This window comes from Lissotriton vulgaris, chromosome 11, assembly GCF_964263255.1.
Source record: "Lissotriton vulgaris chromosome 11, aLisVul1.2, whole genome shotgun sequence".
Taxonomy (NCBI): Eukaryota; Metazoa; Chordata; class Amphibia; order Caudata; family Salamandridae; genus Lissotriton; species Lissotriton vulgaris.
The window spans coordinates 575,509,810-575,653,988 of record NC_141699.1 but is presented as its reverse complement, the minus strand read 5'-3'; positions in this window follow the sequence as shown (position 1 = coordinate 575,653,988).

Below are 144,179 nucleotides of genomic sequence, written 5' to 3'. Positions count from 1 at the left end.
GATATTACTTACCTCAGGGTCGATATTATGTCCAACGATATTCTGTACCTTCGATATTTGCAACACGATATTTGTGTAGGTCGACAATTAGGACTCGATATTTTGACTGTGTACCCTAGAAGACAATAATAAACAGACACACACACATATAAGAATTTCAATATTCTACATTTTAATATTTTAAATCACTAAAAATGCTAACCCATAGGGGGAAACATTGTTTACATTGCATGCAAAATATTGCATGCATTACATCACGGTTGTTACAACTACTGCGTTGTTACATCGCAAACCATTACAACGCAAGTCGTTACAACGACTTGCTGTAGGGGGCAGAAGGTGTTGGATTTAAAATCTAACACCTTCCCTACTGTTACACCGACTGAAGTTGGAATAGTAAATTATACTATTACAACATCCAGCCCCTGCTACAGCAAGTTGTTGTAATTACTTGCTTTGTAATGGTATGTGATGTAACAATGAGGTCGTTGTATCAACCGCGTTGTAATGGCATGCAATGTATTGCATGCATTGTAACATGGCCTATTCACCCATACACTTTATTTTCCTAAAGATTAATATATAGGGTTCTTATCAGAAAATATTAACACATAAAGAATATGCTTTTGTCTGGAATGTGAACACAACGACATTCTCATAGGATGAAAGGTTGCAGTATCACAAGGATTCAGTAAAATGACAATAAACATTTTATTTATTTATTGACTGATTTATGTATTTATTATTTTACTAATTTACTTTATTAAAGATGTTTATGGACCTAGCAACAGGGACAACGGGGGATAGAGCTACTGGCAGTAGAAAAAATACAGAATTAGTAATTATGGTAAGCAAAGAACAGGTGTGTGTTCAGGCCTTTTTGTAAGGAAAACTTGGTAGTTAGTGTCTGGTGGTGGACTAAAGAGGCATGAGGTGGAATCAAGACTACGCATAGTTAGCAATGACATTCAATAGCACTGGCAGCGTGCTACTGAGAAAAACGTTGCCGTGAAACTTTCTCTTTTACAAACTACGCACTGTCTAACATTGCTGTGTAAGGGGATTCTCAAATAAAGAGTACATGTGATAAGGGACATAATGTTATTGTATTACAACATATGTGCGTCTGATTTTTCTTGGTTACACAAAAGATTTCTCATGTATGGGATTTTTGTATTGTTGTGTATTGTTTGTATTCAAACTGTGGGTAAAAGTAACATTTTCTCTTTGACTATCTTGAATGCTAATTGCCTTTCTTTATTACATAACAAATATGCATTGTTGGCTACATTTTAAATATTGCTAATCACAATATGATTTATTGATCAGTTCGATATATTCCTTTTCGTTTCTCGGTTCAATGAACCCAGACCCTAGAGGGGGATATATAGGCTCAACCCTTTCCCCTTTCTTTTGCACGTTAAGTACATTGGTCGCATTGCAAATTAATTCCCATTTGCAAATCAGAAGGTGTGCAAATTACGCATCCCTGCTTTGTGAATGGAAATAGTACACTGGGCCAAAAATCTCCTCTGCTTGCTGTTGCTACATACGGTACATTGGTGCTGACTGTACATTACAATTTAAATTTTAACAGGTGAGATTTATAAACTGAGAAAAAAAGCTCAGTGCCCAAACATGTATGCAGATGCCTTCGAACCCACACCAGGGGCAGGTTCTTATTACAGTTTTTTATTGAGTAGTTCACTATGCCAAAAGGCACCTGAATTTCTTTTGATCTGGTGATACATCTGAGTGCAAATGTAGCCTACTACTTCATGAAATCTATGTTTTTTTCACCGCTTGAAATAAAAAAAAAACAGAACTGAAATTACCCACACTACAAACTGCAACTCATTCTTCCATTCTCCAAACACTGGATTTGTTTTCTATAGTCTCTTTAAATGCCCCACCATTATGGAATTCTATGTTCTCATTTTCAGCCTAGATGTGAATCTGCTCCGTTCCCCAAATAAAGCTTGTTAGTGACCGCTTTCCCGACTGACCCAAACAAAATTGGGGTCATGCAACTGTAATTCTCCAGTGGAAATGCTTTCTGTGTGTTAGACTTAAAAATAAATACTGGCCAAGGTGCCCCACCAATTCCCCACAACTTGCCCATAGCCCATAGCCAGTGATATTGCAAGGGTGCCATCAGCCTTTGTGCAAGTACGGATATTGGCCTAACTCCCCTGTGGTAAGTTGGTAAAAATACCATGATTATCCAAGTTCACTGGCCCCCTCAGGCTACCGAGCCCTGATGCCCCTGCATCTGCTACAAATGTGATAGCTAGGTCTCTGGCTGTAGCCATGGACTCGCCTCAGAAACATTCGTATTATGGGACACAGCACTCTTCTCCAGAAAGTATTTCAGCCTAGGTTTGCTTTGACTTCTAGCTTCTCTCACATGCTCAACTCCTTGTTCTCCCCATATCTGTTCTCCACTCCCTTCCTCTGAGACCCACTCTGGATCCACTTTCCTTCTTTATCAGGTCTCAATGGTCACCCAAGGGCCCTCTCCCATCTCTGCCCCCCAGCTGCCTCCTGTTCTTGCACTCTCCTTTGGGTTCTTTTTTGGGTCTGTACATGTCCTCTTTCATGGTCTGCTCTCATCACAATAGTTCTCCCCGCTGCCCTTGCTTACTGTGTCACTCTTTCTTCCTTGCCACTTGCAACTTCAACCTCCTGGGTTCCATTTGTACCCAATTTGTCCAGGGACATTCTCCTGATTACTTCTGAGATTGAAGTGGTGAACCGGAAATCCGCTTCCCATTTCATCTTCTTACAGCCTACTCTCTCCATGAAGCTCAATTACCTTAAGTGGCACCAGAATGATGGAACTTACATTAAGGGGTTGATTTCGATGTTGTCAGGAAAGGCTCCGAACGGCATTTGATTCTGTTGGATCTGAACCGGTAGCCTTGTTCCTTGCTGAATCAATCACCTTTCCGGGCGACCGAATACGATGCAAGGGAGCCATCTGGGCTGTCTGAAACGGTTCTAAATGGGATTCAGGCAGCCCGAGTCATTTTGATCCAAATCGTTCAGCCCAACGGAGACGGTTTCTGAACGAGCGAGTACGATGAGCGATTTGGTCAGCCATTCCCAATCAGTTTGGCCGAGACAAAACAGCTGTGGGAATCGGACTTTGGGGGCCTCTAGCAGGCCCTCATCATCTGTAGGGATCCAGAATGGGCCCATGGGGGTACTCATTGGACCCCATTTCCCAACCATGCACAGTGTGACAGGCACCATGCGGTGCCCACCACAGGGTGCAACGTTTTACCCTCCCACCCCTTTTTTGCAATGGGAGCCTGTGTTCACGTACAAAACACAGGCTCCCATTGAAGTCAATGGGAGTACGACCGAACCAGGTCTGTAAGCTTTCAGACACATCGTAATTGGTCAGTAGGACTCGCCGAATACGAATCTTCCGGAAAGCATTCCTGACCCAATTCAGTGGAAATGCTTTCCTGAAGACATAGTAATCGGCCCTTAAGTAAGAACGCTGTTGAATACACATCTCAAATGTATTAAAATAGGTCCTGGTAACAAGTATATTTCTTACATTGCAACTAAAAAAGTGGTATACCCACACTGAACTTGTCAGATGGTATTACAGTTAAGTTGTACATTGCACATTGTGTACATTGGTTGAGCACCAGCAGTGGTGACAGAGATGCAGATTCAAGATGTGCAGTCTATTGCACCACACTTGTAGGGTAAAAGTGCTACACCATAGAATTGATGGCCTCCCATTGCCTATTCTTCATGAATTGTGACATGGTGGTGCACTGTGGCACTTGGTTGCTTGTGCTAGCATGTATAAGGATTGGACTATGAGATGTTGCTGTGATGCCACCAGTCTTCTCTACTGAGAAGGAGACAATGATCAGCATGGGGAGAGCACCATGTTGTAGGCAGTTAGTGAGGTGAGGTCATCCTTCCAATCACTGGTCATGTCCAGAATCACCTATGGTGGCCCACGATTTTGCCTTTCTTATTGAATAGTGTGACCAATGTACTTATTTCCCTCTCCTCCTTTGGTGTTCAACAGAGCAGCAGGTCCTGATTACAGTTGTCCTGGAGGATGTTGTGGCATTTACTGGACTGGATAATGCTGATACTGTGGCTAAGGTGTTAAGCAGGCCCAGAAAATATCTCGGAAACTGTCCATAACGTGAAATTCAATGCCACCTCTTGGAATTCCGCAGGTCTCAGAAACTGACATGTGGAAAATGATGGAGGTGCGATAGTTATCACATCCGGTCATTTCCCCATGCAGATAACGCTGCAGGGCTCAGAATCCAGATTCCTGCGAATAAAAGGAGTTTACTCAGGGTTCTGATTGTCTGCCCCACATTCTAGCGTTAAAGCCAGGTCCTGACATTTTGACAGCCCTCCCACGATGTTTCATGCATGCTGCTGTTACTAGTTTCGCCTATTGTGTGTTCATGTGTGTTCATTCTGAGTCATCATACTGTTGAAATTCATGTTAACAACCGTGTGCAATCGCTAGCTTTGCTGACAGCCGGTGGTGCTTTCTGATAACCTTTGCACTGCTGCTTTGCCATTCCGCCTGCATGCGATGTCACAGCTCAGGGAAGTTCACCCTTGGTGGATAAGTGTGAATTATAATTTAAAGGGATTTGAATACGGGTGTCACTCAGGTCTTGTACTCCGCACTTTTTCTGACTCGTACATATTTGTAGATGCGTGTTTTCTTTTGCTAACGCCCTTTCCCCTGCCCATTGTCTTGACACCGTGTTGACAGTCCCATTTTACATTTGTGATTTTCCTAATTTCCATGATGGAGCCCTGATAACTCGCCCCCCACCCCCTCCCTTCTCAAATTTTGATTGCGAGACGACGCATAGGAAGACGGGGGCATTTGAAAATGATTTTGTAGTTGTGGCAAATTAACACATTTGCTCATATGGTAGTGTATGTTCTTTTCTTGAGTGGAATATCTGCTGCACACTTTTACAGCCAATTTTTATTAGGCACATGGCGAATTCACTGCAGATGGCATTTGAGCTTCATTTCAAGCGCATAAATATGGTCTACAAAGTACACTGTCCATGTTCTTCAAATTCATCTCCAAAATTATAGCTTAGTTATATACTACACATGCAAACTACAGACTGGCTTTTGTATGTTTGTATAGGTATACCTTTACTACTGGACATTAGGTGTAAGATTTGTAAGAATAATGGCATTACTGTCTTCTTTTTAGTTCAATGCAGTGGTTTTGCATTTTATTGTAGTGTCTTGGTATAAAATAGGCATGTGTCCATACAACCTAGGGGACATATTTATGAGCCCCTTGTCTCGCTCTGGTGGCGCAAATTACAAAATCGTATCTACGAGGTCAGGGTCAGCTTTAGCGCTGGTGGCGGACTGTGCAACAATGTTTGTTGGCGCCCCCCCCAATGATCACCTCCACCACAGATTCTCTCACTAGCACCCTTTAACAGTGACCAAGTCTCTCCCATATGCATTTAATTTGGTATGTAGCACCACTAATACCAGTGTAGGGTGTCAGAACACTTTACATCACACACATTACACAGGGATAATCAATCATATGTGTGTATATCAGTATATAGGAAATGTTACATAGACCAAAGGACTGAAAGTGTAGAAGTCATATGTCATCCATGGATCCATGTTAAAATATCGATATTAAAAATATCAATCAAAAAAATATCAATGTGAAAATATTGATAACAAAAGTATAGACTTCCTATACTTAAAAAGGTAAGTACAGTAATAATGACTCAAAAATATCGATGTCAAAAATATAGATGTAAAAAATATCGACTTTAAAAAATAACATAACTTAAATTAAGTTAATTAAATAATAATAATATTAGTATCAAATTTAATTAATGTTAATATATTTTAACTAATTATAACAAATAACTAAATTTAATTAATATAAACACAAAAAAGTATACATATACATATATTTACTTAAATACATGTTAGTAACTATTATCTTTATTTAATTTATAAAATGTATTAATTATATAAAAATAAAAATATATAAATAATTTAACATAAATAAAAATATTTAATATATTCTATATTTAACTAACACATTAAACTATTTAAAAAAATAATACATACATTTAATAACAAAATAAAAACATTAATAGTTAAAACATTAGGTTGCGGGAGGGTAAAAATTACTATTCCCACTCCAGTGAGTGCAACAGTAGGGAAAGCGCAGGATAGCGGAGGGGTAAGATTTACTATCCCACTCCAGTGAGTGCAACAGTAGGGAATGCGCTGGATAGCGGAGGGGTAAAATGTACTATTCCCACTCCAGTGAGTGCAGCAGTAGGGAAAGCGCAGGATAGCGGAGGGGTTAAAATTACTATTTCCACTTCAGTGAGTGCAACAGTAGGGAAAGCGCAGGATAGTGAAGGGGTAAATATCACTATTCCCACTCCAGTGAGTGCAACAGTAGGGAAAGCACAGGATAGCGGAGGGGTAAAAATCGCTATTCCGACTCCAGTGAGTGCAACAGTAGGGAAAGCGTGGGATCCCAAAACAATAAAAAATAAAAATATCAACATTTTCATTAAATGTAATTTCTAATTTTAACATAAATAATATATGAATATAAATATATTATTATTAACAAAGATACAAAATAATAATTAGTTAGCACTATAAAATCCATAACAAACACCTAAATTAATCACACATTTACATTTAATATTAGTAAGTAATTAATGAAAATTAATGTTTTATTTTCTATTTTTCTATTAATTAATAAATAAACAATTACTTAGCAGTTTTCACACCATTTACACATATATTCACCACAACACACACCTAAAATAAATTACACAATTACAATTAATAATTACTAAATAATTCATATAAATTAATTTTAAACTATTTAATAATTAATACAAAATTAATTACTTACCACCCTTCACACCATTTACATATATAAACACCACAACACACACCTAAAATAAATTAAACAATTAACATAAATATTTATTAATTGACTAATTGAAATTAATTAACAACTAATTATTAAACTATACTTAATTGATAAATGAACACATTCAATAATCAATACATTTTTCATAATTAAATTACTTCCCACCCTATTCCCCTATAAACCCACAACCCGCTACGGAGCTAATAACGCAAAATTAAACTTAAAATAAATTAATATGTTGAAAAATTCTAAAACATATAATAAAATGACAAACAATTCTTATTAAAAACACTAAAATACATAACATTATTAATACATCGATATTTTAGTAAACTATATTTTTGTAAACAATATGTTACAACAATATTTTTGTAATCGATATTACTCACCTGTCAGTCGATATTCTTGTCATCATATATATTTTTGTTGTCGATATTTCTTCCAAACGATATTTCTGCGGCGATATTATTGTCCCACGATATTTCCCCGTCGATATTTCTGCACCGTCATCCACACTGGTAGGCATTATAGTTTGAGTGCTTGTTCAGGAGAAGCACAAACTCAAAGTTGAAAAAGAAACAGCATATTTTGGAGTTTCCTTCATTAATAAGAATCAATTTCTAGCCAAATTACCCTTTTTTGCAACATTAATCAATGTTCTTATTTATACTTTGCAGTGTGTATGCAGTCCTATGATGAAAGTTAATAGCTCATTGTTCTATATTAAGACTTTAAGTTATAAATTGTAAGTAACAAAAGGATGTCTCTTTTAAAAGCAGTAACATGCTGATCTATTTACTTTACATGCACTCTGTAATCTACTTGGTACACGTTCTTTGCAGCAGGCATATTAACCCTCTGCATTTCCTTCACATGAGTCAAAACCTCAACTATACAAAACTCTAATCTCTCTCCAGGAAGGACATTAATCACAGGAGTTATCTTGACATTTTTGTGAGGCCTGGTAATTGCTGAGGAAAGGAACACTGCCGCAGGTGCTTTAAGCAAACACAGCGCCCCAGGAAGCCAGCACCTGGTGCAGTGGCACCAGTCACACCACCCTAGAGCCAGCTTTGTTTGAGGTCATGCAAAACCACTGTGCACTGTTTTGAATAGCCTCTTCAAATTGTATTTTGCACACTGATTAGCTGCTATTTACTGCTATTTTTCATAATTTGTATATGTTGCGTTTACTTCCCACTGTGTTCTTGTCGTTAACTTCAAAACTTAATTGAAGTAGGATCTAGGATGTATTTTGCACATAAACTGGCTGCTACTGAATTGCTTTTTGCACAGGTTTGATTATGCTTAGTTATTCCTTTTCTTGCTGATAATTCCAAATTGAATGATTTCGCCGAAATTGAACTCTGAGCTAAATTGTGCATATGAACTGGTTGATACTTATCGCCCTTTGCACATTGTAGGATGTGCTCTGTTATTCCCTTCTTCTTGCTACTAATTCTACATTGTTCTCTTTGATGTAACTGAACTTTGGACTCTATTTTGTATATGAACTGGCAGCTATTTTTACGCCCATTGCACTTTCCAGGATATGCTTTGTCATTTCATTGTTTATGCTGCTTATTCAAAATGCTATTTTCTGTTGAAATGGCTGTGCTGATACTGATACTTTTATGAAGGTTTGTGGAATGAGCCCTGCTTTGTTTTATTATTTGTAATAATATGCACATTCTTTTATGTGGACCTCCTAGGAGTTCCAAATCTTTCATAAAATATTGAATTGAATAGCCTCATAGGTATGGAGCAAGGCAAGGCAGTGCAAATAACTGGCTGTCATACTCAGAGCTAGGGAGCGATTCCATAGGCATTGCGGTGGGTGTTTCCATGCAACACCCATGGAATTTGAGGCTTCCCCAGATTTAAAAAACATGGGGCTTTATATGAGAGCCTCTCAATCATATCTAGGAGACAGCGCAAAGCCACTCTGAATGACTTTGCATGGCCTTATAGATTTGGAATAAAACAAAGCAGTGGAAGTCGCTGCCTTTCCTTACTCTACATTACTGATGCATTCCGTGGGTGTTGTGGTGGGTTTTCCCGCGCAACTCCCATAGATTTTGATGTTTCGGCAGATTTAAAGAAGCATGTAACCCTGTGGATGCGCCAAAACAATCCACCTCCAAAAAGGGAGGTGCAACAGAGAGAAATCACTTTATTTCTCCTTGTTGGTTCCTCTTTCCATGTGTTCTGCTTTCTGCAGGGAGGTCCCCCTTCTTGCACACAAACAATTCTGCTGACAACACAAGCACCCTTTCACCATGGTGCAGGGGTGCCTGTTTGGCACTAGGGCATCGCAGCAAAGTGACTTGCTGAGCTGCCCTATGGTAAACCCCATGAATTAGACCCTAGGTTTTGAAGGCAGAATTCTGTAGAAACAATTGAAGGAGTATTTTTTACGCCACTTTGGCTTGCCAATTGCAATATATTTTGTCCACAAATAGCAGCCTTTTATTTTTAGTAATAAACCTATTATGGCCAAATATGAGCTGTCCATTTTCAAATAATACATATATTTCTTTGATCAATATTAGCTTGACATTTTCATTAAAAAACTACCATGGATATTGGTTAGTGTGGCCAGTTCAACTGAAAGAAGGATGTCTCCTATGCCAAGACACGTTTCTTATGGGCATGCACAGCGCCATATTCCAAGGTTCTACCACCAAATTACCGAAACATTTTCAAATACTTGTGTTAAAAGGTATACATCCCTGTACTGCCTCAAATGTCCTACCTACTTGGGTACAGCTTCACAGACTGAGTTACTCTCTCTCATGTTACTATCTGAGATAGCCAGGCATGACCATCATGTGTCAGGAACGGCTTAATATTGTTAGCAGAGACTTCTTGTTAGACCCAGTGGTTGCCGACTGGCTGGGATGCATCAAAGGCAGTCAAAATCCACCATTCTAGATAGGATTAGTACGTTATAAATGTCCGATAACCTGTGCTCACCCTTGGGTAGCTTGGCACTGAGCAGTCAGGCTTATCTTCATGGACCAAGTGTAAAGAGGTGGCACAGCACCACCCTCGCAACAACCTGCGTATGCCACGAAAAGACTCTGCACCTTATGCATAAAACACTGGTCTTTATATTACACACACACACACATTCAAATCAAAACGAGATACACATTGTATATACACTTTACAAGTATAGGCAATTGCCAAACATTCCCATTAGCAGCAGTACGGCATGAACATATATGACCTAATCAGAGGTATTCATCCAACACGACATTCCCCAATATTTCATACCCCCAACAGTTGCAATGCTCAAGTAATCACAGGTCTTTAATTAACACCTTGTGATCCAGCCTCTTAGTCACTCAACTACACCAGCCAATGATACACGTTGCCCTTGCTGGCGCTTAATTGATTAGATTGACGGAACAACCTAAAATGGAAAGACACAGTTACTTAGTTTCATGCATCTGGGTTAGACCTCATGGCACCCAGCAGCACCTGCATGAGTGCGGGATCATTATCCCGTCATAGACTAAAGGTTGTGACCCAGGATGCTGGTGTGCTTCCAAGTCTGGAGAAATGTTTCCCCACAGGCATAGGTGAGAGCTGCCGTAGCTCCCAACAGCCAGCTGTAGGTGCCCACAAAGCACAACAAAGTACCTTATGGTGTGGGTGCAGGGAGAGGGAGACAGTGACCTCAGATGAAGGCCACAATGTCAGGCACTGTCATCCTCACAATTTGGGGGGCGGTTGAAGACCGTCTCAGCTCCCAGCTCAGGTCCCACAAACTCCCTCGGACACCACACACTCCGGAGTGCAAACTAGCACAGTTTCCCTGGTTGCAAGCACAGGTCCCTCTGACTCTACAAGCTTCCCCTACATTCTTTGAGCTTCTCACATCCCTGCATCTTATGTGGGCTGCTGATTTTTACGAGTACAGTCTTCTGCACAGTGTGATGCAGCCATGGCCGGTAGTGGGAGTACCGGCCGGGCGGTGACGTGGGGAGGGGGAGGGGCAGGGTGGGGGGTAGTAATGTATGGATTACCGTCCGGCCGGTACTCCCACTACCAGCTGCGGCTGGTGTGATGACAGTATACGTCAGGGTGTCCTTGTCGATCACTTCCACCCATATCCGCCGGACCTTGTGCAGTCATTACAATCTTGCAGAAACTGGGAGATCCTTTGTGTCCCTTGGAGAGCACTTAGGGACCCAGGCCATGACAGTTGCCACTTAGATGCAGGACAGCAACATTCAGTAAAAATCCAACTAGTGATAGTTCCCTTCCTGTATCACGACAAGCTCAGGCCACCACAAGTCTGCAGATATTCCAGTTGCAGTCCCGCCTGTCCTAATGATTCCTCATGTCAATGTCCTAGCATTGAGCCAGTGTAGTATGGTTCCAAATCCCGAAACATCTCTATGTTTGGAGGTCAGAGCCCCAATAGTTATAACCACAATGGCCTTTGAAAATACAATCAGTTCAAAAGGCCACAGTTGAAATGCACAAGCCTCCTCTAAAGGTTGTCCTTCTTGCCACCTTACCCCAGGAAGTTTGATCACTATCTTTAATAGGGCCAATCCCCTTTCACTTGGAATGCAGGTGCTAATTCCACCTCTACGTAACCGCCCTATAGAGGCCACTCAGAGTCAGGGGTCTGCAGTTTTCCTTAAGCCCCTAGTTTATGGCCTTCTATCAGGAATACAAGGATGGAGTTGTCCCCCCAGCACCCAGATGTGAATTGGAGACAGGCACACAGGACCATGAACTTCGAAATGCCCACTTTCCCAAAGTGAAATTTCCACAAATGTAATTCCAAGCAGAGTACCAGTAACCTGGGCACACAGGCTCTACCATGGCAAAACTGTGGCCCCATCAATGAGCTACCTCAGTGGATGGCAAAAACCATTGCTGTAGACCAATGAAGGAGCATTCGAAGTACATGCCTTGGGTTTACGTCTTACCCCTAGACAAGGGACTTATGGCTAACTAGAATCAGCCAATCATATATGCACCAATCACCAGTATGAATATGACAAGCACAGCGCTTTGGAACTAAACGGCAGTCTCAAACGCGCTCAAAGTCCTAAGCCAGTGAAACAAGGTCCAAACACGAGGTCGGCAGCCAAAAATGTCAGTGGAGACAACACCAAAAATGCTAGGTCTAACACTTCTTTTGCTCACTAAAATCATTACTGTCTCATAAAGCATGACCTAGAGTTCACATGAACTTGGACATATTTCATGCCTGGGTAGGAATTCATAACATAAATAGGGACAGAAATGCAAGGTATCGCTATCATAAGGCTAAGTAGGTTCGACCCTTCCATATACTTGCCCATGCTGTCAGATGCCCAGGTGGGTTTTGCTATCATAGCTCAGCTATTGCCATCATGGTACAAGGAACTAACATGTTAGTTATTAGCATAACATACCATGGGAAGAAGCTTTGCAAATGCTAATTGTAGTCATCATGTGCGTAACCTCTTCATGACCTGTATTTTTTTTATATACTGAGGCAGGCACTCCATCATATGTGATTCATTACCTTCAGATGCCCATATAGGTTCAACACTGTATGCTCTTTACTCTCATCATATTCCATACGTGACACCCTCAGTTACACTTAAAGCCATAATTTGCTGTATTTTGCCTGCTCACACGCATATACATATCCATGCATTGACTGCCTTCAGGCTTTCCCCTCTCCACTCGCCCTTACCATTCCTTCCCCCCTCACCCATGAGACTAGAGTGGTGGCTAGCTGTTTAACTCTCTCCTTTGCAAGTTTGCAACTGGGCAAATCATTCTCCAACCCATTTACTATACTCTTTACTGCAACATTCATGTGTACCGGACTCCCTTGATCTTTCTCATTGACTGTCAGTGTTCACAGCAATGGAATGCAGTACTCTGAGGGCTGGCAAATCTCTAAGAATGAGGAATGGTGCTTGGCAACAGCCTTATTCTAAAAAATGCCCCTCAGGTGCTACAGGTATTTGCACCCTTTACTTCAGCCTCTGGGACACTTTATTATTATAGACAGTTATGGAGATGCTTATACAGCTTCGTCTATAATATGGATCACTCTGGCACATATTTTGTACCAGGGTGACACCAGGTGAAGCTCAATAATTTGCATAGGGTTGTGACTCCAGGAAAAGAGGGAACAATTTGTCCTGCCGCTCGTGCCCTTTCATAGACGAGGATGCTAGAACAAAACAGCTGTCAGGAGGTGCATTTACTGTGTGCCATACAGAGGTAGTGCACAGTCTGTATGCCCTCAAAGAACACACCAAGGAGGGGTATGCTGGGATCAGGGAGACCCTCTTACAACCCCTGCAGTTGGTTGTAGTATCACACCGCACTCACCTATGGGGGATTTCTGTCCCCTTTAAAGTAAGGCTGTGTCTCTGGCTGCAAGTAACAGGTAGATCGGTGCAGTGAATGCTTCTTGTCAGGGGCTTCGGAGCACACCCCTACCTTCAGTGAGGCCACACATTCTGCCCAGTGCTTCTTCCAACACTGCACATTATTCAATTCAGTAGTTTTCTTGAGAACAGGACATTTGACTTTTCATGAGCACTGCCAGTGTAAAGGTCATTCCTGTTGGCCTCACCTCCAGGCCCCACATGACAGGAAGAGGAGGGGGCGGAGCGATAGTATGTTGTTTAAAACACAGAACTCTGTAGTTGGATGCCTTGATTATATATGCAAGGGGTGTTGTAAAACTATGCATCTCTCACACAGTTCCAACCCATTTTATTTAGTAGACATTTTGCACGTGCCTTGGGCAGGACAGTAGTACATATGCTAAAACGTGGCTTTCAGGGCCCATATCAATGCATCCCCGAGGTCATTGAGAAGCCACATGGAGCAGCCCGGGCAGGATCCCCAGCAAAGTTCCTGCATCATATAGGGCTGTACTTTGAGTCCTACCAAGAAGCTGGGAGAGGGAGTGAGGTAGGTCGGCTCTTTATCAAACCTGGACTTGCACTCTGTCTCGCACTTCGATGTGAATCAAGGCCTGCTGGTTTCAGTGTCCAGTGCCAGCTCTCATGCTGCCAAGGAGACACCGAGTTGCCAGCAAAGGAATCAAAGTAAGTAAAAACAATGTTGTTTATCTGTGCACATGTGTATGTGTTTGTGAGTGTATTTGTGAGTGAGTGAGTGAATGAGATTGATTAAAAGTGTGTATGTTAGTGTGTTTGACAGCGGCAATGAGAGTAAAAGTGAGCGAGAATCTGAGTTTAATAGTGTGCATAAATAACTGAAAGTGAGCTTGAGGGAGTGAGTGAAGAAGTGTGAGGTCATTAGAAGGAATGAAAGGGGATTTTTTTTAAAGGGAGTGAAAGTGAGTCAGGGGTGTAGAGCTACAATGGTAAAACAGATAGAGTTGCACCAGGGCCCAGAGCCAGTGAGTGTAAAAGGGTGTGGGTGTAAGTATGTTTGTGAGATTGAGGACCAGTTATTATGAGTATATTTGTATTTGAGTGACAGTGTGTGGGAGTTAAAATGAGTAAGTGGGGAGTGCGAGTTTGAGTGAGGGGGAACAGAGCAAATGTGAAAGTGAGTGAGTATGAGTGAGAGTGAGAAAGTGTATGTAAGAGTGCATTTATTTGCTTGTTTTATGATTGTGAGTTATGGCCGTTGGCCATACCATACTTAATATAATTATGGGCTTTTGGCAGTACCCATGGTAACAATCTGCCAATGACACATTGCAAATAATTCTTGGCATAAGGAAGGGCACCTATGGCAAAATCCAAGCCCTGAAATACAAAAGTGACGCAACTCCAGCAATGCGTCCTTTCACATGGGGAAAGCCCCATGTGAAAGGGCTTGCGTCAGTCTTACGCCTGTGAGGCAGGCGCAAGATTTTGACGCAACAGCATCCTAAAAGTGACGCAGTGAAATCTCATAGATTTCACTGCGTCACTATTACGAGGCTTTTTGCGGGGGAACGCCCCCTCTGCATACATTATACCTGACGCAGGTATAATGTGGCGCAGGGGTTTAAAAAGTGACGCATCTACCTAGATGCGTCACTTTTTAAATATGGCGCAACAAGGCGCATTTTGTACGCCGCTGGTGCGTCACAAAAAGTGACGCACCGGCGGCGCAAAACTGACGCAAGGCCTCATAAATAAGGGCCCAGGAGTACAGTTTGTCCTAGGGACCTCTGTGGAAAGGTGTTGGCACTTGCATACTGGAGGACTTTCTTGGCAAGGCAGCACCTGTGGCAAAACGCTGGCTCTGGGCATTACTGATAATTTATGGCATAGGGGAGGCACCCAAAGCAAAATGCGAACCCCGACATATTGGAAGAAATACTTGACATAAATGGGCACCTATTGCAAAATGCTGGTGCTAGCACACTGGAGAATATCTTTGCCCCAGAGAGGACTGCCATTCAATGTTGGGACTCAAGCGAAGGTTGAGGAAAGCAAATCATGATATCATGCTAGCTCTGAAATACTGGAGGTAATTTTTGACACACATGCCTCCCTTGGTATATGGACAACAACAATGGCAAAATCATAATACCGGAATACTGTATGTAATTCTTGTCATTAGGTAGCACCATTAATAAAATGCTGGCAATGAAATTATGAAGGTAATCGTTAATATATGGGGAACACTCTGGAAAAATTTTTGGAAAAAAATGGGTGGATCTCCTGTAAGGTATTACACCGCCCCACTTTCAAAGATCACCAGCCGCTCCTGGACCCGCAGCTTAAAACTTCTGTTCCACCTTTCACTAATGTGCTACTCAGAATATACAGGTGCAAGTTTGTGCGTGCTCTCCGAAGAGCACATTCAACATGATAGGTTGCACTGCTGCAGGTTTTTTCCCGGTGTGTGCCGTGGGACAGAGTGCAACAATGATCCTTATACATAGTAAAGCTCGGTTGAAAAAAGTAAATACTGCATTTTTGTCTTTGTTGAGTTTTAGGGTGCCATAGAGCTATATGAACGGTACTGCAGCAGGTAAATTTCATTATCTTACAGCCAGCCAATCTATTAGAGCAGCAGTCACTAGGTCATGCACGGAAGAGGGCGCTCTGAACAGTAGCTAGCAACGGCCAGTACAGGATGTGCGGTACAAAAGGGGGTGGCGATGGACGGAGCATCTGAATCAATCAAACACTCACACCCAGTCAAAAGATCTGGGTCTAATCCATCACCGTTCTTTAACCCACTCCGCCACCCCAGTTCAGACATGGCTATATGCAAATCAGTCCGACCCTGTGCCTTATGGGAACAGTCCAGCCCGAACTGCCAAGCCATGTCTTCCCTGGACCGGAAACAAGCTTCCGAGGACCGGTTTCTGGCATTCCAGCAGTCTTCAGCCCGGCTTGCTTGAATCCCGTGGCAAAGTGAGCAAGGGACTCACGTCTGAGCATACCCTGCCACACTTATGGCGGCCAAAAGCGGTACAAAAGGGGGTGGCGATGGACGGATGTACAGGATGTGCTACACTTATTCTTACAGATTACGGAACAAAGGCCCAAAGCCAGGGAATGAGGTTGCAGGGTGTGAAACAGTATCCAAGAGCCAAGATATGGCTCTTTACAAAGTGAAGATAACATTTTGGGAACAAGAACCTTTAAACAACAACAGGCTTTTTGAAAAGAGCGGTTTAGATTCTGACTGTGCTTAATTTGTAAAAATAATAATAATAAATACCCGTGCCCTTCTATGAAGGATACTGCACCTTCCACTCCAATGCCCCATCAATGCTCCCAATGCCAATGCCACCACAGGTACGAAGCATCGCACTCCCCTACAAGTGCGACAATTTGGACTAGTCCCGGCCCCACAAAGCTTTAAAAATAGGCTGAGCAGCTGGTATTATTATATGTTTATGTTTATAGAATTATTAAACACGCTGTTAGCTCACCTAAAAAAAAAAATATATATATATATATATATCTCCATATGGTGGACTGTCATGAGGGCCTGTGTTGATAATTAAGTGCTGGTGTCGAGCACCGACAAAACAATGACTGAAATTTTGTACTGGATTTTGGAAAAACAGATCTTAAATCAGTACACTTGCTACTTTTTGAGTACAAGATCAAGTTCGAAGTTGTTTTACATTGCTTGTTAATTTCTGCAGAAGGGTATCGTACATTTGAGATTAATGAAGTATCTAACATTCTACCATGGGAAATGTGAACACTTGAAAGGTTTTTGACAGGTTACGAATTATAATGAAACCTCAACTATTATACTCACGACACCCCAGTCTAAGGTCGCTAATAAACCGACTTTTGTCATTGAAAGACTTATATAAAAACAGATACACTATCTCCCCTCATTCATCCACTGCCCTCCCCTGTAAGACCGCCACTCTCACCCCACCTTCCATCCACCTCCAATTCTCTCCCTCACATACCTCTAGAGTCCCCCCTCTCCCACCTCCTTCTGTTACTCCTTTTCAACAATCTCTTCAGTCTTGCTCACCGATACTTCTCTTCCCTCTCTAAATGTTCTCCCATCTTTACACATCCCCCTCTCCTTTCCAAATACTCATCCAACAACTTCCTTGTCTCTGAAAGTCTCTCCACTTCATAACTTCCCCATTTGTTTACCTAAAATTCCTCTCACCCGCACTACCTTTCCTACATCTCCTTGTGCAACCGCCTCCTACTGCTCCATTTTCCCCACTCACATCTCCAGCTTTTCCCCTTCTGCCCACACCCTCTCCTACCACCACTCTCATCTCACACTCCTGTCCCTCACCAACATATGCCATGCCACGCTATTGCCCTTCTTTCCTATCTAGAACTCAATTTCTTGAACTTCCTCTAACCTGGCAACTGTGCCAGTCATCACCACTACACGGATGCACTCCTCCTACACTCTCCCTTCTCATGTATCACCCTCTTCTCTTTACAGACCGCATCACTCCATCGCACATATCCGCAATTACCCTCCTTATCCTTATCACCCGATGGCCCCTTAGAACCAACCCCTCACACTCTCTTTCCCATCTTAGTGTACCACCACCCCTCCCTTTTTTAACCAGTCATGCACATGTTTTACTGTCAACCATCACATCAGTCCCTCATAACACCCGCCACTTGCATTCTCCCACCCACCCTACTCTCTCTCCCTTTGCCACACCTCTTCTCCATTACTTCTTACCCTTCAATTCATCTTATGATTCGCTTCCACAAATCTTTGTATATCCTGACAAACTAACCAATGCGCCCTGTCGCTTTCTATCCTCTCCTTCCTTCTCTTCTCTGAAGCCATCTTCTCTCGAGTTTCCCCTTAGCACCATGTGGTTACTGCGCCATACTTATAGTCCTTGTCTTTCAGTTGGCATTCTAGTGTATTGTGAGGGTTGCGCTCATGAGTTGCTTCCATTGAATCAAATGAGCTGGCCCATCTGATAGGAGCAATTCATAACAAAAAGGGCAAGACTGGAGTGTCCTGGTGGCAAGACTACTGTTAGAGGCTGCCATTTGACAGCACACGGACCTCCACATTATTCTTCCAATCCCCTCCAACAGCAGGACTTAAGGACTGCTTATCTTACATGTTAGGACAGGCAGTGAATGAACATGACTGAGCTGGCTGTAGAGTACATCAGGCATGGCAAGGGTTATCACTTTCGACCCACCCAAGCCAGGAGGATTCAGTTTTCCATCATCTAAACCTTCTACGATGCTTCCTCAGCGAGCGACCCTTTACTTGAAAGAAAATCACTGAGCACCACAAGCAGCATGCATATACCCAACCAGACATGCTACATCCCTGTGAATACACCAGGGCATATGTAACAACGTTGTGTCTCAATTAGCGCACTTGTACTTATGCACTTATGTACTTGTACTTATGTACTGCCGTCTAGGATGCTCATCAAGACAAACGTAATCATGCTTCAACAACTACGCATGCGGTGGTGCAGAGAAGTTTACTGAATCCCACTCACCAGTGACGATGTTGCGTACAAGCAGGCACATGCGCATTGTGGTTCTTTTGGGTTATTGAGAATTGGAAGTCCACAAGATGAGTCTTTGAGCCAAACCAGTCGAGTTGTATTTTGACTGAGGAGTAGGGTGTGTTGGAGGTGCTGGAGTTACATGGAATGACTGATGGTATTGAAGGGTTGTGCATTTTCATGGTGTGCTGGAGGTAACAGTAGACACACTGATTAGGCGTGTCCTTTGGTGCTTCCTCAGTGCTTGTGATGGGTGACACTCAGAACCAGCTCACTAGATGGTCGGTAAGCTACTAAACTGTGCATGCTGCATGCACTGCTCAGGTACCTGCTAAAAGCTTTACACCCTCCACTGCATTTCATGTCCTACATTCTTCTCTGCCACAACCCTTTCACCAAAGGTCATCCTATTCGAGACGTGTTGTTTCCTTGCTACCCACTTCCCTGCAACCCATCACTCCAGCCAAACGGTACATGTTTGCAAGGACCAAACACTGTATCCCAACCAATTGGAAAACTGCCAGTGTGTCAACATCACAAATATACTCTTCAAAACCTGCAGAATTCCACTGGTAAGGGGGTAACATCAATGGCATTATCATTGGAGTGGTCACGGGAGGATGTTGACTATGGTGTCTGCAATCCCACTTGTGACCTCACATATCGCATGAGCTGAGCTCCTCCATCTCTTTGGTACTGAAATCCCCAGATCCTTATGAAAATACATACTCGGACTACCAAGATGTGGAAAGCAAAGGACATACCAGACAAGCACTGGCGTTGCCAATAGGTCTCGCAGTAGGAAAGTTGGAGCTATTACAATTGCAAATAATAATGCCTTTTATTTTTGTTTTCATTTTAAAAACATAAAGTGCTTTGTCATTTACAAAACCAATAGCTCCAATTTTCCTACTGCGAGACCTATTGGCAACGCCAGTGCTTGTTTTAGGAAAAGAGGTTGTATTCAAAAATAAAATATGTAAAAAAGTAATCACAGGCATAATGCTTACGCCCCCCCTCCAGTAGACCACCAAGCCCGTTATGGCCACCAGTCACGAATTGCAAGTTTTGACCTACCTCATGGATTCTGGCAAGGTCGGTGAGATTACAACCAATTATGAGCAAGAATTTTGTGAACTGACCTATTAGTCCACACTGGTCACAAAATAACTGGTTTAAATTGTTGATCAGTACTTCGAGACCCTCAGTCCAACAGCTAAACAGCTAACTGACTCAGAACGAAAGCCTGTGCTCCCTTCTGCTTTTTCAAATAAAACATGGCCTCTGTGCTATCAGTGAGGATAATTGGTCTTTGAAGTAGTGGCAGAAGCTTCTTCAGTCCAGTGAACACTCAAATGAGCAGTGGACTGCTAATTTTCAAAATCGACTGCAGTCCATGAAAAAAGATGGGAAACAAGAATGACACACACAGGTTTGGAAGTCAAAATATTTAAATGTTCAAAAGGGGTCCATCAACATACTGTGGAATATCTGTATACAATAGAGTCCCTTGGGAAATCAAATAGGTATTGCATATGTCAGATCTGGTGGCGTTATCAATGTATTTTCTTTTAGCGTGGCTACGGAGAAGCTTTGCTGAAAGACAGGCAAACAACTATGTGGGGGGGGGACAACAGAGGGAGCAGGAGGGACGGGTTAAGCAATAACGCAGGATGGGAGTGGAACAGAATGGGAGAAGCAACAAAGAGTGGTCAGATGAAGGGGTAGGGCAAGCAACAACAATAGTGCAAAAAACAATGCAGAAGGGACGGGGCAAGAAACAACGTTAGTACAAGTAATAAAATGAAGCAGCAGGGACAGGCCAAGCAACAACGTTGGGGGCATTGGTGAGAAGGACAGCACAAGCAACAAAGAGGAAGTAGAGTGTGCAAGCAATAATGTAGGAGGGGGGTGCAAGCAACAACATGGAGCGGGATAATAAGGTGGGAGGAGAAGGTCTGCAATATATGCGCTGTTGTGGAGTGCTGCAAGTAAAATAAATAAAAAATAACTCCGAAAGCAAAAGTAGGGGAAGGACACGGGGCAAGGAAGTAGTACTTAGGCAATTTCCAGAAGAAGGAAAAATACACGAAAAGGAAGTAAAGCAGGCACATGCTGAGCAAATGGCAAGCAAAGGGCGGGCTCTAAGTGTCACAAGCGACAGCAAATTTTGGATAACATTAAATAAATGCACGCACGGAGACAAAGTGAAATAATGCGTCACCAACACGTACCTGATAATGCAGAGCGGCCGGGAAACTGAAAGTGCGGCCGGCCGGCCGGCCAGCCATGATTAATTAGGGGAGGAGAAGCAGCAAAGCGCACGCTGGGTGAAGCCCTTTGATGTGCTGTGCGGCCGTGAATGCGCGTGCTTGTTTGGTCACGTGATTCACGTGAACTTAATGAAAACCGCACCAAGAAGCCCTTGATTTGACGAGGATTACGAGCACTTGAATTCTCGCTCCGCTCAATGCGCGCATTGATAGGTCGCGAGACCTAAAAAACTACTGCTATTTTCACCTGAACAACCCAAGATGCAACATTGGCCACTTTTGCTAGTACTGTTAGCAATATATCCAGGCCTTTGAATGGGATAAAAGAATTTGGGAGTCTCTTGAATAGGCATGGCTTAAAAACACCTAAGCTAAAAATCTCTGCTTACCATAGTGCAACGCGCCACTGGTACTTTGCTGCTTCTGTCTTTGCGTCTAGACAATACATATAATACAACAAGTAACATTACAACTACAACAAACCAGGACTATTGGCTTTGGCAATGGGTATTAGTTGTGTAAGATAACTAAGCAACAACTACGGCTTCCTTGTATATAGTATTGAAAATGCTTCCGTTCTGAAATGATGAGACTGTGAAATAAATATTTCGAGTCTCTTTGAAGTTACATCAAAGGCTGTGAAGGGTGGTACTGCTGCAGAGCTAAGATTATTTTTCAACCTGGTCGTGAGGGCAAAAACGGGTAGAACAGGGACCCGTCTCAGCACCTACTTTTAAGAACTGCTGGTGCTGAGTACCGACAGGACCCAGCCCACTTAAAGCCCTGGATATATATTTTTTTTAAAGGCATCCCGAACCCTGCTATGGTCACTATATTGTGTTCCTTTGGCTGATCATACATCGCACAGTACATACACTGATACGTTATAATTGTATAAGTATTCCAATACATATCCTGACATCTGATATTCGTTTTGGCCAGAGCAATCTGCATTTTCCTCAAGCTCTTACGTTGGCGTTATACCAAATGAATAAAGCACACAAATGGCATTGAGTGAATCTATCCTTTGTGTGAAGGTCGTCTTTGGAAGCACGCTATATGTAGTTAAACAGTATAGAATACGCTTCCACTCCGGTGCTATTGTGTAATGTAAATAGATGCAATCAATAACATTTCTTAATGAGAAAAAAGAAGTGTTGCCAGATGGCTTTCCTGTGTTAAAGGAAAAGAAATGTAAAAACAAAAAAAAACAGCGCCGACCTAGCTCTGGGCGATCATAAGAAACCCCAGCCATTTGTACTACAATTAAGACAATAACGAACAATTAGGGCAGTGTGCGCTGACTGGAAAATTGGTGTCCCGAGGCTGCGGCTGCGCCTGCGAGCGGGATGTGATGGAGTGATTGCAGCGGGAGTCTGTGGCGTCACGCGCCCGCCAGTACTGCTAATTAAGGCAACGTCGCGCGCTTACTGTTCCTCCTCACCGTCGCGCGAGCCGAGAGGTGAAGTGCTGAGTTTTTTGGAAGGTTCGAGATGAGGCGGCCATACTAGATGCCAAGAAAGAAATACACGAGTTGCGAGCTCCCATGTACGTTTTCCTTATGCCGGTGTGCAGTGATTCATGCTGCTTGGACAACTTGGTAGTGTTAGACCCCATTGGGGGGTTGGTGGGAGTACCGGGCTGACAGGGGCTACCAGGCCTCAACCGTGGTGACTCTGGTCATTTGCCACTGGTGTTCATCCAGCTATGGCTCTGCAAACTGTAGTATTCTGCAAAGGACGCAGTCTAGTTGTTCTAGCCCTGTACTACACTGATCACCCACCCACCACAGACGTCACTGGGTCAGGTGACGCTGCTAATAAAAGGGGCCGAGTGCACGTGCTCGTGGCCATAGTTATACTATCTAACTGGTGTCTGCGTCAGTCCTTTACCCCACCATGTGGGCCTAGGGCCCCACCACCACATTGGCGACGAGGCCGGTAGTGAAGCCACGCGTGCCACTGCCAAAACATCTTGAGAAAAGGGGGAGAGAGCTCGCCGCCTGCAGGGCACCCCCTGTAGCAGGGCGCAGCAGCGCCGAGAAGCCGGTGGGCACGTCGGAGCCCCGCAGCCTGCAGCGACCGTGAGGCCCACCGCACCAGCCTTCAAGGACGAGCCGACCGGAGCCCACCCGCGTCGGCCGCCACCATCCAGCGCCACCAGGAAAAGAGCGGACCGCCCAGTGCCCACCTGAGACGGCCGCGAAGCAGAGACCCCCATCGGAGAGGTGCACCGGCCGGACGGAGCCCACCCGCCACGACCGCAGCCCAGGACCTGGCCCGAGCCGAAGGTGAGCCGGGAGCGGGAGGTGACTCCCCCCGGAAGACTGTGCACCAAAGCGGAGCCCACCCGCGTGGCCTGCGTGGAACGCGGCCGAAGATAAACTCACATTACGGCAAGGCCAGCGGAGCCCACCCGCGGCCTGCCTGCAGCGCCCCCCTCCCCGCCGCGTGTGTGAAGTGCGGCGGAGGGGTGTAAGACTGTGCCGAAGAGCGCCTAGACGGGCACAATGCTGCCGTAAATAAACTGACACTAATGCAGAACCAGCGGAGCCCACCCGCGGCCTGCCTGTGATGCCTCCTGCCCCCCGCCGCGAGGGTGAATGAACATAATTTATGCAGGACTCGCGGAGCCTACCCGCGGCCTGCCCGGAGCGTCCCCTGTCCCCGCCGCGTGTGTGAATGGAGGCGGCGGGGTGAATAGTCCCCGGAGAAGCGCCTGCAGCGAGGGGAGAGCAACAAGAGACTGCCCACCCCACAGCGATCAGAGTCACCCCCTTCCCCCAAAGCCTGTGAACATTTTGCCTGGGACAGGGAGTGGGGGGGAAAGAGAAGAGGAAGCCTTCAAGAGGCGGGGAACACTCCAAGCACTGGACGTGCATTTTGCCCACCTACGCTGCACCCAGTTGAAGCCACACCGACTCCCCGCCGCGCAGCGTGCTAATCAAGAAGCTGCTGCAGGCGGGAGTAGAGAAGCGAAAAGAGCCTACCTGGTTTGGGTGTGCCTGCGCCCGAGGACGTGAAGGGGGGAGCCCAGGAGAGAAGCCTTGCACCGGCAGTGCCGTCAGCAGCGGTGTGAAGCTGCCGGGGGTCCGTCGGAGCGCTGCCATCTAGTGGCCAAAGTGCATCACTGCGCCCAATACAGAGACAGAGGGCAATGGAGAGAGACTGCACCATAAACACTGTTGTGCCCTACAGCTGCAAGCTGCATACTGCCCCAACTGAAAAAGGACAAAAGAAAGAAATGGGACTTACCTGTAGACAGCAGTAACTCCAGCCCCCTCCTGCACACTCCATACCAGAAGCAAGTCCTGCAAGCCCTAACAACATGGGAAGGAAAGTCACCAAGAGGAGGCAAGCTGTTGCTGAAGGGAATCCATCCCACACTGCCATCTAGTGGTCACTAGGTGGTATTGCACCCAAAAGAAGCCACAAGAACAAACAAGCACAAGTAAGCACAAGGGACAGCCTACAGAGGTAAAGCAAGCAGCTGCAGCAAGGGGCCTCAGACTGTGCAACACCCCAAGGAAAGCATCCAATCTCACGCAGCAAGCAAGTGCGCCACAGCGCAGGTGACACCCACACACACCAGCAAGGAGTCAACGGCTGCCACGTCCAGCGCGACGTGGGAAGAGGCACGAACGCATCACTAAGCATCCAAGCACTGGAAGAACGTCCAAGGAAACGACTGCCGAGATCAGACGACGGAGAGAGCAGCGACGCCTTGTGGCCACAGGTGTTCACCGCAGCATCAACTACTCCCGCCAACGGTCCAAAGCAGCAAGTACCCGACGACAGCCAAAGCAGCAAGTGCCTGACGACAGCCAAAGCAGCAAGTGCCCAACCACTCGCAACATGCGCCCAAGAACCCTGAACAGTAAGCGCGCATAACGCGCCACATGGCGCAAGAACTCCACACCCGCACGACAGGACCGCGCAGCACTGCGCCGGAACGTGCCAGGAGCGCCAGAGTGACGCTGCACAGCGACACGCCAACGACACGGGACAGCGCACAAAGGTCCCCAAGAAAGACAGCGACATCTCGCAGCAACCAGAACGCCATCGTCATCACGCATGGCGTCATGCACCAGAGATGCACCAGGAGCGGTGACGCAACCCTCCTCCGCGCAGTCAAAGCGCGCCAACGCCAAATCACCGTGACGGTGAACTGCGACCACCAAGCAAATAGCACAGCATGACAACTCATGCCCAAGCTGAAAGCCGACCACCCAGTCTGGTCGCCAAGGAAAGAAAAGCAACAACAGAGAAGATTGCGACAAACGGTCCAGTCAGTGAAGAGAAGAACACCATACTGGAGAGCTATGCCCAGACCAGAAAGAAACAGGCGGAATGCACGCCGCCTGGGGAAGACTGGTCGGGAAGGCTAACGACAGCAAGAGGACCAGACCACGTCGCAAGAAGGAACATGGAAAGGAAGGGCGCGACGCCAGAAAGAAAAGGAAGGAGGAACAGTAGAGCCCAAGGAACCCGACGAGACAGGAGGGTCATGAGGGAATTGACCAAAGAAGGGTATCCTGATTGAAGGCAACAGAAGTGATCAAGTACCAGGAAGATACGACGACGGGTCTAGTCAACAAGTAAGGGGAAGACAGTGTCCTACCACATGGACAAGACCAAGGGGACGACATGTAGAGGGCCCGCTACATGGAGAAGCCTGGTTAGCACGAGCAAGCAGGAAAGAAGACTTGACCGCGTCGAGGAAGAGAATGAAGAGGAATGGAGTAACACAACATCACTCCACAGAAGAAGAGAGAGAACAACAGTCAGCACACAGGAACATCGGTACTGTCCAAGGAGCATTGCAACAGTCAGCACACACGAACATCGGTGCTGTCCGAAGAACACTGCAACATCCGTGTGGATCCCAGTAATCCCGACAACTCGCACCTGAGGAGATCACCAACCATCGAAGAACCGCATGGGTGCCCCGTGAACCTGAAGCTTGCCGAAGCAGAGCATACCCGAGCACTAGACAATCAACCCTTGTGCACTACACAAGACTCGACTGTGGCCATGTCCGAAGTTCCGCAGCGACCCGCACAGCCCACGCGATCTAGTGGCAGTCCAGGGGACAAGGGCCTCGGCCGCAGGTCCTGTGAGAGAGGAATCTGGATGGGAGAGGTGCAGCAGCGGCAGCTCCACGACAGGCAACAGGAAGCATGAAGGCCCCAGGTAAACACCTGGCACCGAGAAACGGTCTGGCGAAGACACTGAATCCATGTCCCAACGGCAAGAACATCCTGGCGGATGACATCAACACCCCCGAGGACATCATGAAAGACTTGGCGGTGAGTCCGTTGGCAGTTCCTCAGCGACGCCTTTGCGCGGCTCATGCGAAGCCCCGCTCGGTCCACCCGGTCCCATCGTGTCCGGCAAGAGGATCCTCCCAGCGTCTCTAGTGAGAGAAGAGTCCAAGCAGGAGAGGCCAATCTTCAAGGCTCCAGTGAGAGAGGAGTCCGGCTAGACAGGCAAGTCGGAAGTTACTTGGCCGGCAGGAGGTGTGAAAGCATCAAGATCAGCAAATCCAAAGAAAGACCTCTCGTGCCGCAGTCATCTCCATCAACCAACAAGCGTTGTCATCCACTGGACTAGGAACACCTGCGAGACCCCTCAAGGGTCAAACCATATTCTGCTCCAGACAACCCCAAGTGTTGAACAATATACATAAGTGCAGCAAGACAAGGATGATCTGAAGTACACCGCTGAGGTGAAGCTCATCTGACGGACTTTGTAATCCAGGAACTGTCTTCAACATTCTCCCAGCCGATAGTCTGAAGAAAACCTGTTGGGGATGTAATTTGGTATTATTCTATTTTCTTGCAGGTTGGACATTTTGTTTTCTTTTCCCTGAACTTTGGGAGGGATGTAGTATTCTGCAAAGGACGCAGTCTAGGTGTTCTAGCCCTGTACTACACTGATCACCCACCCACCACAGACGTCACTGGGTCAGGTGACGCTGCTAATAAAAGGGGCCGAGTGCACGTGCTCGTGGCCATAGTTATACTATCTAACTGGTGTCTGCGTCAGTCCTTTACCCCACCATGTGGGCCTAGGGCCCCACCACCACACAAACTAGGACCAGTACAGCCCAATATGCACTTGACTTTCAGGGTAGTGAGGGCAGCTGTCAAAGTCTTCTAAGGGAGGTATCTGGGGCAGACCGTCCTCAACAGTCAAATTACAGCATGCACAATGAGTTAAGTCCAGTTAAAACCTATCATTATGAAGAAGATAGTACTTTTAATTTAACTGCGAAAACCAAATACTGTACAATCCAATTGATAATTGACTTATACTGGGTTGCTGTGCTGTTTGGCTTTCCTCTGGGTGCTCCATATGCTGATCACACACTTGGCCTCTCCTCCTGGACAGAATCTTGTCCTGAAGGGCCAAGCGTTCTCTTTCCATCTCTTAGCAGACAGGCAACATTCGAGATGTCCAGGAAGATCTCTATTTCTACCAAAAAAGAGTGCTGATTGCAGGTGTTAGCCCCTCACATTGGGAGACTGAGTAAGAGGCAGACGCAAGCCTTGTTGACAAAGCAGCAGTATGAGTAATTTGTGGAGCACTCCCTTTCTTGGCCAAGAAGTACTTGGGACTAGGGAGGTGGCCAACAATATGGGCAAATGGTTGGAACACAATGGAGCCCCACGGATCCCCCTACAATCCTCTATACGTCCTTCTGCTAGGACCCCTTCAGGTACTCTTAAAGACATATACTCACACATGAAACTTGTATTGCCACAGTCGTCCATTGTTGGCCACATCTGACGTTCCAATGAAACGAGAACTCACCAACACCTCCCCCTGAAGCATGCAACAGACTAACACGGTGGCTGAGATTGTAGATGTTGGACAATGATAAGCGCCAGCAGGAGAAACAAAGGATATTTAACAATGGTCCATGCTTTGGAAGTTGCAGCACACCAGCTGGGTCGCTAGCTGATGGGTCTGCGCAAGAGAGCTGAGGTGGGCCTGGAGGGCCAGAGTGCTTGCTATAATGTAATTCTTAAGAAGGCCCATATGAGAGAACCTTGGTTGCCGAGGGACCTGCTCTGGGAAAGAGACTGAGCCCCCCTTATCAAATCAACCCAACAACCAGTGAGGGTCACTGTGAGTTACACAGAATGAGGAACAATATCAGGACTAGGAGACCAAGTATCAACTACACCCCATGGTGGGGACTTGAGATGGAGAACTGGGTAGAGGAGGAATGGTAGGCCCCTTGTGACCAAATGCAGGTATTAGATATTATTAAAACTATGAAACCCCGGGGGTGATGGGGAACAGTGCTCATGGATTATTTCCAATAGCGATTGTCTTTTCACTCTCTGAAGTAGAACTTGCAATAGCAGAGAGCGCTGCTGGAAAAGCGGCTGGGCCGGATGGGGTTCCAGTAGACATATATAAACATGATGTTAAGATGTGGGCACCCCTATTGACAAATATTCTAATACCTATAATGAAACTGGGTTCCCCACGACATGGCAAGAGGCCATTGTGGTTCCAATATTTAAGAAGGGAGAACGAAATGATTCAAAATGCTATAGAGCGATCTCATTGCTAGACTCCCTGATGAAGGTGGCGGGTGTGATTATATTAAATAGATTACACATATGGGCAGAAAATGCAGGCATACTTTCAAAATTTCAATATGGTTTTAAAAAAGGACTGGGCACGGTCGAACAAGGGCTGAATTTAGCAATGCTTATAGGCAAATATGTGAGGGCAAAAAGGGATAACGTCTATTTGACATTTGTTGATTTAAGCTCGGCGTTCGACTGTCTAGACCATAACATTTTATGGGCCACTTTATTGGAACTTGGTTTAGATATAACTGTGGTAAATTTTATAAAAGAACTATATCGGGGGGCTGGTGCAAAGGTACGATATGGGAAAAATGGTGAATGTACCATCAAATTCCCCATCAACAAAGGAGTACGGCAGGGATGCAGCCTTGCGCCATTTTTATTCAACTTATATATTAATAGCTTGGCATCACATCTTATTGCAGACAGACAGGACCATCCTCAAATTGGAGAACACTCAGCACCCATCCCATTATACGCAGATGATGCAGTGATTATGTCTAGGACGCAGGTGGGCATGCAGAGAACACTTACGACTTTTAAAAATTATATGACTGCTAGAGGTTTAAACATTATTTTAGTAAAACTTTTAATATGTGTTTCACAACCAAGAAAAAATCCCAATGTAAAATGTTTCTGTCAAATACAAAAATAGAGACAACGAACACGTTCTCCTACTTGGGAATGGTTTTCAACAAAAATGGTACATGGTGCTCCGCAGTTCAGTCACGGAAGTTAGCGTTCTCTCGCGTGATCAGTGCAGTAAGAAATTTTGCTAACAGGCTGGGGGGTCGACCTGTGCAGGTTCTGCTGGACGTATACAAATCAAAATGTGTGTCCACAGCAATATATGGTGCCGGAATCTGGGGGGTTGCGGACAGTCACGACATCCAACTTTGCAAGAACGCATTCCTTAGGTACCTCCTGGCAGTTCCTAGATCCACATCTACATATGTGTGCCATAAAGAACTGGGCATAGTTTACATTTCTGACCTTATCGAGGTTAGCCTGATTCTGTTGTGGCACAAGGTATGGGTGTCGGAGAAGACTGGATTAAATAGGGATATAATCCTGGACTGCTTAAAATTACAGGAGGCACTTGGAATAACATGGCTGAAATATATAAAGAATTTCTAACAGACATTGGTCACCCTGAATTTTTTGATTGCCCGACTAGCTTAGCAACTATAACGGGGAAACAATTGAAAGAATCCTGCCTCCATATCTTAGAAAAAAACGTTGGCAGCAGGAGGGAAATAAATCCTCAGTATTACAGAATCAACTGATTCTGCAAGGACAGGGCCTGCAGCAATATCTTGTTCTAATGCTAAGTAGTTATGCACGTACGCTATTAACACGCTTCAGGGGGGGAAGTTTCTTTAGATTGCTTACCTTCCCAGAGATTAATTTATGGACGACAAACTTGACTGCGTGCCCATGTGATGCCATTTCTGAACAATCCATGTTACACTTTACCTTCTTCTGTAAATTTTACACCATCCCTAGGAAAAAATATTTAACACTCCTTCTTAGAAAATGGGGATTAAATCAGTGCAGACCGGCTCTTCTAAGATTACAAATGCTAGAAGATGAAATGACCATGCATTTGATGTATATCTTTTTAAAAAACACTATTAGAAATAGAATATCAATTAATTAATTTAATATAGTGTAATTATTTATAACCATTTCGCCTTGGATTTTAGTGTTTACATGTTTTTAAATGATTTTAGTTGCTTGTGCTTCCGCCCTTTTTCTTGTTATATATTGAACATTAGAACATCAAATAATGAACTAATTCTGCTCAAAAATTGTACTTTAATACACTGCTTTTCTGCATTCTTGCTTTCTAATGATCCCTCGCTTTTTAATGGTTATATAACTTAAGTTTTAAATGTATGTTTACTTGTGCTTTTGTGATTTTCTTTTAATTGAAATCGAATAAAGATATTTTGGATTGGATTGGATTGGATATTATTCACAAAATATAAGGGTAAATGAAGGTTCCTGGATGAGATAGATGGCCTGCTGGACAAGACTCTAAAAAGGTGACATGACGCTTCACCTGGTATAATAAATTAATATGAGGCATGACAAAATAGAAGCAGCAACAAGGTACCCTCAATATCAGCAAGTGACTGAAGTGACGGAAGGAACCTATGGACTGGGGAAACATTCTTCCAGTTTCTCTTCTTCACATACTCTGGCCTAGAACTATATTTCCCACAATTTCTCGACAGGCTGAATGGAACTAACCAATGGTCCGACCAAGTTAATGCCAGAGGAGCCTCAACCTTAAGTGTGGGATCATTTGAAAAAAAAAGATCCAACATTTGCCCTGCTCGATGAGTGGGGGCCGTGACCAACTGAATCAAATTAAGTCCCCCCAGCATATCAGCCATTTGGAGAGCCAGGGTTCAATCAACATTGTAGATATGGAAATTAAAAGCTCCAAAAACCATAACATTTGGATGTCTCAAAGAGAGATCAGCTATAATGTCGCTCAACTTAGAAAGATGGACAGATGCTGAGTCTGGGGATCGATAGACCAGAATACCCGCAAGAATCTGCCCTGGTGACATTTTAATGGAAAATGACATGGCCTCAATTAAACCTATGTTCTCAATTTTTTTACGTGTAATCTCCCACATGTCTTTAAAGATAATAGCAAGGCCTCCTCCCCGCCTATTATCTCCACGATTGACCATGGAGATCTTAAAACCTGCAGGTAATGCAAGCAAAATGTCAGGGTTGGATGTCTCTCTTGGCAAAGTCTCTGTTAGGAACAGACAGTCCCAGAGATTGGACTCAAGGGAGAGCCCAATGTCCTCTATATGTTTGGGGAGCGACCTGCAGTTTACCAAGCAGGCTCTGATAAGAAGCTTACCCACATCAGTACCAATGACTGAAGACTTGGTATACTTCACTCCCCAGCACACGTTAAATTTGCAAACAAGTTTCCCTATTATGATTGAGAACAATTCATTGTATCACCATCATGCAAATAAATTATGAGCAATTCCATCTGGTTCTTTTTTTCTCTCGTTTTATTTCTGTGTTCTTGTATTTCAGTTGTCAAACAGCCACAGCCGACACGTGTTTCGTCGCTTTTTGGGGGTGTATTCCTGCGACTTCCTCAAGGCTAAATGCTACAAATCAGTAAATTTTGAAATGTGGTGATATTTCTGACCCACATTGGTGTTCCAATTCATGAGGCGTGTCCACAATTCTCAGTCCAATTTGCAATCTCCTTTCAAATTCTAATTCTGGGTTCTTCAGTGTGTATTGGTTCAGTGCACCACGCATGGACAGCATATACCAACCTACCTTTTCACACTGTCTCTCTTGGACAAAACGTCCATTACCAGGAGCAAATTCAACTCAAGATCAAAGTGGCCACCTGGATGAAGTCCAACTTCCTGAAAACGGAAGAGACAGAAGGGTGATCTATTGAAAAGATGCCTCGCTGTGGAACTCTGCCTTATGGCCTACAAACCTAGGACCTGCCACCACCCCTAGCACACGAGAACAAAACCTTGGGTTCATTATTGGATATATGCTGGACATGTCCACGTATGTCAATGTAGTTTCCACAGCCTGCTTTCCCACTCTACAAATGCTGAAGTACATCTTTACGGGGCTTCCCACCAGTACCAGGAAAACCATAATCCAAGCCCTCATCACAAGAAAACTGGACTATAGCAACCCCTTCTATGCTGGATTCCCCAACCAACTCCCAAAAAGACTCCAGACTATCCAGAACACAGCAGCCAGACTGGTACTTAACCTCACACGCTGGGCTCAAATCACACCACATGTTAGGGTACTCCAATGGCTCCTGATACATAAGGGAATAGTTCAAGCTTCTCACCCACAAATACAAAGCACTACACAACACAAGCCCAGACTACCTGAACAGCACCTTGCCTTTCCACAAAACCACCAGGCATTGAAAGAAAAAATATATACAACATCACTTTTTTTTGTTGAGAATATTTTATTAGACCTGGCATTGGCATGGTTTACCCCTTAACGTTCCCTCCTGCATGCTGGCTTTGTTTTTGCTGCCTTTAGGACTCTGCACACTTTACCACTGCTAACCAGTGCTAACATGCTTGTGCTCTCTCCTTAAAACATGGTAAAATTGGCTTTTACCCAATTATCATACTGAATTTACCTCTAAGTCTGCAGTAAAGTGGCACTACCTGTGCCCAGGGCCTGTAAATTAAATGCTACGAGTGCACCTGCAAAGTGATACCAAAGGGGATGATGGACAGAGCGTTTGAGAAAATCAAACACTCACCCCCAGTCAACTGATCTGGGTTTAATCCATCATCATTCTTTAGTTCACTCCACCACCCCAGTTCAGACATTTTTGCCGTCATCAGCCAGGCTAGCTTGAATCCAGTGGCAAAGTGAGCAAGGGACCTTGCAGCACTTACTCTGCCATCCACTTAAGTAGTACTTTAAACATTTCAGGCCTGCCACTTCGGCCTGTGTGTGCAGTTTTAAAACTTTCATGTCCATTTGGCAAAGTAAACCTTTTGCCAGGCCCAAACCATCCTTTTAAATGAATATGTCACCTCTGAACAGCCAGAGGGCAGGGTGCAATAATTTTTAAAAGTACGATACATGCTTTAATGTTTTACATGTCCTGGTAGTGAAAAGATATTACATTGATTTTTCACTGCTGCAAGCCCCTCCCATAGAATATTATTGGAGTTCTTTTAGTACATTTAATGGGCTGTAAATTCCAAATAGGAGCAGGTACCCATTTCATGTTTGGTGTTTTTGGAATTGTAATGATAAATCCTAACTTAAAGTGAGGTTGGATTTTAAACTGCTATTTTTAAAATGCCACTTTTAGAACGTTCAGTGATAATGGAACCTCGTCAGGGTCCAACACGAGGTGCACTGCCAAAAGAACACTTATCATTTACATTAATTTTAAAGTTTTTATTTTGATCCAAATTATTTTTAAGACTTAATACTTAGTCATTTCTTTTCAAATGGTCATATAAGTTTCTGTTCCAAATTTATCGAATGCCTATCCAGGCCTTTCGTTAACAACACCTGGGGGTTCACCCCTCCGCATAGCGTGACATTCAGTTAATTAAGTGACCCAATGCATTTCGGACAATCTATGCCCGCCCCTTTGTCTGGGGTAACTGTAAGAAAATAAATGATGCATACATTACCAAAACATTGCACTCATAATCATAAACTACTTTCGAAATGTTAGGTGAATGAATTATGCCCCATGTTACCATATGGCCCAGCAGTAAACAAAAAACATAAATTCAATTCAATATCCCTGAGTCTTAATAATGAATTGGAATAAAATAAAAACTTTGACATACTTGCTTGCATGTTTACCTACCAGTCTCGAAAATAATACCAGTTGAGATATTGTTGTTCATATACACTACTTCACCCGGATCTTAACTAGGTCTATGGGTTTACTTCTGGTGCTTATACGTGGCAATGACCTAGAGCACACCATCTGGAAGGAGGTGGCGCTCAGGTCACACTTGAAGATTGTAGGATTGCATGGATGGGTGTGCCTGACCACATAGTCCATTGGCTTCCGAAAGGGTAGTGAAAAGGACCTAGAGCCTGAAAGAATGCCCTAGATACCTACCAGAAAGAAGAAGGGTAGGGGCATGGCAAACCTGCCCCAGAAACTCCCCCGGTCTGGGAGGAGTATGAACTTGAGGGTGACACCCTACAGCCTACAGGGGAGGACATTGCCCCCTTGGGGAACCTACCTTAGCTGACCAACTGGTAGCAGGAAGAGGGTTCCACCAGGGAGGAGTTCTGCAAAGCACAGATGGAGTGCCCTACACTTGAGGACCTACGGTGGCAGGCCAAGGCCCCGGCTGCTGTGAACACCTCTGGGGATCAACTGATTTGCTGAGAGAATGGTCTCCTGTATGGTGAGCCTAAAGTTTCTGAGCATAGTGTAACCTGTGTGTTGGAGGTCCACCAGTGCTATAGGGCCTTTCTACTGGAGCTGGCTCATGTGTTTTCCCTGGCAGGTCATCTAAGGCAGGCAAGACCTTTGAAAGGCTTGTCGCCCACTTTTATTTGCTCCGGAGGAGGATGGCATCAGATGCATTCTGCAGGTCATGCCTTACCTACCAAGCCAGTGGCAAGTCAGGAGGGATGCGTAAGGCTTCCCTGCAGCCATTCTTCATCATTAGCACTCCCTTTGAATGGGTGAGCATCAACATTGTCGGGGCTCTGGACCCCAAGACAGCCCTTGGCAACAGGCTTATCCTGGTTTTGGTGAACCATGCCAGCTGGTACCTCTGAGATCAGCCACTGAGCCGCAGTGGCCAGGGCACTGATGGGGATCTTTACCTATGTGGGATACCCCAAGGAGGTGGTATCTAGGGGTGGGTGAAATTCACTGAGTTTCCCTCTGTGGAATTCCACAGAGTTACGTGAAAAGTCTGTGAGAGTCCCCAGAGTTCAACTAACGTGTGAAAATCGGCATGTTGTGCTGCTCACTCTGATTTTTATTGCTGGGAGCATGTTCTGTGCTGAAAAATCAGTGCAGACAGCACAAAGCAGTGTACCAGAGGGCACTGCTGCTCAATTTGATTTTGCTGCCACTCAGGTAGATGTTCTACTCGAGCGGGAGGCAGCTTTCCAACTGCGAACAGTCGCAACCGCCAGTGTCTGGTAAATCTCATTGGGTACCCTACTAGTGAATGAAAATCGTGCTAGGGTATGCCAATTTGTCAGACCTGCTCACCAACTTACTGTTGCCTAGCTGCACTTGGGAAAAAACTCTGCCACACAGCAGTTGGCGGAATTTAGCCAGAACTTCACCAACTCTGCCAGCAGAGCAGGATTTATCATTCGCCCAAAATGGTATCTGACTGTGGTACCAACTTCATGTCTGTGTACATAAAAATCCATGTGCAAGAAGTGTGGGGAAGTCTACAAGTTCTTCTCTCATTGGCACTCCCAAACCAATGGGTTATAGAAAGTTTCAGCAAGACCCAAAAAGGCATGATCATGGGCCTGTCAGAGCCCTTGAGGAAGAAATGCAATGTCCTCCTGCCATGCATGTTATTTGCCTACAGGGAGGTACCACAGAAGGGGTTTGGCTTCAGCCCATTTGAACTTGTATACCTGTACCCTGTGAGAGGACTTCTCATTCTGGCGAAGGAGGGATGGGAGCAAAGTTCCAGGAAGGACCCACAGGACGTGGTCAGCTACATTCCCAGATGAAGAGCTTCTGGAAGAAAGTTCAAGAGAATAGAAGAGAACTTAGAAGCCAGCCAGGAGGTCATGAAATGGTAGTATTATCAGAAGGCCACTGTGGACATGTTTCAGCCTGGCCAAAAAGTGTTGGCGATGGAGCTTGTGGAGGACCAGGAGGACCCTGCAATACTTTTGGTCTGGGCCATATGAGGTGAAAGAGTAAGGTCATCTAATGGTGGACCTCAAGACTGACAGGAACCCCTTAAGGGTTATGCACATCAATCACCTCAAACCCCTCCACAAATGGTCTGAAGTAACCATGCTCCTGGTCATGATTGATGGAGTGGAGGAGGAGAGTGAACCTCTTCCCAACCTCCTTTCTTGCAAGGGGAAGAATGGGACAATGGAGGGTGCCAGTCGCTCCCTACCTGACACCTAGATCAGCAGAGAGACTGCCACCAGTTGTTGGGGCAGTTTGGCTCTCTCTTCTCCCTTATCCTAGGATCACTACTTGGGGCACTCATGATATTGATACTGGTGACAGCATGCCTGTGAAGAGTATGAGTTACAGGCTGTCTGAAAATGTGAGAGCCAGCATTAAGGAAGAGGTCTCCGAAATGCTGGATTTAGGGGTTATTGAGCACTCAAACAGTCCTTTGCCCAGCTCACTGGTGCTGGTCCCACAACCTTCTCCTCTATGTGCCACCCCAGAACTTAGGTTCTGTGTGGATTATCGGGACTCAATGCATTCACCAAGACTGACACACACAACATCCCCATAGCTAATGAGTTCATAGAGGGTTGAGAGCTTCCAAGTTCCTCAGCACATTTGACCTAACATCTGGGTACTGGTAGATTGCCTTAACCCAGGGGGCCAAAGAGAGGTTCATTTTTTTTTCTACCCCGGAAGGGCACTTCCAGTTCCACGTGATGCCCTTTGGATTGAAGAACTTCCCTGCCACCTTTCAGAGTTTCATCAACCAGGTTCTGGCTGGATTGGAATACTTCAGTGCAGCCCATCTGGATGACATTGCAGACTTCAGTTCTAGCTGGGAAGACCACCTGGGCTACCTCAGGGAAATGCAGTAAAGCTCTGCAGAGGGAAAACCTGACTATTAAGACCGGTAAGTACCAGATAGGGCCGGGTTCGGTGATCAACTTGGGATACCTAGAAAGAGTAGAAAATATGCTGCCCTTCTAGGCCAAGATTGAGACTACTTTGGCTTGGGGACCTCTCTGCCACAATAGAACTACAAGAAATTGAGTATAAATATTGGGCCCCAGACCCCAGAACTTTAGAATACTTCTGGACTCAAGAGGACCTTCTGCCAAGAAGAAGAGCTGGGAAAGCTGAAGGAGAAATATTGCCCCTTTGCTGTGTGCCATCTGGGGTGGGCCTGCAGTGAGTGTTTCTGTCAAGGAGAGGGCAAAGACTTTGCCGTGTGCTGTGTATCTTGCTTGAAGAAGATCTCCTAGGGCTTGAAGTAGAGCTTGCCTCCTGTTCTGAAGTCTCGGGGACACAAAGACTTCACCACCAGCTCCCATGAACACCCTTGCTGGGAGTTCTGACCTGCCAATAGGTACCTGTTCCTGTGTTGGGCCTCTGGAGGTCATTCCTGCTGCTGGTAACTGAGAAAAGGGAAGCAACTAGAGAATCGTGACGCATCTGCATCTGTTTCCGACACAACACCGCCGTGCGGGAACAACTTCCACTCATCGCGGCCGTGCTGCTGCAGAAACTGACACAGTGCCTGCCCACGGCTGGAGCAAACACCACAGGCCACGTCTTGTGCACCGATCTCCAAAGTCTGAGATCACCATACCATCTCTAACGCAGGCCCTGCTGTGTGACTGCAAGAACTGACGCATCGGAGGGATCACTGCTAGAGAGATCGGTGCAACACCATTGCCATCACTGCACCAAGAGCTGATGCCTCCCGAATCCCCACGTATCGCACCGCGACGCCAAGTCTACAGCAACAGAGGGGCTGCAGTAAGAAACCGACTCATCACCTCCTCTTAAGTAAGGAACCAATGAATCACCTACCCTGCTTAGCAGTAAAGAACCAATCACCTCCGCTGGGTGTAAGGAACCCACTCATCAGCTTCCCTGCAGCTGCTTTTGCTTATGATTTTGACGCATCCAAGATAATTTGTGTGGAAAGCGTTGCAGCTATAGTTTGCTTTGGACAGAACTGTTTTTACCTTTTAAAAGTCATATCTTGTTAACTGTATGTTGGGTTTTTGTCGTTTTGGTCTAGTTTGGTTTAGATAAAGATTTCCTTTTTTCTAAACTGGTGTGGTGTCCATTTGTAGTGTTTTCACTGTGTTACTGTATGTTTGCACAAATGCTTTACACACTACCTCTGAGATAAGCCTGTCTTCTCATGCCAAGCTACCAAGGGGGTTTGCAGGGGCATAACTCCCTTACCCTGACTGGAAGCAAGGGTCCCTTCTTGGACAAAGGTGCAAACCATTGCCAACTAGAGACCCCCATTTCTAACAATCCACCTCCTGTTCAGCCAGGCCCAAGGTTGAGCCCCGATTACCTTGAGAGATCTGGCTATTTAAATTAAGATGTGAGCTTTAAAAATGTTGAGAGTCTTCATTATGCCATTGAAGACTTCAACAAGACCTCCACCATTAACTGGATAACTTACACCCTAAAGGACCATGAACCGAAATGTAAATAAAAAAAACTAAGCCTGGAGCCAGGACAGAATATTGATTTCAGGTTCAAGACAGACATGTTGCACAATAGTGTGTTTCTGAGGCAGGACGCAGGGGGGGGGGGGGGGGGGCATAGGATACAGTCACAATGGAAGCCATTCCTGAGATCAGAGGAGAGTCACATGCAAGTGTGGCCAACTTTAGAGTAGTCATGACAAACTAGTTACAACATGGGTCCACGCAAAAAGGGTTGAAGTGGCCCTAAGTTGGGTGAAACATAGTTCCAGACATCCATTTCCACCAGATAGTGTATGCCTCAGCTTAAGGTCCCTTTGGACCCTCAAACCCTAAACCAGTAGAGGTTTCGTGTGGCTCCTGTCTGCCAGCAACTCTCTAACCTCGGCGGCGCACTCGAGCTCTGGTGGTTTGCCCTGAGGAGCAGCGGCGCTCGCGGGGCTGCAGCGGCCTCCTACGCCACGGCCAGCGGCAACGAGGGTTCCCTGTGCGGGGCGGGCGCGCCCGGCGCCCCCGCCACCCCGCAGCCACCCCACGGCGGTGACCGGAGCTTCTCCTCGGCGGCCCCTGCCCCCTTCCTGTCCCAGGAAGGCAAGAACTTGATGTGGGCCCGGTACAAAGAGATGAAGCGGCTGGTGCAAGGTGAGTCCCCCACCCCACTTCCCATGGGTCACTCTTTAGAGTGGAAGAGGGTCTAAACGGGCGGTGAAGGCAAGGGGCCCCCTCTCCTTGGGGGAGCACCAAGGTGAGCCTGCAGGGGCGGGGGAGGGGGGTAGGCTTCCCCCTGCCCCGGGATGAGGGCTCAGGTACTATGTCCCCTCCGTTGGAAGGGGGGGCTTGAGATGCTGTGGGTGTTGCAGGTTGGCCTTGTGACCCTCTGACATGCTGGGGTGGGAGTGGGGATGTTTGCAGAAGGTGGTCCCTGGGGGGAGGGGTTCTTTTTTTGGGGGGTCACCTCTCTAACTGCCGAGAGGAGCAGGGGTGTGCCTCGGGGCGGGGGCCCCTCTGCATGCTGTAGAGGGGGGAGGGTCATAAGAGTCTGTGTCCCTGGCACGGATGGTGAGGGCACATGGCCCTCTGGTTGACACTGGACTCGCACCTGCATGTCCCTGGAGCTCACGTGCTGGCTGTGCATTTGTTGACCCTATGCTGGGCTGCAGCCACACAGAACCTGCTGCACCCTCCTGAGACTCCCGTGCTTCATACTTCCAAATCTTTCTCTCCACGATGCGCTCTATATAGCTCCTCTTAACCGAAGAGCCTTGCCCCTCAAATACGTCTTTTCTTTGCTTCAGTGCTCTTTGTCGCTGCTTATACCCTAATACTTTTACCCCTACTTCTTCCTGCTTACCCCCACAACCTCTCCTGCTGCTTAAACCCACCTCCTCTACATGTACTGTTCCTGCCTAACTCTAAAGCATTTGCCCATGCCAGTACCCCGTACCTGTGCTACAGCTTATGCACTACTGCCTCTACTGCCTGTACCCTTTTACCTCAAGTGCTGCCTCATACCGTAGTACCTTTGCTCAACCCTTACTCTACTACCAGTACCCTTCCAATGCATTACCACCTGCCCACTACTTATACCCTAGTACCTGTGCCCCTCTGCCCACTAGTGCATGTTCCCTTGCTTCTTCCTTTCTACCTCTCTGTGCCTTTGGCCTAGTATCTCTGCACCTATATTTAACCCTAGAACCTCTACTTATATCCTCATACCTCTACTGTCTAGACCATCTCTGCCTATACCCCTAGGCACATCTCTACCCACTCAAATATCATGGTGCCCCCCCCCCGAGTCCCTCTCCATTCCTAAGCTCCTCTACACCTGCCTGTAGCCTGTACATCTACTGCCATGGAAACCAAGCATCTCTAGCGCTGCCTAGTTTCTACTGTCTTCCCCACCCCTCACGCACCCCCCTTCAATTCCTTATCGCTTTTCTTCTATTTCCTTGTTTGACCTGCTCACTTTTTTCTGGTAATCAGTGCTTATAAACAGTCCTTGCTCAGGGACAAGGTTTTTCTCATTTCGAAGTTTTCCGAACTGATGGAGAACTTTCAGTTACTGCAGGTCTGTAATCAGTAGTGGCATGTGACCCGTATGTTGGATGCCCCCAAGGCCCTGTGTAACAGAAGGCTGCTTTTGAAGTTTGGCCCGGAAGTTGTATACGTGACCTTGGCGACTTGCAAACTTTAGCTATGTAGAACTATCGGAAAGCAGGAGCGTAGGAATTTGAGGGTCACTTTTGGTTTGCATGAAGGAAAGAGCACGGGATATCTATAGGTTGATTTCAAGTAGAAGAAGACACATGTATATAATTACAAATACTTTGAGTGTGCTGTGTGTGTGGATCTGTTTGTGTCTGTGGCTCTGTGTGTGTGGCTCTGTGTGTGTATGGCTGTGTGGCTCTGTGTGTGTGTGTGTGTGTGTGTGTGTGGCTGGCTCTATGTGTGTGGCTGGCTCTGTGTGTGTGTGGCTGTGTGGCTCTGTATGTGTGTGTGTGTGTGTGGGTGCAAATGCAATAGGTCTCGCATTTGCGAGAGATTAAGCTATTGGCATTGTAAATGACAATGCCATCTATTTATCTGTTTCCAAAACCAACACATAAATAAAAATTTGGTCATTTACAATGCCAATAGCTCTAACTTTTGTTAAGGCGAGACCGTTGCATTGTAAATGCTTGTTTGTCTTATAGCTCCCAGACCAGTAGTTCTCTTTTTGTTGTTTCTGTATCCTTTACTCACCCATGGAGATTGTTCCTTGTGGGTAAAAGGGGAAATATTGTTGTTGCTTCTCAACCAGTTGCAGTCTAATTCCGCCTAGATGCACATCCTCAGCCAGCAGTTGGGTGGTCTTCAGAACCTACTGCAAACAGGGACAGCTGCAATTAGAGTTCTCGGCTTTTCTTCTTTTCTCAACTAAATGGAGCTTTATTTATCATCCTAGGAAGTACGAGTGGTTGTATGAGCTCAGGCCTAGATATTAGCCTTTGATTACAGGTCCTCAAAGCACGGACCTATTGATATGAATAATAGGCTTTTGGGGAGTGCGATGATTTCCCATTCCTAGAAGTTATTCACTCAAGAATAGTTCTTTAACTGGGCATGTACTGTCTCGTTTTGAGTGCATACACTTATTTTATTTGAAACGCAAAGTAGCTTCACTTCCCAGAACATCCACAATACATTTAACGGAGGAGTAGCGACACCTCCCGGGAACAAACAGTTTCTCTAACGGATGAGTACCAGCACGTCTATAGTTCCCATTATAGCAGTGTTCAAGCATGAAAGCAGAAACATATTTCGAGGTTATATTTCTGTTTGTCCCCAACCTCACACCTCGAAAAGCATAACATGTTACCAGCTCCTTCCACACACTCCAAATCACACAAGAATTGAAATTCGAGTCACCTCTCCGACCAAAAGCATAAAAATGTTAAAATCTAGTTAACAATGCGGAATGACTTCCGGTTCTCTCTGCTATTGACTGAGCTCGGCCTCACTCCGGTACATGCCACGTGGCTCCATGGCTCTTCAAGCTGGTGAGAAATGCACCAGGCAAACGAGGCGGGGGCAAAACATAAATGAACCTGAAAGAAATCACTGGCAGCTGCAACAATGCCGCAGTGATTCAGAGGCAGGAATTAAATACACATGTACGATAATTGCAGTCACAATTACCTGAACACTGAGTGCGGAGCCTGCAAACTTGAAAGCGACGGGCCCACCATCCCCGGATTGTTTTGTCCTAATGCTCCCCCCCCCCCCACCCCCACCCCACCCCGAATACTACACGTTCCACTCATACCTTACTTGTGCTGTTATACACAGTAGAAAATAAATATTTTCCATGAGGTTACTGTTCGTCACGTCAATCCTTCCCTATTAAAACTAACACATCGAAAAACAAACGGAGGAGGTGAAACGTGTTGTGAAGACTAGCAGGTGAGTGAATGGTTATTAGTGCCGATATTGGCAACGCTCTGCAATAAATATTCACTCCCCTTAAAGTTTGTTGGAATTAACTGTTTGCTGCAGGTTTATTTCACGCATGAAGTATGTCATTGAGGTGGCTTCATTTACGGGCGATCATGAGTAATCTAAGCTGCCCGCCCACATGATGAGCCAAATAGCACCTTGGCCAACCCAATCGGTGCTACCATTCTATCTGGGGGATTTCCCCCCTTAATTACAAGTACCACCAGTCCATGACTTTAGTCACACCGGTTAAGGGCGGAGGATTGCAAGGCAAGCCCCCAGTTGCTCAGGCTTACAGCCGCCCAAAGGACTGGCGGGGCACAGACGTTTTCATCAAGGTTCCTGGCTTCAAGACCCATGAAGTTTGGCATAGTACACCCCTGCTGTTCTCTTTGAGAGAGTACCCCTACTTACCAATCAGCCTCTGGATCTCCCTGAAACTCCTTCTGCAACAGAAATTAACATATTAACACGTTTAGTACATTGCCGTGCCATTCTGCGGGCACATTGGTTATGCGATAGGGAGGGGGCCAGCTTGTCCAGCGGGTAACAAAGAGGATGGCCAGTGGGTGGGGGCGGTATAAGTGTCTGTCCCCAGCCCTTTGCACACCAGAAATGACGCAGCAAAGACTCTGGACATTGGGTGACTCCCCAAAGGTGTTCCAGTAAATTGTGTGCGGTAGATGTGACAGAATGTGGCACTAAGGTGGCCGTCCTCTTACAAGGGCACAATGCGTGAGCCGCAGGCAGCCACATTTGTACTGCACATTAAAGTGAATATGGTGATCGCTAGTGATGAAGAACCGAATAAAGAAAGAATTTTTTTTCTTCACTGGTTGGCACCTTTAAGGCTTGTTCTCTTCTATATAGGCTTTGCGCTGAGTGAGGCAGGGACTATGACATGTGTGGGCTGATGCGGTGGCAGTGAGTGCAATGAAACAGTCACAGACTATGGGTAACATCCAGGACTGTCCACAAGTGGTTCATCCTCATTTATTTATATCTTGGCCATGCCTGGCCAAGATGGTGCCTGCTGACATCAGGGTTTGCTGTAGAGCTCGGGTGACTCAGTACATCCAATCCAATGTTAGATGGCAGGGATCACCCCCACTTGGGCACATGCAAAGTCACAGAGCCTCTTGCCGGGGGCTGGTTAGATTTCAGTCTATATGGGTCGCTCCTCCCACTTGGCATTGTTGGCCATTCCGATGTTGCTGCCTCTGGCCCGTGTGGGTCGAGATCCCTCCATGGTCCCCTTGTTGGATGGTGCTAGAACCATTTGCGGTCTCTGCTGCATTCTCACCCTCCGGCATTGGAGTTTCGTTGGGCGCCGACATGTCCTCATCTTCTTCCTCCTCCTTATCTGAGGACACATTTAGTCTGAACCCTGAGATGTTTCACATCCTCAACCCCCACCCTCGATGAGTGGTTATTATAGGTCTGTACACCTTCGTCACTATCCACGCTCCCCTCACAAACAGAGAACAGAACTTCCACTCATGGTGGTTGTGTTCCATCAGGACTTGATCCCCCACCTTCAAGCGCTTTCCCATGGCTCACTGGGCTTAACTGGCTCTTTCGTTACTCCTCCGCGCCCAAGCCTATAAGTGCCTACACAACACCAGACCCAAATACCTCAACGACAGAGTCAATGATGGTCTGCTTGTGTGTTTGACTAGATGAGAGTATCATTACTTATAATGAGAACCACTTCGAGCCCCAATAGCGTTTCTCTGATTGCATTCTGAAACACTTCGGAAGCCGAAGAGATCCCAAAATTCAGTCTTTTAGATCTTCTCAATCCAAGATGTATGCAGAATGTTGTGATATAACGAGTGTCTGGGTGGAGTACCAGTTGGTGGTTCCTGCATTCAAATTGAGCTTCAACATAATTTTGCTCCATTTAGATCAGCTATGATACTGTCCATTATTGGGATGAAATGACATTCTCTGAGGATGGCCAGGTTGGGAAGCCTTATGTCTTTGCAGAGATGAATGAATTGCACCTGGCTTCTTAGGTACTTTATTACCAGGGATGATACCCACGACGTGGACGCTCAGACCTTTTCATTTACATCCATCTGTTCCAGTTTGTCCAGTTCGGCTTGAACCTGGACTCGCAGGTGGAACAGTATTCCTCCATGTCTGACCGCTATCACTTTTACTGCCTTGTCGATGTGTGGTTTGGCTGGTGCCCATTTCCCGAACCAAATGCTCGGCACAGCTCCGGGAATTGGTTGAGGAGGTCATGGTTTTCCCTGGAGAAGAAGACCAGCCCTAGGTCTTCAGTCGTGTGACAGCCAATTAATGTCCCTTCTCCATCCATTGTCACATGGAACATGGTCATGATTCCTCTGTCTCTGTGTTTGACTGTGGCATTCATTGTACCCATCAGGAAAAGTGGCAGGATTGATATAGGGGTGGCCGTAGGCATAGCTGCAGATATTGACTGTGTCATCATGACGAAAGAAGCCTCTATATTGGTGAGGGGCTGTACTGTTGTGGTGGTAATGGTGACCTTCCAGACTGGTTGAGGGTGCCGCCTTTGAGTTCTTAGAGCTGCGTATAAGATAAGAAATGCCTCTTCCTCCTCAGGTTTTTCATTCTCGAGTTCCTCTTCTCTCCACCACTCTCCACCCTTGCTGTTTGGCAGTGAATGATCACCTACGGTCAGGAGGTGAATGTCCTTAGTCAATGGCCTCCTGCCATGGGCTCAGCTCCTCCATTCTCTGCTCCTGCAGAACCTTGAAAAGTGGTTGGGCTTGTTGCATGCTGAGCACATGCGCCCTACTACTGAACACTTTTCCAAAGGGTGTGGTTTTGAGCCAATCTAGAGCTTCCTCTAGTCAGGCGAGGGTTTGTTTGTTCGAATGGCATCAACTGTTTCCATCTTCATGGCTGGTATTTTTTAACTAGTGGAAGATCCTGCGAGGCCCTTGGTTTAGCGCTACTTCCATTTCTTCTGCCCTTGCTCTGGGTAAGTCATATGTGCTGGCAAGGATGAGTGTGTCTTCCAGTTTGGTCCAGGTTGCCTGAGGATGAGCCTCCTCAAGTTTGCCGATCTACATCCCCCTGTATGAGTTGCTCCCTAACCTCTTTTTTTCTGGTCCTCGTTGGTACAGGTGCTTGCCAGAGCACCAGACAGGCATACCTGTCTCTGCCGGGCTTGGCCCAATTTGAAACGTTAAAAATCAGGGGTCAAAGTGCACATTAAGGGCAATAATTACAGAGTCATTGTCTTCAACCTCCCCTGTGTCTTGGTGCTGAAACAGTTTGTATATCTCCTTCCCAACAAAATGCAGAAGTAGTGACCTCTTTATTTCATTATACTTTTCCCTTGTGGCTCTGAAGTAGTTCTCAAGGCACCCCACCTGGGGGCAGCAGTGGATGGATCCGCTAGCTCACTCAGCCAAATTAACTCTTGTGATTGCACCCACTGCTTCTGCATTGGGCCTTGGGCTAGCTCCATCGAACCCCAAAAACCTGGGATTCATCCACCATTACAGGCACAATATCTTGGCAGCCATGGAGATATGTGTCTTTATGCTCCTGTACCTTGTGTCGATGTCCTGTGGTCGCTGGCTGTGGTGTCGCAGAGGTATGAGTAGGGTGAGGGTCTCCTCCCTTCAGGTGGCACTGTGTGGAGGGCTTCAATGAGGGTTCTCCCCCTTTATATGGAGCGAAGGGCTGGAGAAGACACTGAGGAGCACGGTGAGGAGCTCCCCTTCGTGGATGGTGCAGCGCGGGGCAGGCAGATGCCTCCTGCGGTGCTCGCACCTAACTTAAGCAGCTCAGGCATCCAAGCCGCGCCCAGCCAGCATTCGCTGGGGCTGGTGCGGCCGTGACTACAGTGGGAGAAGGGAAGGGTTAGTGCACATCATTAGCCCCTTGGACATGACTCGATGCCCCAGGCTGTAGGCAGTAGTCTACCCTCATCATCAGTATGCTGAATAAGGCAGGGGCTAGAGGAGAGGCATGTGAGCGCAAATATGGTGGCAGTGGGCACAATTACACTGGCACACAGTATGAATAACATCCGGAACTGACCACAAGTGGTCCATCCCCATATATGTATCACCTTAGCCTCGCCTGGCCAAAGAGGTGCATGGTGACGTCAGGCCTTGCTGTAGAGTCCGGGTGGCTCAGTACAAGCTAGGCGCACCGCGGGCTTCTGACTGTGTCTCCCTTTCTTTGACCTCGATGGGTGTGGAGGCACAATGTTCCTCATATGTCACTGCATCCTCCACAGGGCCACCTGACCATGGAGATGGCAATCTTTCACTGGCTGCACAGTGGTGTAATTACTCCGACTCTCTTAAGTATTGATTAATTGATGGGCTGAAGGATTTATTGACCACTGTGGCCTCCAATGTATTTCCACTCGGCGGCATGCCCTTTTAACTCAGAAAAAGGTTAAACAGACATTGGCAAAGCCAGTAGGTCTTGCCTTTGCTGTGCAGCATCGCAGAAGCACAAAAGCTTTTGATGAGGCCACCTGTGTCATTCAAGCGCATACACCACACATGTGCACACCTTCAAAATGAGGCAGGTAATTTTTTGTTCTTTTTAGTCACTGATCCGAGATTGATCATTAACTAAAAAAAATGTAAAACATGCACAAGCGTTACTCATTTATTTGTTTTTTTAAAGCAGTCAGGCTGAGAAGCAGAAAGAATGGGGTGGAGAATTTGGGAAAGCAAAGCAAAACGTGGGATGGAGGGTGTGAGTGATGAAGTAACACAGAGAGTGTGGGGGACACCGAGGAACATGGGACGAGATGAAAAATCAACCATGGAGGAGAGCTGGAGGGGATGTGAAAGCAACTGGGGGAGGGCGGGTGCGCAAACAGAAGTGGAGTTGGAGTATAGCAACAAAGGGCCTTGCAACGAGTGTTGTACACAGGTTAATGCAAGAGGGAGGGAGTGGGGAGAAGCAGTTGGGCTACAGAGAGCAACACTGAGTCCAAGGAGAGAGACGTGGATGAGGGAGATCGCTCAAGCACACACATTCGAAAGCAATGCTTCAGATAAAATAAAAAAAAGTTTTGCTTGAAAAGCAAGCAGTGAAGCAAGGATGCCTGCCAAACAGCGAGATTTGGAAAAGGCAATGGTCACTGGAAGGGACAAACACCAGATTGGCAAGCTGGAACATGAATAAGAAGCAGTTAAATGAGAGAGACAACGAAAGTCAATCAATAGTGATCAATGGGCAGGCTTCAAGCCCCTATTTTGCGTGGTAAGTCACAATATGCCTTACAACAGACAAAGCAAAACTTCATCACACTAAATAAGCCACAAAAATCCATACAGTTATAAAATGTAATCAAATCTAATCTCTAACTAATAATGTGTGAGGAAATTAAATGGGTTAGTTATTTCATTAGACTGTGCCCCAGTATTTTACATCTACCCTTCATTTCCAGAGCATCAAACCAAAAGTCCTCTTTTTATTTTAAATCTCTTGAAATATTACATGGCGTGCCAAACATGCAAGTCCTACAAGATGTACTGATGCAAAACCCCTGAATGTACCATACACCACGGCAATTCATCCATGACTGCGCAGCCCTAGCATTCAAGAAAACTATTTCGAGTATGAAGGCACTTACTACCTACAAACTAACTGAACCTCTATGGGTAGTGTTTTTGCTTCAAGCGTGGCAGGACTGTACGTTCACCATTTCGAGCAGGAACACATCATGCCACTGAGCAACCCATACTCACAAAACATAAAGACATGGCGCTGGTACATAGATGACATCTTCGTGATTTGGGGGCGAACAGAGGATGCACTAAACATCTTTCTCACTTGGCTTAATGAGCGTGACCCTTACCTACAATTCACGTGCAACTCCAGTGCCACTGAGCTGGCCTTTCTGGGTCTCAATATTACAGCAGAACAAGGGACTCTGCGCACTACCACCTACTACAAAACCACAGCTAGGAACTCGCTGTTGCGGTTTGATAGCTTCCACCCCAGACCCTTAAGAGAAAACTGTTGTGCCTCTCATCATACTGTCATCATCGTTGTTGTTGCTCTTAGAGCGTTAGCTGGCATTAATTCCATGTTCTCTTACCTGTGTGTATTCCATGTTCTTGATTCTTATCCTGGCGGTTGCTGAGGCAGGATAGTTCATACTTGTACTCCTGTATTTATTGAATAAACCTACCTTATTCACGCTTCTGGACCACGACTCTTCACCTCATTTTGACGACGATTCGGCCTTCAACGTCATTGAAGAGTCTCAGCTGTTCCTGTCCAAGGCGCTGGCCTGCACGTCTTTCTTCTTTACCGGTTTGCCGGTTGGTTTCTTGTTTACCCTCGCTGTCCGCCCACCTGCTGTTCCCTGTAGTGCCTTCGGAATCGGCACTCTCAAGGTACTGTTTTCTATATTTGCGGGCTGCCCTGTGCTTCAGTGGGTACTGCGCGTGGAAGGGCACACAGCGCGAGCATTCTCTTGTGAGCAACTCTCTCGCGCCAATCATTCAGCGCGAGCACTCACTCGAGAGCTTTCCTCTCGCGCTGCTACGGACGCTGTATGCGCTCTGACGTCATCGCGCATAGCGTCTAGCGACCATTTTGGATTTTCCCTTACTTTGCCAACCACGCATCTGTTTCTACCGGCAAACTGACTTGACTTGTTAAAACATTGCCGTTTTGCCAACCACGTTTTTCTTTCTACCGGCGAACAACTCTTATCAGTAAAATCGTGCCTTTTAAGTACTTCCTTTGTGGTCAAGCACATTTAAAGTACATTTTATTACAAGTACATTCAAAGTACATTTTTTTTTTACAAGTGCATTCAAGTTCTTTTTATTTTTTCTCTGTTACCTGCCTCAGCTTAATTCCGCAACAAGTACATAGTGAAAGCATATATACATATTTACATGGCAACTACTGCTAATCACACGATTTCTCCTCCACCTGGCTTTCTCATTGAAGGAGAAATTCCGACCACTGAATGGGAAGAGTGGTTAGGATTCTTTGAAAATTATCTTGAAGCCATAGATGGTCTTAGGTTTCCTGCAACCAGAAAGAAGGCTATCTTATTAAACTCTTTAGGGAAAGCTGGACAACATGTTTTCAAATTTCTGCCAGAACTTCTAAATGCAGATGGTGAACCTATTGATAACCCCTACAATGAAGCAAAATTGAGGTTGGAAAAGTATTTTGGAAAACAAATAAACATCGTCATGCAAAGACATAAATTTTACACTGCTCCTCAGAAGGGCAAAGAGACAGTGGATCAAATGGTTGCTCGCTTAAGGGAGTTATCTCTAAAATGTGACTTTGGAGCTATGGCTGACCAAATGATTCGAGATCAATTGATAGTACAATGTAAAAACAAGAGGATGCAGCAGAAACTTTGGGCAGCTAAAAATCCTACGTTGTTGGAAGCTATCACAATTGCAAAAGTTGTCGAAGAATCTGACAAATGCATGGAAGAGATGCGGCTTCTAGATTTTAATAAACCTACCTTATTCACGCTTCTGGACCACGACTCTTCACCTCTAAAACCAACCCTTTGGTTAATTCCTGCGGATCCGCAGAAACTGCAGCCACCTAGTGGACTACAAAAGACAATCCTGCACCTTATCACACAAACTACAGGAACGTGGATACCCCAACGCCATTATTGCCAAAACCAGCAAAAGGTCCCGCAATATAAACAGAGAATCGCTACTGGAAACGATGACAAAAGACCAGGAACCACCACCCATGACCTGTGTCACCATCTATAATACAGCGTCAAATCAAGTTTCTAGTATCATGCGCAAACATTGGAAGATAATCAATTCAGGCACCAGAGAATGGGAGACCCCACGCTTTGCATTTAAACGTGCTAATAACCTTAAAGACAAACTAGTGTCAACACGACAATGTGCCAGTCCTAAATCAATGGCCAATTCAGTCCTCAACTGTTGGGGCCTCCCCAAAGTCACTGGCCATTACCCATTTAACAACTGCAGTGTGTGCCATCTTACCAAACCAACGAAAACTCTCAACCTTGAACCTGGCAAAACCTGGACACAATGCCAACACACGAACTGCAACTCCAGCAGCCTTGTGTACCGCATAACATGTCCCTGTGGGCTCCTCTATGTGGGCATGACAACCCGCAAAATCAGGACAGGAGTGGTTGCACACAGAAGCACAATCCGGTGTGGCAAAAACATCAGCAGACTGACAGAGCACTATCTCACGGCACACCACACCCCCAATGATATGTCCTTGACTGTCATTGAACAATTTGACGTTAACCAAACAGACAATGACCGTATCCTTCACACAAAAGAGCAGAGATTGATCTATCACCTCTCCACCCAAAAACTGGGTTTGGGCTTGAATGACTCCATACCTTTGAGCTGCTGAAGACATGACTTCTTTTTTCTCCCCATATAAAACACACTCTTGATTCCTCTCCGTGCTAAATGTCCCTCTGTTGTATTAGCCAGTTATAATAGACCTGGCTGCACAACTTAACCCTGCAGCGCTTTTTAAGTCCTTTTTCACCGTTATCGCTCTTTATTTCTCAACTGTTCATGTTACTATACCTGTACACTAATCTGTGTACACCGGGTACAGCTCACAGAGCCACACCCAATGCGCAGGCACCAAAATTCGGTACAGCACATGCTCATAGTAGAATACACTACTCTACCGCACATGGTCATGCTCACCGCAGGATACACTACTCTCCCGCACATGGGGAGCATAGCCATGACTCAGCGTGTCCCCACACAGTCTGTTTTCTCTGTCCTTCCCTGCACAGGTGTTCTGAATGATGCAGGCTGCATTTAAGGCACAAATACGGCCCAGGACAGGTTTGTTGTGTTGATGCACTTACAATGTTTAGCCCACCACAAAACTTCATGTATATATGATAACTTCACATTAGTCATACCACCAATATGGCTACACCATTTGCCACTTATTTATCGTCTGCACAGCGCAATAGATATTGGCAATCAAACTGTTCTGTGAATATGTTACCATACTAAGACTCTCGCCTGTATGTGGGTTTTGTCATTCTTGTTGTATGTCCTGTAATGCTCTAATAGGGAATCCCCCTCACACATGTAAAGCACCTTAGCGAGTGCTACACGTTTTCAAAATTACACAATCACTTAAAATTAAGTAATCTGCACCTACACACTTTGGTCCTGAGGAAAGCCAGTTTTGATCATAAAGGCCTGGCTGAAACATGTAGACCCCACCTGGATGTAGGTGACCCTAATTCAATCAATCAATCAATGCATTTATATAGCGCACTACTCACCCGGAGGGTCTCAAGGCGCTTGGGGAGGGGGGGTCCGCTACTGCTCGAACAGCCAGGTCTTGAGCTGCTTTCTGAAGGCGAGGTGGTCTTGGTCAAGCGGAGGTGGGTATGGAGGGAGTCCTCCTGTGGTGGCTCTTCGGATGCGGGGGACGGCGGCGAGGGCGTGGCTGGTCGATCGAAGCTGGCGTGTGGGAGTGTAGAAGTTGAGGCAGCTGTTGAGGTATCTTGGGCCTTGGTTCTGTAGGGCTTTGTGTGCGTGGGTGAGGAGACGGAAGGTGATTCTCTTGTTGATCGGGAGCCAGTGCAGGTCTCACAGGTGTCCGGAAATGTGGCACTGTCGGGGGATGTCGAGGATGAGTCTTGCTGAGGCGTTCTGGATCAGCTGGAGTCCCTTCTGGAGTTTGGAAGTGGTTCCGGCGTAGAGGGAGTTGCCGTAGTCCAGTCGGCTGGTGACGAGGGCCTGGGAGACCGTCTTCTTGGTCTCGGTGGGTATCCACCGGAAGATCTTACGTAGCATGCGCAGGATGTTTGAGCACGATGAGGAGACGGCGTTGACTTGTCTGGTCATGGAGAGGGAGGAGTCCAGGATGAAGCCTAGGTTGCGTGCGTGGTCTGTAGGTTTGGGTGCGCTGCCCAGGGCGGTGGGCCACCAGGAGTCATCCCAGGCGGAGGGTGAAGAGCCCAGGATGAGGACTTCCGTCTTGTCTGAGTTCAGTTTCAGGCTGCTGTTCATCATCTACTTGGCTACGTCTGTCATCCCTTCGTGTAGGCTGGCTCTGGTGGTGGCGGGGTCGTTGGTGAGGGAGAGGATCAGCTGGGTGTCGTCGGCGTAAGAGATGATGTTGAGGTTGTGTTGGCGTGCGATGGCCGCGAGGGGGCTCATGTAGACGTTGAAGAGGGTGGGGCTGAGTGATGATCCTTGTGGTACGCCGCAGATGACTTCGGTGGCCTCGGATCTGACCAGGGGGAGGCGGACTCTCTGTGTCCTTCCGGCGAGGAAGGAGATGATCCATTCTAGTGTCTTCTCTTGGATTCCGACGTTGCTGAGGCGCTGCACTAGGGTGCGGTGGCAGACAGTGTTGAATGCCGCAGATAGGTCCAGGAGGATGAGAGCCGCAGTTTCCCCGTTGTCGAGCAGGGCTCGGATGTCATCGGTGGCTGCGATGAGGGCGGTCTCGGTGCTGTGGTTGGCCCGGAAGCCCGACTGCGAAAGGTCAAGGGATCCGTTTGTCTCGAGGAAGGCGGCCAGCTGCTTGTTGACGGTCTTCTCGATGACTTTGGCCGGAAACGGGAGGAGCGAGATGGGGCGGTAGTTTTTGAGTTCGGTGGGGTCCGCTGATGGTTTCTTCAGTAGAGCACTGAGTTCGGCGTGCTTCCAGCTCTCCGGGAAGGTAGCGGTGTCGAAGGAGGTGTTGATGATGTCCCGCAGGTGGGGTGCGATGACAGCGTCGGCCTTGTTGAAGACGTGGTGAGGGCAGGGGTCGGTTGGGGATCCGGAGTGGATGGAGTTCATTGTGCGTCGGGTTTCTTCGGTGTTGATCGGAGTCCAGGCGCGGAGGGTGGTGGTGGGGGGTGCAGGTGCAGTCGTGGGGTGCGTTGGCTGTGTGATGAAGCTGTTGTGTATGTCTGCGATCTTGTCGTGGAAGTAGGAGGCGAGGGAGTTGCAGAGGTCTTGTGATGGGGTGATGTCGTTGTTTCCGGCGTTGGGGTTGGAGAGCTCTTTGACGATTTTGAAGAGTTCCTTGCTGTTGTGTGTGTTGTTGTCCAGTCGTTCCGTGAATGCGGTGTTCTTGGTGGTGTGGATCAGTTGGTGGTGTTTTCGAGTTGCGTGCTTGAGGGTGATCCTGTTGTCTGGTGTTGGGTCTCTGCACCAGGCTCGCTCGAGGGCTCGGCAGTTCTTCTTGGAGCTCTTGAGTTCGACGGTGAACCAAGGTGCTTTCTTACTGCTGGGTCTGCTGGGCGGGGTCCTCAGTGGGGCGAGGCCATCTGCGTAGTTGCTGAACCACTTTGTGAGGTTGTTGGCGGCCTGGCTGGGGTTCGCTGAGCTGGCGAGGGGGTCTTGGCTCAGGGTTGTGGCGAGCTGGTCGGCTGTGATCTTGTTCCAGCTTCTGCGTGTGACCTGTTGCTGGTGGTGGTGGATCGTGTTCTTTCTGAAGCTGAAGTGGACGCAGCTGTGGTCCGTCCAGTGGAGTCCAGTGGCGTGGCTGAAGGCGATGTGCTTGCTGGATGAGAAGCTGGGGTCGAGTGTGTGTCCGGCGTAGTGGGTGGGGGAGGTCACCAGCTGCTTGATACCGAGGTTGGCGAGGTTGTCCAGCAGGATCGTGGTGTTGCGGTCGTTGTTGTTCTCCAGGTGAAAGTTTAGGTCTCCGAGGAGGATGTAGTCAGCGGAGGGGAGGGCGTGCGGGCTGATGAAGTCGGCGATGTCTTCGCTGAATTGTGTGCGTGGTCCCGGGCGTCTGTAGATGAGGGTGCCTCTGAGGGTGGTCTTGGGGTCGGTGTGGATCTGGAAGTGCAGGTGTTCGGCGCCTGTGAGGGTGTCGTCGGTGTGGGTCGTGATGCGGATGGTGTTCTTGTGAACGATGGTGACCTCCTCCAGTCTGGTTGATGCGGTCCCTCCGGGTGATCTTGTATCCGTCCGGGATGGCGATGGCGATGTCTGGCGCTGAGGAGGCGTTCATCCAGGTTTCCGTGAGGAAGGCGACGTCTGGGGATGTAGTGTCAATCAGGTTTCTAATTAACACTCCTATAACATCCATCAGCCTTTTTTAACGCTAACAGTGACACAGTTATTAAAATATAATTTACCCTCGGGTACTGGGATCACTGTATAGCTTTTAAACTTTCACCTTCACGTCACTACACTGCACACTAAGAAACATACCTCCTCTGCTGTATTCAGGCATCGAAGCACACCCGGGACACACTCGGTGTCACTTGGTGGACCCGATGATGAAGCATGCCACCAACCAGGTTGGTGGGTGAGGGCTTCATGAACAAACAAAAGGGTTTGTACCCTGTCTTACAGTCTTGAGTCAATGCAAATTCACAAATTGGCTAGTCCTTATTGATTTCACATGCCAAACATGATCACATTACAAAATATTTAAGCAAACGTTCCAACATATATAAAATAGATTTGCATCACAGGCATCAAGGAAACTCCACCTGTAACATATAGAACAAAATACAAGACTATTTTACTCACTCATGCTTTCTCTCAAATGTAAATATGGTGTCAAACACTAGTTGCAATAACCATTTAAGTAACATGTATGGTTGTGAAGGTCATCCACTAAGTATTTCAGATCATACTCTGTAAATTGAATATTGTCACAAAATCAAACTCCTTAAATAAGTAAATCTGCAACTGTTTAGGGAGTTCACAATGGTTTTATGACCAACTGCACTTCGAAACAAAAACGTCCAATGAGTTCTCTTGCAGGAAAATCCCACCAACAAACTGATCACTAACAATTTCATTATTGGAGAAAAAAAAACGGGACCATCAATCAATCAGGGTATTGTCAAGCGCGCTACTCACCTGTGATGGTCTCAAGGCACTGGGGGGGGAGGTAAGCAGCTCCGGTCAGTCGAAGAGCCAGGTCCTGAGGACCCTCCTGAAGATATGTAGAGTAGTGGCATGTCTGATGTCGATCGGGAGCTCGTTCCAGGTATTGGCCGCGATGTAGGAGAAGGCCCTACCACCTGTTCTGGATCTTTGGATGCGCAGGTTTTGGCGAGAGTGAGGTTGGCGGACCAGACGTTTTTCTTGGGTACGTGGAAAGAGATTCTCTTGTGATCTGGTGTTTTGGAGGCATTTGTAGACGTGGTTGAGGGTCTTGAAGGTCACTCTCTTATCGACAGGGAGCCAGTGGAGGTCTCGCAGGTGTTGGGTGATGTGTTCTTGTTGAGGTATGCCAAGGACGAGTCTGGCTGTGGTGTTCTGTATGGTCTCGAGTTTGCGGAGTAGCGACTTGTTGATGCCGACATAGAGGGCGTTTCCGTCGTCCAGTCTGCTGGTTGTGAGTGTATGGGTGACGGTCTTTCTTGATTCGGTGGGGATCCATTGAAGGTCTTGAGAAGGATGCACAAAATGAAAACATAAACAATACTCAGAGGAACGAATAAGGAGCCTGCAAATTGTTTAAAGCAAAGACTTAGTGTGTCAGCAGACATTCACGAGGCATTTTCCGGTATAAGACATGCAAACCAATACTTGCATTTGAGGACTCGTGTGAAAAAATTGTAATGAGGAAACAAAAGAAAAAAATGTCATAACTGTAAAAGGAAAGAAAAAAAGTTATAGCAATGAGACAAAGTGAAATAAAAATAAAAAAGTTGAGTGCTGTGTTCATGCAGATGCTCTAACTAATGAATAGAAAGTGAGACGCTGCAGGCTGGTAAATTATTCAGCTGCCTACAAGCACCTCCTCCCACCCCTCCACTTCAAAGCTGCAAAGGGCTATTACACCCGTCACACTGTGTTTCAAGGACATGAATAAAGGATACCTGGTGAAACAGGTGAATGAGGCCTGGCCCAGCAGAGAGTTTCACAGCAGCTGGAAGCTCTAAAATGTCCACAGCTTGAGAAGAGAACGTTAGCTCAGTTTGTGACTGCCCCTGCCCTACTGGCCTCTTGGCTATACGTTCCACTTAGGGCAGTTATGTCTTCTGTGAAAATAATTTTTTAAGGTCATACTAGGGACCTCATTTCCAATGATATGGCATAGAGCAGAGCTTTAAGTATTTTTGCTGTGCTGCCCCATGCCTAATTGAAAAGACAGGAATGCACCATATTTGCAAGAGATAGTGCATTGCTATCCTTTCAGCCAGCACCGGCACACAATATGGTGCCTAGCACCAACGGAGGCACCTTAGCACCATGGTGTAAGGGAGTCTGCATTGTTGGCAGGCTTATTTTTGTGCAGGAAGAGACATCTTCCTGCACATAAGCAATCCATGAAGGCATTTTCCTCTTTCTACATGTGCTGCAGAATACAGCATACATAGAAATAGAAAGAAATGAGGAGAAATAAACATATTTATCCTCGTAACTCCTGCCCTGAGGAGATGTACAGTTTTGATGGATTCCCAGGTTTACAGATACTTGTAAATCTGGAAATGTGTCAAAACCCATGGATGTTGAGTGGGAAACCCCACTACAATTCCCAGGGAACCCCTCCCTGATGTTTGATGTTTGATGTTTGTTGGTTTTTGTATAGAGCACATACACTCCATGGAGCATCTTGGCGCTGCTGATTTCACTGCAAAGATGAAATATTTGGGGATGGTAGCTGAGCTATAGATGTCCTTAGATTAGAGTCTTACATTTTGCATCAGATAATCCGTAAATCCATGTTTTTAGAAGTTTTTTATAGATTTTTTCTGATGGTGATGCTCTAAGTTTAGCTGGAAGGGCATTCCAGGCCTTGGCGCCTAGGACTGCTAGGGATTTGCCACCCTTGGTGGTCAGTCGAAACTTGGGTATGGTCATTAGATTAGCAGTGGCTGATCTAAGTTCCCTATTTGGGAGGTATCTGTGAAATTTGGTTGACAAATATTTGGGTCCGCATTTATGAAAGCCTCTGTATGTGATCAGAAGGACTTTGAATAGTATCCGTTTTTGGATGGGGAGCCAGTGCAACGCATTCAGAGCAGCTGATGCGGATGATCTCCTAGGCCATCTTAAGACAAGCTGGGCCGCCGCATTTTGAATCATTTGCAGTTTGTGCAGGGTAGATTTAGCTGCTCCTGCGTACAAACTGTTGCAGTAATCGATTCTCGATGTTATGAGAGCGATTGCAACCGTACGGCGGGCGGCCAGTGGGAGGTAGTCAAAAAATTTTCTGAGGCCCTTGATTATGTTGAAACAGATACCGGCCACTTCTTTGGATTGCTGTTTAAAAGACAGCATATCGTCAAATTTTATACCTAAGTTGCGTGTGGCACTGATGGTATTGGGAGGGGCTTCTGCGTCTGATGGCCAGCATGTAAGAGGGGAAAAGATGTTATTTTTCCCGAAGGGCAGGATCTCTGTTTTCGCAGAGTTGCACTTTAGATGGTTATTGTGCATCCATCCAAAAGTCGCAGTTAGGCAGTCTTTCAGTATCTGTTCAGCCTTTCCTGTATCTTCATCTAAGACCAGGACCAATTGGGTATCGTCTGCATATGCAACCGTGGTTATATTATGCGTGGCAATTAGGTTGATCAGGGGTGCCATGTACAGATTGAACAAGGTTGGGCTCAAGCTAGAGCCCTGGGGCACCCCTGATGCAGTGTAAGGCTACGCACTAATTTGTGCTGCGTTGCCTTACACCATATGTACGAGGTCATGAAAAGCCATGCAAAGTTGCTTTTTCATGGCGTCGCAGATATAGGTCTTCCCTCTGTGCCACTGGAACATCGGAAAAAATAATGCACTAGCGGCGAAAGGAGCTTGTTAATAATCCTCTAAATACTTAAATGCGGCTGTCAATTAAAAGTGAAGGACAGACATCCTAAAGAAGAACTGTCTCCTTGGGGAGTTACCCGTACCCAAGGAACCAAGACAACTGCCAGGCAAAGAGAGGGCAGGGTGACTTGCAATGTGTCCTTTTTCATGAAGAGTTGCACTCTAATAGGGGTTGTTGATGTCAATATATCCAACAGACTGTGGGTATCTGGAGAGTCTCCCTCTGGAGAAAAGAGCCAGTGAGCTGACCATGTTACATCCATCACCTGATTGCTGACTGTCTCAACAGTCACTGGCAGGCAAATCAGATTCATCACACACCATTTGGTCTAATAAACCAAGATACCACATGAGAGCCCATCCACTGTCATCTCAACAGAACAGAGACTATGAGCAGTAATACTTATTGATACCTACTGGCATATTTACAGTATTTTGGTGTAGGGCATTGCTACGAGTGTTCTAGCTGCACTTCCCTACATCAAAAGAAAAGGGTGGAATGCACCATATCTACAAGATACAGTGCATTCCTGTCCTTTCTGCCAGTGTACAAACTGCAACCGAGCACCAACGCAGGCACACTTGCACCATCGTGCAATTGTGTCTGTGTGTTGGCATGATTGTTTTTGTGCCCGAGATTTGCGCTATGTTGTAAATCTAGGGCAGTGTTGGTCCTAGCATTTTTGCAGGGTTATCCCGAATCTATTTGCTTCCTTCCTCCCCTTTTTTCTGATCTGCTGTTGTTGGTTTTAGGACTCTGGGCACTTTACCACTGCTATTCATATGCTCTCTGTGTAAATTGCATTGGTGATTGATTTTTATCAATGATTGGCATATTTGATTTAAAAATAAGTCACTAGTAAAGTGCACTGTCAGTGCCAAGGGCCTGTAAATCAAATACTACTAGTGGGCCTTTAGAATTGATTGAGCCACCCACACAAGTAGCTTTTCAAATGTGTCTCATACCTGCCATTGCAGTGTTTGTGTGTGCAGTTTTAAACTGCCCTGTTGACTTGGAAAGTGCACCCACTTGCAGGCCTATTCTTTCCCTTTTATTACAGAGATGTCACTCCTAAAGTAGGCCCATGGCAGTCCCATGAGCCGGGAGCGGTGTGCTTAAAGGATAGAATATGTAGTGGTGTGTTTTGGAGGCATGGCCAAGCCAGCCAATATGGCGGATGCACCTTTCTAGTGCTCTGATCCTCTGCCCACGTGAATCAGATATCGTCTCGCTAGAAATGCCTAAACATTGCCAAAACCCTACACAGTAGGTACTGCCATCCGCAGAGGTCCCCGCGGCGCTAAAAACTACAGCCCAGTCAGTGCAGGAACTTCAAAACGAGACCTGTCTGCCAATACCAGAACAAGCACAAAATGGCGGTGCCCATCAACTAACAACGGCTAGCTGCAAAAAGCCTAACGAGCCAGCGATCCAGCGAACACAACTGTAGCCGATGCACCGCTGTGGAGGGGATGCACAGACGGGAGTCCTAGACAGTCTGGAGGCACAGAAAGTACCTGGTGATAGTAAGTCATAAGTTCGGGTGGGCATCGGGCCCAGTATACACACTGCTGCGACCCTATAACAGCCGGACACTAGAGCTGAGAACTCCGCTTTGGCATGAACCCTGGGCAGCCCAAACGCAACAGACGCTTCCCCCCTCAGTCGGTGCCAGGACCCGAGGTGCGAGGGAAGGGAGACGGTAAGGTGCGCAACCAGAGAACCGAGTGGGGAAGTCAGGGTGAGAGAGGGCTCCCCCTAACACAGGCGAGCATTGATGACCCCCAGGCCCCCGACCAGCTGAAGCGCCTAAACTGAAATAAGACCAGATAGACGGTCCTCCACTGAGACCAACATGGCGGGACCCATTTACTGGTAACGGCTGAGGGGGAGGGAATCTCGATAACCCCTGGAGCGCTGGGAAGAGAGATGACTGGGAACGCAGTCCCCGATAGCACTGAGGAGTGGTGACCCCCCCCAAGACACTGCCAAGACAGGAGGGGACAGACACCACAACTTCCACCCCGGTCTCCCCTCTTCCTGGCTCAGCAACCCTCGACTGTCACTGAAGCGGGCACCTAGACTGTGCGAAGACAGAGCCAGACCCAGAGGTCATCATCACGGAAGCTGAGAGAAGAGGTCAACCTGATTCTCTCTACATGATCTCGGGACCTCGATAGTGCAGCGTAACAGCATCAACCAAGGAGGGGCACAGGGGCCACAGAAGAGGGACACCCACAGTAGGCAGGCGGCTCCACTAGTCGCCCCAGACAGGCGGATCCCGACCGGGAGATACAGGGCGCAGAGAAGAACTGAAGCGCCGAACACCCATCGTGGTGGGATCCCTGAGCATGTTCAGGAGCAATTCCATGACAGGAGACAGGGGGGACCACGGGAAGAGCCTCAACCTCACCTCCATTATAATACCCTCCCTGACACCACATTCCTGAAGTTTGGCACAACTAAACCCCTGCAGCGCTGGAAGAAATCTTAACAAGCCAATACTAAACAATCCCAGATACCACCAGCGGCCGTTATCATCAACAATTGAGCGCACACTAAGGTGACCCTACACCATAAAAAGAGAAAGACCCACAAGGCGAGAAGGGAGAGGCGGATCGTGTCGCCACTTGAAAGAGAATCACAAAGTCACTGCATAAACAAATGCAGAAATGGATTAACATACGACCGAAGCGACATGGAGTGACGACGGATAACAGACACAATGCCAACCCCAGCCGCAGTGCGACAGCCCTCCCTGGGACCCTCAGAACCGAAGCAGATGGGGGAGCCCCCACACTCGGAATCCCTGTCCGCCAAGCTAGACAAAGTCTTAGCGGCAATAGAGCATTCCCGTATGACCATGGAGAGCAAATTTGGGGAATTAGCCACAGACCTCCGCCTACTGCGGGATGATCATAGAAAATTGGCGGATAGAGTCAAACAGGGATAAAGAACACTACAATCCATGGAACAACAAATCCAGTCGCATCAGGAGGCCATATAAGAACCACAGACCAAAGTGAAACTCCTAGAACACAAGACAGATGACCTAGAAGGTCGCTCCCTTCTGGAGCAACATCCGAGTTCTAAATCTGCCGGAGGGGTGGGGGGGGCTGACCCTATGCGGAACGTGGAAGGCTGGATCAAAATGTTCACCCAAGTGCAGGACCTAACGCCATACTTCTCTGTAGAGAGAGTGCATAGGGTTCCGACCCGAAAGCTACCACCAGGATCTCCACCCAGATCGTTCTTGCTAAAACTGCTTCATTACCAAGACAGAGATACAGTGCTACGAGCAGCCAGGCAAGCGAGAACACTCAGAGTCGAGGAGAAGTAGGTGATGCTGTTCCTGGACTACTCCCAAGCAGTTCAGAGACAACGAGCCACGTTCCTCACTGTAAAACTCACCCTACGTCAAAAAAACATACAATTTGCACTCCTATTCCCAGACCGCCTCAAGTTCATTTACGAAGGGACTACCAACTTCTTTACAGATCCGGCAGAGGTGAGGAACTGGGTGGAACAACACTTAGGAGAGCCGATTGAATGCAGAAACACACAAAATCAACGACTCTCCAATTGGCGGTGACAGCAGCATAAACGGATCACTCTCACGCAACTGAGCCATCAGCCGGTCTCCAACACCAAGAGCTCCCCCGACCTGGAACAAATAACAGCGGAGCGCAGGAGAGCCCTGCAAGCAGCGGCAGTGACACGACAGATAGGGGAAATCTCAGATGGAGACAGGGGCCCGCACCTTTTCACGTCAGAAGAGGAAGTCAGCGATGCACAAACCTCCTGAGATGGCTCGGTCACACCACTTCTAGTGAACCCCACAAACAACTGATACACTGATGTGACAATCACGCTGAAATCAGGCAAGGTTGGGAAGACTGAAGGAGGGGAGGCCCCCCAGACCACACCATCTGGTCTGCAAAAACACATGCATGGCACAAGAGGATAAGCCGCAACAGTACCCAGAACATCCCACAGCGACACCTACAACCGAACGTCCTGTAGTTGGAAAAGAGGTAAAGACATCAGCAGGCATTTACAATTCTACATCATGGAGCGGGCAGCTACGGCACTGACCCCCAACAACGAAGGCTAGCCGCCCCCTCAAGTAACAAACTAGAGACAGTACAAGATGTACAGTTTGGACTTGTTGCTTCGAGCAATAGGTCCCATTAGTTGGAAATGTTTCCCAAAGTTTGGTTTAATGTTCCCCCTTTTTGATCATCTCCTTAGAATCACTACAGGAGCAAATGGACGGGACGATATAAGGTGCGTGGAGGTAGGCTATACTACCAGGAGGGGCCTTGACGGCATGATAGAACAGCGCATAAGTGACTTCTATACAAGCAACTGCTGCCATGACAGTGCGAATCCCTAACACTGACATAAAATTCATGACATTAAATGTATGGGGTGTGCACACAGCGAGCAAGCGTTATGCAGTATACGCCTATAGACCATCACATGCTCACCCCGTGGATACTCGGCGGTGATTAGTAATTACTACTGCAGCTTGGACACTAACCTAGACAGATCCCACCTACCACCCGCACATTTACCAGCGCACAAACAAATGGAACTCTTCAATAAATGGGTGAAACACTGGGCATTGACAGACGTGTGGAGAGCATGAACCCCCACCACCAAACTGTACTCTTTTCACTCCATCCCGCATAACCGACTAGTGTGCCTAGATAGATTTTTATACTCTACCACCCTACTCCCAAAAGTGCAACACTCAGATTATCTAGGAAGGGTGCTGAGGGACGTCCGTAAATATAATTTTAGGATATACACCTCCAGGGTTCTCCGGGAGGGCAATAGAGGAGGGACACGCCTAGCCTGGCTTGCCAAACAGGACTCAGAGGTGAAACCAATAACCGAGATAAGAGACAAGTTAGGTATACTCTGACACTCAAAACCAGATATTTTGCATATCTTCCATAACTATTATTCTAGCATTTATCAAGCCCCAAGACAGAGCGACCCTCAAGCAACCACTAGATTTCTACACTCATTAAACCTGCCCCAAGTCCCGCAAATGGATAAAAAACCGTTGGAGAAGAGGATTAAACCCGCGGATATAACCCAAGCGATTAAGGCGCAAGCTCGGAACAAAGCTCCTGGAATGGATGACTTTCCACTTGAATATTATAGCACTTTCTCAGCCCAATCGACCCCGCACATGGTCTTGTATAATGACGCACTAGATAGAGGTGAACTACCAAGCTCCCTTTGGGAATCGATCATAGTCACATTCCCAAATCCACATAGAGATCCCAGGCTCCCCTCTTCATACAGACCAATTACCCTCCTCAGCGCAGACTGCAAGATATTAGGCAAAATATTAGCAGAAAGATTTGCCCAAATTCTGACACCATTGATCCAAAAATCATCCGTAAAGACCGCGTCAAGCACACAGGAGGAGGCATCGCCATCGTCCATAAGAATTCCATCCGCATCTCAACCAGTTCAGACGTCAACCTTGCCAGCGCCGAGCACCTTCACTTCCAGATCCACACCGACCCCAAGACCACTCTCAGAGGCACCCTCCTCTACCGGCCCCCGGGACCCTGTGCACAATTCAATAACGACATCACTGACTTCATTACCCCACACGCCCTCTCCTCCGAGGACTACATCCTATTGGGAGACCTCAATTTTCACCTGGAAAAGAGCAATGACAACAGCGCCACCACCCTTCTGGACAACCTCGCCAACCTCGGACTCAATCAACTTGTCACTTCCCCCACATCGCAGGTCACACACTCAACCCTATCTTCACCTCCAGCAAACATGTCTCCTTCAGCCACACCACAGCTCTTCATTGGACTGACCACAGCTGTGTTCACTTTATCTACAATAAGACCACAATCCATAACCACCCTCAACCCACACTGCGTAGAAACTGGAACAAACTCACCGTCGACCAGATCTCCTCATCGCTCCTTCAAAACCCTCCTGTCCACTCTTCAAACCCCGACCAGGCAGCCACTAACTTCACCCAATGGCTATCCAACAGCGCCGACATCCTAGCACCGTTGAAAAAACGTCAAACCAAGCTAGGCAGGAAAAACGCCTCCTGGTTCAACGATGATCTTAAGAAATCCAAGAAACTCTGTCGCTCCCTCGAGAAGGCCTGGAAAAAAGACCCAAACACCAGCACCAAGGACGCCTTCAAAAACGCCACCCGCATACACCACCAACTAATCCGGTCTGCCAAGAAAGCCGCTTTCAAAGACCGACTAGATAACAACTCCCACAACAGCAAGGAATTATTCAACATCCTCAAAGAATTTACCAACCCATCAGCCAACTCCAACGACATCACCCCCTCCCAAGCCCTATGCGACTCCCTAGCTTCCTTCTTCCACAACAAAATCGCAGACATTCACAACAGCTTCGACAACCGACCCGGAGACCAACCCACTCAACCTACTGCAGGACCTTCACCCCCCTTGAACATCCTTAACAACTGGAACCCAATCTCAACTGAGGACACCATCCGCCTGATGAACTCCACCCACTCAGGATCCCCAACTGACCCATGCCCACACCACATCTTCAACAAAGCAGACTCCATCATAGCTCCACACCTCCGAGACGTCATTAACTGCTCCCTCAACTCCGCCACCTTCCCGGAAAGCTGGAAACACGCAGAACTCAGCGCCCTCCTGAAAAAACCCACAGCTGACCCCACCGAACTCAAAAACTACCGCCCCATCTCGCTTCTTCCTTTCCCGGCCAAAGTCATCGAGAAAGCTGTCAACAACCAGCTCGCCGCCTTCCTCGAAAGCAACAAATCCCTCGACCCCTCACATTCCGGATTCCGTGCCAAGCACAGCACTGAGACCGCACTCATCGCAGCAACAGACGACATTCGAACTCTACTGGACAACGGAGACACAGTCGCGCTCATCCTCCTCGACCTCTCCGCAGCCTTCGACACAGTCTGTCATAGCACCCTATTACAGCGCCTCAGAAACATCGGAATCCAAGGAAAAGCACTGGAATGGATCACCTCATTCCTTACCGGAAGAACTCAGAGAGTCCGGCTCCCTCCATTCAAGTCAGAGGCCTCTGAAGTCATCTGCGGCGTGCCACAAGGATCCTCACTCAGCCCCACCCTCTTCAACGTATACATGAGCCCCCTCGCAACCATCGCACGCCAACACAACCTCAACATCATCTCTTGCGCTGACACACTCAACTGATCCTCTCACTCACCAAAGACCCAATCACCGCCAAAAACAACTTACACGAAGGAATGAAAGAAGTAGCCGAATGGATGAAGCACAGCCGTCTGAAACTTAACTCGGACAAAACAAAAGTCCTCATCTTAGGCACCTCCCCCTCCGCCTGGGATGACTCTTGGTGGCCAGAGGCCCTTGGAAAAGCACCCATCCCGACGGACCACGCACGAAACCTGGGCGTCATTCTGGACTCCTCACTCTCGATGACCAGACAAGTCAACACCGTCTCATCATCTTGCTTCAACATTCTTCGCATGCTCAAAAAGACTTTTCGCTGGATCCCCACCGAAACTAGAAAAACGGTCACTCACGCACTGGTCACGAGCCGCCTGGACTATGGAAACACCCTTTACGCCGGTACCTCCGCAAAAGTCCAGAAAAAACTCCAACGCATCCAGAACGCTTCAGCCAGGCTCATACTAGACATCCCGCGTAAAGAACACATCTCTGGTCACCTGAAAAACCTCCACTGGCTCCCCGTAAATAAGAGGATTACCTTCCGCCTCTTAACCCACGCACACAAAGCACTTTACGAACTGGGACCCGAATGCCTCAACACACGACTGTCCTTCTACACCCCCTCCCGTCAGCTGCGATCCTCCAACCAAGCCCTGGCCACTGTACCTCGCATCAACAAAGCCACCATGGGAGGTAGATCCTTCTCCTACCTGGCAGTTAAAACCTGGAACTCTCTCCCCACTCACCTACGCCTTACTCAGAACCACATAGCATTCAGAAAACAACTTAAAACTTGGATATTCGACAAGTAACTCCCCCCCCCTCCTCAAGCGCCTTGAGACGCTATGGGTATGTAGCGCGCTATATAAATCTCGACTTGACTTGACTTGACCCAAACCAATGCGGTTTCATCCCGCTGCGTAACACACTTCAAAACTTACGCAGACTATTCCACATACAAGACAGGATGAGTATGCAGTTCCCCAATGTGGCGTGCATAATATTAGACCTTGAAAAGGCATTTGATACGCTACTATGGCTGTACTTATTCGAGGTCCTCAGCAAAATTAACATTGGAGTTGTCCTGGTAGCATACACAAAGTTCCTTTACACTGGCCTCACCTCTTGAGTCAGAATAAGTAAATATATCTCTCCAGCGTTTGCAGTAGTAAGGGGAACTAGACAGGGCAGTCCGCTATCTCCTCTCTTGTTCGCCTTAGCAGTGGAGCCTCTGGCGATGTGCCTGAGACAGAAGGGCAAGGAGTTGGAAATTCAACTAGCAGGCACAGTATTTTGCATATCTTTGTACGCAGATGACCTTTTAATTTATGTTTGTGATGCTACTCAAGACCTAACATCTATCTGAGGGGCACACAGAGACGTTGCGGACACCTCAGGCCTTGAAGCGAACTGGGAGAAATCCACAATATACCCGCTGAGCCCTCACATTGCCCTATTCGAAGTGCAGATCTGAACTCAGCCACTCACACGGAAAGCTGAGGCGCCCAGATATCTAAAGTCAGATTGTACCATACCCCCGAGGACCTATATGAAGGGAACCACTGTAAGTCGTTGGCAGGGATGCGATCGGCGGTGGGATTCTGGAAAACATTGCCCCAAACTCCTAAAGGACGGTTGGAGCTGGCAATAATGATAATGGTCCCTCGGCTACTTTACCATTCCGCTAACCTCGCAGTTATACCACCATGTACATTCTTTAAGGAACTAGACGCCCTACTCACCGAGCTGACCTGGGGAGGGAGTTGACACAGGGTTGCGCTATCAACATTATACCTGCACACGACTGGAGGGGGACTGAGAGTGACATCATTCGAGGAATACTTCCTGACGGCCCAACTACAGTGGTTGTCATACTGGACAGCGGGGCACCACACAGGGGAGACCACCACCACGGAGCGCCACATTCCACTGCCAGCAATCCATAGGCTGTTACTACCAGGCACCAAGCCCATGCATATCTGGCCTCTACAGGTGTCCATAGCCTGCACATGTATGATGAAAATACATCGCATGTCCAAGGGTAGACCCCCGTACTCACCCCACTCCCGCTGGAAGGTTTCTTCAGAGAAGAGAAATAGTACACCGCAGGCACACTCCAAGTATGGACTGAACTGGCAGTCACGCAGGTAGAATCCCTGTTTGAGGAATGCCAACTCAGAACATATGCCCAGATGACCGAACAATACGATCTCCCGCCTGGACAATTTTTAACTCACAGACAACTCATAGACTGCAGCTGCCGGTACTGGAATCCAAACGAAGGGGAACCCCCGACACACCCAGTGATACACACTATTTTGCACATGGGAGTGGGCCGACATTTGGTCACGTGGCTCTACAAAGCAATACGGGAACTCTCTCCTCCCTACATCCCTTAAGTTAAAAATGGGAAACAGAAATAGATAGGGTGGTCAATGACAAAGAATGAAATAAAGCCTTAGAATACCTCAAAAAGGTCCCCAGGAATGTGCGGTTTAAGAACATACAGTTCAATATCCTACACAGAGCTTATCTCACGCCACACCGTCTCCATCACTTCTACCCAGACACACACTTTGCAAGACACTGATGTCAAACTTCCGAAGCAGACTTCAAACACATGTTTTGGGACTGCCTTACCATTCAAAACTACTGGGACAGGGTCCATCGGACACTCAGGGCAATGACTAACATCACAACTATGTTCACGTGGGAAGCATGTGCTCTCTGGATCTTCCGCAGGTGGAAGACCGAAAAAGTGCAGTGCCGCTTTATGTCTCTTGCCATCCTATTAGCGAAAAGGGGAATACCCATGCACTGCGGGCCCCTACAGGACCCCCAGAAGCTGCCTGGATAGGAGCTATGAAAAAATGGGGAAAAGCAGAGGAAGAGGTGCTCAGAGAGGAAGAGGTAAAGGGAGTCCGTAAGCATCCTATCTCATTAGAATGGGCACAACTGTTACATACATTCACACATGAAAAAAAAACGCCAGAGACACCTGCAGACTCCCAACCCCAGACCCCGCTGTTATCTCCTGCTAGCTCCAATGCAGAAGCACCGCAGTAGGACCCACCAATCCAGAGCCAACCCTGGGTGGACTTCACACCTGGAATCTTCCCCTACATTGTACTAGAGCACCTCACAAATGAGGTTCACACTCCCAACCCTCCCTCAACATACGTACTACCATACCTCTACACCATACAAAAGAAACAGTACCATCAATACTATCGGTCCTATTGACTCTTAGTCCGAAAGCTCCCCCACTTTTCCCCATAGTTTATCCCAACTGTTGAAAGTTTGCAAGTTCGCGTTGGCGGACATAACTCTTCTGACAGTTTGATGGGAACACATTTAGACAAGAATAGGCATGATAACATTGGGAAGACTACACATCATCAAAAAAATTCACATACGCCCATCGGCGACAAGTTCATCCCAACACAAGACAGTATTGCTGACAAATTCAGAACAAAAAGAAGATTGTGTTTTAATGCATTGAAGTGATGTACAAAGTCAAGAAGCAATAAGAAATGTAAAAACCCAATAAACAAATGTAAACAAAAAAATGTAGTGGTTTGTTTTTACATGTCCTGATTGTGTAATACTGTGCATTTTGTTTTTCGCTATTGCAAGACTATTTCTTCCATAGGTTAACATGGGGTCTGCCTGGAAACACATTGTCAAGTGCAGTTTCCCTTTGGAAGATGATAGGAAGTTGGAGTTTGGGGTGTCTGAACAAATAATAAAAAAAGACATGTTTTAGTGAAGAAGGTTTTTAAGTGGTGTGTTTGAAAATGCCACTTTTAGAAAGTGGGCATTTTCTTACTTTAACCATTTGGGTGCCTGCTGGAGGATCAATGTCTGGTGTGGACTGACAGGGGCCTGTTTGTGCATTCACTTTAGACCGTCACACGAGGGAGCTGAGTTGTGTCCAGCATATCCTGATGGCCCATCACCAGACTGATGGGCCTTCCTGCTCTAGAGTGGTGGAAGGACTTGTCATTTACCTCTGAATAGGGCTGTGCTTGGCCCCTCACAATGCTGTGTCCACCCCCCTGGAGTGTGTCTAGAGACAAGACGAGGCAGGACAAGAACGTGTGCACTACAAAGACAATCCTTTGAAGAATACCTATTTCAAAGGCCAAAAGGGGTATAGGTACTGGACTTAAAACCTCAGATTGTTAGGATACTCTTGACTAATGACTCTGCCAAGAAGAAGAGCTAGATACACTGTCAGGAGAGACTACCACTGTGATGCATGCTTTGTTGTGTTGGCCTGCTGTGTGTTGCTTCTGTCTTGGGCAATGAAAAGACTGGACTGAGCTTTCTTGATCCTACTGTCTAAATGCCTCATGTTCAAAGTCTCAGGCACATCAAAGACTTCGACTTAACCTGCTTACCTGCAGTGTGAACTGCATGTGAGTGCTGCAACAGAAGAATAAGTAACACAGACACCGTCTCCGACGCCCTCCCCGTCGCTGACACCGATCCTGCTGCCTGCATCATGGTCTGACGGCACAGAACGAAACATTGTCCTGCTTCACAATGCAACCCTGGTCTCACCGCCGCTGCTGCTGCCTGATGACCTGTGGGCACTGCACATCGCACCACCTCGCTTAGCATCACAGCCCTTTTATCTCTGACAATGACACTCCACAGTGACATTGACATTGTTGCCTGCACGTGGCTTGTGGGCGCTGCTTGTGAGGTACACAGAACATTACCCCGTCCACCACTGCAGCCCTGGCCCACCGCTGTCAGTACCATCAACTCCAGCATCATCAACCATCGCCACTGCTTGAAATATGACCTGGCGGCAACGCACGGTGCATCAGCCCACTGTACGTCACAACCTTGGGTCTACTGACGACAGTGCTTCAGCAAAGAAGCCACGCCACTTCTTGCACCATGACCTGTGGACACTGCATGTTGCATAGCCCTGCTTCACATTGCAGCCACTGTCTCACTGATGATGCAAGATGCCATCACGGAGCTTCTGCATGTACCTTGACCTGTGGGCACTGCATTGCCAAGCTTCGCGTCACAGCCGCTCCTACCCCAGCGCTCCTGACTTTAACCTCACAGAGTTTGATTTGCAAAGCGTGTGACTTCAAGGGCCTGATGACTTCTGCACCAACCTCAGGAGCTGATACCTGCCAACATCTGTGGCACCACATCTTTGGATCAAATTGCAAGGTCCATGACACCTGGCATTTCCAGGGTACTGTTTGTGTGTATTCTTGAGACCATAGCTGGCCTGCAACCTCGTGGTTTGCCTGAACTGCTGGATTTGTTGTCCATGACACCATGATAGCCCCGGGTGGAGCTATCGACTTCGAGAAACTGTATTTTAAGCTGATTCTACAAAATGAGCATCTTAATTCATGTAGGTTGGATTTTCATCGTTTTGGTCTTGTTTTACATAGATAAATATTTTGACAATTTTTCTAAAACTGGTGTGGTGCCAGTTTTTAGTGTTTTCACTGTGTTACTGTGTGTTATGTTCAAATACTTTACACATTGCCTCAGAGATAACCCTGACTGCTCATGCAGAGCTACCAAGTGGGTGTGCAGGAGTTATTTTGGGTGTGCAACTTCCTTATCCTGACTAGAAGGAAGGGTCCCTACTTGGACAGGGTGCACACCACTGCCAAATAGAGGCCCCCATTTGTAACAGGCAGTGTTAAAAACCATGGGTGTTGCTTGGGAACACCCACATCAACACCCATGGAACGCCCCTGCCACACAAAGTAAGGCATTGTCTTTCTCCATGTTTTCATGGCCATAAAAAGCCACACAGGGTGGCCTAGCGTCGCTTTGCAAATTCAGGCTGGCAGACTGTACCTCCTGAGCATCACAACAGTGATGCTCTGGTGGCTTAAAAGTGCTGCAAGTGCATTGTATTATGCCCCCTAATTTGTATGTTTAGTTGTTGGATACTAGGGACAGCTCTTTGACATTTTTGGAGGGATGTAGTGTTGGGTATTTACAGTATTTATTGGAATGTGGGTTAACTGTCCTCTCCTTGAGAAAAGTGTTACTTTGGTTCAATCCACCGTGACATTTCATAGTAAAAAAATATCCTGACCAGCTTGTGTCCTGGGCTTCCAAAAACATGTCAATTAGTACCGGTGTCCATGTCTTCTTTTCAGTGCCAGTAGGCCAACAGTACACTATCTTAGAGGCACCTTAGTTCACCCCAGCAACACTGATTTCCTTTCCTGCTGTAAAACCCAGCCACTTAACTAAAAGGGGAAAATTGCAGCTAATGTTGCCTTCTGTTGGAATCACCTGATGTGCACTGGTTGGAGTTGAGATGGACCGGGAGCTCTAAAGCTTTATTTATGCAACCCTGGTTAAGGTGTCTTTCTTGGCCATACTGGTAGTAGAACCTTTTACCAAGATAGAGAGAGACACTACAATGTGACAGTGGTCTGTGTACATCGGAAATGTGTGATCTTTTATAGTTCAATTATATTTTAATATTATTAATGGCAAAATTCTAAGGACATGTAAAGTGGTATGAGAAAGCCACTGGACCAATAAATCACTTTGAGGGTAGCAACGATGCTGGAACAATTTTCAGAGTAGATGGGCTGCCATCAATGTTACAGCACTGAAGTCAAAGAGATTGTGCAAAATCAAAGCATCACAGAAAGACTAAGGGGCCTGCTTAGGAGCTAGTTGTTGTCGCTCTTGAACCACATACCGAGGTGCAAGAGCGATGAACACCTTACATGTGATTTATGAAGCCATGCAAAGCCACTTTGCATGGCCCTAAGTGGTTCCATAAATCTGCAGTAAGGCAACGCAGAACAAATCGCTGCATTGCTTTACTCTGCTATGGGAAGTCATTCCATGGGCGTTGCATGGGTGTTCCAATGCAACACCCATGTTTTTTGGAGCATTCCCAGATTTACCAGAACTGGTAGACCTGGGAATGCGCCAAAAAGATGTGGTTTCTCAGGGGAGATATAACGAGGAGCAATATCTTTATTTCTCCTTGTTACTTCCTCTTTCTATGTGTGCTGCATTTTCCAGCACATTTAGAAAGAGGAAAATGCCTCTGAGGATTGTTGCTGTGCAGGAAGATGGCTTTTTCTGCACAAAAAACAATCCTGCATGCAATGCAAGCACCATGGTACAAGGGTGCCTAGATTGGCGCTAGACTCCCAAAAGGGCACCAAAGCAGGGGAAAAGGCAGGAATGCTTCATATTTCCTTAAATATGGTGCATTCTTGGCCTGTCCCTGTCAATTCAATTAAATTCAAATATTTATTAAGATTTGGAACTCAAATGAGGTCCACATAAAATGCATACAAATTAATACAAGAAAATGTAAATATAGCAGCACTCATTCCACAAACGGTAAACGGAATAAAATGGCAAGATGTATCCTGAAAAAGAACTAAAGTGAACGGGGGGGCAATAAATATCAACAATTTAAAATACTAGATAAAAATGTAGAATTCCTCCTCAGCAGCCTATTTGATTTTAGCAGCAAACAGAATTCATAAAGCATATCCTATCCTAACCAGAAAGCAATACAGTAGCAGCAATGCTTGTATAAACGAAGTCCAGTATCTCACTTTATCTGAGACTTTAAGCTAGCAGCGGAACAGAAGGTGGAAAAAGAACACAGCATCTCCCTCTTGTGCAAACAGCCGCAGAAAACAGGATTAAAATATACACATAAACTCCTTAAAATAATAAAAAAGTTTAAAACACACTGCTTCATTTTTTTGGACAAAATAGAAAATCGCGTGCTGAAGTTACATTTTTGACGCCATTTTGTAAGAACATTGGTCGTAGCTTACGGCGGCTGCTCGAGGTCAATGCGGCACATGCAAACAAGACATGATCCAAGGTCTGAACACTCAGATTGCAGAGGTTACAGATTTTTCCATTACTCAGATTTGGGGACCAGTGTGCAGTTAGATCGTTTAGAGGTAGAAGATTCATGCGACATAGTGTGAGAAGTCTTCGGGGTCCAGGCTGTAAATTCCAATATACATATTTTTGGGGAGTATGTCCCTGTCTCATAAATAAGCCACCAAGAGTAGCAAGTGAGCCACACCCATTAAGCAGGAGAGTGGTAAGGAGGTGTTATGTAGCTGATGATGCATTTTGGGGCACACTGTTGCTACTATATTACTAAAGCATGGTGTGGTAACACAATGTTAATTACATACAGCACATTTTCCATCAAAATGGCTACTAAGTATGCACTGACATGCCATTTTATGAAACAAATTCATTAAGAGTAAAACAATAGATAATGTGTGGGGTTCAGTGAATATTTATCTTCTGTTCATCACCAAGCAAAGTGTCTTGATTTGTTTTGATCATCTTAACATCTTTGTTTCCATCACTGTTCAGAAATTACAAAAATTGTGCTCAATGTGTGCTCTCCCAACTGCTGCTAATTTGTGAAATATTTGTAGGGTTCATTTACAGATATTTAAATTGTGTTTGTTAGAAAAAAAATAGACATCCTGTAATCTTTCCTTCTCACTCCCAGCACACTAGCATTATTGTCACATGGTTCACTTTACAAAATCCTCTCACTTCAGAGAAAGAAAAATAAACCATGTTAGAAGAATAAGCAGCAGTTTGTCAGAAGACATATCTTGACATTTAACCTCTGTCTTTGAGCGCAAAGCAAATGTGATAAGATAAAATCCAAAATTGAAGGCATCTGTATTGCTCATTCACCTCTGTGATGCCTATTTTGGGGGTTGATGCTACTCCGGCACCATGACTTCCAGTGCCACACCCCTACTTCCAGTGCCTAGGAGAGGGGAGGTTTCAGACTCTGCTTACCAGTAGCTTCGCACGTCTGTTTTGGATCGTAGTGCAATGAAGGAAAAGGGTGCCCTGGCTGCTGTTTGAATGATAACATGAAGCACCAATGGAAGCTGTGCCCCTGCTAATAAGATGTCATGGGTGGGGAGCGGAGACTTTTTTGTTGAATGTTGTAAAATTGTAATTATTTAAGCGGAGTTCTCCTGAGAGTCTGTTCCAGGTCGCTGTGACAAAACACTAAAAGAACCCGGTGCTTTGGAGAGGGTTTGAACAAGTAATGCAATTAAAGGAGGTCTCTGCTTGAAGATTCTCAGATTTTTATTTAGGAAGCTGCTGAGTTTAAATCAGTGTGTGATAACTTTTGTGGCATCTCTGCAGATGAGTTTGTGTGATTTTGAGTAGTTTTAATATGATTCGTCTCCTGCATAAACCTGGAGATAGGTATACATATTAGAATGGGTGAGTCTGGGCTTTTATCTTGGTGTAGGTGCAGTGGTGTAGCTAGACGCACTGTCACCCAGGGTGGCCATTAAGTTTGCCGCCCTGGTGCAGGTAAGAGCCGCGGGGGGGGGGGGTTGGTGTAGGTCGGCAGACACGACTCCCGCCGCCCCCAAAAACTATGTCGCCCGGGGCAAACCCCCGCCCCCCCAGCTACGCCAATGTGTGGGTGATGATTCAAATATATTATCACTTGCAGTTATCTAGTTCTAGTCAGGTTCAGACTTCCCTGTACAGGCCGGTTTTGTGTTTGAGTGTGGAGCGGTTTGCTCATAGCAAGTTCAAGTACCTGCGGTTTCGCTCCCCTCAGAGACCACCCAGGCAGTCTGTCTAAAAAAGTTCAGATCCGCTGGATTTACAAATGTAGTCTATTTTTCTTTTGGTACCCAGGACAGTTTTTCCCCCAGTCCTACCCTGGTTCTAGTCTGCTTTAAACCATTGACAGGTTACTAGCTGAATTAAAAAAGAATCTCCAGCAAATGGCAGGCACAGGTCCAGAGCAGGGTCCCAAGATTTTGTGGGCCCCAATAAGAAATGGGAAGCCTCTGTTATTAGCTTGGGATCTACTATCAAGGAATGCCATTAGAGTGACAGCACAGGAAGTAGCGTCACTTGGCCGTTTATCTTCTTTGGTAACATTGAAACCACTTTACAACACGTATCTTCTTGTTTGATTAGTGGAATGGATAATAACATACAGAAATAAAAAAGCCTAGTTAAAATAAATAAGCATATCCTATGTTTCTGTGGATATGCATTGCAAGGGTTTCCATCAAGCAAGGACCGATCTAGATGAAAAGAAACGTTTTCAGTCTTTTCTTGAAGATAATGGGGTCCTGGGTGCTACGAAGGGCAAATGGAAGCGAATTCCAGTCCGAAGCGGCCATAAAAGCAAGAGAGCTGCCACCCACTCTCTTAAGACGGAAGCGAGGTATCTGAGCAAGAAGCTGAGAAGCCAAACGCAACTGTCTAGCAGGAACATAGAAACTGACACGTTTCCTTAGATAGATTGGACCAAGTCCATACAGAGCAGAATGTGCCAGGACAAGGGCTTTGAACTTAACTCTGTCGGCAACAGGAAGCCAGTGGAGTTTGCACAGATGTTGCCTTACGCTGGTTCTTAGGGGATGTTAAGAAGAATCCTGGCCACTGCATTCTGGACTACCTGCAAACTATTCAGCAGATAAGCCAGCTAGGCTTTGGCATAATCAATGCGAGAGAGTATCAGGGCACAAGTAACCGTTTCCTTTGCCGCCCTAGGGAGGAGCGGGAGAATTTTTTAGTATACCGAAGCAGGGCCCGGCAAACTTCTTGATCTGAGAAGTAAAGTACAGATTCTCATCAAACCATATGCCAAGGTTTTTAGTGGATTGACCCGCTGAGGCAGGCATGGGATATTCTGCTGGCCATAGTGATCCCCTAAACTGAGGGGGAAAACTCCGAAAAAGGAGGATTTCTGATTTATCCTCGTTGCATTTTAATTGTGCGGAGAGCCATTGAAAGACTGCTGTCAGACAGTTTTTAGTGTATCATCAGCGTACGCAATGATTTTGACTCCAAGCTCCTCAGCCAACTGAATCAGGGGAGTGACATATATGTCCTTGAGGCACTCCTGTGGTCACGATCTGAGGGGAGGAAGAGGAAGTAGGGAGCCAAACCTGTTGCATTCTACCCTCAAAGAATTACTTCAACCATTTCAAGGCCAACCCTGAGATTCCGAAGTCCGAAATGCGAGCCAGCAACAGGGAATGAGGCACAGTATCAAATGCTGCAGAGAGGTCCTACAAAATCAAAGTCACCCTGCCACCAGAATCCAAGCATTCCCGAATGGCTTCAGAGATTTCAACGAGAGCCAAATGCTGTAAGATGCTCTGAACCCCGATTGAGCCAGATGGAGCAGCCCAGAGCCTTTGACGATGTCGGTAAGCTGTTTATTTACTACCTCTTCACAGATTTTCCCCACACCAGGGAGAAGAGAGATGGGACGATAGCTCACTGGAATAAACGGATCCAGTGAGGGTTTTTTTTTTAAAATGGCAGGATCTTGGCTGTAGCTGTAGCTGTGGTGACTAAAGCCTCCAGGAGGGACAGGTTGATGAACCTATTAACCCCGGGATTGACTGCCTCAGCGACCAACGCCAACAGCCTAGCTGCACAGGGGTCGGATGGAGAGCCAGATTTCAAGGCCCTAAGGACCATCAGTGAGTCTAGCAGATCAACTGGTGTGACGGCCGCCAGAGGAGGAGATGTTTGCGAGATAACAGGTGGCACTTCCAGCAGCAAAATTCCTGCTGCGGCGTGATTACCAGTGTTAAAAGTCACCTGGAGAGTGCCAATCTTATCCCCCAAAAAAATTCTAAAGTTTCTCACACAAAGCAGCCGAGGAAGGATAGTCTCTGCTCTAGGAGACAGAAAGCTCTGCATGATGGAAAAGATTTCCTTGGAGTTATTGCTGGACAGAGCTATGCAATCTGCATAGTAAAGGCTTTTAGCATGGGAGATCGAGATATAGTAGACTGTGTGGGCTTTCCTAAGGGCCAACTTAGCCTGCGGGCAGTAGTCTTGTCGCCAACAGCGTTCCAATTTTTTGCATTGTTGCTTCTGAGCTTTGAGCTCAGACAAGAACCATGGTTTCGAGGGAGAGACACTGGAACGCCTATGGAGTGACACAGGAGAGAGGTGCTCCACCCCCCCTGCGTAATCCAGCTGGAAAAGCTAGCAAGAGCCCCCTACAGGTCCTTAGGGAGAGTTGGCCGTAACCCAGCCAGGGCATAGCTAAAAGTCCTAGGGTCAATTTTGGCGGAGGTGCGACCTTGGTCGGATGGGCCAGGTAAATACTTAGGGGCAGATTTATGTTAACTGGCGCATCCCCAGGGATGCTCCAGTTAATGTGCGCCACAGTGCGCCACAGCTCCGCCACCCATGGTGCACCGCATTTACAATGCGGCGCACCATGGGGCAAAAACGGCACAGATGCGTGACGCATCTGTGCCGGAAAAGTGGCGCATTGCTGGAGTTGCGTCGCAAGCGCGACGCAGCTCCAGCAAGGCTCGGGGTGCCCCATCTTCACAATGCTGCGTCAAGACCTACGCTTGCTTCAAGCAGGCGCAGGGTTTTGACGCAGCATTGGCCTGAAAGTGGCTGAGTGAAATCTCATAGATTTCACTCAGCCACTTTCAGGAGGCATTCCTGCGCAGGAACGCCCCCCACGCAGGAACACCTCCTTATGGCGCAGGGCTTTACAACGTGACGCATCTCCTAGATGCGTCATGTTGTAAATAGGGTGCATTGTTTGCGCCGCCGTTGCGTCAAATAAAGTGACGCAATTGCGGCGCAAAGAGGCGCAAGGGCCTCATAAATCTGCCCCTTACTGTCCATAGCCCAAAACATAGGTCAGGAAATGATCGTACCAAAGCATGGAAGGAGATCATCAACGATAATGGGAATGTTGGAGCAGACTGGATAAAGGATATGACTACCACGGTATGTGGGCGAACTGACCCATTGAGTGAGCTGGGCAAGGCTCAGTGAGTCAAAAAATTCCCGGGTATCCCCTGCATCTCCCCGGTCCAGATGATTGTTAAGATTCCCAAAGAAAAGATAATGGGTGAAGCGTAATGCACGGGGAATGATGACATTCTCCAAGGCTTTAAGAAAATAATCTGCCGGCCCGGGGGGGTCTATAGACCAGTGAGCCACCCAGCAAGAAATGTGGGCAAATGATGATACAAAAGTTAATCGCTTCTCCATCTCCCAGCAACAAAGACTCGCCACGATGGAACACCCACTTACCCCTACACACCACCGCAACACTGCTTCCTCTACCGTCTTTACTGTAGAGAAGCTACCTAAAACCATTTTTCTGACAGGCTGATAACGCTAGGACAAAGCCAGTCATATCATGCAAATGCGTAACACAGGTCTACACAGTCCCTGCAGTGCAGGGGGGCCCTACCCTTCAGGGGTCCACAATTCAACTCAAGGCCTCTGAATATTTGTGTAAGATGGGACACTGAGGTACCCCTAACCACATTCTGTGTAAGATGGGACACTCAGGAACCCCTAACCACAATCTGTAGTTTGGGAAAATCTGTCATTTTATGGTGAGACAATAGTGGCATGAGACACAATTTCAAACAAGCATTGGCAAAGCCAATAAGTCGCCTATGCGAGATCTATTGGCTTTGGCAATGTTTTTTAGCCATTTTGCATGTGGCTGAAAGTAAAGCAAAAAAGCGTATGGCAAAGCCGGCATTGATTGCTTTATAGTGTATTTTTGTTTTTACTTCAAGCTATGCTGCTCTGAAGCCAGCACTGCTGTATAATCCATATTATAACTAGGGCTCCCGGTTTTATGGTATTTATTTTTTGGACATTTTAGTCTGTATTTATCCATATTTTTATTTGTCAACTTTATCTGTATTTATCCATATTTATTATGGGTTTTGTGAAAAAATAAAGCTGAAACTAGTATATTTCTGCATTTATTTAACCAATGAATATGCAGTCATGCTAAATGCCTGTCAGGATTCACCCGCAGCAGATACACCAATGCACTTACATGAAAATATGCACATTTCATTATCATGTCCATATCTACTGCTGTTTAAGCCTTATTACTAAAATTCTTTTTTTTAACACCCTTACCTATCAATCCAAACAATTATTGGCTTGGCAGTCAAGCCAAAGTGTATTTAGAATCACTCGAAAAGCACCCGATTTCCGTTGTTATCCACATTTAAAAATAAATACAGGGGAGGGCGTGGCCAAGATGGCGGCGGAGAAGGACATGCTTCATTGTCCCTCCGGCGCCGTCAGACATTTAGCCTTGTTTATCGTCCCGGCTAGTGCCCATCGATGCTGGCTACGGCGCCGCCCTTTGTCCCTAAGCTGCCCTGATGCCATTGGGGTCCCTATTTGTGAGATCCAAGCAGGCACGGAGCGAAGCAGTGCGGTGAGGCTCTGGCCGGCTTCGGGCCTGGTGGGCCTTGTGGCAGGAGAAGAGCAGTGTCCTGTATTCGCGGGAGCGGCACCTCGGTGGCGGCTCAGCGTTGCCGGCTCTATCCGAGCGGCGCGGTGTGTGGCGCTGTTCCAGAAGCGCCGGAGGAGGCGGGCGGCGTCTGCTGAGCCTGGATCGGTGCTCACGGAGGTGTGGAGCCGTGGCCAGGCGGAGAGGAGCTGGGATGTCCAGAGCAGTCCGGACTCCCATCGAGGAGGCAGCGGTTGAGACCCCCGCGAGGCGGGCGTGTGCTCCCGTGCCAAGAAGACCCGAGTGAGGCTGACTTTCCTGTACGCTCCGGCCCACGCTGAAAGAGGTGAGGAGCGAGGGGGCGGCTCCCTGGAACACTGAAGCTCGGTCCGCAGACCGGCGGACAGTGCGGGGCTTACGCAGGATGAGCAGGCGCAGGGTCCCCGGTGATAGGGGTGTGAGCAGCCTCTTGCTACCGATCCAGGCTGCCCCTTGCACCCAGGTACTGGGGGCCTTGTTGGCTAGAAGAGGCCAATTGCGCTGGAGGCACGAAGTGGGCCTAGATATCGGCGGACAGCTTTCCCCCCCCAGGCATCCGCAGACTGTGACATTGCACACATGACTGGGTGGGGACTAGCCGGGGGGGGGGGCTGGACTGCTATCGGCCCGCATATCGGTGGGGGGGCATTTGCTCTGCGTGGCTTTGAGGGAGACTGCCCTGGTGCATGGGCCTGGGTGAAGCCTACGAGCCTCGTGGCTGTCCTACCTCCGGAACCCTGGTGCTGCAGAGGATCACTGAGGCGGGCGGGTGACAGGCATTCGCCCCGTGTCTGATGGTGAGCTAGGGGCCTACCCTTGATCGGGCCCTGCAGTGGTGTGCCTCCCGCCCCTACTGTTGGACTGGGACCTAGACGATTGGTACGGCGGGGTACAGGGGGCCTACCCACAGATGGTGCCTTGTGATTTGGTAGGAATATTGACCTTGCCTGGCCTGTGCTACCTCTATCACCCTGACGAGCAGCTGCAGCGGCCTGGGCTGACGGTCGGGCCGCTGGGACACTGTCAGAGCCCTGGGCACGGGGTGATCCTGCTCTCCCCCACCCCTCCCCCCTGGGAGATAGGTTGTGGAGCGGAGCTTGTGTCTGGGGGTGAGCTCGTGGAAGTGGCTGGGCCCCTGAGCGTTGGCTGTGCCTTTGTCCCAGTTCTGCGTATTTGGGCACGGGTCCCCCTCAAGGGGCAAGATGGCGAAGGCAAGAAACCAAAAGGATAAAACCCTGAAGGATGTACCTCAGACAGGAGCTGGGCAGTCAACCAAATTCCCACGCTCTGGCAATAGTGAGGCTCCGGCGACCAAGGCCTTCATGCTGGAACTGTTCTCTGCCATCAAGGAGGACTTTTCAGAGCTCCGCTCACAACTTTCATCAGACCAGCACGAGATGAGGCGTGATGTGGAGGCTGTGGGGTAGCGGGTTGCGACTCTTGAGGAGCATGACCTAGGAACAGCGAAGGACATCCATCAACTCCAACAGGACGTGCTTCACCTCACAGAGCAGAATCTGGACCTTCAGGCACATGCAGAGGATTTGGAGAATAGATCCTGGCGGAACAATATCCGGATTAGGTCAGTGCTGTGGAAAGGAGAGGTGGATGACCTGCGCTAATACATGGGAGCACTTTTCCGCCAGATTCTGGGCGAGGAGGAAGTACAGGACATTCAACTGGATCGTGTCCACCGTGTTGGTCTGCTGCGTGGGACCAGGGCCCCTCCCCCAGACATATTGGTCTGTGTCCATGATTTTCAGCTCAAGGAGCAGATCCTCCGGAAAGCCTGTGATCTCAATCCCCTCCACTTCTGTAACTACCACCCTGCGCTTTTCCAGGACCTGGCGGCCTCCACTCTTGTCAAGCATGGGGAATTTAAGCCCATCACCAACCACTTGAGGGAGCAGACCATTCCCTACTCGTGGGGACACCTGTTCCGGCTAATCTTTAATTTCAAGGGCAAGCTGGTCCAGGTTCGCTCATTGGAATTGGCCTTCGACATCTTGGGACTGGAGCGGCCTGCTTCCACACCTAGGAAAGGCAGGTTGACTAACAGGCAGCGCAGGCGTACAGCGGAGTGGCAGCATGTCGGGAAGCCCTCTTCTGCTGCAAAACCAGACTTATCAGCAAGTCTGTTGGAGAGAGGGGCTGCAGTGGCCTCTGTGGCCTTGGTCACCGACACGTCTAGGGTTGCCTGAGGCCCAACGGCACAGCACTAGCTGGGCCTGTAGCTGGAGCCGGAGGCGGACATTTCTCCGATGCAGTGTGGTAGAACTCCTATGTCCTTGGAACTCCTATGTCCTGTATCAGGAGCTGGGAGAATGAGATGATGGCGTCACGTTCCCCTGCTATTGGGGCCTGTTTAACAGACTGTTGTTTTTTCTTCTTTCTTGCGAGCTTTGCACTCTTTGTCCTTTTGGGCTTTCATGTGACTGGGGTGGGGGTGGGGGGTTTGGGTTTGTGGTCTGGGGTTGTTTTGGGTGCTTTGCATCAGCTTTCGGGGGCATTGGGCGAGGATCCAGGGATCAGTTGGGACAATGTGGTACATTAGGGGCTTTGGTGACAGGATGTGCATCGGCTACCCATTCCTTTCATTGATATGGTGGGTAGGGACCTAAAGATAGTGAGCCTCAATGTTAGGGGTCTAAATAGCCCAGTGAAGTGCATTGCTATCCTCTCCCTCCTGGAGAATGCGCAAAGTGGTGTGTGCCTATTGCAGGAGACTCACCTCCTCTCTAAGGTCGACCGGCGCATGGCAGACAAGCGCTTGCTGCTCCAACCTTGGTCCTCTGGTCCGAATAAGAAACATGGGGTGGCCATTCTGTTTAGCGCGCGCATTGCAAAGTTAACTCCCAGGTGGTGGACATTAAAGGTAGATTTTTGGCTGTTCGCATGCAATGGGGGGAGATGCAATTCACAATAGGGTCCATTTACACCCCAAATGTTAAGCAGGAGCCCTTCTTGCAGGCGGCCCTCTCGCGGGTGTTGGCATCGCTGGATGCCTTGATTCTTGTGGTGGATACCTGAATATTGTAATGGAGGCAGGGATGGACAGGTCGGAGTAGAGGTCTCTTCAGGCAGGGGCGATGTCACAAGGGGGAAGCAGTGGCTTTTAGAGGGTGGGTTGCATGATGTATGGCGCGTTCAGCATCCCCAGTAGCGCGACTACACTTACTATTCGGCAGCCCATAATACATACGCACGTTTAGACCACTTCCTGGCCACGTCCTCCTTTTTGCCTCATATGTCAGCAGCAGACATTGTGCTGCGTTCCTTATCAGATCATGCACTTATCTCTGTGGTACTTACTTCCTGCGGCGCTCGGTTGCCACCGGCTGGATGGCGCCTTCGCGACCCATTGCTTCACTCGGATTCGGTGGTTGCGAAGATACGTGACACTATTACTCACTACCTTGCAGAAACTTAGGTGGGGATACTTCCCTAGCAGCGATCTGGGAGGCCTTGAAACTGGTGGTGCGGGGAGAGTTTATAGTGCTTGCAGCAACGTACTCTTGAATGAGCAAAGAGAAGCGCGCTGAGCTGGAGAAGGAGGTTGGTGGCTTGGAGGCGATCCATAAGAGGGCTGGGGCACCGAGGGTCTGGAGGGAGTTGGAGACGAAAAGGCGCATGCTAAAACACCTTGACCTCGATGGGGCTGCTCATGCCTTATTGCGCTTGCGGAACAAGTTTTACCTCCGTGGGGACAAAGGATGTAGGATGCTTGCACACAAGTTGCGGGCGCGCACTCAATTAACCACTATCCAATCCATTAGGGACCCTCAGGCAATTGAGCAAACCACTGATGCCGCCATTTTGGGCGCTTTTCGCCAGTTCTATCAGACCTTATATAGGAGGGAGGATGCGGCTTCTGGGGGAATAGCGGAGTATCTTGCCTCGTGTGGCATTACGCCCCTCTATTGGGAGTTGGTAGAAGCTTTAGATTCAGCTAAATCTCCTGGGCCAGATGGCTTCTGAGCCATATTTTATAAAATGTATTGCGTGGAGCTGGCTTCTCTTTGAACCCATCTTTTTAATTCCTTTCTTGATACGGGGGCAGTGACTCCGTCCATGGCAGAGGCGGCAATCCCATTCATTCTCAAGTCCGGGAAGGACCCTGCAGAGTGTGGCTCGTATAGGCCGATCTCGCTGCTCAACATTGACGCCAAAGTATTTGCGGGAGTGCTGGCTGTGAGGCTTAGCCCCTTAATGGATGGAGTGATTGAACCAGATCAAGCGGGATTTATCCCAATTCGGCAAGGGGGACAATACTAAGCGGTTGCTCCATCTCATGGATTTGGTTCATCGCTCTCAGACGCAGGCGTTCTTGCTCTCTATTTATTTACTTATTATTTATTTTGTGTACTTGTAGAGCACAGACCTGTCACCCAGAGGGCATCCTGGCGCTTTGAACTTCTGGACGATTACACTTCTTACTGCTCAGACAGTTTTCGGGAAAAGATGCATTTTCAACGCTTTCCTAAACGGCAGGTAGTCCTTGTGGCTTCTCAGAGAGATAGGCAGGGAGTTCCAAAGTTTGGCCACTGCAACACTAAATGAGCGGCCACCCATCCTAGCTCTGCGAAACCTCAGGACCACCAGCAGTTGTGCCGAAGAGGAATGAAGGGGCCGCGAAGCAGAGTACCAGGAAAACATATTCCGCAATCGTACTGGGCCCAGTTGGTGTACTGCCTTGAACACCAGGCACGCAGCTTTATACAGCACTCGCAGATGAACCGGAAGCCAATGTAAGTCTCTTAGCGCGAGATCGGAGGAGCTGGACCTGGGACGAGAAAGAGCCAACTTGGCGGCCATGTTCTGCACGCGTTGTAACTTCCCCAACAGATTTTTTGGGGCCTCCAGAAGTAGCGCATTGCAATAGTCTAAGCGACTTAGAATGGTACTGCGGACTACTTCTGGCCTGGCCTGGGCGGGGAGAAGGGGCAGAACTTTACACAACATGCGTAACAGCATCATGCACGTCGAGATGGTTTTATTAACGTGCAGGTCAAGCTGTAAGTTTGGGCCGAAGATCACCCTCAAGTTGCGAGCTGACCCCGCCGCCGCTACTGGCTCGGGAAAGGTGGCAGGCCAAAAGTTCTCTGGACGAACCCGCAGAATCCGGTCTGTGGAACAATGTAGCACCTCCGTCTTAGAGCTGTTAAATTGGAGGGAGTTGGCCCGTAACCAGTCCGCTGTGGCTGCCATACAGCGATGAAATGTCTCCAGCGGGACCGCGTTATTTCCCTCCAGAGAAAAGACCAGCTGGGTGTCGTCGGCATAATTGAACGCCGAGACACCAAAAGATTTTATGAGCTGGACTAAGGGGCGAAGATATAGGTTAAAAAGTATCGGACTGATGGCCGAGCCCTGTGGGACCCCCTGTCCAACTTTCTTTGGCTCAGAGCTGAATGGAGGAAGCGAGACCAGCTGTTGCCGGCTACCCAGATAAGATATCAGCCAATCTCTAGCGCTCTCTGTGACCCCACACTCCTCTAGTCTCCTGATGAGGGTCTGATGGCAAACCGTATCGAACGTGGCCGACATGTCGAGCAGCACTAGAAAGGCTGCTTGACCACTGTCGACACGCGACCGAAGATTGTCCAGTACGGTTACCAGGGCAGACTCCGTCCCGTGCCCGGGGCGGAAGCCAAACTGTGCCTCATCAAACCAACCGATGTTCTCCAGGAAGCCTGAGAGCGAGCGGGTCACCCATTTTTCCATGATCTTAATTGGAAATGGGAGCAGAGAGATTGGCCTATAGTTAGAAAGGCAAGCCGGGTCCAGCGTGGGCTTCTTGAGCAGAGGTGACACTACTGCTAACTTCCAGCACTCAGGGACCGATGCCAACTCCAAAGACTGAAGGCAGATGGAATGCAGAGGCTGAAAGAGTTCTGCGTGGAAGGCCTTCCAGAATTTGGGAGGTAGTGGGTCGAGCGGAGAGCCCGAAGCTACAGTATGTGCCAAGCTGCAAAAATCCTCAAAGGAGGGACGAGGAAACAGTCTTAGTTGGGGTCGACTGGAGGAAGTCTCCGGAGCTCCACCACAAGAAACTGGGTCACTCGGCTGGGGTCGACTGGGTGGCCCATCCGGAGCTCCCAGACTAGGGCCGAGCGTACCCGTCTGGGGTCGACTGGGCGGACCAGCCGGAGCTCCCAAGCCAAGAGTACCCTGAGTGAGAGCTGCGGCAATCGGCTGGGGTCGACTGGGTGACCCGTTCGGAGCTCCCGAGCCAGGGCAGAGCCCTACTGGCCGGGGTCGACTGATCGGGCTAACCGGAGCTCCCAAGCCGAGAGCAGCGGGCAGAGGGTTTTTTAAGCCCTCTAAGATCTTAACAGTCTTCTCCTCAAAAGCACCCGCCAGGGACTCGCACAGGGCTTGCGACGCCACGACCGTATTGGCTACGAACACTGGGTGGGACAAGTCCCTGACAATTTTGAACAGGGCTTGAGATTTATTAGGCGCCTTATTCAAGGTGGATTCCAGAAAGGCCGCCTTTGCCAACTTAATCTGCGCCTTGTAGCCCTGCAATGCGAGCCTGAACAATGCCTTAGCCGATGATGAGTACTGCTTCCTCCAGGCTCTCTCAGCGCGTTTACAGCTCAGCTTTAGCTGTCGTAGCTCTTCCGTGTACCAGGGGGAAGCACGATTCACTCTCCCTCGAGACCTGCAAAGAGGCACCAGCTCATCTAGCGAGTCAGTAATAGACCGACACAAGGAGAGGTAGCTTTCCTCCACCGAGTTGCTCAGACAAAAGTTGTCTGGTAGTAAGGAAGGCAGTGAAGATGACCTGAAAAGTCGGGACCAAGGTCTACCTAGTTTCGATAATCCTACCCCGGCAGCTTCAGAGGGACAAACCCCTATGCAAAGGGAGAACGCCACCAATGCGTGATCGCTCCAGCATTGGCGTAGGATATCATTGACCACTACTGATTGAGCGCCCGCGAAAATCAGGTCCAGGACGTGACCTCCACTATGGGTAGCAGCGCCATCCAATTGCTGCAGCTGAATATCACCAAAAGCTTGGCAAAGTGTTGTGAACGCTCCATCCAGTGGGCCGCCCTGCCATAAGTTGAAGTCCCACAGGACCAACAACTTAGAGTAAGTATTCGATAGGTCGTATATCAGATCAAGGAAGTCTGATATAGAGGGAACCGAGCCCGGTGGGCGATAACATAACACCCCTGCGAGGAGTGTTCTCTCCAGGTCTTTGATGGAGAAACCCATCAGTTCGAAGCCCGAACCTCACTGATTTTAAGTTGGAAAAGACCCAACGACTCTCTATAGATAATACCAATTCCACCACCTCTGTTCTTCAGTCGAGGGGTGTGAATGATTTTAAAACCTGGGGGGCAGGCCAGTCCCAGTTCAACTAGGCAGTCCTCCTGAGTCCAGGTTTCTGTTAGAAACAGCAGATCCAACCCTGAGGATTCAATCAGGAAAGCGATCTCTGTATGGTGCTTGCAGAGCGACCGAACATTAAGAAATCCACAAGACAGAGATTGAGAGGGGCCTGGAGTAGTAGTCCTCCGTGTCAGGGGCAGCCCTAGAATAGACTAGGCAAGGGGAGTGCGATGAACCAGGGGAGGTGGCCCTAAGCGCGCCCGTTGCGCGAACGGGCGCAAACGGGCTTACCTCTGGCGCACCTCCGGCGCGCCTACGACGCGCCCGCTGCACGTAACCGCTGCGCGTTTGAATCTCCATCCTTATCTGGTATTCTGCCGAGCGGAGGTCCGCCTCCTGCGTCCCTTGCCCTCACCAAGATGGCGCCTGAACTGCTCCCAGCCTTGGCCCCCACCCAAGATGGCGGTCGGGGTGGCTGTGCTGAGGGCTTTCGGGGTGGGGGACAATTTTGCTACGATGGGTACAGTGCCTCTATGCGGTCCCTAAAGCAGCAGTGCGTATAATTGGCTGTAGATATGCTCTTTTACCAATCACTAGGGAAACGCGACAGGGATGTCCCCTTTCCCCGTTGCTCTTTGCGCTCTATATGGAGCCCTTTGCCCAGTGCGTTCAGTCTAATATCGGTATCTCCGGGATCAAATTCAGGGCAGATACTCATAAGATTAGTCTGTATGCAGACGATATCATCCTAGCATTAACCCACCCTCACTCCTCTCTGCGGTGTCTATCAACGGAACCCTTCGAATTCCAGAATGTAGCAGGATTTAAAGTTCACTTTTCAAAATCACAAATTCCTTATATTTCCGTCCCTGAGGCAGAAGTACTGGACTTGAGGCAGGACTTCACCTTCCAGTGGGTACACTCAGACATTACATACCTGGGTGTCCGATTGGCCCCATCTATTGCTAAAACAGTGTCCCTAAATTATGCCTTGCTTGTTGATCATGTCACCAAAGCCCTTTCGGACTGGTCCCGTCTCAATTTGGCCTGGTATTGGAGGCTGGCTGCGATAAAAATGACTGTACTTCCCCGTATATTGTACCTCTTTCAAATGCTACCTTTGAGCCCCCCACCGGGTACTGTGCGGAAGCTTCAGGGGCTCCTCAATAGGTTCTTATGGAACAATTAAAGGCTACGACTAGCGTTATCCATAGCTACTACCCCAAAAGCGGCAGGTGGGCTAGTCTTCCCCCTATTGACGGTGTACTTTTAAGAGTCCTGTCGTAGGTACATCGTATAATGGAATATGCTACTGTCTAGTAAGCAGTGAAACTTTATGGCCCAAACGGTGGCGGGTTCTAACATATGGCGGGAGTTGTGGTTGCCGCGCAAGCGTAGGGCATGGGGTCTGTATTCCTCCCAGGTGACTTCCCCGACCCTAAAGGCATGGGACCAACTTGTGCAGCGTAAGGGGTGGACTACCTTCCTCTCCCCAATGACCCCTATTGTGGATAACCCGGACTTTCCGCCGGGACAGCATCCCCAGTCTTCCATCGCTGGCGAGAGGAAGGCTGTAGGAGGGTGGGTTCCGTCTTTGATCTGGATGGTCTGATTCTGTTTAGTCGGTTATGTGCAGAATTCTTCCAGCTACCGAGGGCTGACGCTTTCCATTATTCACAGGTGGCACATTGGGTGACCCAACCAGCCAACGTTGCCCTTTTGTCTCGGCCCCTGACAGCGTTTGAAAGGTGGTTGGTCTGCAAGAAGTATGACCGGAGGCTCATCTCGGAGCTATATGCGATGATTATACGCCATCCGCAGAAGCAGTGTACGAAAGCGCAAGTCCACTGCGAAACGGAGCAGCCTCTAACACTGAGGGTACAGAGTCGGCATATAAAGTAGCGGCCTATTCGTACTATACCTCAGCGGCGTCACAGCATGAGATGTCACGAAGTCAGGCCTCTGCTGGCGGGGGTGTGGGCTTTCGGGGACATTGGTGCACTTGTTGTGAAGTTGCCCGAAGCTGGGGCGGTATTGGAACATAGTATTAGATGAGTTGGACGCTGCATTTCAGATTACATTCTCCCGGATGCCTGAGCATGTGCTGTTGGGGCTTCCCCATCCTAAGTTCTTTCCCTTGCATTCGCTGAGGGACAGGCAGCTAGCTTTGGCTTCATTGGCTGCAAGACAGGTCCTCCTGGCGCAATGGGGCTCCCCGGCCGAAGGCCCAGATGCTGTGTCACTGTTATGCGAATACGCCCTTCCGGCAAGTTGATGTAGGCAGCTGGGCTGTGTACCAAAATGCTTTGCGGCATAATAAAAATTATTGACTCTAAAAATAAATATAGACAAAAAATAAATGGTTTTCTGTTTGTATTTATCTGTAAAAATCAATAAAAATGGAAAACAGGGAGCCATAATTATAACGTCCCTGTAGATCTATAGGCTGGGGGCCGCACGCACACTCCTGAACTTTGCATGCGACCCCTTGGTAGGCATGGGCGGAAAATCCGTTCCGCTCGCGGATTTTGCGGATTTTCGGGAAATCCGCAATCCGCGAGATTCGCGAATCTCCCGCAAAATCCGCAAATCCGCGAGCAGCGGATTTTGCTCGCACTGCTCGCACTGTTCGCGTGAGTTCGCGCCCCGCGAATAAGTGCAAAATTGCAGAAATACGATCTTAGCAAAACTGAAAGTAACTACTTACCAGGTTCAAAAGTTCAGGCTCATCATTAGTAGCCATTTCCTGTAGTGCTTCCTGAGGGGCCCCTCCAGAGTTCAGTTGCCAGTTGAAACTATTATGTGACCCTGCTCTGAACCTCAGAATAGTTACACATATGCCACAAAGGTCCTGAATTACAGCTAAGGGAGACAAGCAGGAGCCAGGCTGGAAGTTAAAATCCATTAATCAGCCCCTAATTCATTATTGTCAGTTGGGGCAGGGCAGGTGTTGTAACTAATTTTGCAACAATGAAAGCACTTAGCAAGTGCAAAAGATCACTAATCAGGGCGCACTAAGGAAGCAGGTGCCAGCTAAAAAAATATTCTGTGACACATTAATCAGCCCCAAATTAATTCAGGTCACTTGAGGCAGGGAAGGTGTGCTTTGCTTTGCCGAAAATAATGTACACTGGACAACCAGAGGGTGTGGTGATGAAACAGAGGGTGGCATGGGTGGGCCAGAGGGTGGCATGAGTAGTCAGAGAGTGGCAGTGGTGACAGAGAGTGGCAGTGATGAAGAAGAGTGTCCCAAACAGGCTGGACACGTAGAAACAACAAGTTCGCAAAACTTGCGACCCGACAGGTAAGTTCGCAAATTGCGAAATTGTAAAAACCCTCGCGAACTGGCAGAAACACGGGCGAACACAAAAAAAAAAAAAATCCGCAAATTCGCGGGAATTCGCGGATTTTGCGGATTGCGAATCCGCAAATCCGCAAAATTCGCGAACGCGAGATCCGCAAAATTCGCTCATGCTTACCCCTTGGTCAAAATGGGCAAGCATTTATTTACAAGTTAATCAACATGGGTAACTAAAGTGTCCTGCACTGTTAACTTTTGGGCCACCTTCATTTTTAAAGACATTGTGCAACAAACATCTAAAATATGGAAAAGTCTCTGAAAACATTTTCAGACATGTATTTTATTCGCATGCAGAACTCTTTCATCTAAATTGTAGGTCATAAGACTCAATCAGTGCAAGTATTCTTTTTTAAGGAATAGTTTTCAAACATGAATTTTGAAATGTTTATGCTTTCACCCACCCTGACAATGCCAATAGTGATCTAAGAGGCAAATCAGTTATGTGCACTCTTTGGATGACCTGGATTGCTATTCTACATTGACAACATTTTATTAAAATCAAATAGTGGAGAAGGTTTTGTACAGCGCCCATCCTGAAGGTATGTATTTCAGGATCTTTTTAAATGTAATCATGAAGAACAAGCATTGGCAAAGCCATTAGGTTTTGCCTATGCAAAACCTATTGTCGGACAGAGTTTTTTGTACATGTTGGGGAAGACTATAATAAAGATGTGAAATATTGGAAAGAACTGCTGAATTTGGGAACTAGGTTTAAGTCTGGGGTCGGCTCAATATCCTGTGTGTCTTTGTGCAACATAACTGGTGCTAATATAAAGCTGTGAATACTTTATAGAACTTTTGAATGATTTGTATAAAAGCTGCCCATACAGTGGAAAAAGGTGGTATGTACATGTTTAAGGTGTTCTAGTGTCCTAGGTGAGGAGGAAGCCTGTGAGGGAGGCTGCTAGTGAGGGAGGCTGCTAGTGAGGGGATAAAGTAAGGGTCAAGAAGTACGGTGGCAGCAGTGGAGGAGGCTGTGTTCGCACTGCACCACAGAGAGCACTGGGATGGCAGAGAGTTGGTAAGGACGGGAAGATATCTGCCAGAGCTGGTTCAAAGATGGGGATAGCAGTACAATCGGTATTCAGTAGGTTTCCTAGACCTTTTGCCCCTGTGCCACTGCACCTGCAGCGCCATTCAAATAATGTTCATGGTGCCTGCAAGGTAGTTTCACTTGATTGCCTGTTTAGTAGAAAAAATATAGCAAATATCGGTGTTCAGTGGGTTTCCTGAAGCCTTTGGCCCCTGTGCCACTGCACCTGCTGCACCATTCAAATCATGACCCTAGTGCCTGCAAGGTAACTGCACTTGTAACTGCTTGTTTATTAGTCACATATAGCAATAACTGGAGTGCAGTGGGTTTCCTAGAGCTTTTGGCACCTGTGCCACTGCACCTCCTGCACCATTCAAATCATTAACCTAGCGCCTGTAAGGTAACTATACTTGTGACTGCCTATTTAGGATCAACATATAACAAAAATCAGTGTTCAATGGGTTTCCTAGACCTTTTGGCCCCTGTGCCACTGCACCTGCTGCACCATTCAATTATTGACCCCAACGACTGCAAGGTACTAGCCTTCACTGCTTGTTTAGTACTAAAATATAGCAATAATCAGTGTTAAGCGGGTTTCCTAGAGCTTTGGCCCCTCTGCCACTGCATCTTTTGCAACCTTTTGGCCCCCGTGCCCCTCCAACATGCTGCACCAGTCATGACCCTAGTGCTTGCAAGGTCATTGCACTTGTGACTACTTGTTTAGTAGTAAAATATAGCAACAATCAGTGGTCAATGGGTTTCCTATAGTTTTGACACCTGTGCCACTGCACCTGCTGCACCATTCACATCATGGCCCTAGTGCCTGCAATGTCATTGCTCTTGTGACTGCTTGTTTAGTAGTAAAATAAAGCAATAGTCAGTGTACAGTGGGTTTCCCAGAGCTTTTAGCTCTCGTGCCACTGCACCGGCTGCACCATTCAAATCATGACCCTAGTGCCTGCAAGATAATTACACTTGCCTGCTTGTTCGGCATTAAAATATAGAAATATTCGGTGTTCAGAGGGTTTCCTGGAGCTTTTGGCCCCTGTGCCACTGAACCTGCTGCACCATTCAAATCATATCGCTAGTGCCTGCAAGGACAGTTGAGGAAATTGTTTATATTGAATATTATATGTGTTCCGAAAAAGGCACAGTTGCAGATATAACACATCATTATTGTGTAGCCTAACATAAACACAAAGGCTTTCATAAAAAGTGCCCTTAAACATCTCCTGCTTTCCAAAACACATTGCCTCAAATGTCATAAAGACATATGCTTTACACATCAAAGTAAAAACCAAGCATTATTAAATTGTGTTACAATGTGCCTGGCACTTTCCTGTGAAAAGATCGTATGCTGTGCTTGACAGTGAATGGGTCATAAAATGTGTAAATTGCTCAAGATTACCACATGTTAGGCTGATGCTGAGACTGAAATGTATAGTATCAAAAAGGAGGGTTGACCCAATTAAGTCACTGGGACCTGGGTATCAAAAAGGAGGGTTGACCCAATTAAGTCACTGGGACCTGGGTATCAAAAAGGAGGGTTGACCCAATTAAGTCACTGGGACTTGGGTGTCAAAAAGGAGGGTTGACCCAATTAAGTCACTGGGACCTGGGTATCAAAAAGGAGGGTTGACCGAATTAAGTCACTGGGACCTGGGTATCAAAAAGGAGGGTTGACCCAATTAAGTCACTGGGACCTGGGTGAAATGTGTTTTTTTACTTTTGTTGTGTGGCGTTTGAGGCTCCGAGTGAATTTTCCCGATTCATGCCCTTATATAGGTACAATTCACATTGCCCTAATATAGGCATAGAAATCAAGCCCCTATTTAGACATAGTCCATGCAGACCAAATATAGGCATGGCTACTTCCACCCGTACCAAACGTCACAACGATTTCTTGGAAAATCGGCTTATGAAGTTAGGGAACTTCCCCTTCCTTGAATATTGATTTGTCCAAGAACTCATGTACTTTGACAAGAACGACTATTATTCCCTAGGCGTTCTTTCCTGACTTTATTATGCCCGACTTTACGTCAAACTATGGCATTCCTAGACACATTCACGGTATAAATATACCTTCACTTGCTCTAGTAAGACACGGTGGTTCGGAGCACTTCGACTATATACTTGCCCGATGCAGCTCGCTACAGCAAGTGCCGATGGAAGCCGACCCTCTAGCTGACGCACTGATCAAGAGGCTGCCTTTCTCTCGCCGAGAATCCAGCTCTAGTGTTTCCAAGATCCCCTTGTGGGGTGTTGAGAAATCGAGTCCCGAGACAGAGATACCAGACCTCCTTCATTCTAACTAAGGTATGGAGCTGACTAGAACCTAGAGAAATCTTGAATAGATTCTTGGCAAAGAATACTAAACCTATGCTACACAACACTTACTTCTTCCCGCGTACTAGACTTAGGTTAGGTACTTTGGGGTAGGCGTATTTTAGAAAACACCAGTTGAGTTTTTTAGTCAATGTTATTTATGTATGTATTGTTATATGGCTTAGAAACCATACAATGCTTTTACAGTATTATTTTATAATACTGTTCTTGCTGTGCGCATTATACTTTGCAGTCTGCATAACGATTGTAGCCACTCACTTCTCTTACATGAGAAAGAAGACTGTTCAATAAACCTTTTTATTGAAAACGCCTGTCTCTCTGTTTCTTTGCAACTCTGTAGAAACGAATCATGCATGATTGACTGAGTGAAATACTTTTCTGTTGTTTCCACGACTCTAGAGATATATTTCAGATTCTTGGGAAACAAAGTTGTTATGTTTATGTGGTTGTCAGAATCTAATCCCTTCTTGTGAATTCGAGAAAGTTTCTAGTGACCTCTGAGCTAGCTGGCATTCACTATTAAATTTATTATATTCGATAGAGACCTAGTCGACCTCAGTCCTACGTCTAATATATAGGATATATTTTTCCAATGCGCAGAGCCTATTGGGAATATAGGAACTACACTACATGGCGCCCAACGTTTGGTAAGGCCCTAATTTAATGCTTGATCCTAAAGTAACTCAGTCGTGCTTTTCTCAGAGACCCCCTTTTCCCGCAAAATACTCAAATAGAAATCTGAAGTGGGTAAAAGGATAAAATATCCCCCATAACTGAGTAGGACGAAAATCCTATGTATTGGTTTTTTGGTTTGTTCAACGTTGAAGGATAGAATGTTCCGAAATATTGTGCACCTTATCTTTGTTTCCTTGAAACTTGCTCCACAAATTTTCAGTCAACAAAATGCCAGATAGCAACACCGGGAAAAGTGAAGCTACAGGCAATAATGCCGTAGTAGGCTTTGACGTTACAGGTTTCCAAGAGACTGATGCGTATGCTATCATCATCATAGAAAATTTGAGGAAAGCCATCACTATAAAACTTATAACAAATGCCCTATCATCAAGAGGTGGTAGGGTAATTTTGTGATAGAGGCACATGAATATCGTCAGGCAGAGGTATTCTATTCATGGATTATCTTTCCTGAAGCAATACACTACCACATGTGTTTCACTTCTACAAAGAAGAGGAACCTCTAACGGAATACATTCCTTTCGAGGATATTGACATTACCAGGCTCGGTCCACTAGGTAGATCAGGAGCAACATGGGTGGATTAGCCAGCTAAACACCACATCCTGCCATTGAAGAAATGTCAGATGCGGAACTATTAGTTCAACTAAAACAACTAATAAAAATATATAGACAATTGGTTCAATATGTCATGCGGATTCTAACAGTCCAACCTCCTATAAGGATTCCACAACACACCCCTTACCAGGGGAACACAAATAAAATCACACCACAGACCATACAATCAGTCATTGGTAAATTACCCGCAAAAAGGGAACAAATTCCATTCTGGATAGCTCAAATAATTGTTCAAATTGAGGCAGTATTTCCTGATACTACCCCTAATAAGAAACACAGTATTTTAACAATATGTTTACCAATGGGGATCGCACCATACCTGGAGGACTGTGACACTTAGGGTACAGTCTTTGCTGCAATCTACACCAAAACACATGGTGTTCCGTCTTTGGCGTTAATACCAGATGTCCGGAAACAGATTCAAAATGAATACGGGGCAGAGCCTGCTTTAAATCTAGGTATGAAATTACTGAAAGATTTCAAACAGGTCTCAACAATAATATTAGCTAATATTAAAGGTGAAGCAGCATCAGTGGCGATCCACCGAAAGCTAAGAGAATTTGATGTAACTGAGCAACCATACGAACTGGCCAGAATAATCGAAAAATCCTATGAAGAACTAGGAAGGAACAGTGTGGGTGGTAAACCAGTGAAACCCCAGCTGACTGAAAGTCCTAAAAAGATCTTTATTAAAAACACTCTCACTCTTCCTAAAAAGAAGTGGGAGAACACTAAACAAACTTCTAAAGGGAAGCGTTCTCAATCCCGAGGTAGGTCTCCTCAAAAGGAGCCCTCTGAAAGGAGGTATAACCTCAGGAATAGGGATAATTTGAGAAAACCTAATAGATATCAAGATACTGATACACGTTCCTCTCGTACCTTTCAGACTTCATCATAGAAATCCAAAAGAAGAGGACGGTCAGAACAAAAGGAAGAACACGTGAAGTCCAAAGCCGTTCAACTCGTTCCAAAAAATAGGCAAACTCAATTCACCAAAAAGAAGGTAGCAGGTCTAAAAATCAGACATGCTGAGGATCTTGAGGACACAACTCAAGAACAGGGAGTGAGCTCAGACAATGTTGGACAGCGCAGCAGAAGTGACCGTAGCTCGCAAGATCTTGAAGAATCATCTGGAGACATTGGACTTGAATGTGAACATCCAAGTTGAAACTGCTGATACCAGGGTTAGTGTCCCACACAGGTTATATGAAATGATACTCCAGATGGAGGGGGATATAACTAGAAAAATAAGAGCACTCTTTTGGGAGAAGCTCTCTAAGGCTTATGACATTCTTCTAGCTGAACAAGACTGGGCACCTGAATTTGTCAGGGAGTTCCCACATGGTGAGGAAATCATTATGCAAGCCTTCTCCAATCATATTCCAATTCATAGAAAATACACCTATGCCAGGAAATGGGCAGTAGCCCAGACTCCTGCATTATATAAAAATCAAGTAGGATGGGATGATGATTCTCCTCAACATAAAATCCAGTTAAAAACTCAACCAACTGCACAAAGGCAGTACCCAGTTAAGCAAGAAGCTAAAGAACAGGTCAGGGAGATGTTAGATCAACTTGAATACCAAGGGGTGATTGAAACATGCACCTCGTCAATGAACAATCCTTTGTTTCCTGTCTCCAAACCCGACAGTACATATCGTCTAGTTTTGGAATACAGACATTTGAACTCCTGTTGCAAAACTTTTGCAGTACAAAATGCACACAGTGCAGCACTAATGAATAACATTGTGCGTAAAAATTATAAAAACCGCATTAGATATTTCTAACGGTTTATTCTGTCAAAACATTTCACCGGAAAGTAGGTATTGAACCCCTTTCTCAATCATGGGGACACAGTGTCAATTCTGTTGTTTCCCCCAGGGATTCAAGAATAGTCCAGGGTTATTTTCAGCAAGAGTAACAGAGTTACTACAAATGTATGAAGATGAAGCATTATCATATGTCGATGACATCATTCTAACAGAGGATGGCTTGGATAGGCGCTTGAAAAGGGTGAACACCATAGTATTGGGCTTCGACTCTTAGGGGTATAAATTCAATTTTAAAAAATCACGAATTGCCTACCCCAGCATCCTGTTTCTAGGATATGAATTATCAAGTGATGGCAAAAGCCTGGCAGCAAACTTTCTAGAGAAATGTGTGCTGCTCCAACCTCCAAAAACGCTGAAAAACTTAGTCAACTTTAGGTTTCCTAAATTTCGGAAGAACTTACATTCTAAATTACGCAGAAAGGGTTAAACCTCTCTACGAATTAATCAAATCTGAATTCAAAACAATCAATTGGACTCATAAACACAGACATTTTGCGTTCAGTGCAAACAGACATGTTAGCGACAACACATTTACAAACATGCGCAACCTAGTGATCCAAATCATTCCAGGAAGATGCGGATTAACGTACTTAACCTTTAATGAAGGAGAAAAAGTACCTATTGCTTATAAATCGCACGTATACACACAAGCAGAAATGAAATTCACTTCTACAGAAAAAATTCTGAAAGCAGTTCAAGCTGCAGTAGCAAAAGAGAGCCCTCGCACAGGGTAAGCGCAAATTGGTCGTTACTCCTGTACCTGCCTTAGAGGCAGTGACAAAAGCGAGCATTCCAAATGCAAAGGCTTTACATCAGAGATGGATACAATGGGTCAATTCTCTTGCTGCAAAAGATGTTGAATACGTTTTTGACCCCTATTTGAAAACACAAGAATTTCTACAATACGAATAAGAATGTCCTCTGCCTACTGAGATTCTGCCTCTAGAACAGTACAAATGTATAATTTATAAAGACGGATCAGCACAACCCGCTAATGGGGGTAAACAAGCTTATAGTGCTGCGTACTCGATCGTTAAAGGTCGCTGGCAAGATGGCAAATTCCGACCAATGGTCAGTAAAACTCAATCTCTAGGAGATTGTACAGCTCAGCGAGCTGAACTACAAGCATTCAAGATGGCGCTTGAAAATACTGATCAGGAATTCCCTAACCTCATAGTGTGCGATTCCTATTATTGCGTTCAATCTTACAATGAATACTTGCAGAACTGGATTCAAAATGGTTTCAAAGGTGCAGAAGGTGGCACAATCAAGCATAAGTTGCTTTGGGAACAAGTAGTTCAGTTACAACAAGAACTACAAAAAGCTCACATTATCCATACACTGAGTCATCAACGTGATGGCGTTCACAATGCAGGGAATTTATTGGCTGATGAAGCAGCGAAGGCAGCTGTGCAAATGGCTTCCGTAGCTGCAATCAAACGTTCAAAAACGAAAATAGACGGCAAAATAATGCAAGCTGTCAATGCTTCAAGCAAAGACAGTGGTAAAACATTACCAAAAAAGCTTTCCAGTCAAATACTCATACATAACTAATGCAAATAATGTTCCTTTTGCTCAAATCCCTGTTGTGGGGGATAGAGTAATTCCAAACATGGAACATACATTTGGACTAATCTTAGCAGCAAATGAAGGGCTCACTTCTCCACACGCAGGTGTTTCTGCCACAGTGACATTATTAAAACAGAGATACTGGTGGCTGCGCATGAGAAAACAGACCAGAAGCTATGTTTTGGAATGTGAAATCTGCCAAAAGATGAAAGTCTCTACAGTGAAACATCATGCGCAGACGCCCCTATTAATTTTAGATAAACTATTAGCTTGGGTTTACCTAGATCACTGCGGTCCCTTACAGAGGGATGGTAACTATAAATATATCATGGTCGCAGTGGTTCATGCTCAAGATTAATTTAGATGTGGCTCAGCACTCGACTGATGCCCAAACTGTTATAAAAGATGTGTGAGTCTTTAACGGCGCAAATGCAGTCGGCACGCTACATTCTGACCAGGGTCCTGCATTTAGCTGAAAAGCTTACAAGGAGGCCATGAAAAATTTGGGTGTTGCATTGTGGTATCCTAGTCCATTCCATCCTGAGGGAAATTCGGTGGTGGAAAGAAAAAAACGGGACATAAAGCAATTTATAACAGCTAGGATACTGGGCTCGGGTGACGGGTGGGTCAAACATCTAATAATTGCCCAATGTATTCTTAACAATCTGCCAAGAAGTTCTCTAGGGGGTATCACTCCATATGAAATCCTTTTTGGAACTAGAATGATTGTCCAGGACCTTGATCGTCACACTTCAGTGGTAGAATAAAAAACCTTTTGATATCAAAGACCATTTGGCTGTTTTGCAGGACTTAAATGAAATAATAAAAAGCCAAAGCAACGTATTCCTGAAGCCAACAACCACTGAAGAGAAACCACCCGTCCCATCAAGGCCTGCCTGGATTCAAAAGATTGGGAATCTAGTCAGAGAAAAGATCGTGGACAAGAAGGAATTTGGGCCTTCTTACAAACCACCAGTACCTGTCCTAGCAATCCATGGATCAAGAACAGTAATGCTGCCGCCCCTTGCTGGTAGAAAAGAGAACAGGTTCGTATCCATCGACCTGGTCAAACCACATCATGTGGTCAATCATAAGAAGTAGGCCAAGTGGACTCCAAAGATGTATCAGACGCCCTAATCTGGCTACAATACAAGAGGTTCAAACTGAGAGACTCATCACCTTTAAAGAATCTGCCGTGCGAAAAGAAGGACTATGCAACCATGGAAACTTGTGCCTCTTGAGACCCAAATAACACTTTGTCAAGAAATGCCTATCTACAATGAAATAGCATCTGACTATACTAATATGACAAGTGATCAAGTGGTTCCAGCGATTTCATCGAATCCTGAAGCAATCCCCACAATTGACAATACTGCCTCTGGCTATTTCATTGACTTTGATACGATTTCCGAAGATCCCAGCGAACCTGAAACGACGCCAGCTAAGAAAACTTTTATTGAACAAGCAACATAATTTTCTCATCAACTGGAAAAGTCATATCTGGTTTCACCATGGATTGAACTATGGATTGTGTTGGGTGTGCTTTTTCTTCTACTTTGGTTGACTCTGGTATTTACCTTGGGAATGCTGATCAATGGGAGATATAGTAAAAAGGACACAGCAAGTAAGAATATCAACTTACCCCTCAAACCACACAAATCATCCCATTGTGAACAAAGAGACTTGTCATCAGTGAACATCACATCCGTTCCTATACTTAGTGGTATAGCTTGGGACCCAACTGATTATGACATCTTTGGGCCTGCAGAGCTGTTGAAGATTCCACACCAATTCAAGGTTTCCTTGAGTGACTTTGTTTCATCCAGTACCTTTTCTGATGATTGTAACTTTGAGATTATTAATAATATGATTTCAGACTTAGAAATGTCTGCAAAATTTACAAGTCATGAATACTTAGGTTCCTCGGATTATGAACAAATCTACTCTTATAATCACTATGGTTATCATTTCTTGCATAAATCTGCAAACACTTGAAATGTACTGAAATTTAACCAATGGGAACATTGTCCTATGCCACCGAAGGGTTGTTCAAAAACATTTTATGCAAATTTCCATACTTTTCAGGTTTTAATGTTTCAAATCCAGAATAATTTTACTTTAAAAATGTTAACAGGACAGGAATGAAAAGTATGTTGACAAATACCAAGAAAATGTATTCTGCGGCCTTTTATGCTCACCTGTCTACTTTAGGCTTTGACTTTTGGAACGACAACATTGAGCCAAAAACTGTCTGGGGCATAAAAGACTGGCAGGTGCAGGGATTAGAAGCTTTATTTAGAGCCTGCCTTATCCCAGGACAAATAATGTTTTTGAATGACACTGTTCGACAGACATCTTGCCTTGGATTAGCTAAGATAAAAGATTTAAACAAACCGTCCATACCTACACCTACACCGGAGAGTTATAACACTACAGAAGGGGTGGTCGATGTACATACTATTTTACTTCACAACAGAACAGATCCTGATTGGAAAAAAATGTTAATCTGGCCCACAGACACAAACAACTGTCAAAATAGATTCCTGAATAAGACACAAGGGTTCACATACACTAGGCCAGATTCAAAATATGTTCAGAGACAGCATCCAGGGATAGTAACATCATAGAGTGTGGGTAAACTGTGCCTTGAGTGGCTACACAAATCTACACTAAAGGAAGTAAAACAACACTTATCTTTACTTAAAGAAGGCGTTGATCTGAGGGACTTCTTACAAGGACCTACTAAACTGTGTCATAAACATTTTATATACGCCGGTATATATGCTCTTTATAATGAAGCGTGGAAGATTACGCAAGCAGAGACTGCAGAATGAATACGAGAAATTGATCGTATTAATTTAGAGAAATCTCTCTCTGTAAATAACAATGGGTTGACGACTCTGTCATCCAGAATATATTCTTTGGACAGCATAGCATCCTCTGCCATAGACATAATGGAACAGGACTTGGTCATGTTACAACATGGGTAATCACAATTCGGTTCTATAATGCTATTGGGCTGGACGTTACAAAACCTTCATTCAGGCTATGTGCCTTGGCGTCTGATCAACACCACGTCATTGTTTTCTGAATTTAACCTTACAGATAAACAAATCAATCAAAACAGTATCTCTCTGAGCTCAACAAAATTAAAGATTAGGTTTACAATTCACCCATCCAGTACAATGTCCAATAATATTTAGTGCAGAGATGATATCTTCCTTGTCAAGTAAAGTCTTTGATAAATGAAGATTTCAAAATTCCAATATTCAGTCTCCTTTATTGATTTTTCTTCACTCCAAATCACAGTTGTGTCAATAGATTTTCAGCCAACACGTGTTTCGTCTGATGCTAATCCTTGCATCAACAGACTTCCTCAGGGCTGAAACCCAAATACATTTACATTAATAATTGTACCAACTTATCGGGATATTATATTACCCATAACCAATTCCACCAGAAAAAATAGTGAAAGAAGAGCCAAACACGTCAGTTCAAAAGGCTACCAAAATTAACCATAGAACTCGAGAAAGAAAATTAATTCCAATATAACAGGTGTATCAAACACCAGGTGCTCACAAAACAATACTAGGTAAAAGTAGTCCCAAACGCACCATTCCATTACTAAAAGACAGAGTATCACCTCTAAAACACTTAAGTCTTACCAAAAGTAATGGTTCAAAAAAGGTTTTTCTAATCAGTCAAAACCAGTTTAGAAGAGCCTGAAACAAAGGTATACTTTCAAGAGTAAGTTTGTAATTTTATAAAAATGGAGCTATTACAATATATACACAAAGGTGCTTCTTGTTCACAGGTTTATATGAATAACTCACCTATTGTATTGTAGGTGTGTTCTCTCTAAGGGGTACATCAAATTCAATGCAGCAATGAGAAAGTCAGGATACACGAGTACGTGTACCTAAAAGGAACGAAATATTCATTGAGTATTTCACCATTAAGCATAATAGCTATTTTAAAACCGACAAGAATATCGAACTAAAGTGCCTTTCAAAATTGTATTCAGGCATGTCAAAAAATCGGTATCTCCAATTGCGCTAAATTATGCACACATAATCATACATAGACCGACATCGGCACTACTGTTAATCTGCACGCACTGTCCTCATTAAAGACAGTACGCGGTATCTACAATTGCGCTAAATTATGCACACATAATCCTGCATAGACCGACATCGACACTACTGCTAATCTGCACGCACTGTCCTCATTAAAGACAGTGCGCGCCATACCCTGCAACGGGATAATGTAACCGATTCAAAACTCCGCCGGCGTTTTACCTGATCTAGTTGTCTCGGCGTCTCCTCTTCGGCTTCACGGCTTTCGCGTTCGCGTTCCGTTTTGGCGCCATATTTAAATGGCACAGCGCGTACTACCAGCGAGTCGCGCCATCTTTGGCGTGGCATGAAGATGTATAAATGTTAAATACGTCTTAATTAAAGTACATTGCTGCATCAATTTTATTTTATAATTAAGCGGAAAAAGTTGTATTATATTTATATGATTTTAGGGGTTATTTTAGAATCGAATCTCGCTATTTATTACGGGCGGTATTTACTACGTATAAGATACTATATATGTACAAAAGTAGAATATAAACCAAATTATCGTGCATACTCCTGTTCCTAGTCAATTATTAGTACAAAACGGGCCATGTCACGCATTTTAGTCCTTTCTTTGTTTCTTAAGAACTCTCAATGTCGTGATTACCATTATTTATAATCTGTATCTGTCTAAATATTCCACATTTCAGTAAAGCTCATAATGAAATTGTTTAAAAGTAAGCTTCAGTTTAGTAAATTAAAGAAAAACTACACTTGATAAAGCATCAGCATAATAGCTCACTCGAACCTATGATTCCAAAACTTATTATCTAGCAAGAAACACCAGACCCACGCCAGTTATATAAATTCGTGGACCAGTGGGTATACCTTTGTCCTGGCTCCTACACCCTAATTTCAACATTCTCATAATAGAAGAAATTAAAAAGGAAACATACAGAAATTGTTATTTCACACAAGGTAAAGGGGAGAGTCCATAGAGAGTGGAAGGGTAGAAAAGACCAGAATTGTGCACATCATAACAATTCTTCATTGTCAGTATAAATCATTTCATAAGCAATACTAATCTTTATCGTTCAGATTTCATTATTAGACAAATTAATAGATAGTATCTCTGAATTATCCTATGCATAGCTGTGTTATATATACACATTTATAGTGGAATATAGTGTGATTCATAGCGAATACATATTAGTTATAATTTGTGAAATTTTTTCAAAGATTTAAATAAATTCATCGATTTGCATTCATCGGTCAAGACAAAACAGAATTTAAAATTCACATTTTATGTGCATATCTTCATCAGCAGTGGGTGAATCCCAATCTGTTCAATCCCCTAAAAAATACTGTAGTTCAGAGTCTAAATTGAGGCCCTCCTCAACTGCTCTGAGTTTCATAATCCATCTTGCCTCACTTCGTCGTAGTTTAAGCACTCTGTTTCCACCACGTGCATCCATTATGACATGTTCAATTCCATGATACTTGAATTGATGTCTGTCTCTTTCCTCAAAATTCTGTACTATGTGGGAGGCAATCCGGTATCTAGTATCACCATTTTTTAAGGCTCGAAAGTGTTCAATCATCCTATCTTTAAGTCTTCTTACAGTACTCCCCACATAAATCTTTCCACACGAACAGACAATTACATACACTACAAAAGTAGTGTCACAGGTAATAACTGACTTAATGGTATACTTGCCAGTGTCATTGTATTCAAAATCTTGTATCTTCTTGTATGCCCATCTGCATGAGCTGCATTTACCACAGTAGTAAAATCCTGTCCGTTCGTCGTAGTTTAAGCACTCTGTTTCCACCACGTGCATCCATTATGACATGTTCAATTCCATGATACTTGAATTGATGTCTGTCTCTTTCCTCAAAATTCTGTACTATGTGGGAGGCAATCGGGTATCTAGTATCACCATTTTTTAAGGCTCGAAAGTGTTCAATCATCCTATCTTTAAGTCTTCTTACAGTACTCCCCACATAAATCTTTCCACACGAACAGACAATTACATACACTACAAAAGTAGTGTCACAGGTAATAACTGACTTAATGGTATACTTGCCAGTGTCATTGTATTCAAAATCTTGTATCTTCTTGTATGCCCATCTGCATGAGCTGCATTTACCACAGTAGTAAAATCCTGTCCGTTTGTCTGTTAACCAATTGTCTCTAGGTATCGTCTGTGGATAGCTGGGGCTAACTATATTGGCCATTGTCATACCCTTTCTAAATGTTAGTGATGGCTTCTCAGTTAGAAAGGCAGAAATATCTTTGTCATGCTTCAGGAGGTGCCAATATTTGTCAACAATAGAGTAAAGTTTATGACTACCTAAGCCAAAATTAGTAATCAATCTAATCTTAGTAAGTTTACCGTCTTGATTATTGGTGGTTTTATATTTCAAAGTATCTGTACGTTTCATTGTCTTTGCTTTACCCACTGCTTTTGTCACTATCTCCTTGTCGTAACCCCTGTTTGCAAATCTTTTAGACATATCTAGAAGATTGTGTTCAAAATCAGAATCGTGTGAACAATTTCTACGGGCTCTTAGCATCTCCCCGTATGGGATCGCATTAATTTGACTTTTGGGGTGGCAACTGTCAGCGTGTAACAGTGCATTGCAGCTGGTTTCTTTCCGATACATCCGACTACACAATTTGTCCCCATCTACAAAAAGTTCAATATCCAAAAAAGTAAGTTTACATTTACTGTAACAGGTGGTAAATGACATATTAACATCATTTGTGTTCAGATACTCAAAGAAATTTTGCAATTCAATAGAAGTGCCCCTCCAGATTAAGAGACAGTCATCAATGTATCGTCCCCAGTAATATATGTGGTCTATCCACTGTGCGCCCTTGGTACCCCAGATCCACTCCGCCTCAAACCATCCCATAAAGAGATTCGCAAAAGACGGAGCAAATCTGGAGCCCATGGCAGTCCCAAGTTTTTGTCTGTACCATTTATTATCAAATAAGAAAATATTATTTTCAAGAACAATTTTTGTCATTTCCAATATCATTTGTGTATGATCAAAGTACTCAGCAGATCTTTTATTCAGAAAGCTTTCCATAGCTTTCATCCCTAGTCCATGTTCAATATTTGAATACAGAGAGACCACATCTAATGTCGCAATAATCATGTCTGACTCCCAGGTTACATCATTCATCAAATTCAAAACGTGTTTAGTATCTTCTATATGAGAAGACAGTTTCTCAACGTATGGTCTTATGAATACATCAATAAATTGCGAAAGTCTCTCCGTTGGGCCACCAATACCAGAGATGATTGGCCTCCCTGGGGGTTTCTCACGATTTTTATGTATCTTTGGTAAGCAATACATACAAGGGGCCTTGGGGAATTCTACCCTTAAGTACATATACTCATCATAATCCAAGATACCATTGTCATACCATTGTTTCAATCTCAAGTTGATCATCTCAGTAACTTGTAAGAGGGGACTAGAAACTTCTCTCACATAGTATTTGTCATTGTTAAGTTGTGACAAAACTTCATCATTATAATCTGTGTGATTCATTACAACAATGTTGCCACCTTTATCAGCCTTGCGTATAATCAGTTCTGAATTGGAGGACAGAGATTTTAAGGCCAACCTTTCTTGCTTAGTCAAATTGCTTGGTGGGTGAAATGAAAAACATTTATTTTCTTTGGCAATCTGACGATCTATGTCAAGATTGACTGCTTTATAGAAAGAGTCTATCATATTGCCTGCAGATAGTTGGGGTACCCATCTTGATTTAGTTTTAAGTCCACTGCTGATAGAAAAGTCTTGTTTAATATCTAGTTCATGTAAAAGGTTACTCATAGTAATTGGATCATCCTCATTCTCCGTAATTGAAAGCAAAAGTTTTGTATCATGCACTTCTTGAATAGTTATTTCATTAGGTAAGGTAGTTCTCGGTATAACATGTCTAGTATCTTTACTTGAAATTTTTTTTTTAAGTTTAAGCAACCTTGCAAATTTGTAAACATCTATCTTGGCAGTGTACCAATCAATACTCGTAGACGGACAGAATCCCAGACCTTTTTTTAATAGCGAAATCATACTATCTGTCAGTATACATGAAGAAAGGTTGATAATCTCTATCTCATTCATTCCAGTGCCATCTATTTCCAGGACCGAGTCCTCATCCCTACTCTTGTTTTCTCTCCTCCTTTTTCCTCTGGTACCTCTCCTTGTCTTGCCCCGCCTGTATCTCTTGTTCTCCCTATTGGTTCTCGATTTCCCATCCTGAACCGACGGACCTCCTGAAAAAAAGTATTGTCTAATATCTGACCTGTCAATGTCTCATCCTCATTCTCACTCGTAGTCACACTACTAGAGGACGAAGGGGCTTCTGAGCTAGAAGGTGTAGCATTTCTTTTAGATATTTTTTCTTTATCCACCAGGTGATCAAACCGACGTGCAAATGTGAAAATGCGACCTGTTTTATAATCAACGTGATGAATATGAATATGCTACACCTTCTAGCTCAGAAGCCCCTTCGTCCTCTAGTAGTGTGACTACGAGTGAGAATGAGGATGAGACATTGACAGGTCAGATATTAGACAATACTTTTTTTCAGGAGGTCCGTCGGTTCAGGATGGGAAATCGAGAACCAATAGGGAGAACAAGAGATACAGGCGGGGCAAGACAAGGAGAGGTACCAGAGGAAAAAGGAGGAGAGAAAACAAGAGTAGGGATGAGGACTCGGTCCTGGAAATAGATGGCACTGGAATGAATGAGATAGAGATTATCAACCTTTCTTCATGTATACTGACAGATAGTATGATTTCGCTATTAAAAAAAGGTCTGGGATTCTGTCCGTCTACGAGTATTGATTGGTACACTGCCAAGATAGATGTTTACAAATTTGCAAGGTTGCTTAAACTTAAAAAAATTTTTTCAAGTAAAGATACTAGACATGTTATACCGAGAACTACCTTACCTAATGAAATAACTATTCAAGAAGTGCATGATACAAAACTTTTGCTTTCAATTACGGAGAATGAGGATGATCCAATTACTATGAGTAACCTTTTACATGAACTAGATATTAAACAAGACTTTTCTATCAGCAGTGGACTTAAAACTAAATCAAGATGGGTACCCCAACTATCTGCTGGCAATATGATAGACTCTTTCTATAAAGCAGTCAATCTTGACATAGATCGTCAGATTGCCAAAGAAAATAAATGTTTTTCATTTCACCCACCAAGCAATTTGACTAAGCAAGAAAGGTTGACCTTAAAATCTCTGTCCTCCAATTCAGAACTGATTATACGCAAGGCTGATAAAGGTGGCAACATTGTTGTAATGAATCGCACAGATTATAATGATGAAGTTTTGTCACAACTTAACAATGACAAATACTATGTGAGAGAAGTTTCTAGTCCCCTCTTACAAGTTACTGAGATGATCAACTTGAGATTGAAACAATGGTATGACAATGGTATCTTGGATTATGATGAGTATATGTACTTAAGGGTAGAATTCCCCAAGGCCCCTTGTATGTATTGCTTACCAAAGATACATAAAAATTGTGAGAAACCCCCAGGGAGGCCAATCATCTCTGGTATTGGTGGCCCAACGGAGAGACTTTCGCAATTTATTGATGTATTCATAAGACCATACGTTGAGAAACTGTCTTCTCATATAGAAGATACTAAACACGTTTTGAATTTGATGAATGATGTAACCTGGGAGTCAGACATGATTATTGCAACATTAGATGTGGTCTCTCTGTATTCAAATATTGAACATGGACTAGGGATGAAAGCTATGGAAAGCTTTCTGAATAAAAGATCTGCTGAGTACTTTGATCATACACAAATGATATTGGAAATGACTAAAATTGTTCTTGAAAATAATATTTTCTTATTTGATAATAAATGGTACAGACAAAAACTTGGGACTGCCATGGGCTCCAGATTTGCTCCGTCTTTTGCGAATCTCTTTATGGGATGGTTTGAGGCGGAGTGGATCTGGGGTACCAAGGGCGCACAGTGGATAGACCACATATATTACTGGGGACGATACATTGATGACTGTCTCTTAATCTGGAGGGGCACTTCTATTGAATTGCAAAATTTCTTTGAGTATCTGAACACAAATGATGTTAATATGTCATTTACCACCTGTTACAGTAAATGTAAACTTACTTTTTTGGATATTGAACTTTTTGTAGATGGGGACAAATTGTGTAGTCGGATGTATCGGAAAGAAACCAGCTGCAATGCACTGTTACACGCTGACAGTTGCCACCCCAAAAGTCAAATTAATGCGATCCCATACGGGGAGATGCTAAGAGCCCGTAGAAATTGTTCACACGATTCTGATTTTGAACACAATCTTCTAGATATGTCTAAAAGATTTGCAAACAGGGGTTACGACAAGGAGATAGTGACAAAAGCAGTGGGTAAAGCAAAGACAATGAAACGTACAGATACTTTGAAACATAAAACCACCAATAATCAAGACGGTAAACTTACTAAGATTAGATTGATTACTAATTTTGGCTTAGGTAGTCATAAACTTTACTCTATTGTTGACAAATATTGGCACCTCCTGAAGCATGACAAAGATATTTCTGCCTTTCTAACTGAGAAGCCATCACTAACATTTAGAAAGGGTATGACAATGGCCAATATAGTTAGCCCCAGCTATCCACAGACGATACCTAGAGACAATTGGTTAACACTTTTAACTACTTTTGTAGTGTATGTAATTGTCTGTTCGTGTGGAAAGATTTATGTGGGGAGTACTGTAAGAAGACTTAAAGATAGGATGATTGAACACTTTCGAGCCTTAAAAAATGGTGATACTAGATACCCGATTGCCTCCCACATAGTACAGAATTTTGAGGAAAGAGACAGACATCAATTCAAGTATCATGGAATTGAACATGTCATAATGGATGCACGTGGTGGAAACAGAGTGCTTAAACTACGACGAAGTGAGGCAAGATGGATTATGAAACTCAGAGCAGTTGAGGAGGGCCTCAATTTAGACTCTGAACTACAGTATTTTTTAGGGGATTGAACAGATTGGGATTCACCCACTGCTGATGAAGATATGCACATAAAATGTGAATTTTAAATTCTGTTTTGTCTTGACCGATGAATGCAAATCGATGAATTTATTTAAATCTTTGAAAAAATTTCACAAATTATAACTAATATGTATTCGCTATGAATCACACTATATTCCACTATAAATGTGTATATATAACACAGCTATGCATAGGATAATTCAGAGATACTATCTATTAATTTGTCTAATAATGAAATCTGAACGATAAAGATTAGTATTGCTTATGAAATGATTTATACTGACAATGAAGAATTGTTATGATGTGCACAATTCTGGTCTTTTCTACCCTTCCACTCTCTATGGACTCTCCCCTTTACCTTGTGTGAAATAACAATTTCTGTATGTTTCCTTTTTAATTTCTTCTATTATGAGAATGTTGAAATTAGGGTGTAGGAGCCAGGACAAAGGTATACCCACTGGTCCACGAATTTATATAACTGGCGTGGGTCTGGTGTTTCTTGCTAGATAATAAGTTTTGGAATCATAGGTTCGAGTGAGCTATTATGCTGATGCTTTATCAAGTGTAGGTTTTCTTTAATTTACTAAACTGAAGCTTACTTTTAAACAATTTAATTATGAGCTGTGGAAGGGGAACGACACATACCTCAACGGAGAGACCCCCGAGCGAGGGTTCCTCGGGTTCTAATCCTCCTGCGTCTCTGACAACCAGGAGTCCTTCTTCTTTGTTTCCCCTGCAGGCATGCAACCAGCGGATTCAACCCAGACTCGTCCCGGGAATGGAACCTCACGAGCGCCCTGACCCCGGAAGTCCCGAACCGGAAGCAGCCTACCGGGAAACCGGAAGTCCCGCCCCCATCCCAGGACCCGGAACTACAAAAGACGACGAAGAAGAGAGGAGAGCGTTCCCGATAGCCGACTCGTGGCAGGAGACAGCGCGCAGAGAACCATCGAGGGAGAGCGAGAGGAGTGCGAGGATCGAAGGCGGAGAGTTGGAGGACGTCTGGACCGAGGAGTGGTGGAGTCCTCAGGAGGTGGCTGGAGAGCGGCCGTAACTCGCGGGAGAGTTACGGTGGGGCACGTGAGTACCGTGTTACCGTCTCCGTGTCCCCACTTTGTAGAAACCTGTAAATATTTGTATAGAGCTAGACCTCACTGTTAGAGCACCTTTGCACTGTATATAAACTACTTTAGAGACACTTCACTAGTAAATCTTGTATCATATTCCCTACACCCCCACCCCACCACCAGAGCACCTATCTTCTACCCTCCCCCACCTCTTCTTCCTTCCCCCTCTGTATCCCTATCCGTTCCCCTCCTCACGGTTCTCTCTTTTCCCGCACGCCCCGGTGTTGGTAACGGTACCGGAGAAGTCTATACTAAAAGGACTAACCCCTGCTTCTCTGTTTTCCCTCCGAGGTCATCCCAACGCCCGGAAGACGTGAAGACCTCTGGAAGATCCTCTGGCCCATATACAGCTGGGAGCCGACCAAAGCTACGCCCTTGAATTCTTTATGTATATGCTCACGTACTTTTGTCAAACAGAACAATAAAAGAGCTACCATAGCCCAATATATACGGCCTCCACGCCTGTTATTCCGGCCCGCAGCAACCCACAGTCCACACCTGGTGTCAGAAGTGGGATCCGGAAGCATGGAGGCCGCCGTGAAACAACTCGCTGAAAGCCAGGAACTCCTAGGGAAGATGATGGAGCGATTTCTTAAAACCGCTGAGGATGACCGAGGCCAGCTGCACGATGTCCTGAAAGACCAGGGCACCTCTCAAGACCGAGCCCTTGGGAAGCTCGTTGACGTCATGGGGCAATCGAGACCCGCAACTGCATTACCCTCGGTGGTATTACAGAAGTACGTTCCAGGAGAGGATCCAGACTTCTTTTTTACGAACTTTGAGCGCTTGGCTGAGGCCGCTGCTTGGCCCGTTGACCGCTGGAGCCACTACCTTGGGCCTCTGCTGACGGGCGAACTCTAGGCGGCGTTCCAACAGGCCAATATTCAAGGGCAGACCCCGTACCAGGACATCAAAACGTGCATCCTTGAGCGACTTGGGATTGACGACGAGACCTACAGGACAAGGCTGCGGCAGGCACGTGAAGGACCGCAGGAAACCCCCAGGGCCTTGTCGTTTCGCATCCAAGACCTCACCAACCGCTGGCTGAAGCCCGCCACATCCACCAAAGACGAAATTCTTGCCAAAATTTACCTGGAACAATTTTTGGCCTCCCTGCACCCAGCTACGCAGAAGTGGGTCCGTCAGCACTCAAGACTCACTTTAGACACCGCTGTTGAGATTGCCAGTGCCTTCAGCCGGGCACAGGACTTTCAGAAGAAGGACGAACATCCTGCACGAACTGTCCATGGAAGCCATCCTCGACCCCCGAGGCCGTTAGTACCCCGAAAACCGGAGCCTATTCCTTTTGTTCCCTTCCCGGTGACCCCAAGACCAAACCTTCCTGGCCCTCAATGCTACCATTGTGGGGGTTATGGACATATTGCACGGTTCTGTCCTCAAAAGGAAGAACCGATGGAGGTCGGCCTTACTCGGAACTATGTGTGTCTCACCCAGGAGGCTAGTCCACCTCCCTTCAGGTGTCTGGTAAGGATCGACGGACATCCAATGATGGCCTTAGCTGATTCAGGTTGTCGGCAAAGCATGATACGACCGCAAGAAATGCCCTATCCCATGGGGCCGATGACTGGCACCGTAGACATCCAATGTGTACACGGTGATACCCGGAGATATCCCACCACCCGGGTGCAGGTACAACAGTACTCGGGAGAACGTAGTCCCCTTAATGTGGGCCTAGTACCCAACCTGCCGGAACAGGTAATCTTGGGCAGTGATTACCATGGACTTCCCCGACTGTTACACGACGCCACAAACTCCTTGGAGAAATGGTGGTCCGAGGCTCCTTTTTCCCGAAACCCTCCTCCTGTAGAGCCCGCAACCAAGGTCCTGAAGACAAAAGGGCAAAAGAAGAAAGAGAAAAGGACCTACGCCGCTGCCTATCCTGTGCAGGTGGACCCACATCCTTGGGAAAATGACGAGAGTTCCGTGCAGCGCAACAAGAAGACCCAGTACTACAGGACGCCTGGGGACGAGCCCTTGATAATGAGGATCCCTTGCACGTATGTCCCTATTTCTTTAAACGAAACGGTCTCTTGTATAGGAAAGGTGGACCCCAACAAGAATCCCAGCTGCTCGTTCCCGGTCCCTTTCATGAGAAGGTACTGTTCTTAGCACATAGTCATTTGTTAGGAGGCCATTTCGGGGACGACAAAACAGGACAAACGATACTGGAAAAATTCTATTGGCCGGGCATACATAAACAAGTGAGCCAATACTGCAAAGAGTGTCCGGTCTGTCAAAAGAACAGTCGATACCGGCCTCCGAGAGTCCCCCTTCAGCCCCCCCTTATTGATGTCCCTTTCACCAGGGTGGGGATGGACCTGATAGGCCCCATGTTACCCTCGAAAAGTGGATGTCGGTATGCTCTCGTTCTAGTGGACTACGCCACTCGGTTCCCTGAGGCCGTCCCGTTAAAACATCCCACCACTCAGAACATTGCAAGAGCCCTGGTAACCATCTTCACCCGAGTGGGTTTTCCCCGAGAGATATTAACGGACCAGGGTACCCCGTTTGTTTCATCTCTCATGCGTCAGGTGTGTTCGCAACTGGGTATAAAACAAATAAGAACTTCTGCCTATCACCCCCAGACCGACGGACTTGTTGAACGGTACAACGCGACTCTAAAGACCACTCTCAAGAAATTGCTGGGACTAGAAAGCCGTCGCTGGGAGGAAATGCTTCCTTTAGCCCTCTTCGCTATCCGCTGCACGGTCCAGAGCAGCACAGGGTACTCCCCCTATGAACTCCTCTACGGAAGACCCCCAAGAACCCTCCTAGACATGGCTCGGGAAGCCTGGGAAGCCGAGCCTGACCGTACCCGACCTCTGCCGGAATATGTTGCCAACCTTAAGACTCATCTGGGCCAGATTAGGGAAATAGTGAGGCAGAACCTATTGACCGCCCAGGCCACACAAAAACGGCAATACGACAGGGGAGCCAAACCCAGAACCTTTGTTCCCGGAGACCTAGTGCTGCTTCTTATACCCTCATCCGATCACAAACTACTGGGACAATGGCAGGGCCCTTATCCGGTGACGAAACAGGTAACCCCTGTTACATATGAGATTGAACTAGACCCTATCCGTAAACAGAGACAAATCTACCACATAAATTTGCTCAAGAAATGGGAGGGACCTCAACCCGTGCTCTCCAGCATGCTCAACCCCGGGGATCCGCTCTTCATAAGCTGTGTTGACCCGGAACTACCGCCAAACAAAAGACAAGACCTCAGGAAAGTCCTATCACCCATACAAAAGGTGTTTTCCACTTCTCCGGGACACACCACAGTTATCGAACATGCGATCCATACAGAACCTGGAAAAGTCGTGAGACAACGTCCCTATCGCGTCCCAGAGGCCCGCCGTAAAGTCATCCAAGAGGAAACACAAGAGATGATGAAAATGGGTATTATCGAGCCATCAGTTAGTTGTTGGAACTCACCCATCGTGCTCGTTCCGAAACCCGATGGCTCCACAAGATTTTGTATTGACTTCCGGGAAGTCAATAAAGTATCAAGTTTCGACACGTATCCACTACCCCGAGTAGACGAAATGATAGAACGCATTGGACGGGCTCGCTATATCAGTACGCTGGATCTCTGTAAGGGATACTGGCAGATCCCCATGAAGAGCGAGGATAAAAAGAAAACGGCGTTCTCTACGCCGGACGGACTATTCCAATTTAGAGTTATGCCCTTCGGGCTTCACGGGGCCCCAGCAACCTTTCAACGAGCTATGAACATTGTCCTGCAACCACATGCCCAATACGCAGGAGCTTATCTTGACGATATAGTCATTTATAGCAATGACTGGCCTGAACACCTGTCCCATCTGGAACGAGTAATCACCTCTCTGGGTGAATATGGGTTCACCATTAACCCTGCTAAAACCACTCTGGCGGCACAAACCGTGAAATACTTGGGTTACCTCCTCGGGAAGGGGGTCATACGACCTCAAGATAACAAAATAAAAGCCATCCAGTCCATACCCTTCCCCCAAACCAAAAAGGACCTCCGGGCCTTCCTTGGGCTTTTAGGATACTATCGGAGGTTCATCCCAAACTTCTCTCAAACTGCAGTACCCCTGACCGATCTCCTGAAGAAAAGCCCTGGAACAGAAACCCTACTACGACAACCCTCCCCTCAGATGTTGACAGCTTTTCAGAATCTGAAAAATGCACTGTTGTCCGAGCCAGTTCTCATCAGTCCTGACTACACACAACCCTTCATTCTCCAGACTGACGCCTCAGAACAGGGACTGGGAGCGGTCCTCTCCCAAAAAGACCAGTCAGGCATAGAGAGGCCTATCCTCTACCTCAGTAGGAAACTCTTTCCCCGTGAGATGAACTACGCGGTAGTCGAAAAAGAAGCCCTAGCCATTAAATGGGCCATTGAGAGCCTGCGTTATTACCTAGACGGGCGAGAGTTCATTCTATACACGGCCCACGCACCCCTAGAGTGGATGGCACGCAACAGGGGACATAATGACAGGGTGTTACGCTGGTTTCTATCCTTACAGCCCTACAGAGTCCAGACAAAACATAGAAAAGGGGCCGAGCAGGGAAACGCAGACTACTTATCTAGATACCCCCCACCTTCCACCCCCACAAGAAGGATAGCTAGGGAAAGGGGATGTGGAAGGGGAACGACACATACCTCAACGGAGAGACCCCCGAGCGAGGGTTCCTCGGGTTCTAATCCTCCTGCGTCTCTGACAACCAGGAGTCCTTCTTCTTTGTTTCCCCTGCAGGCATCCAACCAGCGGATTCAACCCAGACTCGTCCCGGGAATGGAACCTCACGAGCGCCCTGACCCCGGAAGTCCCGAACCGGAAGCAGCCTACCGGGAAACCGGAAGTCCCGCCCCCATCCCAGGACCCGGAACTACAAAAGACGACGAAGAAGAGAGGAGAGCGTTCCCGATAGCCGACTCGTGGCAGGAGACAGCGCGCAGAGAACCATCGAGGGAGAGCGAGAGGAGTGCGAGGATCGAAGGCGGAGAGTTGGAGGACGTCTGGACCGAGGAGTGGTGGAGTCCTCAGGAGGTGGCTGGAGAGCGGCCGTAACTCGCGGGAGAGTTACGGCGGGGCACGTGAGTACCGTGTTACCGTCTCCGTGTCCCCACTTTGTAGAAACCTGTAAATATTTGTATAGAGCTAGACCTCACTGTTAGAGCACCTTTGCACTGTATATAAACTACTTTAGAGACACTTCACTAGTAAATCTTGTATCATATTCCCTACACCCCCACCCCACCACCAGAGCACCTATCTTCTACCCTCCCCCACCTCTTCTTCCTTCCCCCTCTGTATCCCTATCCGTTCCCCTCCTCACGGTTCTCTCTTTTCCCGCACGCCCCGGTGTTGGTAACGGTACCGGAGAAGTCTATACTAAAAGGACTAACCCCTGCTTCTCTGTTTTCCCTCCGAGGTCATCCCAACGCCCGGAAGACGTGAAGACCTCTGGAAGATCCTCTGGCCCATATACAGCTGGGAGCCGACCAAAGCTACGCCCTTGAATTCTTTATGTATATGCTCACGTACTTTTGTCAAACAGAACAATAAAAGAGCTACCATAGCCCAATATATACGGCCTCCACGCCTGTTATTCCGGCCCGCAGCAACCCACAGTCCACATGAGCTTTACTGAAATGTGGAATATTTAGACAGATACAGATTATAAATAATGGTAATCACGACATTGAGAGTTCTTAAGAAACAAAGAAAGGACTAAAATGCGTGACATGGCCCGTTTTGTACTAATAATTGACTAGGAACAGGAGTATGCACGATAATTTGGTTTATATTCTACTTTTGTACATATATAGTATCTTATACGTAGTAAATACCGCCCGTAATAAATAGCGAGATTCGATTCTAAAATAACCCCTAAAATCATATAAATATAATACAACTTTTTCCGCTTAATTATAAAATAAAATTGATGCAGCAATGTACTTTAATTAAGACGTATTTAACATTTATACATCTTCGTGCCACGCCAAAGATGGCGCGACTCGCTGGTAGTACGCGCTGTGCCATTTAAATATGGCGCCAAAACGGAACGCGAACGCGAAAGCCGTGAAGCCGAAGAGGAGACGCCGAGACAACTAGATCAGGTAAAACGCCGGCGGAGTTTTGAATGCGGTTACATTATCCCGTTGCAGGGTATGGCGCGCACTGTCTTTAATGAGGACAGTGCGTGCAGATTAGCAGTAGTGTCGATGTCGGTCTATGCAGGATTATGTGTGCATAATTTAGCGCAATTGTAGATACCGCGTACTGTCTTTAATGAGGACAGTGCGTGCAGATTAACAGTAGTGCCGATGTCGGTCTATGTATGATTATGTGTGCATAATTTAGCGCAATTGGAGATACCGATTTTTTGACATGCCTGAATACAATTTTGAAAGGCACTTTAGTTCGATATTCTTGTCGGTTTTAAAATAGCTATTATGCTTAATGGTGAAATACTCAATGAATATTTTGTTCCTTTTAGGTACACGTACTCGTGTATCCTGACTTTCTCATTGCTGCATTGAATTTGATGTACCCCTTAGAGAGAACACACCTACAATACAATAGGTGAGTTATTCATATAAACCTGTGAACAAGAAGCACCTTTGTGTATATATTGTAATAGCTCAATTTTTATAAAATTACAAACTTACTCTTGAAAGTATACCTTTGTTTCAGGCTCTTCTAAACTGGTTTCGACTGATTAGAAAAACCTTTTTTGAACCATTACTTTTGGTAAGACTTAAGTGTTTTAGAGGTGATACTCTGTCTTTTAGTAATGGAATGGTGCGTTTGGGACTACTTTTACCTAGTATTGTTTTGTGAGCACCTGGTGTTTGATACACCTGTTATATTGGAATTAATTTTCTTTCTCTAGTTCTATGGTTAATTTTGGTAGCCTTTTGAACTGACGTGTTTGGCTCTTCTTTCACTATTTTTTCTGGTGGAATTGGTTATGGGTAATATAATATCCCGATAAGTTGGTACAATTATTAATGTAAATGTATTTGGGTTTCAGCCCTGAGGAAGTCTGTTGATGCAAGGATTAGCATCAGACGAAACACGTGTTGGCTGAAAATCTATTGACACAACTGTGATTTGGAGTGAAGAAAAATCAATAAAGGAGACTGAATATTGGAATTTTGAAATCTTCATTTATCAAAGACTTTACTTGACAAGGAAGATATCATCTCTGCACTAAATATTATTGGACATTGTACTGGATGGGTGAATTGTAAACCTAATCTTTAATTTTGTTGAGCTCAGAGAGATACTGTTTTGATTGCGTAACTCCCTGGAGATCCGGGGTTTCTAGGGTCACTGTGGGTAACCAGTACCTTTCTCTCTTGGAGTTCACATCTTGGATTTGTTGGAGTTGTTAATTATTCTTATACTTAGAGCTGTGCGCCTGACCTTTGACTTGGTTGCCAAACCATTTAGTTTTAGATAAACAAATCACACTTGCACAGAGGGGAGCAGACTATACAGTGCTGAGCACTGAAAAATTGGAAAGATTGCCATTAACTGTTTCTGAGAAACAAGCAACAGAATGGATAATACACAGTACATCACTCTGCCTGTTACAATTCTCCATTTTCAGTATTGCTTAAAACGTATACCAGCAGGTATATATCAAAGGTTGGGTAAAGAATACATCAAGACATCCTGGGATTTACCTTATACACACAGATGTTAGAGTGGGGGGAAAGAAGTGTTTCTCAGTGGTACAAACTGCGAAAATGCACTAAGCGGCACACTCCTATGTCAGGGTATTGATTTACACAGGGCCTGCGATGGTTCTTCAAGCAACTTATCCTGCCACCTGCAAAGTTCTCCAGCTGCAGTGATTGATCCAATTTTTAGACAGCTTTCTAATGGAAGTTACATTATGTTGAATGATCACAGCTGCTGTGGCATGTTGCCGGGAACCCCCTATCTCGTAACTGTGTCAGCCAGGGTCACTTGCTGTATGCAAGTACTGTTTCCTAAAACCAAGACATATGGGGTGTCACCATTATGGCCTTCACTGAACATCTTTTCTGTATGAATTGATACTTTAAGCAGAATGAAAGCCATTCTTTTACAAAAAACTGTGCCACTGACCTCGGCCAAAGAGATGTATGTATGGTCTGCAATTTGCAAGGACTTCTGCCGGATACACACCCTATTAACTACAAACTGCCCTGTACATTTTTCAGAAATGTTAGTTCGTATCTTAAACATGTCTGATACGAGTTGTATTGTACATGTATTTAAGACGATTTTTTCAAGACTGTTAGCACCTTTTGAAGCAGTCCTAGGAATTTTTCCAAACTTCATGCACTCTGTGTTTGGCAGACTGCCTATTGTTTTGGGACTCGCAGAAGGGATACTATTTTTGCTCCTTCTGCTCCGATTTGGCAAGCCAACTCATCATCGACACCCAGATCACTTGGAGAACACTCTCCTGGCAATGAAGTGTCGTGAGCCCATGATACAAATACTGGGATTGACTTGTTTAAGAGATTTGAATACCATGTGGTTTCTATCATTCGGACCAATCTGGCAAGATTGCATCTGACCAGTTCTATGATGCCTGCTAAGTGGAGAAGAATGCGTGCTGGACATCTGTCTGACACTCCCATCAGTCCTGCCAATGGAAGTTGATACTTTGCTTGAGCCAGTAATGGCTTATGCACTGTACTGTCCCCAGCGAGCGGCTACCAATTCTGATGACGGCATTCGTTGAGATCTCACCAACGCAAAATGCAGACGGTGAGATACGTGGATCAACAGGCTCTACTTCGAACATTGCTAATGCGAGTGATGCTTCTCATCTATGTGCGGTTAATCTGCTTAACGAGGTAGTCCAACTTTCACCTACAATAGTAGACAAATTCTTTACAAACTTAGAAGATTTGCTGTTTTCTCCAAACAATGACACAGACTTTTGAAGTTAGCATACAGTGTTCTGAGAGACCCTGAATTCGACCTTCATTTTTCAAAACAAGCTACTAAACTTTGGAACTCTATTTTTCTATGATCAGACCTTTTTCCAAATGTGTACTTTTTTGGGGGCACAAAGTAATCTGCTTAAAGTAGAGCTATTCATAGAGAACTAGAATTCTTTGAAAACTTCAAAGAGACAATATCTGACCTCGTCCACACTCAAACAGTTTATATATTCTGCCATGGAATGGTCTCGACGTTTTCTTCTGTATTTGAGAGCCATTCATAAATGTATTTTAATGATTCATTCGGATAGCGTTTTCAAATGTCATCCATATGCTTTGAATGAAACATTGCTTTCAAATGAGTTAAACACAAATGCTCTTTTCGTGTACAACCAATTCAAATGCATTTTTATGTATTTTGTGTGGGGTTTAAACACATCATGTTTAGATATGTTTTATGTGTTTACAACTTAGTAATGTCGTGCATAATAAAGTGGAGTGGGTGTTGTGTGGCGTTTTAGGCTCCGAGTGAATTTTCCCTATTCATGCCCTTATATAGGTACAATTCACATTGCCCTAATACAGGTATAGAAATCAAGCCCCTATTTAGACATAGCCCATGCAGACCAAATACAGGCATGACTACTTCCACCCGTACCAAACGTCACAATGATTTCTTGGATAATCGGCTAATGCAGTTAGGGAACTTCACCTTTCTTAAATATTGATTTGTACAAGAACTCATGTACTATGCAAAGAACGACTATTCCCTAGGGGTTCATTCCTGACGTTATTATGCCCGACTTTACGTCAAACTATGGCATTCCTAGATGCCTTCAAGTTATAAATATACCTTCACTTGCTCTAGCAAGACGCAGTGGTTCGGAGCAGTTTGACTATCTACTTGCCCGACGCATCTCGCTATAGCAAGTGCTGAAGGAAGCCGACCCTCCAGCTGACACACAGATCAAGAGGCTGCCTTTCTCTCGCTGAGAATCCAGCTCTAGTGTTTCCAAGCTCCCCTTGCGGGGTGTTGGGAAATCGAGTCCCGAGACAGAGATACCAGACCTCCTTCATTCTCACTAAGGTATGGAGCTGATTAGAACCTAGAGAAATCTTGGATAGATTCTTGGCAAAGAATACTAAACCTATGCTACACAATACTTACTTTTTCCCGCATGCTAGTCGTAGGTTAGGTACATTAGGGTAGATGTATTTTAAAAAACACCAGTTGAGTATTTTAGTCAATGTTATTTATGTATGTATTGTTATATAGCTTAGAAACTACAAAATGCTTTTACAGTATTATTTTATAATACTATTCTTGCTGTATGCATTATAGTTTGCAGTCTGCATAACGATTGTAGCAGTTCACTTCTCTTGCATGAGAAAGAAGACTGTTCAATAAACATTTTTATTGAAAACACCTGTCTCTCTGTTTCTCTCCAACTCTGTAGAAACGAAGCATGCACGATTGACTGAGTGAAATACTTATCTATTGTTTCCATGATTCTAGAGATATATTTCTTATTCTTGGGAAACAAAGTTGTCATGTTTATGCGGTTGTCAGAAACTAATCCCTTCTTGTGAATTTGGGAAAGTTTCTAGTGACCTCTGAGCTAGCTGGCATTCACTATTAAGTTTAATATTTTCGATAGAGACCTAGTCGACCTCAGTCCTACGTCTAATCTATAGGATATGTTATTCCAATGCGCAGAGCCTATTGGGAATTTAGGAACTACACTACACTTTGTTCCTAAAAAGATAGTTTCCCAAATTAAATGGACTCAAAACAGAGGAATGTTGCTACCAATGTGTTACTTATGAAAAATTCAAAAAATGTATTTCATTCACATGCAGAACTATTTCATCTTAGTAGTACTAGTATGCGCTCCTGAACTTTGCAGGCCCCCCCCCATTGAAAACAGCAAGCATTTATTTTTAAGTTAATCGAGAGAAGTCAAGTAACTGGTACATCAGACTAAATAAGTACAAGTTTCTTTTTGTAAGTAACAGTTTTCAAACATTATTTTAGAAAAGTTCATGCTTCCATCCACACTGACAACGTCAATAATGAACTTTATGCCCCACAAATGAAAGGCAATTTTTTTGTGCAACTGAAGAACAAGATATCTTTTGAGATGGCAATGTCTAACATAAAATTGAAAGAAAGGGCACAAGCAGGCTCAATTGAGAAAGTATGCTGCATTCCTCTTTCCTGTAAATGCTCTCACTTTGAAGTCAGTTGAAGATACAGCTTAACATTTGACCTCTCTTTGAATGGCCAAAAAATGTGAGGAGAGAAGAACAAGATTTACAGGCCTGTTTATTACAGAAAACGAGTTCATGGAAGAATACTGTAAACACGACTTTTGCATATGGAGGTATGAACTTGAGCTGTACAGCCTAAAGCAAACAAAACCAACAAATGGAAAGCCAGAAAACGTGAGTTACAAACCTCAAAGCCAATGGCGAGCAACCACCATATATGCATTCCCAGGTCAACATTTTAAAACTCTCTAAGATGTCTTTCGCATACCACACAACTGAGCTGTCTGTTAGGCTGTGACCTAAAAGGGAAGGTTGAGATGGAAAAGGGGAAAATATATTAATAAAGTGTTTTATTAATAGAGCTATATTGCCCAATTCTGCTGTTCATAAGTATCTTTTGGACAAAACGGAAGTACATAGGCATGATCTTTTTTGGATGATATGTTGTGTTATGTTATAGAATGTGCATTTCTAAAACTACGGGCCATATTATCAAGAAAAGTTGATACATTCTCGCCGCTTTTATCGGCAGGAAACTTCAGCTAAAGCTGCGATAATGGGCTTGATAATATGCCCTTTTGAATTCCCATAGAAGCCCAGGTTCTGGTGTTAACGTGGGCTTCTATGGGAATTCACAAGGGCATATTATCAAACCCATTATCGCTGCTTTAGCGGCAGTTTCCTGCCGATAAAAGCGGCGATAATGTATCGCCCTTTCTTGATAATATGGCCCTACGTTCCCACAATTTGTGTGGTAGCAAATCTCTTTCCTATTTAGGGACCTTTAATTGTTCTTGAATTATTGTTGACCTGAGACAAAAGTGTCCACCTCAACACAAACAGTTTTTCCTACTGTATTATTGGTGAATCATAATGATTGTTAGCTACCTGGTTTGAGATAGAGTAGTACACTGTATAGTGGTTGATTGTATTGGAAGTGGTCGGTTACAACCTCTTGTGAATTTGTGAGGAGCATTATGTGAACACATTTGTGGGTTGGGTTACATTTCTGCTTGATTCGATCTGCTGGGGTTTATAGTTGTCCGTTGCTGTACTTCAGATGGACTCGGCCTGTTCAAATAACCTTTCAGCAAATGGCAGGAAGTTAGGAGGAAAATAGGCCCAATGGATGTGTAACAGCTTCAGCTGCCCCTTATCAGAATCCCTTCAGCATGACCTCAGAGCAGGGATATTTCACCAGGACTTCAGGATGAATGGTAGCCAGTTCCAGAGTGGGAAGGAAAATGGTTGCAAATGCATAATTGGTAGTTGGCTTTCTGCTTTCATGCCCATGCAGGTTTAAGAAACTTTAGGCCCAGCTTGCCAGTAGACTGTTCCCAGACGACATCTAATTAAATTTAGACGGCCTGCCCATGAAACTATTCTGGTTAACTTTATGCACCCTTCTGTCTCTAATGGAATTAAGTCCAAATTCTATTTATGCCACATAAGAATCTCCTAACATGAAACATTTCGTTATACAAAGTGAGCATAAGCATTTACTTAACAGGTTTTTTCCTTTCAAGATGGTACATGATACCCCTTTGGGCCTTGTTATTGTGTTGGTTGTATTTAATGTGCTTTTATTTATGGTTAAGTGTCAACTGCTAACTCAGGTAGCATATGTAGAATTTTTCCTTTGCTTACACTTTGGTGTCCAGAAGTGAGGATACAACTGCATATGAGGGAAGACTTTTAGGTTTGTATTTCGATAATCTCTCCTGAAAGATATTCGGCTGCCAAAAAAATTGTCAGAATAATGTAATCATGTCTTCAAACATGGAAGTCCTTACAGAGCCACGTTTCCAGTCTGCTGCCTACTTCCACAACGCTGAATATTTATGTAACTTTACTTCCAACTTGCCCACGGCTACATCCAGACAATGGCTAAATTAACATTGTCCAAAGAATTAACAGTGATGCCCATTCGTCCAAAAAGGGAACCAGGGTATTCAAAAGGCTCTCTTATGATTGAATTTTAGCATGTGTGAAATGAAAAGAAGGCCAAAGATACAATACATAAATACATTTTTAATTTCCAGAACATGGAATTGCAATGTGACAATGTACAAGAAATATAGTGCTTGGCGAATGCAACAGTTAAAATTCTGACAGATTTACAATTAAAAACACAGAAACACAACAATATGTCAAAAGCACAATTGCACATTGACAGGCTGATTACTTTTGACATTGAAGCAATCTTTGACCAGTAAGCAGGTGTTTCAACCCCAAAGCAAAATGAGCAGGCTCTTCCTCAGGACTAGTATCAGAGTTATAGCCACCACAGAAAGTCTAACTGATTAAGGCTATTGGCCTAGCTGGTGTAGTGGTTACCGTGTTTTATTTCGACTTTCGCTTCATTCTCACATTATATCATAGATTTATCTATTACTCCAAATGCAGATTTTTACAACTAGGAATGCTCCGTCTACTTAGTTTGAAAGGTTGTTCCTCCCGATTTCATTTTCTTTCGCTCAATATCAATTCAAACAATACAAGCAGGCTGATTTTGAAATGAAAACAAACCTGATTTTTTTTTCAAAACCCGATAATTGTTTAAAAAGTGCAGAATTGCCAACACGTCAAATGTAGAATCATATTTTAGCAAATAATTAAAATAATAGCTTAATACACAACATTTTAGGAAAAGGAGAAAATATGATCAAACTCAGACATAATGATCCAGTTTGCAACCCAGTTAGATTTAGGTGAACCTCTAGTAAGTCACAAATGTATTTTAAGAAACAAAATTTGGAGAGTCGCCATCTAGTGTAGCTTTAAAAAAGGTTTGTTGTAGATGCTTCTCACTGTACACCAATAAGGACTGCCATTCAAGGAAGACTAGATCCCAGGATCATCAGGGACTCAGCACAGTGGAGAACACTCTTGGAGGAGGATGGGAAATCATCTTGCTTAGCCTATGCTGTTAACAAAAACGTTATTATCAGGGAGCTGTTATACATTTCATATTGTGTTGCTGTCTTTACAGCAGCTTAGAAAAGGGCGAATCACTTTACTGTCATTGTCACCATAATGCACTTTTATGATGTCAAGCAAGGAACCTGCATTATGTGTGACACAATAAGAGAGTTGTGTGCACTTTGTATTCCAAGGCTTACAGTTTCACTTTTTCACTTTTTATAGGGTTAAGTCTAAAGTTCCAACAGCACAACGTTTGCTAAGTAAAAAGTAAAGGCTTGCTGATTGTATCACATATTCCAGGAGGCTGGTTGATGGTGTGCACGCCATGCATATTTGAATTGTACAGCATTCACCTATATCTAAGCATTATCTCTTAAAATGATTGTATAATTCACATCTGTTGTGGGCTGGCATAGACTTTAGTATGCCTGGGCCCGGGCCTGCAAGGTATATGTAATCTGACTACTGTCATTTTAAGTATTTTGGGGGCAAGAATAATTTGTGGGCCCCTACTTGGAATAAAGTTTCATTTTATTATCAATTTTCTATCAATTCAACTCCCACAATGAAAAATAATCGTGACTTATATGTTAAAGGATGAGATATAGAAATGGGGGAGTGAGATAGAAAAAATGTTTCGAATCCCAGAGGGTCAAAAGGGATTCTCCTCAGTGCCAAAGTATTCTGAAAAACAGAAAAGAACAGGAACCTATATATGGGCTGTTTAAAAATGCAAGAACACTAGCCAGCACTAATCCACCAAAAGTACACACAGCTTACCCTCATAGATGTAGGAAAAGAAACAGGTGCAATGTTGGAGACTCCTGTAGAGGTAGGAGAGAAAACACAAACAAAAGAAAGAATCCAGAAAAAAATCGGGCCCAGTGTCAGTAGAGAGTTGGTATTCAAATTGGCCTGTCTAAGCAGTGTTTGGATGGCTAATGGAGGTACCTCCATTAGCCATCCAAACACTGGGCCCGATTTTTCTTGATTCTTTGGGATTCGAAACGCGTAGGCCTCTTTCTTTCGGTCTGCCTCTGCCATTCTAGTGCTGATTTGTACTGCACTTGGTTTGATTTCCTGTACACCACCTCTATAAAATATATGTCTCTGATAGAATTGACTATCGTGAACCAATTGGAGTGTATTGTTCTATAGAAATTATTGTTGTGATTTTTGTTGAATATAGAGCAGACCCCCTTACTTCTCACACTGGTATACTGAACCCTCCAGATTGTGCGGAGTATTTTGTATGAATGTGTGAATGCGAGCGGAATGATTGTGAGATGTTTGACCAGTGACGATGTGTGATGTTTGACCAGTGAAGGTGTGTTTGTGATTTTATCTTGTTGTGTCCTATTCTTCTTCTTGCGTTTGCAATGCTTTAATTGAAATGATGTACTAAGTACTACACTCTGCATTTTCAAATATACTAGCAGCCCGTCCCAACGTTGTCCGGGTATGAATTGCTGCCGGCCAGTAGTATATTGTTTTGTAGGATTTCGTTTTGATAGCATTTCTTATCTGCGACAGGCCTGTGAAACGCTCCGATTCACAGTGCACTGCTGATGTACTTAAGAGTGCGCGTTCAGTAGTGTGTGAACTCGAGTTTCCCTATTTTCCTTGCAATATTATATAGCGTGAACTCGACAACATGGCATGAGCACAATATACATTACAGAAGAACACATTCATTTGTGGTAGGCATGGGGAGACAAAGCGATTTGCCTGGCATCACAGGATGTTGAGCTGATGCCGAGATTCGAACGTAGCTCCCCAGCTGCAAAGTTTGCAATTCTAGAACTTGTGGCGGGAGGTGTGTCTAAAAGTGTATGTCGGTGCTGGCCATCAATGAGAGAGACCTGTGCATTTTTCAAATGGGTGGTAAAAAAATGTGAGCATGTTGCTGGAGATGTGGGCCGCCGTGCCACCAATGTACTTACCGGGGGAGGGTAAACACCCATTATTCCGCAACTTTCTTTCTGCATACCATCAGTCCGCATACTTTCATTACGAAAGTACCATGACTCCCCAATGCCATTATAACGCATGGCATTACATTTTATATGCTTTTACCACGCATACATTTACAACGAAATTCGTTGTAAATGCATGAATGGTAAAAGCATGTTTTTTTAATGTTTGGATAAGGTAAGTATGGGTATAGGTGTACATGTTTTGGGGTACTGAGGTGTATGTTTTGGGGTGTTTGTGTTTTTTAAGGGTTCAGATATAGTTTTGGGTTATGCGGTACAGGGGTAGTTTTAGGGTTTAGGGATAGGTATGGGTTTTGAGGGGTATTTTTAGCGTTCAGGGCTAGGTTTGTGTTTTGGGGTACAGGGGTATTTTAGGGTTCACGGGTAAGCTTGGGTTTTGGGGTACAGGGGCATTTTAGGGTTCAGGGGTAGGTTTGGGTTTTGGGATACAAGGTTATTTTTAGGGATTAGGGCTAGGTTTGGGGTTTGGGGTACAGGGGTATTTTTAGGGTTCAGGGGTAGGTTTGGGGGTACAGGGCTATTTTAAGAGTTCAGGGCTAGGTTTGAGTTTTGGGGTACAGTGGTATTTTTAGGGTTCAGGGCTAGGTTTGGGGGTACAGTTGTATTTTTAGGGTTCAGTGCTAGGTTTGGGGTACAGTGGTATTTTTAGGGTTCAAGCTAGGTTTGGGGTTTGGGTTTTAGGGTACAGGGGTATTTTTAGGGTTCAGGGGTAGGTTTGGGTTTTGAGGTACATGGGTATTTATAGGGTTCATGGCTATGTTTGGGTTTTGGGGTACAGGGGTATTTTTAGGGTTTAGGGATAGGTTTGGGTTTTGGGGTACAGGATATATTTATAGGGTTAAGATGGGTTAGTGTTTAAGGGTGTTGGGGTATTTTAAGGAGTAAGGGTGGGTTATGATTATGGGGTGCAGGGGTATTTAAAGGGAGCAGGGTGGGATTAGCACACAATATGAGACATGGCATGAAGGGTGGAACGTACCACACGCCCCCAGCGTTTGTCACGCACCCAGCACACGCCCACGGCACAACGCAGACACGCCCACAAGGGACTACTTTGCTGGCACAGTTCTTTTACCTTTTAAATGTATATGATGGGCGTCTGCATAGCCTATGTCCTTCTGCTGCAACTGCCCTTTCCAACGCTGTATTGGGTGTTGTGATTGGTGCTCTGGTTCCTGAGATTACCCGCCTCAAAGTTTTGGGCTCTCTCTTTATTATATTAGTATGGATATGGTTGAATAAACAGCTATTTAATAGCATTACCCAGCTTTGAATTGAATTTCTTTTCTGGATGCTACTTAGGGTAGGAAATCACCTTATCAGTATTGGCATACTCCTTTGTTATGTTTTCTAAATGTTTAAAGACATGCTCTCCACTTGTAAGTGGTGGAATTGTGATATGAATGAAAGGTTCAATAAGTTTTTGGATAATTAAGAGTTTGTATGAAGGGGTCAGTAGTTAGTTTGCAACAGAATTGTAATAAATGGTGAGTGAGCAACTTTTTATTTGTGTCAAGATTTTGCTCTTTCGGGAAAGAGACATCTGTGGTCAATTTACTGTTATAGGCACAAGTTGCAACTGTACAGTATATCATGTTTTATGGCATCGAATGAAAGTACTTTGTGCATTGGATTGTGTTGTTTAATTTGTCTTTTCATTCTATAAGTTCTTTGTGACCTTACTCTTTATGTAATGTGGTATCATATGCATGATAATGTGTTTGATAATTGGACAGAATAAATAGCACAAAATAATTTATGGTTGATTGATTTGAGGTTCTGTGTTCTAGCCTATTTTACAACTTTGTGTAGCTAAACTCCATTTACGTTCATTTTTTAAGCAAGCAAGTTCTACAGTTTTCTTTGAATCCTAGGGTAGTCTATTGTTGGAGGCAAGCCTCGCTTTCAGTAAGGTCTGCTCTACTATAGGGAATAAGATACTGGGATGCTTGTCAGTTGCTCTGCCCTCCTTCATCCTCATTTTGATAAGGCTGAAAGAGGCTTGTTAGAGAAGTCAGCTTCCCATACCCACCTCTCCCACTTGTGACTTGACTAAGGACAGAGGGAACATTTTACACCAATCCACTTTGCCTGATGGCAGGGTGTGGCGTGTGTTACCCTCTGACTTTCTCTAGGGTGTGAGATGTGGGATGATTTCCTATCCAAAGGCTGTTATAGTGAGAGTAGATATCTCCATTTGCCTTGCTTGAGTACAGGTGGACTGTTGCTTCGCCCCTTCCTACTTGCCCAAGGACAATGTAGGAGGGTAGTCGCCAAACATCATATGTCGTTTAAGGCTGATACTTCCCTCCGTGTCCTCCAGAGTTTTGCAGGACAGTGAGGATTAGAACAACTTAGTATTCACAATGGTGAAGAAGTCACTGGAGCAGCTGTCCACTGGCTTTACCTCCTCATTTCTAGGAGGTTGAAGGGACACAGTAGTGTCAGGGTTGCTTTTTATTCATACAAGGTTGGCTGGGATGGTATTTTTTAACTCCAAAGCTGTATAAATTTGCCTGGAGTGGGAAAAGACAATTTTCATTTTTCTGCTTGGCGTGGATGGCACTTGCTAATTCTATGCTTAAAAACTCTGCTAGAGAAACAGACATTTGAGGTTAGCGATTTAGAGTGTTGCTGGTGCCATTTAAGGGGCATTCTCTCCATCTTTAATTGGGAATATATATATAAATATATTCACTGAAAAAACCATAGGTTTTAGCCCATATATAGTTAGGGATTAGCATTTTCAAAACCTTAATTTACTCGCACAAAACCATAGAAATTCGCATATATAGTTAGATGCAATAACTATATATCGCGCACCCGCAACCCACTGCTGATGATGTCACATATTACATCATTCATGACATGGTCAGTGACATCACTGATGACATCACTGATGACATCTCAAATGACATCACTGATGACATCTCAAATGACAACATCCAGTGACTGTATGTTTCTGTAAAGTTAAAATATGTCTTAGATATTGAAGAATGAGTGGATGTATAAGTGTTTGGATGAAGGATTTAGTAGGTGCATGACTGACTGTATGAGTGAGTGATTAAATCTGTCTCACTGAGTGCATGGGTTAGTGACTAAACTGTCTTAATTTGTGCATCATTATGTCTGTTGTTCTGTAAACTGCTGCATGTGTTGATCAGTAGCTATATGAGTAACTATATGGGTTATTGATTGGTTGCCCAAATATTTGTATGGGAGAGTGAGTGTGTGAGTGGGGGTGGCTGGGAGGTGTGTGACTCTGTGCATAGATGTGTGAGCAGTTGATTCACTAGATGTATGGGTTCAAAAGTGCATGTGAAAACAGCTGTATGGGCGGTTGACTATCAGCATGAGTGCATTGGTGAGTAATTGGATTTATCAGTGCTATATGTCAAAGTAAGTACATATGTAAAACACAGTACATGTAAGAGTTGACATATATAAATAACTGTGCATAAGAGCCAGTGAATGTGTGAGTGGCTGTATGGATCATTCTGAACTTGTATCAGGGATTGTATAAGAGAGTAAATATGTGTTAGTATATGTTTGATTAAGTAAGGTGTGTATAACTGTATAGTTGAGGAAATAGAGGTGTGATTGATTCTTTGCATGACTGACTAGGTGTGTGAGTAACTCCATGGATGAGTGACAGTCTGTGAGAGTCTGTTTACACTGATTTTATCTAAGGTTATATTAGAGTCTGAAGAGGTTCATCGTATTATCACATGAATGATATCATCAGTGATGTGATCAGTAATGACAAATGAAATGTTATCAGTGATGTCATTAGAGATGTCATCAGTGATGTCATCAGTGATGTCACTGACCATGTCATGAATGATGTCATTTGAGATGTCATCAGTGATGTCATCAGTGATGTCACTGACCATGTCATGAATGATGTAATATGTGACATCATCAGCAGTGGGTTGCGGGTGCGCGATATATAGTTATTGCATCTAACTATATATTACGAATTTCTATGGTTTTGTGCGAGTAAATTAAGGTTTTGAAAATGCTAATCCCTAACTATATATGGGCTAAAACCTATGGTTTTTTCAGTGAATTTCAATGGTTTTTTAATAGCAAATATCAAAAGCTGTAAAATGTCAAGTACGCGATAGGTAAAAACTTTTTTGTGTTTATGCACTCTGATGTGCTTTGAACGCTGCCCCCCCCCCTCCCCTCTTTTCTCTTAGTAGTACTCTCTCTTTGCAGATAGTGAAGGGTAGTTAACGCAGGCCTTTACCCCCGTTGTAATCCGTCCTGCCTGCTTGTCTCTCCATTTGATTGATTGTTATCCAAGCATTTACTGTTTTACAATTGGTTCTCTTTGGTTCATTCTCTATTTACAAACAAGCACAAAGTCGCAATACTCTGTTTAGTCTTTGCAGATTGTGAAAAATCGTGTAAAAAAATAAAAGTAATCGAGCAAAATCAGTAGGCCACTAATGGAATCTCTTTTTGACCTCGCTAAAATAGAAACATTAGGAACAACCCTTCTTGAGAAATACGAAAATAGTGAGATGAACTGAGCTCCACACCATGAGGACTGCAAGACAGCTCGGCTCCGCCACCCACCCCGCCCAAAATAACGATAAACTCTATGCAAATATTATAAATATATACAACACACCAGCAAAGTAACAGGGTAAAACATTTTATTAAATAACTATTTACATAACTATTTTATACTTTTTGTTGCCTGATCCGGCTAGCTCAATCGATCGAGTATGAAACTCATAAACTCTGATACCAAGCGTTGCTGCTGATACTATGCAGACAAAAACTGGTTTTCAGTTTGTACATTCATCAAGATTTTTCCATCCAAGGCTGGTTGAGAGTTTGTAGAACGATAGCTTCAGATTTTCAACATACGGTGTGGTGGCGCGGACTGGGAGGGGGCGCTTGGCTCCTGCCCCCTCCCCAAGTCGTGTTTCCCTGATGTGGCCTAAGATCACCCCCGACATAGGCGGCCGGCTCCCGGGGTCCGGCGGAACCTTTTGCCTTTTGATGACTCATCCATTCTGGACCTTGTCCCACAATCCGTTTGACCTGAAGACACGCTGTAGTGGGGCGCCCCTTTACCGTTTCAGTTGCCTTTCCCCCCGCTTTTGCTACACTGTGCCTCTTCCGCCATTCAGCTGTTTATCGCCCGCTCTTGCAACTACAGCGTCTCGCTCACAATGTAGTTGAGTTGCGCCCACTCTTGCGGTGCAGCGATAGGCGGCTGCCACAAGACTCTCAAAATGGCGGCCGGCTCTTCAGATTTGGGCGTGATCCACTAAAATGGCCCTGGGACACCTTGGAACTCGGACGCTTGTCTGCTAGGGCTTGGGCCCCCTTCTCGAAAGCGTCCCCTGAGCCTTGAAGATTCTACAAAAGTCTTGGGGGCCCCCGACTCCCGCAGGCTTCTGGTGGGGAGCGGCTGCCATGATTGCTCGTGGAATGGCCACGACTGAGCTACGAGATGGTGGTGCTCTCATGCTGACGCCAGCTTCAGTCTGAAACATCCAGAAACACTGTAGACTACCAATTCGATCAGTTCCGGTAGCGCCCCAACGTGACCCGGTAGGGAAGAACTTGCCCTCCCCTCTTTGACTGATGGTTCTTGTTGCCTGTCCCTTCTGTTGTCATTTAACAGAACTTTTTAGACTACTGAAAGGGGTTGTGTTCCGACCGCTGGTTGGTGGAGACATTTTGACTATATTCTGGACCTACGTTGTCGCGTAATGCGTTATATGACACGCCGCGTTAGCGCACCCGGAAGTGCTCCGGTGCGCGAAGCCCAGCTTCCCGGAAGCGATCCGGGGCGCGGCGCGTAACGTAAGCATAACAGGTCATGTGACTTGTTTATAAAACTTTTCATTGGTTCATTTTACTTTTGTTATTCTAATGATGAAAGGCTTGGTCATATGACCTAAAAATTACGCTTTTCATTGCTTTCGAACATTATTTTTTCTTAAACATATATGTTATAACGTTCCAGGCTAATGTACTTTCCCGGAAAATTTACAACTGTCCTGCAAGTAAAATATATTCCTTTTTTAGCAAAAGGGCGTTTCTTCGTCCCATGACGGAGCCGTTGAGCAAAAGATGCTCGGCCTGCTGTCTTAGTCGCCGATACGCCTGAATATCAGATTCTTATCGATCACTTTATGTTGCAGGAGTATAAAACACAACAGCCCTTGACCATTTATCTTAACTGCGTTCCTGCGTATTATACCTTTTATCCGTCATATAATTGGACTGCTTTATTTCACTTGCCTTTTACTATTTCGAAAACAGTGACTAAAATTAAAAACTTTACCAATGTAAATACTACTACCATGTTTTGTTTTAAAAACCTTTATTGTGAAAATGTCAGTATACAAATACGGGCCTATAACCACGTGGGCCGGCCACGGAGCAAACTGGAATCGTATATGATGAGGAAACATTTACACTGTAGAGGAACGTAACGAGCGGGCCATTAGGTTGCAAGAACTAAGGTGTCTAAAAGTTGCGGAATCGGTGGACGTACATTTTGTAATTAAAATACGACAGGGCCACTTACAATAAAATTTTCAAGATATACATTTGCGGGCAAGTACCATGGGTGACGTTAATTCGAACTTACAATAGTACAGTAATCAATAACACATCAGAACTTAATATCAATAGGGATGTCCAAATGTTCAATCAGTACTCGTCCCCGCCCGCCATGTGCTTCAAAACTGCATACGTATCTCTTGATATCAAGGTTGTTCAACCAGTACAGAACAAGGAGTTACGAGTCCAATTTATACCGGCGCCATTTTGGGCGAGGCCGGGCAGGTCCAGGATATAGTCAAAATGTCTCCACCAACCAGCGGTCGGACCAGAACCCCTTTCGGCAGTCAAAAAAGGTTCAGTTAAATGACAACAGAAGAGATAGGCAACAAGAACCAACAGTCAAAAGAGGGGAGGGCAAGATCTAAAGACATTGTTCTACAAATTCTCAAGCAGACTTGGATGGAAAAATCCTGAAGAATGTACAAACTGAAAACCATTTTTTGTCTGTATAGCATCACCAGCAACGCTTGAGTCAGCTTTGTGTGAAGCCGCCATTTTGATTCAATCAATAGCGTCCCCCTGCACACATTCAGGGACCTGGTCGTGTCTAAAGGTCAAACGGATTGTGGGACAAGATGCAGAAAGGAAAAGGAAAAAAGTTCCGCCGGACCATGGGAGCCGGCCGCCTATGTCATGGGCGATCTTTGGCCACACCAGGGCAATAGTGAAGCTGCAGCAGGTGCAAATAAGCTTCAGACAGTGTTACAAGCACTGCTCAGAACTCTCAACTATGACACCCAACATCCAGGACTTGCCATCCGGATCTTGGCTCTCAACTATGGCACCCAACATCCAGGCCTTGCCATCCGGATCTTGGCGCCTTGTGCTGGTTCCGACCTATTCACACATCGGTCTGCTACTGACACCACCTCATAAGCCAACGGGGCACCCCACGCCAACTTTCGGCGCAGCATTGTAGGATGGCCACACCAGTGCAGCAACTTGCTGGACACCACCTCGGTGCCATCCAGATCTCGGCGCATTGTGCTGCCTTCGGTCTACTGTAGCCGCAAGTGCGGACGCAACTCAGCTGGATAGCGAGTGAAACACCAAGGGGCGCCCCACTGCAGCCAAGGAGCCTCCATCTTGGGGGCGACGCACAGCATCACATTGCTTTCTCAAACAGCCCCCACTGACTGACGCGATCTCACAGGCCAACGGGGCGCCCCACGCCGACTTTCGGCGCAGCATTGTAGGATGGCCACACCAGTGCGGCAACTTGCTGAACACCACCTCGGTGCCATCCGGATCTTGGCGCGTTGTGCTGCCTTCGGCCTATTCGCACATCGGTCCGCTACTGACGCCACCTCACGTGCCAACGGATTTTCTACGCTTTTTATACCAGCGCGTAACGTAAGCATAACAGGTCATGTGACTTGTTTATAAAACTTTTCATTGGTTCATTTTACTTTTGGTTTCCTAATGATAGAAGGCTTGATCATATGACCTAAAAATAACACTTTTCATTGGATTAAAACATTTTTTTTTTTCCCAAACGATGAAAGCCCCAGCTTGTTTCTGGATGTTTCAGACTGAAGCTGGCGTCAGCATGAGAGCACCACCATCTCGTGGCTCCGTCGTGGTCATTCCGCGAGCAATCATGGCAGCCGCTCCCCACCGGAAGCCTGCAGGAGTCGGGGGCCCTCAAGACTTTTGAAAAATCTTCAAGGCTCAGGGGACATCCGAGTTCCAAGGTGTCCCAGGGCCATTTTAGTGGACCAGGCCCAAATCCAAAGAGCCGTCCGACATTTTAAGAGTCCTGTAGCAGCCGCCTATCGCTGCACCGCAAGAGTGGGCGCAACTCAACTACATGGTGAGCGAGACGCTGTAGCCGCAAGAGCGGGCGATAACCAGCTGAATGGAGGATGAGGCACAGTGTAGCAAAAGCGGGCGGAATGGCAACTGAAACGGTAAAGGGGCACCCCAGTACAGCAGACGAGCCTCCACCTGGGGAGGCCCGTTCACGCCGCCCCCCCCCCCCCCCCCGGGGCGCCCCACGCCATTTTTCCGAGCAGCATTGTAGGATGCCAAAACCAGTGCGGCAACTTACTGGACATCACCTGGTTGCCATCCACATCTCAGCGCGTTCTGATGCCTTGGGACTATTCGCACAACAGACCGCTACTGACGAGGCCTCCCCCCGCACCACCCGGGACGCCCCACGCCGTTTTTCGGAGCTGCATTGTAGGATACCAAAAACCAGTGCGGCACCTAGGTAACATCACCTGGGTGCCGTCTAGAACTCAGCACGTTGTGCTGCCTTGGGACTATTCGCACAAAACACAGCTACTGACCATTGTTGCTTCTTTTTTAAAAAAATGTTTAAATGTATTTACTATTTTTGTTGCGTTGTATATATTTATAAGTTATTAAAGTGTTATAATCCTACAACTTTGTTGGAGTGCTATATATTTTTAATGTGACACATAATTGTGAAGACTTTGATGTACAAAAAGGCATCCCTGGAATCTTCCGCTTCAGGCTCCGACCCACACACCCTCACAGTGAGAATCCCAAACCCAAGCACAATACAGGATCGTTATCAGATAGTAGGAACGCATGTGGTGTGACGGATTTCATGAGGTGGGGGCCTTGATCTGCTGTAACTCCTTTGAAGAGGGGTGATTCTCTACAGCTGGGGCCATAAACTACACCTGCAGGACTAGGTGATAGCCTGGGACCGGCCTGGACAATCGGACACAGAGGAAGAGGAGTGTCAGAGGGTGCGGTAGTGAATAGGGTTAAAGGGAGGTGTCGGGCGGGCACAGGGTGTTATTCTCAGAGAAGAACAGCGCAGATGGGAGGAGGTTTCTGGGCCATGCATGAGAGAGAGAGCGGGGGTGACCAGTGCGTGGGGGAGATGCTTGCGAGGGAGGGAAGCCATGCTGAGGATCAGCGGCGTGCAGAGAGTGGGTCTGGTCAAGGCATCTAAAATGGCTGCCGTGCTCAACAAAAGTGTGGCATTGCAAAAAAGGCAAGATGGCGCAGACAATGTTTATCAATAAGGATTAATTTATAACAATTATTTTTAACAAAATATTTAATCGCAGTGACAAAATAGCGGTCAACAGTTCCTGATTTCCATCGAATCGAACGTTAACAGACGTCACGCAGCAAAAAAAAAAAACGCTCACGAACAGCGCAGATGGGAGGAGGTTTCTGGCCCATGCATGAGAGAGAGAGCGGGGGTGCACGCAGCAAAAAAAATAAAACGCTCACGAACAGCGCAGATGGGAGGAGGTTTCTGGCCCATGCATGAGAGAGAGAGCGGGGGCGACCAGTGCGTGGGGGAGATGCTTGCGAGGGTGGGGAGCCATGCTGAGGATCGGCGGCGTGCAGAGAGTAGGTCTGGTCAAGGCATCTAAAATGGCTGCCGTGCTCAACAAAAGTGTGGCATTGCAAAAAAGGCAAGATGGCGCAGACAATGTTTATCAATAAGGATTAATTTATAACAATTATTTTTAACAAAATATTTAATCGCAGTGACAAAATAGCGGTCAACAGTTCCTGATTTCCATCGAATCGAACGTTAACAGACGTCACGCAGCAAAAAAAAAAAACGCTCACGAACAGCGCAGATGGGAGGAGGTTTCTGGCCCATGCATGAGAGAGAGAGCGGGGGTGCACGCAGCAAAAAAAATAAAACGCTCACGAACAGCGCAGATGGGAGGAGGTTTCTGGCCCATGCATGAGAGAGAGAGCGGGGCGACCAGTGCGTGGGGGAGATGCTTGCGAGGGTGGGGAGCCATGCTGAGGATCGGCGGCGTGCAGAGAGTAGGTCTGGTCAAGGCATCTAAAATGGCTGCCGTGCTCAACAAAAGTGTGGCATTGCAAAAAAGGCAAGATGGCGCAAACAATGTTTATCAATAAGGAATAATTTATAACAATTATTTTTAACAAAATATTAACTCGCAGTGACAAAATGGCGGACAACAGTTCCTGATTTCCATCGAATCGAACGTTAACAGACGTCACGCAGCAAAAAAAAAAAAAGCTCACGCACAGCCGCTGGAAGACATGTATCAACATATATGAGCCTCCTCAGCCACCCTCAGAAAACATAAGGAGTCAGGATACGTCTCCCGTACCCCCTTATACCTAGTAATTTAATTAAATCGAAACACAAAATGGCGAATTCCCGTTTCGCTACCAGTTTGCGGCCCGGTTCGCGAACCGAGAAGCGCTTCTACCGTGAAAAATCAAATTTTAATTATTTGCCCCACGGGACCCTTTAATAACCCCAACATCATTCCTAGGGGGTCAAGAGGAGTCTACCTTGCCCCCTTTCATTAAATTCCCCCTTCGTTTTTCTCCTCCTCTTGTCTCTCGATCCTACCGAGAGACAAGATGGCGGCCGCACCGGATTGTTTAGAATGTTGACAGACACCGGAGAGCCAATCAGCTTCGCTACGCAAAGCTCCGTTACGCGAAAAGTACGCGATCTGGTGCGCTATCTAGGACGCTGTCACAGATATATCTGTTTTTTAAAACGTTAATTTCTCAAAATCCACTTGAGCACATATATTGAGACCCAGCAAAGGCACATCGGGCTAACAGTCCCTATAATTTTGCCAAGTTTCGTGTAAATCCATTCAGCCGTTCGAGCTAAAAGTGAGGCCAAAGGCCCTATGGAAAAATGAATGGGAAAAACGCGTTTTGGGACCCCCCTTTTTTCTCGGCCCCCCCCTTGACGAAACCCCCCCAAATTTTATGGGGCTGATCAGAAACAAAATGTGCCATTTTCCTGAAAATTTCAGCTGATTCCGTCCACAAACGCCAAAGTTATTAGACATAGAATTTTCAAAAGTTCCATAGAGAAAAAATCCTAACTATATATACCTACTGGCGACCGCCAGTAGGTAATATATATATATATATACACAAAAAATATGTACAAACATTCTTCTCGCTCTAACTGTAACTCACCACTCTACCATCCACTGTGTTCTGAGAAATTATATAATTTCAGACATCACACATCTTATCATGATGGCTATGATTTCACATGATATATGGTATGTAATATGCAAGGGTATAAGCAGTGCATGGAGAAATGGTGAGTTATAGGCAATGAAGTGTGGGGAGTGATGCAAGAAGAATGTGTACGGAGCTGAGCGACATACACTAAATTGAATGTGGTGTGTAAATTGTAAATGTTACTTCTAACTAATGGTGTCTAAATTAGAAATGTAAGTTATAACTATAACATTATCATTTCTCCTATTTGTATAGTTTAAGTTGGGTTGTATATAAGAATAAAGTTTTCCTAACTGCAACTTAGCTTTACTCTTTGGTATTTCCATTACATTTAAATGGTTTTTATTTTTTAATAAAACTGGGATTCAAATTATAGTGCTGAGTGTTATTCAATTGACAGTTACTAATTGCAGTGCCATAGAGTACAGTAAGGAACAGTGTTGTACAGTTTAGTGTTATATAGAGTCTAGTGTTGTGGAGTGGAATAAAATGGAGTGTGTTGAGCAAAGTGGGGTTAGCTATTATACAGGTAGAGTGGTAGAATGTGTGACATTTCAATGTAAACATTTACAATGCATGCCTTTACAACGCAGTTTTTACATCACAACATCCTTTACAATGCATGATTTTACTTCGCATGCCACCACAATGCATTTTCTAGAAACTAAATTTACAACGCATTCCATTACAACGCACACCATTACAACCCATGTTACTTTTAGGAGAACAGTAGGGTAAGTGTTGGATAGTGTAGGGGTAAAAAGTACTATTCCCACTCCAGTGAGTGCAACAGTAGGGTAAGTGTTGGATAGTGTAGGGGTAAAAATTACGATTTCCACTCCAGTTAGTGCAACAGTAGGATAAGTGTTGGATAGTGTAGGGGTAAAAATTACTATTCCCACTCCAGTGAGTACAAGAGTCTTGTATAGAGGAGTGGCGTAGATTGGAGTGTGGTACAGTGGAATACAGTGCGCTGCACTGCAGACAGTGTAGTCGAGTGGAGCAGCATAGTGTATAGTGGACTACCGTGTTGTATACTGTAGTATTGTTTAATATAGTACAGTGATGGGGAGTTTAGTACACAGTAGTGGCATACCATACAGTGGAGTACAGTGTTATATAGTGTAGTTGAGTGGTCTACCATTGGGTAGGAGGTTGTCCTGTGCAGTGTCTGAAACTGGTGTAGAGTGTGGTACAGTGTAGTTCAGTGTTGTAAAGTGGAGGGAGGAAGAGTAGACTACAGTATTGTATGTTGTACTGCAGTGGAGTGGCATATAGGGTTATAGACTTTAGTGGCATAGCAGGCTGTTGAGTGGAGTGTTGTGCAGTAGAGTGGCATGCAGTAGAATTGTGTAGAGAGGAGTGTTATAGAGTGGAGTGCCATGCAATGGAATAGCATACACTGGATTGGCTTACAGTGGAGTGATAGTGGAATGGCATACAGTTAAGTTGCATATAGTTGAGTATGATTAACTAGATGGGGTATTCGGTAGAGTGGTATAAAGTTGAACAGTGTATTGTGGAGTCACATAGAGTGGAGTGGAATAGCATACATTGCAGTGGCATACAGTTCGCTGCAGTAGAGTGTAACAGTGTACAGTGGAGTAGCGTATAGTCGATTGACATAAACTGTAGTAGGATGCACTAGAGTGTTATACAGTAGAGTAGGGTAGAGTGAAACAACGTAGAGTGGAGTATCATGCAGTAGAATAGAATAGAGTACATTGCACAGAGTAGAGCAGTGTACAGGAGAGTGTTGTAGACTAGAGTGGCGTACAGTGGAATAGCGTACAATAGAGTGACAAAGAGAGGAATATCATAACAGGGAGTGGCAAACAGTGGATGGGCGTAGAGTGGAGTGGCATACAGTGGAGTGGGGTAGAGTGGAGAGACGTGCAGTGGAATACTGTACACTAGAATGGCATACAGGGGAGTGTTGTAGAGTAGATAGAGTTGAATAGCATACACTAGAGTAGCATACACTGAAATAGCGTATAGTGGAGTAGCGTACAGTAGAGTAGCATACAGTGGAGTACACTAGAGCGGCATAGATTGGAATACCGTACAATGAAGTGGTGTACAGTGCATTGGCATATAGTGGAGTGCCATAGAGTGGAGAGGGGTTTACCGGAATAGCATATAGTGGAGTGGCATACAGTCAAGTGGGATAGAGTGGAGTGGCATAGAGTCAAATTATGCAAAGTTGCCTGTCCTACTGTGCAGTTGTGTACAGTGGAATACTTATGGTGAAGTGGTGTAGAGAGCAGTGGGTACAGTGCAGAGATGTAGAGCCAACAGGCATACAGTGTAGTTGCGTAGAGTGCAATAGCATACAGTGAAGTGTTGTAGAATGTAGAGGTTTTGAGTGGAGAGCAGCACAGTACAAAGGCGTACAGTTGAATGAGGAATGGGGAAGAGTGGAGTGGTGTTGAATAAATTTTGGTACAGTGTAATAGCGTACAATGGAATAGTGCAGAGTGCAGTGGTGTAGAGTGTACTGAAGTACAGTGGAGTGAGGTACAGTGAAATGGAATACAATATATCAGTGTAGAGTGAAGTGCCATAGAGTGGAAAGGAATGCAGTGGACTGGTGTACAGTGGAATGGCGTACACTAGAGTGGCACACAGTGAAATATCATACAGTGGAGTATCATGCCCTGAAATAGCGTACAGTGGAATAGTGTAATGTGGAGCGACATTATGTTGAGTGGAATACTCTTTAGTGGCATACACCAGAGTGGCATAGATTGGAACAGCATGCAGTGAATTGGTGGAACAGAGTGGAGCAGCACAAAGTTGAATACTGTACAGTGGAGTATCATAGACCATAGTGGCATAAAGTGAAGTGATGTAGAGTGCTGTGGGGTTAAGCAGGGTAGTGCAGAGTGAAGTGCCATACAGAGGAGGGTCATAGAGGGGAGTGGCATAGAGTGGGATAGCATAAAATGGAGTGTTGTATAGTGGGGTTGCATAGAGTAGAATAGAGTGAACTGGATTGGCACACAGTGTAGTGGTATAGACTGTAGTGTTGTACAGTCGAGCAGCATACAGTGGAATAGCATAACGTGGATTGTTGTAAAGTGCAGTGGCATAGAATAAAGTGTGGTAGAATAGCCTGGCGTACAGCGGAACAGCACAGAGTGGAGTGGTGTAGAATGGACTCGAAAAGAGTGGAGTGGCGTATAGTGCAGTGCTGTAGAGTGGAGTGGCCTAGAGTGAAGTGAGATGCAATGTAGTGGCATACAATGGAATGCATAGAATGGAGTGGCTTAGAATTGAATAGCATACAGTGGAATGGCATACAGTGCAATTCCGTACACTGGAGAAGGGTAGAGTGTAGTTGTGTAAAGTGGAAAGGCGTAGAGTGGAAAATCGTGGAGTGGAGCTGGGTACACTGCAGTAGCATAGAATGGAGTGGCATAAAATGAAGTGAGGGAGAGTATAGAGACGTACAGTAGAATAGCTTAGAGCGGAGTGGCATACAGTGGAGTGGCGTCCAATGGCATGGCATATAGTGGATGGTTGTAGAGAGAAATACTGTAGACTGAAATGAGGTAGAATGTACTAGAGTAGTCATCAGTGTTGTGCAGTGTAATGAAGTACTGTGGAGTGTCATAGAGAGGAGTGTTGTAGAGTGTAGTGGTGCACATTGGAATAGTGTAGAGTCTAGTGGCCTAGACCCGATTGGGGTAGAGTGGAGCAGCAAACAGTGGAGTAGCGTACAGTGGAGTGGTGTAGAGTAGAATAACGTTAAGTTACTGGTGTACAGTATAGTGACCCTTCTGGTCAGAGTGACCACTCTCCCCTCGCGCACTTCTGTCCTTAAGGCACTGCCCCCAGCACCTTCTGGTCTACAGGTAAGGTGTTCAAGGCTCTCCTACACCTGCAGGCTCCTGCCTGTGCCTCATTTCTTGTGGTCGAGTAGGAGAGGCTTGCTCTTCTGCTGGTCTGCTCTGCCAGCTTTCTGTTTGTTTTTGTGTGTGTTTTTGTGTTGTTTATTTGTGCCTTTCTCTTTTCTTTATTTGTGCCTATTGTCTGTATGTTGCCTTTCTGTCTGTTTATGCCTTTTTGTCTATCTGTGCCGTTTGTCTGTTGCTGCTTTCACTGTTTTGTTTTTTATTTTCCCGTTTGCATTTTCTCTCCCTTTTCCCGCCTCTGCTGCCCCCACGGCCTCTCGCCCCCGCATGTTCCTGCTCACTCTTCCCAGCTGCCATTCGTCACCCAACCCTTACTTAATGGCTGCTGCTGTGCGGCCATGAAAAGGCAAGCCTGTCTGCGTCGGTCTGCGACCTGACTGCCATCAGCGACCTGACTGCCATTAGCGCCAGGGACCCTGGTCCTCCTACCCCCCACTGCTATGACTCAGCAACCCCCCACACACTCAACGCCGGATGCAACAACAACTGCCAGCTCTCATCCCCGAGCATCACCCAAGGCCCGTTCTCTTGCCAGCACTGCCACCGCACCTTCAGTCACCTCCGGACCCAGACAGATACCGCCAACCCACTGGACTTCTGCGTGTCAGGATTTCCGGATTCACGATATGAACGGCGCGCTGCAAACTTTGTGCTGTAAAAGGACATAAACTACAAATGTGGCTGACTCCCATATTGACGCATGATCGGGAGCCAGCCAGGGAATTAAAGACGTCCCCTTCTCGCCCGCTGACACTTCGCGTTCCAGCTTCGGGATCGAGTTGTGCTGCTCCCGGTCACTTACCTGAATTTCCGGGCCTTCGTCCAGTTCGTTGGCTTTTCTTACTGTAGCGGCGTCTCCTTCAGTGTAATCCTGATTTTGGGCATCACCTCGCCTCTATTCGGTTCCCGTCTTCGTCCTCCTGGTCGGCACAGTTAGTTCCTGCACAATAGAGATAACAAACAAAGCTGCATTCCCGTCATATTGATTTCAGCGCTTGTTCGCTGTATTACTTCAGCTTAGTTTTGAGTAATTTGTATGCTTATCTGATTAGAGTCCTGCGTTGTGGTGATCAGCTCTTTTTTTGTTTAGTTTTCATTTCTTCCGGAAAATTAAGAAAACATTTGTTAATTTGAAAGCTAATAAGAAAGCTTTCCAGAAATCTGAAATATTGAGAAGAACAGTCAGGGCTCCAGCTATATATGTTTAGGTGGGTTTATTACAGTACATATAATGCCATACTTCTGCATCTCCCATTCACACATATTACATACCCTATTGTTTTCTCTTTAGATGCGTATGCCCTCTCTCTCACCCTAGTGGACATAGTACATGGAAGAAGGGAATCAATCAGGTAGACATATATGCAAATAGAAAGATGTAGTGTATAATAGAGAGACTATATATATATATACAAGACGAAACAGGACTACCAGTCCCATCAGGCACTGGGACATTTGGACTGCCCATCAAGGGGCGTGCCATGAGTCTTAACAGGGCTGGTACCTGTATACCCACATCAGTTCGCCAAATC